General features: G+C 39.6%; 1 protein-coding gene across 4 annotated transcripts; it reads left to right on the top strand.

Annotated features, from left to right (window-relative positions):
- Positions 1-65,874: 65,874 nt before the first annotated feature.
- Positions 65,875-137,700, top strand: LOC124283783 (glycine receptor subunit alpha-1-like). 4 transcript variants are annotated; one of them, XM_046719804.1, is made up of 9 exons: positions 65,875-67,059; positions 95,649-95,750; positions 124,064-124,146; positions 129,394-129,461; positions 131,033-131,271; positions 132,873-132,955; positions 135,039-135,188; positions 136,154-136,548; positions 137,497-137,700. In XM_046719804.1, the coding sequence occupies exons 1-9, from the start codon at positions 66,953-66,955 to the stop codon at positions 137,671-137,673; spliced, it is 1,404 nt and encodes a 467-aa protein (XP_046575760.1). In that variant the 5' UTR covers positions 65,875-66,952; the 3' UTR covers positions 137,674-137,700. The 4 variants fall into 4 exon arrangements, with proteins under 4 accessions (XP_046575760.1, XP_046575762.1, XP_046575761.1 ...); XM_046719805.1 differs by lacking the exon at positions 65,875-67,059 and adding an exon at positions 84,108-85,016; XM_046719806.1 differs by lacking the exon at positions 95,649-95,750 and having other exon boundaries at positions 65,880-67,059.
- The last annotated feature ends 6,479 nt before the right edge of the window (positions 137,701-144,179 follow it).

The raw sequence follows: 144,179 nt of genomic DNA, 5'->3' as shown, positions 1-144,179 counted from the left end.
ACAGACAGACTAGTAGTACTCAGGACTGGATTGCGATACTTATTTAATGTCAAGCTGATTACACTTGTTTTCAGCATGACGTACATGCCCACGCTGTAATGGTCTGACGGTATTTGCATGGACAGATGCATGTAAAGGACTACGTCCAGTACACCATACGTGTCCCGCTGCGATAGTAGAGGCGCACCTGCTACGAGAAATGTGCTCTAGGGCAAGGTTAAATGGCTCGTTCCCTTCCTGTCCAGGGCCCACAGAGGTCGTTATCAGCCCTACCAGATCCTGTATCCCACGTGAATGTGGTTTCCTTTCCTGAAACAAGTGCGTTAGAGTCAGCACTTTTCAATACATAGTAATCACATTTCACACAAAACACATGACACAAATCAATGTATAAATCCTTACGACAATGACAGTCATCCTATGACATCATCCCTTCACAATACATCCTACACAGTTTTAAAAATACTGATGCCTTAATATGTGTCAGCCTAAAGAAGCTGAGACTGATTAATGAGCATGACCAACATCCAGGAATAAAGGCGAGTGGGTTACCGAGCCATCGACCAAACTCTTCACCTTTCTCCAGATCCTCTCACTAGACACTGATAGTAAAACGTAACAGGTGAGGACAGAGAAATACGACTACACAAGTATGGAAAGTATCCAGGTTTCAAATCCTCGTAATTGGTTCAACAAGTCACTAACAAAGGTTTATCTAAGCTAAACAAACGTGGGGCTGACAGACAAAGTAGAAGGCCTCCCGTACCGTGTATTGCTGGAGATAAACCGGACATATTTAGCATCACAGGAGAAGAGTAGATTTGAGGATATGAAATTAATTGAGGTCACTGGAACTGTATACGCAATGTGTTCACACGAGGGAGGATATATTTGGACTGGGGCGATGAAAAGTGTTTCTGCTATCACCTTTGTTGTCAATTATGATATGGGTTGGGAATCGTGCCACACCTACGATATGCCGTTACGCTGAGGAAATGAACCAGGTGGGTCATACCAGCCATAGGGGTATCTGGATCAAGAGCGGAAAGGAGTTTACTGCTTGCAGCACATTATGAGCCTTGATCACTTGTAAATGACCAGATTTCCGTTCCCAATGACAGGGTTTGTAGAAATATTGAGAGTGTTTGTATATTGTTGATGAAACTGACACCACTATACAAATAATAACATTGAAATTTATGTAAAGGATAGTGAGTGAGTAAATGTTGCTTTAAGTCGTATCAGCAGTTTTGCAGCTAGAAAACCAAATATTTTCCTATGTAATGTAAAACAAATTTACCCCTCCCTACAGCTGCACGGGTATGTTCAATTAGATCATATGCATGTGAGAGACATTGAGTAAACTAACATTTGTCGTCATTCATGCTTATATATTGTTGTGTATATTGTGGAAAACGTTTTGCTTTCATGCTTACATAAAACTGAAATCTTCAACCGAATAAAAATATATGTGTCCATTAAATATTTAAAACCATTTTCCAAAGTTGTTTTGGACAGATGAAATTTAACTTCGGTATCTTTGTATGCACTGGCCGTCGTAAACTGACATCATACTGTATGTCTCTACACTGAACAAAGTCTGCAATTAGTTTAATTCGACAGACACCTGGTGTTTTCGTTCCATAGACTCAAAAGGACCCTTAAATTACATGTGCAAGAATTTTGGACACACAAGTCAAATTCCTCTTTAAAAGATCTCTAGACACATACGTCTACCGTGGCAGTTGCAGCACATTAAAATTTAAAATAGATCTCGTTCGTGTGCTAAGCTAGTAAAATATACGCGCCTGCCTAACGATGTACTTGATCTTGAGCCTTATCAAGTACCGCTATCTGTAGCCTACTTCCTCACTGGTTCAGTATTCCCACTCCCGCAAGTAATTGACTGATAGGAACCCTCTGACGTCAAATGATAGTAAACGATGGGGCGGATTCTTAAATGTGCCTGTTTCCTTTTACACCCTCGCAGTGCTAGTCATGATGATTAATGACCGTGAGTGAGTGAGTTTAGTTTTACGCCGCACTAAGCAATATTCCAGCGGCGGTCTGTAAATAATCGAGTCTGGACCAAACAGTCCAGTGAGCAACAGCATGAGCATCGATCTGCGCAACTGGGAACCGATGACATGTGTCAACCAAGTCAGCGAGCCTGACCACCCCATCCTGTTAGTCGCCTCTTACGACAAGCATGGGTTACTGAACATCAATATTCTTCACGGGTGATTAATGACCGTACTACTGACCAATATACTATTGGAATTCTGTACCAATATTTGGTGTATCATTGTGCAACTTAAGACAACACATAAGGGGCGAACGTATGTTGTGCTTAAAGCACATTGAATATCTCCATCGTCGAGATCAGACATGTCTGCAAACCGATTTGTAACCGCCAGACTTCAGTGTAAATATTTAAAATGCGCATTGGAATCAGTTTAGTTGAAAGCTTGGATGTACAAAACAAACATACCTGATATATTAGCTGGATTCAGAAACTGGCATATGGTATGGTTCTAACAGCGGGAGCTCAAGAGAAGAATATAAGCATTTGAATATACACGTGTCCGTTGGTTACATTTATAACCTGTAGAACAAATGACAGTCGCTATCATTTCCAAGAACGCTTTAAATGTATCGTAAGAACATTTAACACATTGCCAAATCCATTAACGTTTTTATGTCTCTGGGGAGAAGCTCCAGTATTTATCCACCTTCTTTACCGCTGAGAGACTGGAAGCTGATGTTTCAGGGGGTCGGTGTAACTCTTTCCCGTCAGTGCTGATAGCATCATGGTAATCGGAACTGTTATGCCCCGTGGTAGTTTATGTACGTCACTCTCGCCCTCCATACAGAGGGTATCGTGAGTGTTGGTGATGACTCATGGTTAGCGTGCATACGTCACTCTCGACTTCTCTGCAGAGGGTATCGTGACGTAAGGCTATGAGTTTCACATGTGCGTCATTTCAAACTTCACCATAGAAGGTATCGTGAGTGGTGGTTGATGATACGTGTTAAGTTAACATCATTCGCGCCTATGACTACAGAAGATATCGTTGGCGTTGGTCGGTGCCTCGACTACAGAAAGTATCGTTTGGGTTGGTTGATAACTGTTGGTAAGTTTAAGATGTACCACTCTCACTACAGAAAGCATCGTGAGTGGTGGTTGATACCTTGTGGTAAGTTTAAGGTGTACGCCACACTCCCGATTTGACTACAGATAGTATCGTGAGTGTTGGTCGATGCATCATGGTAAGTCTGAGGCGTGCGCCACTCTCGCCTCGACTACAGACGGTATCGTGAGTGATGGTCGATGCATCATGGTAAGTCTGAGGCGTGCGCCACTCTCGCCTCGACTACAGACGGTATCGTGAGTGTTGGTCGATGCATCATGGTAAGTCTGAGGCGTGCGCCACTCTCGCCTCGACTACAGACGGTATCGTGAGTGTTGGTCGATGCATCATGGTAAGTCTGAGGCGTGCGCCACTCTCGCCTCGACTACAGGCGGTATCGTGAGTGATGGTCGATGCATCATGGTAAGTCTGAGGCGTGCGCCACTCTCGCCTCGACTACAGACGGTATCGTGAGGGATGGTCGATGCATCATGGTAAGTCATAGGCGTGCGCCACACGGCATCTCGCCTCGACTACTGAAGAGCCCCGTGAAAGTCCGGGTTAGAATATTGACTTTCACTAACCCATGCTTGTCGTAAGAGGCGACCAACGGGATCGAGTGGTCAGGCTCGCTGTCTCGCTGTCACCGGTTCCCAGTTGCGCAGATCGATGCTGATGCTGTTGCTCACTGGATTGTCTGGTCCAGACTCGATTATTTACGGACCGCTGCCATATAGCTGGGATATTGCTGAGTGCGGCGTAAAACTAAAACTCACTCACTCATTACTGAAGATATCGTGAGTGGTGGTTCATAACTTATGGTAAGTGTAAGGTGTACGTCACTCTCGCCTCGACTACAGAAGGTATCATGAGAGTTGGCTGATGCCTCATCGTACATGTACGTTTAAAAATGACGCCACTCTCGCCACCACCATCATGGATGCTGGTTGTCATATTGTGATTTGGTATTTTCTCTCCTGCACGCAAGTTGGTATTACTAGATGTTTCAACGTAAGCATGTGCATACATTCCCTTCACTAGAAACGGTACAACATATAAGATTGGCTGATAACTCAATTGGATCAGTATACTTATATTTCCTCTTACTACTTACATCAGAACTATCGAAATCTGTTCTGAACGAATATGATTTTCAAATCCGAAACTGACTATTACGAAAATGCAAGAAATAACATGATTTAAATGAGATTATGCTTCACTTGACACTATTAATATTAAGCCCAGAGATAGAACGTCCATCGGTCTAATTGATTACGTTAGGATGTGTGCCTGTCAGGGCAGAAGGTTGAGGAAGATAAATGAGGGCAACAAAATAGTTTGTGGATGGGCGGCGTATGTCCACACTGTTATCGCGAGGCAAACGACAGGCTGGTAATTGAAGATTGGGGTTTTAAATTAGATTGAATCATTGCGTGACACAAACGTTTTGGCTTCTGTGCGTTGAGTAAGGAGACGTTGCTCATTGTACAAGCAATGGTTGTTAATGCAGGGAACATGACACGTTTGTGGTGACAAATATAATAAAAGGGCTTACAAACAACAGTCATTAAATGTACATATGCCAATATATAACACATAAATAACCATTTAAGCTGACTCGAGAAATGAAGTGATGTAAGAACGTATCAACCATGATGGAGTAAGGCAAACGTCTGATGAGCGATTTGATTGAAAGCCCCAATGGACCCTGATTAACCAATGGGGATATCTGCACAAGGAGGCAATATTGTTGTATAAGCCGTAAGATACTGAGGTTTCCCAACTCTCAGAGTTAAGAGGATATCGCTTACAGGAGACAGTTAGTACTTACTCACTACCAGGACTGCCTACATTGTTCGAGATGCTTGGATATAGCTGTTTCGAGAAAACTGGCACCATTAGTGTAAGATGATGATGATCTGAAGGCACTTCCTACGGAAAAAAACTTCTTTCCTGCATTTACGAGCGGAGCACATGTTTTTTCAAGACACTCGCCTGTAGTATATACTAGACTAGTGCACTGGCCAACGTTAGAGTGTCTGATATTTATTGCTGTGCCTTATATTGCACAAATTGCAGTGCTTTTTTATGATTGTAGAGGTGTGTTTCGATTAAATGTGTGGTTATTTAATTACTTGACAATTTAGTTCTGTACGTAACGATTTTTGTGATAACGTTTATTTCGTTTCAATATGGGGATGAACAATATTCAAATAGGACTCTCCTTAACTATTTTCAACAGGTCATGTATGTGAATGCTCATATGGTGAAGGACTTCTATTGGTATCAGGCGGTAGATACAGAACGCAATTTAAACATACCAGGACCGTTGCGGTTACATGGTGGAAATCTAATTAATCTAAGTTTTGTTCCACGTCTTGTTTTTGTGACATAAATTTAAATCTAAGTGTAATGCTTTCAGATTAATGGCCTCAATTGTCACAACTGCGAGTGTGCACGGGTGCATTTTATCATCTCATCTAATGGTACTGCTTTGGAGTGAATGAAGCTGCTCAGAAAAAGGTGTTTCAGAATCCCAACGTGAACAAATCATGCATTTTCTATATCCAGTAGGCGTTCATGTTTGTTTATGTTAAATTAGATCCAGGTAACTTTGTATGCACTTTGAAAAGAATGATCGCCAGAGTCAACCTTCTAGCAAACACTCGTGTAAATGACACACATTGAATCAGCTGAAAAGAAAAGACCAATGGCCAAAATTGATTATGGGTAACCTGAGCTCATCCCTGATCCATTAAATTTCTTTTCATCCAAACATTTTAAATGTTCAAGGTGATAATCATAGTTAACATAGTGTTATAACACTTTTCATTATGAAAGCATTGGCAATATGTGGGAGTAGCCTTAAGGGAGTTCATCTTTCAATTTATATGTTTGGTCTCATTGAAATCAAATAGAAGCAAACAATTATATGGTCCTCAACCAAATCTAATAAAGCTTTTTATATTTCCATTTGGAGGTAAGAAAAACACGCTGATAATGAAGTACGATTGGTGATCCGGTGCTTCAGTGCATGTTAAAAGCACTCATATTGCTTTTACACAATGTCTACAGCATGTCCCATGCCCTTAATCAACATTCTGTAATTAAGTTGTTCGTGTATTATTTCTAGCTTTTACGATCAATGCGCATGTTCACAAGTCAGATTTTTCAGACCGCTACAAAGTGCATACCAGCTCAGTCTCCAGGCATGGGCTATCCTTGCAGAGGTACGGGATGAGCCAGGAAGCGATACGAAGGCAAAGCAAAGAAGGCGGAGGAAGGATATAATGAGTGAACTGTATCCAGTACCAGTTATTGGGTGCAGACAGTTTAAAGTGCGATTGTTGGTGTTAATAGAGAACGCTTATTCGACAAGAAGCCCCTTCATCACATTTTAATCTACTGTCGACGAAATCACTGATCTGTTAGGCACATGATGACTGTTTGCTTGTTCGGTGCATCTCTGATTCAAAGCAGAATTTGTTGGATTGAGTGGGTACTGTCTGACTTAAACTGCCCCAATCTAAATCCACCTCAGCGGATGTAACTGGGCGTTGTTGAAGATGTTGATCCGTTGTCGGGCAAACACTTTAATGTCGAGACGAAAACCTTTGAAGAGGCAAGAGATGCTGAATCTTTAATCAGTTAGATTTGCTCTTTGAATGTCTAACGTATGAAAAAAGAGAGTGCCTTGGTCGAGTTTAACCTCACTTTGATCAGAATTTCAGTTACATCACGGAGTGTCACCTTGATGTGACCAAAGGAGGGACCCAGCCGATGTCGCACGTACTCCTTAAACAAGAATCATGTCCATGAATTTAAAAATAGAAGGAACAAAACCAAAAGGTGTTATTGAGAATGTTTCCTTCACCAATCAACCTATACCATTTGCCACATAAACTACTCTATGTGAATGCCACTCAAAAAGGTGACACTATATGTATTTGTATACATGCAATGATTTGCTTCATTCTGTATAACTAATGACAAATGTGTTTAGAATGTAAGAAATACACCAGAAACTCTCTTCGCAAGCAGTGAAGGATAACATTTTGTGTTTAGTGAGTTCAAATACCAGCTATAAATATGGAAACATTTTTTCTTAAGGTAACTTCCTTAAAGGTCAAAGCATTACAAGTGGTCATTAAATAAGTAAAACAATGAAAAAGAGATAAAAAAGAGGAGCTTTTTCCATTTTGAAATATTTTACAGCACAAATAATATGAAGTTTTCCATATAACAATGTATGAGATAACAAGAGGTGATGACACATGCGCGAACGGGTCATCCACGTTCAAATTTCTGGATATTATCTCTATAGTAAGCCTATCAGCAAATCTGAAACCTTCATCATTGAAGGGTGTGTGGAAATGAGCTTCCAGAAGTGACTGGACGCCTCTGTGATAAATTATCTTACAACTGTTCTGTCAGATGATGAAAAAGCATTTACATCAAGTCATTACTCATTGTCATTTAGTACAGAAGAGCGTGTGGACGCGTCTCCTACGTTTAGATGTCTTTTCGATTAAATGCTTGAATAATGTGATTACGTAGCACTAGTGACCGATAGATAAAGTGGTGAATGATAGATAGTTGAAAATCTAGTTGTTTTTAACGGCTGTTTTTACGTTTTAGTGCTTCGAAAAACAAATTTAAAATTTCCGTTGTTGCCGACAGACATATTACACAGGAATAATTTTCCAAACATGTACATGTTTCATAAGATGTGTGTTGTAGTTAGTGTCTGTGAGCTCGTTTCGTCTCTTCGAACACCTGGAACCGTGAAGATTTGGGTTAGAATCGGTCTTCATTAACCCATGCTTGTCGTAAGAGGCGACTAACGGGATCGGGTGGTCAGACTCGCTGCCTTGGTTGACACATGCCACCGTATCCCAATTGCGTAGATCGAAGCTCATGCTGTTGATCACTGGATTGTCTGTTTCAGACTCGATTATTGACAGATCGCGGCCACATAGCTGGAAACTAAACTCACTCGAGCACCTTCTACCATCACTATTAAATACTGATTCAAGAATAAAAACGATATAAACGGAATCGCAAGATACGAAACATTTTCACACGTGGTTCTCTTTGGTATGTTTCACTTGTTATAGCTTAAGGGATGTACGTGACTGCACTAGATTAGATTGGCATTGCTCACGCTTACTCATACAGTATAGGCAAGATATCAAACGCTTTAGCTCTAAGGTGGGAGTTTTCTGGCTCTGTAGTTAAACTTCTTCTTACGTAATTGGCTCTCACTTGTATACACACTGACGTCAAAGTGATTATCAAGGTAGAAAAAGTCGTAAACGTGTCTGTGTTGCTTCAGTCGATTTTCTGAGGAACGTATATGTATCACATACGTGAATTCTATAAATAGCATGCATCCATTTGGTTCTGTATTAAACGGTATCAGATATACCATGTACGATATGTCATCTTATAAACCTGACGCTTTATTTATATTTTTTGTTGTTCTTTTTGCCAAATGCCCTTGGTTTGATTTTACCAATCCACCAAACATGTTTTAAAGTGTAAACGTTGCTTCTGAGCCTGATAGTATTATTAATCATGTTAGTTTAAATGCTGGACCGTTACATCAGATTAAAGTTTGTGAACAAACACACTTAAGTGCACGGGGTTGTTTTCTTGGGGTAAAAGAACATCCAAGCACATTTGCCTACTGCGACGTCCGTGCTTGACTTGTAATTATATATCTCATTGTGTGAGTCCAATGCGTAACTGCATAATATATCCCTTAAACCTTTAGCTCGGTTTAAGGCTTTGTTTAAAAATCCTGGAGCTTTAATTTTTGGTTTATCGTTACCAAATCTCCCTTTTTTTCGGTTTATCGTTACCAAATCTCCCTAATAAGTCAGTCTCGTTATTCTCTCGTTGTGTACTTTGGGCAAATACGAGTAGGCTTCTATGTGGATGAGGCTTTACTTCACAGGCAAATTACATGATGGGCGACTGCTTCTGGAAGGGCAGGACAATAGTAAACTTTTTGCGAATACCTGGTCTCATCACTGATTCTCAGAGGTCCATTCATATAAATTTTGCAGTTATTTGGCGCTTAATCTGTTATATGATGTTAAAGGCTAGTATCCTTTCGCACTGAGTATCAATAATTACCGAAAGCGGTTTAATCGTTAGTTCTGCATCATGGCACTACTATACATATTACAGATGCCTCTGATGTGGTCAGGAATGTTGAAGATTGGTTTCGGGGAAAGGTTTAGTCCTTTTTTATTTACAAAGGACAACGTGCAATGAAGCAACAAAACTTTGGAGTCAAACCCTCATGAAGTAAAGGATACTAAAACCTTCTTGTTCTCTAGTTAAATTAAATGGCGGCATTAATGTAATGTACAAGGCTGTCAGTGAACTATCGTGAAGTAGTCCTTCTATAATACAATTTTCATTAACGCTTGATTAACTTACGTTATTTTCCTAATAATTGAAAATGTCAGTTGTGTCAGAGATTTTAATGGCACAAGGAAGAGAGTTCCAAAGCCCAGGTACAGAGTAAGATAACGATCGGTATTCAATGGATTTCAGTTTGTAGGATGGGATGACCAGTATATTTGGGTGTTTGAGCGCAAGTTGCGCAGTGTAGGAGTTCAGACAAGTAGGAGGGAGCCAAACCATGGAGGCACGTGTATGTGAGACAGAGGATCTTAAATATGGAGGCGGTCTGTGAATAATTGAGCCCGGACCAGACAATCTAGTCAACAAAATCATGAGCATCGATCTACGCAATTGGGACACGATGACATGTGTCAACCACCCGATCCCGTCGCCTCCTACGACAAGCATGTGTTACTGAAGAGCAATTCTAATCTGGATCACCAGGGTGATGACCATGGAAGTATACTGAACAGCAAAAGAAACGCAAGTCTGGCTTTTTTGTCAAGTTTTTGAATTGAAGACAATCAAAATTATATCTAATCATTTATTCTATAGAAAACACTGTCAATGTAACTGCTAGAAGTTGCCGTTGACATTGAATTTCAATAATTCAAATTGATCACAATCCGTCAAATGGAGATACCCCTGAACGCGAAAAGTCTCTTTAGTAGCGCGTATAGCCACCTTGAGCTTGCACACAGGCCGTGCAACGTGGCCTCATTGAGTTCACTAGAGTCTGAAAGAATGCCTGAGGCAATTGGTTCCGCTCAAACACCAATCTCTATTCCAATTGTGCAAGTGTGAGCGGCTGTCTACCTGCAGCATTCCTCCGTCCAATTTCGTCCCAGAATGTTCAATGGGGACCATATCCGGGGAAAGAGACGGCCATGGAAAAACGTTAATGTTGTTCTGAGCCAGATAATCCATCGACACCCTTGCTGTGTGAGGGCTGCAAACGTCGCTGGCGTTGTTGACGTGCCAAAATTGGTTCCACATATGGCCTTCGGCAGTGGATTCCAGCAGCCCAAAGACGACGCCTAATCGTATCGTTTGGCACTGCTCCCCTTGACCCAAGAACTGCTGTTACTGTTGCTGCTTGAGTTCGGTTCCTTAGATGAATGACCCGGATGAACAGATCTTGCGCATGAGTTGTCACTTGTTGCCGTCCGGTACGGGGACGATCAGCAGCAACCCCGGTTTGCTGATGACGTTGAGCAAGTCGTGTAATGGTGGTAACATGACAGCCCAATTTTCTAGCTACAGCGGTTGCAGAGTTACCTCCGTGCAACTTTCCAGTGGCCATTCCTCTCTGCTCAGTCGTTAGTCTAGGCATCGTTTGTGTGGCGTGTAAACCTCCTAGCGTCAATACTGAACTGTTTTTTGACACAAACCTTTTTAAAGGATACCTCAGAGTGAATTGCATGTTTTTCATCCAGAACCGTCGATGCACGTGCTAAAATTATGGTTTCGCTGCACTGTGGGTTGGTTTGTGCGGATGGTTCGTATGGACGTCAAATTGCATGACATTATCTCATCTGGGATCATTATGCCACTTTACCATGAACGTTCCATAAACATGAACGCTTACCTTCATGAGATTTCATTTTTCGAAACTTGCGGTTCTTTTGTTATTCAGTATATTATAATGTGTCCACTGCTGCAATACATCCCCATGAAAATTTGGAATAGTTGGTGGAGGTCGAGTAAGAGGATTTGAAAGAAAAATTAGTCAAATCACCTATTGGAGCACAGGGAAGCACAAGGTTGTGTATATTTGTTTACTAATAAATGAAGACTTGACATGATTAGGAAATGCCACGTCTGTAAGTAAATCGATCAGGAACGTTTCCTAGGGCGACCATTAAATCATATTCGTCCTGACCAGAAGAAGCTAAACGTCTTTGTGCTTAATTGATTACACTCGGATGGGTCGCCCTCGGGGCGATTGCTGGGGACTAAAAATGTGTTTGGAATAAGTTTGCCAATACGGGTTGGCGGTATGTACACAGTAACCATCGGTAATAAGAACACAATATTGGAATTACAGATGAACCTTAAATTAGATGAAGAGGAGGAAGAGTACAAGAGTGAAATGACAGTGAAACTACTTCCGCCAAATGCTTATAGATGATATGTCACAAAGGACAGAAAGGGGGATAATGTCTGAACACCGAATGAGAAACCTTTCGCAAACCATCACTGGCTGTGTTGAAATGTGGGTGATGTGTTATAATCATTTCAATATTTTAAAAAATCAAAAGTAATTTTTCATTTTGTTCAGACTTATTCGTGAAGTTATGAAAGAAGTTTAAGAGTGACTCTCGTATGGAACAAAATCATTTGGCTCGTAACGTAACATACCGTACACTCTAATAGTACAACTCATAAATATAGAGCTGTTTATACTCTCTCAGCAAGCACTGCAGACATTTTAATCAATTTTGTTTATCCACAACCTGAAATCCAATTCAACTCAGTACCCCTCACTCTAATGTAATGCAGTAAATCACGATACTTGACACAAATGATAACCTTGGAATATTAATAAAACAGTTTTGTCCCAGATATGTTATTTCAATAAACCATTCGCCTTTGAATGCCGATAATTTTACGACAACATACGAATCGGTATTTCAAATTTGAAGTCGATGTGTCTTCTGATAAGTAATTTCTTTACATCGCCATGCAATCTTGGAAGGGGCATACAGTAAGAGAGATAAGAACTAAGAGAAGTTGTCAGTGCAATTAGTTTAGCGTAGACAGTTTCAGGCACGATAACGATGTGACAATATGACCTATCAAGCAATGTACAGGCAGCACATTACTCCTGATATTGACAAATCGGATTCACAAATCACCATCACGAGGTTGCTGGTTTATATGTCCGGTTTAAATTATATTTTCTTCATGAAACTAATACGAATATGACAGACAACGCTCATTGAGAATAAACAATATACAAGATCCCATCGATTAGGACAGAGCCTGGAATTAACATGATTCTATTTGGATGTTATCTGCGTTAACTTTGACAACGACAATGCAGCTTCTAAAAGATGTAATAGTTGTTGACTTTCATCTGTTATATATTTTATCAGTATTCTTGTCGGTATTATGATATATGGCTGTATGGGTACTAAAACTTGACATATATTAACCTCCACATTAAAATGCAATTGCCCCAAACACCTCGGTGTTTCCTCACATGAACAACTGACTAGTCCTGGCATGAGTGTGTGGCAGATATCTGAGAATATCTGAAATGCTGGAATTCTTGTGAAATTAAGGATAAGATGTTTAGGCAAAACGTTCTCGTCTGCCTGATTATCTGTTTCTGTGTGCATTTGACTCAGAATTTCTGTTCGGTTTGAGAAATCAAAACAAGCCAATATGGCCAAGAAGTTGAACTTTAGTTTAAGGGGCGGCGGGGTAGCTTAGTGACGTCACGCCGAAGACCCGGGTTCGATTCCCCATATGGGTACAATGTGTGAAGCCCATTTCTTGTGTGATATTGCTGGAATATTGCTGAAAGCGGCATAAAACCAAACTAACTCACAAAACTCACTTTAGCTTCAGGTACAACGTTGACCTGATATCGTTCAATAAACGTCAAATACCTAATTCACTTTCCTATTTATCCACGTGAACAAGAAATAAAGTACTTTGCATTGTTTGTCACTCTTAGTTACATCAATTTATCCCAGTTTGGATAGTACGGACAAAAGAATTATTGAGATGTACGGACAAAAGAATGTATCGTGGATTACGTAGGACCAAGTTGGATACGAAGTCAGTACAGCCTCTTCGTCACATATACAATGCTATCCAATGTCGTTCAAGATGGATACTTACGCTTCAGCATACAGATCGAACGCTTGTCTATACCCAACCAGTAAAAACCAACCAGTTTGTGTATTTTTATTACATTGTGGGATCAGTTTCTTTGGTATTTCTAGTGTTAAAATCTTCAGAAAAATTCAACATGCGACTGAAATATGTTTTGGGAATTTTAATGTCATGGTCGTTTAGGTGTCAGAGTCGGGATGTGTGGACCGTTATGTTGCAAATACAGATTATTTGTGGTCGTCGATGAAGATATGTGACAGTTTCGTGGAAAAAAATCAATTAGTTGTTAAATGATAATACGACAAGTGTCCATTTTTATAAATTCAATACTCTACCATGTCCTTATCCCAAGCTGTAGCTAATAAAGCAAATATTGGAAAGGCAATATTGACGTAAATGTTGGGTCTGAAAAAACATTTTGTTTCACGATCAGTAAACTCGTGATAATTGAAGCACCACAGAGACACTCGTAAATCGGACCAACACTGAGTTATATATTTGCACACTATGGTTATGTTTAGCTAATACTTAGAACGATCAAATGCACAAAGACAACAACCATAAATGTTTAAGGCCTCTAGACGTAAAAGGCCAGTTTTTCAGGAGTTTCTATTTATCTACGATTTGTGAATTATTTTTTCAATTTATGTCAGGCCTCAAATAATTCTTTATAATTCTTTTTCGCATCGATTACGTCACTGTCATATTTGCAGATGGCACACACCAGAAACGAGGTCTACTTAAAAACATGTTTTGATGAAAACATATGTCTGTTTTCATGCATTTCCTAACGAGGCCGTCACACTTTGGAAGCTTACAACGTCCCGTTTGAAGATGTGTGAAATCATCAGGCTGCTTGATTGTCGTCAATAGACTGGTGATCATTACGCAGTTGGAATAGTTATGCTGGGTTCATTGCCTCATAGTCTGAAGACTACAACGTCACATGGCTATAGATATGGCGGTTAATGAAGAGGAGTTGGGAGAAGATTAGGCCGCCATAGACAGTTAGTTATTTCTTTCGGAAGCCCCATTATATACTTTACATTCGCCACCAGACCTGAAACCATAAAAAGAACTTAAAAACTTAATTTTAGATTTACATCATGCCTTTTCACAGAGTGCATACGATTATTAGGCGTTATACGTTGTGTCTTTATGTGGCAGCGTTTTTTTGCACTGAATGACATTTTGTAATTCAGTTGTATAATGAACTTACTAATTACTGTTATTAAAAGATGGGGACAGGCTAACATAGTTGGTTTATGATGATTCTGGAACAGTTATCGATCAAACTGGATTGGTTTTCCATTGTACAGAAGGGGCGGTAGGGTAGCCTAGTGGTTAAAGCGTTGGCTCGTCACGCCGAAGACCCGGGTTCGAATCCCCACATGGGTACAATGTGTGAAGCCCATTTCTGGCGTTCCCCGCCGTGATGTTGCTGGAATATTGCTAAAAGCGGCGTAAAACCAAACTCAGTCAGTCAGTCAGCCATTGTACAGAAACGTTTTAAATTGCAGTAATATATTATCAAGGTAATGAATGTTTAGCTGAAGTGAAATAACGATACCTATTTTAGTGTACTAAACTGTCCATTGTCGTCGTCAAAATTCGATATAAGTTGATGGGATCAACATAATACTTCGAGTTATCCGAGTTTCGACACAAGAAAGAGACAGGGAAACTTGGCATATATTGACCGAAATACCGATATTTGACTTGTTGACTTACCAGAATACATTTTGCAGGAAGTACAAATACCGGACCTCAAAATGATTTCGAGAAAACCGTTAATTCGACACATGCGATCAGGAGTTGAACAATGAGTTCAATAACGAAGGAATAAGCAGAGGCCAAGTTTGTACTTCGATACTGCCCTAAGTTCGACACAATGGTGTTGATAACACAATGAAAATCCATCCCAAGTACACTTACATAGCGAGTTACATACGGTACCCACTCCATTTGTCACAAGAAAGCGTGTTGCACATTATATTGTCTCCTTAATGGAAAATACTCATTGCAGTTCTTCTCTGGGAGACTATCAGCTGAAGATAAGTACTGTTACCTCGTGTCTTGTTCTTCTATGAGGTCATAAACGTGTCGGTTTATCGGCTTTCCCGAGAGAAGACTGAAAAATGTTCCAGACCCAATCACTAATACCTGATTAATACTCGCTTTTTTCAGAATCAATTGTAGGTTTTGTGTCATTTTGTCAATATAAACCGTACGATCCTGAAAGTTAATGGTGTCGGCTTTCACATGTATCGTGTGTAAGTGAACAGCGTGTGTTTGTATCCCAATACCTTAGTCACGAAAGTGGCAACATAGTGTCTCATGTTCACAATTTACTGCTGCATCTGAAATAAACGGAGTTGTAAATCCAATACTTAGCTGCACATACCTTGACTTTTGTTTTGTCGTAAGTATTAGACAGTCAGATTGCCGAAGGTTGAGAAGTTCACCTGGTTCACAAACACACACTAAAGTTAACACACGTTTGAATCGATGCCTTTGCAAAAAAAGGAACTGCAGGCTTTGAGTCGTCAACAAGAGAAGTCTTTCTGTACAATCGAAATTGCGTCCCATAACTTTAACCACCTAGAAGTTGAGTAAAACTTATGTGTCAAACAGGAATTAATTGTGCTGAACTGACGAGCTGAAATGAAATGGTGATGTAATATTGTTGCAGAAAGTCATGATATATTGTCAATATTTTTATTGTCTTTACACAGAGGCGGCAGAATTAACATACACAATAAGCAAATGCTCTCGCTTGGATGGTCTGGCCGATCCCTTGATTGTCAGTGAGTACTGCTATGCAAACAAACACTTAGTTTCTTATGCAAAATGTGTTAGTGGCAGATAATTGAGAATGAATGGATGACGTGTGCTGATCTCGACACTGGAAGCCAGTTTCTTGCGTCCCTCACCTTGACAGTGTAGATATATTGCTAAAACTATACTCACTCATGAACACTGGTGGATGTGTGAATGATGAACATGAAATTTTTTTTTACCCTACTAGAAAATTACGTTTGTCGTATTAAGGGTTAAACACTTTTCCTGATCAATCAGAATATGGTCACAAAGCGTGTTGTAAGAGACGTTCTCTACTTTGATTATATTGCCTCATCGGCTTAACCAGCCATCACGGAAACTGTGGGAACAAAGGACGACTTAGGTAAATAGATTAACACTGTCATGACATGACGCTTTTTTGTATACATTTATCAGTTGACGAGAGTAAAAAAACATGACACCTGAATGTAAGAAAAACGGTAAATGCATCTTGTACCTGTTCTGCAATGCTATGTTCAGGCAACGACTATCGTTACTTCCCCAGACAACGGCTGGTCTCAAACAACAAGGTATATGTACATGTATATGGCAGGCTGTCGTAAACATAAAACTTGGTAACAGATCGTACTAATTTGGACCCATGGACAGTCTAATAGTATCATGAATACCAATCTCACAACAGTATACTTCTAGACGATCAGTGGCTGGTTGATCCCCTTGATGCCGAGAGTCAGAAAGCACCATCTTTGAACGTTTTTAGGGAATGTACGCGCGACCTTCCCCTTTCAAGCAGACCTATCCACGCGAAGCAAACTCAGAACCCCTTTAGAATAATATAAATAATTAAATAAAGATATTTGACGCATACGATAGCCTTACGGTAATAATAGACAGTTTTGTTAAAAAAACATACTTCAAGGAAGCATTCGCCATGGAAACTAATAACGCGTAAGCCGATATTGTTTACGACCCGAGACGTATCGTCTTTTTATTCCTACTCAGCTTGATCTGCCTCCAGATACATCAATTTTCGGGACCATTGCTATACATTCAAAGATAGGGGCATAGTGCGAGAGAGATAAGAAGTACATTATGTATTTAGTGCTTGACGTAGGTGTAGACAGTTCAAAGCGTATTACTGAAAGCATATTCAGAGACGTGATTATGGTGACCAGCCAAGCATAGGCTCTGGTAAAATGTTCTTCTTCATCGTGCAACATCAATGCGTCGCTTTTGGGCGAATGCGAAATATGCGCTTGACTTATATGTCCAGCTCGGGTTCAAAATAAATGTCCACTAAAATAATCTACAGGTCTGTTGAATAAACGACCCATCGGTTGTAATTTGGACACTGAAACACCGTGCTGCAGAGTCGATCGTGCGGGGGACGTTTGTTTTGACCTGCTGTGAACAGTTTGGGCTGACTTCCTCCGTCGCGATAACTGGAAGGTTTGTTTTGTCTAGTACTATGGCTATTTAAAATGTTGATCACTCCTCCGGCAAATACAGACCATGCCGGGGTCACCATCTGTGTTGTGTCTGGTCCTGGCATCTAACAGGAGCAATTCGGTTTCATTTGCATCTGAGGGCGAAGAGTACATTGGCTTAATCCACAATACCATGGATGATGTCTTATTAGGTATGGGGTTATGACATGCCCAATTGTTCACTTAACCAGTGACATAGATGGTTGATAATGAAGCTTAAACAGACATGATCATTTGCTTAACATATTTGTCATCAAGTTGTCTTTGCGATGATTCAGTTGGTATGGCATCTGATTTTTCCCTTCCATGAAGTAACTAAAATAATGCAGTACTAGTTGCAATTGATGTCTGTAAATGCAGTCACAAATTTTCTATATTAGTAACTGCTATCCCATATTAGATGTAATCGGTAAAGTGCGACACCGGCACTTTCATAAGTGAGATTGTTTACAAGAACATGAAGATACTTGAGTATGCATTGGGGTCTGAACAGCCAACGTAACTATTGGGACAATGTGTTATGCTCGAAAGAATATGTATGTTTAACTTGCAGTCTAGAACGATAGTTCTCTAAATGCACCAAGAAAACACGCTTTGAAAAGATAGGTACAATGTTTAATGCTCTCCTAAATGTAGTATGCCACATTGTGGATCAATGTCTTTAATATTTCTCAATTTTAAAACGCCGTTTGATGTCTTCCCTTGAGAAATTATCACTCTTTCTCGTTTAAAACCCATAGAAACCTATCTGGCATCTTATACGGCACCACCCCTCTATAGATACTTGAGTATGGATTGGGGTCTGAACAGCCAACGTAAGTTTTGGGACAATGTGTTATGCTTGAAAGAATATGTATGTTTAACTTGCAGTCTAGAACGATAGTTGTAGGCGGAGAATCTGAAAATGTCACATGTTTTACTTTGTATGTTCTGATACCATTTGCTCAGTCATCGATGCTGCAAATATCGGGAGCATAATTCAGAAATATGCTGCTATGACGTAATGGGTCTTACGGTCGAGGCCTTTGAATTTTAATACTGAATAATATTTGGTCTAACATTATTAGGACAAGCGTGTTATTAAGATGCTGCTTTGGAATATTTATTGGAAATCTGATAGAGACATATACCAATGGTATATACTTTCGCTGCGTTAGAAATTATCCTCATAAACCTATACTGCTCGTAGAGGTAACTAACTGGACCCGTGGTCAAGTCCGGAGACGTGGGTGATTGCGTTTCATGGTACCTTGTATCGCTGCCCATAATGACAGTCACTGAATTATCTGATCCAAACGTTTAACCTACCTTAAATTAAACCTGGAATATTGGAGTGCGGTATTGGAAGCCCAAACACCACCACCAAAAGCCGATATCCTCTCTCCAAACCATTACTCTTTAACATGAATAATTAACAGTTATAACTGATGCCAGTGGTGGCAACTAGACCAGGTGTTAAAATCCATTATGTGTGATGGACGACGTACATACTTAAAGTACCACAACACACACGTATGTGTCATAGATTAACAATTTGTACATTCTAGTACATCTCAGAATTCTCTAAATGCACCAAGAAAGCACGCTTTGAAAAGATAGGTACAATGTTTAATGCTCTCCTAAATGTAGTATGCCACATTGTGGATCAATGTCTTTAATATTTTCTCAATTTTAAAACGCCGTTTGATGTCTTCCCTTGAGAAATTATCACTCCATTCTCGTTTAAAACCCATAGAAACCTATCTGGCATCTTATACGGCACCACCCCTCTATAGATGCAAAATGTCCTGACCAGAAACGAGTTCTACTTAATAACGTTCGAAGACCAAAATCATCTAAATCAACGTAAACATGGTTATATGACGACGTCGATGCAGTTCTTAACGCTGCTGTCGCACTTAGTGGAGGCTTTACAGCGTCCCGATTGAAGATGTGTGTAATCATCTGGAGCCCTTAATTGCCATCAGTAGATTGGTGATCCATTATGTAGTTAGAATAGTTATGTTTGGTTCATTGCCTCATAGTCTGAGGTTCAAAACGTCCCCAGCTTAATATGGGTCTTGATGAAGTGGTTTTAGAGTAGACTTAGCCGTCGTAGGTAGCCAGTTATACCTTTCAGAAGGTCTCTTGTATCTATTTTAAACTGCTGCCACGTTCTGAAACTGTAAAACATTATGCAACTCTAATCACCGAATGACGTCATGCACTTCAACAGACTCCAGTGTAAATTGTAGTTATGGCATATCTCGTTCTTATGGGTAACAAAGATAACATTTTGAACTGAACGACAACGTATAAAGGAACTTTACAGTTAATGTAATTTGAATAAATATGGCGGATTGATAATAACCTAGTTGTATTCACGTCAAACTCTTCATTCATAGTGTATCCGGGTAACAATATCAAACATGTGATGCATTTTTATTACGTGTGTGCTGACTGAGCCTCAGGATGAAACGAAACGGAATTCAACTGAAATAACAACATCGGTTTTGTTTGCCATTGCATTTATGTTACATACCCATGTGTAAACTAGGAAGGGGCATTGACTATGAAGGGAAGCCTGGAAGGGACATTGTTGCGTTGTTGCCATGTCGTATTGCCGCGTTTTGGATGAATAAAAAAATATAACTCAAAGCGCCACAATGTGATACAGCGACAATGCGACAAACGGCCCCCAAAGTCGCGTTGTCACATTATCGCATTGTCGAGATTTGGTTAATTTTGAAACTTTTGCTTGTTTTAGTAAGGGCGACAATGTCCCTTCTAGGATTCCATAGTAAACATACTTTCAATGGCTTGATATTGACTGTTACCGTCCGAAATATGAAGTCTCCGACAAGACTTAAATAATCTTTTATGTGTTCTTGGTTCTCTTCAGACCATACACATTTGTACATGTCCGGGAGAACAAATGGATAATGAAAAGTACAGTTACCATGCATCTTGTTCCTCTGTGAGGACATAAAAATGTCGGTTTATACGCTTTCCTAAGAGAAGACTGAACTATTCTCAAATTCAATCACGAATCGTGGATTATGCTCACTTTTTCTAAATCGGTTGAAGGTTTTGTGGCATTTTGTCAATGTAAATCGTAAAATCCTGAAAAATACTAGTGTCAGCTTTCACGCGTCGCGTGTCTAAGACAAAGGTGTGTGTTTTATCTCAATGCTTTATTCGCTGCAATGGCAACACAATATGTCCCGGAAGCTAAACCCCCTGGAGAAAGAAAGTATTTGATGGTGGCTGAAAGGAAACAAACAAGAAATAGATCATTCGTTCGATAGGGGTGCATCATTGGATCTATTACATGCTACACATCGGTTTGTCTAAAAGAGGTGACATGCACAAGAAACACTGGTGCCACTAATTCACTAATAGTATACCGTAATGAACAAGGAGAAACGGGTATTGTCATAATCAGTTTGAGTTGGCTCCCACCACAATAGCAAATATGAACACCATGGGCACCAATTAATGCACACTTGGTGACGCCCTTGCAACTGCAGGACCGCCTCCGTGGTGTAGTGGTTAGAGCGTCCGCCCGGAGAGCGGAAGGTCGCGGGTTAGATCCCCGACCGCGTCAAACCAAAAGACGTTAAAATATGGTACTTGTTGGTCCCTGCCTGGCGCTCGGCATTAATGGGTACAACAAGGACTGGTCGGCTCGGAGTCAGTATAATGTGTCTGAGTGGGGTATTCATGCTTCACTGCGGCATGGTATCTCAGTGGGCTAGCACCATAAAACCAGCTTAAGTCTGGGCTAGTACAAGCAGCCGTACATACAAATACACACGCATGCACGTCGTCATATGAGCGAAATATTCTCAAGCACGACGTAAAACCCAATTTCACCGCACCTCACCTTGCAACTGCAACGTACACAAGTGCCGGTCATCCGGTAGTGTCTGGCTGATCTTGCATTATTCTGTATACTGCCAGTCTGACGGTAACGTTCAAACAGCCTGAAGATGGCAGCACGTGTAAATGTACAGTTTACGCTTCCTCTTCTTCCAGGTTTGGTTGGGGCTAATTAGCCTCATTCCTACGCGACCCAACCCCACTCACCTCTGTCTGTTGTACAGCTGAACATGACATAGTTTATGATTTTTCATTCATCGGCAACAACCCAGTGTATTTTAACCAAAGAACCACGTAAGCAGTTTTTGTTTTGTCACGGGATTTAGAAAATACATACCGTGTCGAAGATCGTGAAGCCCACCTGATTAACAAGAGCCACTGCAATTAGCACACATTTGTTTCAATCTCTTTGAGAAAGATCTATGAGCAATATGAGCTCAATCATGCTAAATCTACAGCAAATGTGGTCAAAGATTTCTTAAAGCACTTAATTTCAGTCTTACTCACGACCAGAAGCTACAATTTATACTTAAAGATTAGAATCACATACAATATCACATACAATATTACAGAACAGTACTGAAATTACGACACATACGTTTATCAACCTTGACGTCAAGCAGATTAATCTGTGAGATAGGGTTAATATTCTGTCATCAATTCGCCCACGTATGGTACTGACGAGCAACCGGTGGGACAATACAATATTATGTAACTTTATGCCTTTTCGAGCTATATGTAAAGTCCTGTAAATGATCGAGTCTTGACAAGGAAATTGCAAACTGTGTGGTAATGTGAATATACCTATTCGCGAACAAACCATGTCATCACTGATTTTTATTGATCCATTCATATAATATTCATCACTATTTTGTTTTTAGCCTTTTGCCTGTTTTGCCTTTTGCCGAAACTGATTGTGCTGTGGCTCTAGCTTTATTGTACACCGAATGCCACAAGGTCTGGTCTATCACAGTGTGTCAGTTATTATACAACAGAAGAACAGCTTCGCATGAGAGGAAAGGAACAAACCGTATCCAGATTCTTTGATACTATTGTTCGATTATTGCGTTAGAAATACTAGTCAGCAGAACCTGAGGCATTCGGTTTAGTTTTTTCTGCAAAGTCATAAACTATGGACAACGTCACGAACTGTTATACTGAACAAAACCCGATTGTATATCTGGTGAGAACTATGGCAACCGTTCGTTGTAATACGGGCGAAACATTTGCTCTAATCAATCGGAATATGGTCACAATGCTTGTAATTAGTAACGTTCGCTGCTTTGGTTATATTGGTGTGTTTGTGTAACCTGCCATCCCGGAAACAACAGTGCCGATAGCTAAAACTTCACATGGGGCGCATGTAGACATATTGATCGATGTACCTTTGTGTTACAATGATGTCTTAAATTGCCCTGGAGTGAAATATCATTAGTGAATAGACCAGCAGCATAGTAATCTTTTGTTCTTTTGTTCCGAAGTTGCCATTAGTGACAACATCAATAGAGATATACCGGTTGTGATGAGCTTGGCGTACGATGTAAAATGAAGCTATGAAATGTATGATATGACTTCGACACCATACCACATCTATCACCACAACCTTACAGTTATTGCTCTAAGGCTCCATTGGGTTTCGCAAGTTTTTGTTACAGCAATATTTAAGCCAACCTGGCCTACTTGTATAACAGCCGTAGAAATTTTTTGTGGTGTACTATAGTATTTTAAAGGCTGATGAAGACACTTCAGTGTCAAACATCTTTCAACAGACCTGTTTCTTAATATTAAAGGACCAGCAGTGAGAGTAAGCTTGAGATTGTGGCATCAGGTGCACTTAAAGCCATTGACGCCCATACATTCTTCATGTATATACATGTCTCTCATAATAGTCTTCTGAAGAACTCAACAGAAAGTAATAAAATGTAACGACAGGAAAATGTACGCATGAGGACCATAATCACGTGGTGATAGTGCTTCTGGCTCGTCAACAATAGAGTACATGTTCAGGATTTTAACTTGATTTTGGATGCAAGTACACCATAACACGTTCTCATCCAAGACGTGATTTCCCAGGCGAAAGGAACCCAGTACCCTTTGCGTGAAATACAGAGCAATAAATAACTATACTTGACATTAACGATAACCTAAGAGTAATGATAAAACAGTTTTGTAGAAAATATCTTACTTCAAGGAAACATTCGCTGTGGAAACCAACAACTCGTCAGCTGATATTGTTTACGACTCAAAACGTATCGTCTTTTTATTTCTCCTCAGCTTGATATGACTTCAGATACGTCAACTTTCGTGATCATTGCTATACATTCAAAGATAGGGGCATAGTGTGAGAGAGATAAGAAGTACATTATGGATTTAGTGCAATGCTTCTGCGGAGATGTACAGACAGACAGACAGACATAGTTCATAGAGCGATATGACACGATGAAACAGACAAGGCTCTGACTAAATCTTGATGGTTGCTATTATATGTTTTACCCGTAGCTGATAGTTCAAATTAGATTAACATAATGCTTACCGTTCTGATAAAAAATATACAACCACTCGATGGCGATTTGGGCAAAGACGAAAATATAGCGAGGTTCGTTTTGGCAAAGCACACGCCCCTAATGAGAACGCTGGAGAATATGTTTTGTATTTTAGTGTGCATGGCCATTGCTGATCTGTGCTCAGACGGATACATGTCCAGATGACCATCTGTGAAATGTCTGGAGACGAGTATTTGTTATTTACTGAACATAAACTCACGTTAGTCATGCTGACTGTCTAGTTAGTTTGACAGTGGCGTGTAGATGATAAAGAAACCATCCAACAATCATGCTGGCGCTTCCTATCAATTATTCAACAATAGTTTCTCCCTATGGTAAGAAAAGTTGATAGCGCTGTGCATCTGCTTCTGTTGTGAAGTGCTCACCGCAGTCTTTGAATGACCTTTATATGGAGTTTGCACAAGTTCTTACTCATCGGAATTACATTTCGAAACAATTTTTTGGCTTTTTACAAGAATGTCTTTGGGATTACATAGCGGTTTATGAGAATTCAGTAAGAACGGTTTTGGAACAGATTATTGTTAAAGTTATTTTCTCTTCTCAACTTCAGGCGGCGATCTGTAAACAAATGATTAAAAAGATGGTCGTGTCAGAAATGTGTGGAATGTTCAACTCCGCTTGTCGAAAAACATACTTGACAAATACAAACATATTTATAAACTTGATTAGATTATTTACATTGTAAGTGTGTAAGTACATGACACTTTTCCACCCAAAATAGCTCTAGCTAGTTTACAATAATCAGACGTGACGGTTCTTACAGAAACCTGATTTTACGTTGATCTGAATTCAGTGAATATTTAACCTTGATCCTAGTACAGGGTTGATGTAAGTGTCCACCATAGCTTTTACAATTTGATGGTTCGTTACCTTCAGTGAAATATTTCAACACTTCCTATTGTCTGCAACTGGTGATTAACAGTTTGAACGTGTGTGTTGAACACAGTTTGCATGTAAGTACGTCTTTGTTGAGAGTAGGACATTCACACACATTAACCTTTTAGTTATAACTTAAGGTCCTAACAGAAACAATTTTGTCTAACCATAAATAACGCTTCCGCAATGGTGAAAGTAAACGCTATGACGCTGTATGTATGCTGGAAACAGGAATAGCGCAAATATTTTATTCATGGAAATAGTATATAAGATCTTCTGAGATGTTATCTACAACGTCACATCTACTGATTCCATACCAAAGTACCACATGAACAATGCTTGAGTTGAGACCAATTAGCGACAGAACCGTACGCATCTTGTAGTACAACATCCGGTAGCGACGTGCAGCGATATGCCCAATTTGTTTCCGATTCACCATCAGTTACGCAAAGTTTGGTGTAGACCGCTCCTGAAGTTCAAGAGAGAATACAGGGACAGTATACAGGTCAGAGGTGTGTCCACGTTTCATCTGGACAGTCCTGGTCGCCATGCAAGGTTCTAGGGGCACCTTGTGGAGCTTTTAAGCGACGCTTGCTTTACTCAACGTCAGTTTGGAGGTGTTAAGACAACTCATCATTGTAAAAGTCAATGAGAAGCACGTTTGCTACCGTGACGACATCGCTCGAAATTTTGTTTTACTCTTTGTGCAAATGCATGGACGTAATGTGCTGTTGCTGCAGGATAATGCCGGCTCTAACGGTGCATGTGTTGTGACAGAAGATATGAAGCATTATATAACATTGCTATACTGCCACGATGGGCTGTTTCCCCCAATACAACATATCTGTAATGAGGCTGAACGACGCCTACGACAGTATCAGAACTTGTCGGTATAACAAGCTCAGTTGTTGGACATTTGGAACAGTATACACCAGGCCTCGTCTGTATCAGCCGAGATGCTGGTCACATCCGATATTGACATTTGCTTGAGTAGTAACAGTACCCTTCTTTTAGCGTTGGCTCGTCACGCCGAAAATCCGGGTTCGATTCCCCACATGGGTACAATGTGTGAAGCCCATTTCTGGTGTCCCCCGCCGTGATATTGCTGGAATATTGCTAAAAGCGGCGTAAAAAACATACTCACTCACTCTTTTAGTGCATGTTCCCAGAGGCGGCTTTTGTCAATGAACGAAAATAGAACGGATGATATATCAAATATATATGTTCAATAGCATAACATTTAAACATTATATCGTGACATATCCCCTCCAGTATACAGACATACAGTCGATTTTTTAAACTGAACACTGATCATATATTAAAGGTGTAATAGACTGTGGTCTCTGTAATCTGAACCTGCTATCTCGTAAATCACCTGCTGCAGCAGATGAATTTCATTATCTATTTAAATGCCAAGCTAAATACCTAAACTTAGTTGATAAAAGTGTGAAAAGGACTAAATGATTATACTGTAAACTGTAACTATGTTGTATTTATATGTAAACTATAATTGTACATTTGGCCATCTTGCCTTTATGTATATATATTGTAAAGGGTGGATAATGTTTCTCTTGCACCACCAAGGGTGGGGTTGTTTTTTTTAGAATGAAAGAGTTTGAGTTCAGATGATCACTCATTTTCTGAACATCATTTTCATTATTACTGAAGGAGTTTGTTTGAAATATTGCCTTTATAATGCAGTCGTTGAATTTATTCAATGTGATTTATTGTCGGCTGTGGATGAATGTGAATATTTTAAGCTACATGTGTGTGGATGAATTTCAGTGATTCATGGTCTCCCATTTTTTACTGCTTTTAGGGAATCAGTTTTAATCATTACACAAATGATTATGCATTTAAAGTATCCGCTTGAATTCTCCGTGGAATTGCTCATTAATGAACAGGGCATTACGATTTTGATAATTCGTGAACACGATTAAAGCCTGCTCAGTCGTGTTTATCAGGAGAATGATGAACTTTTCATGGTCTCAATAACATCAATCCCATGAATTAGGCAATGGCATGAGCTCGGAAAGTACTGTTGAACATTGGGTAGGGATGTACCAGGCCACTGACACAACTCTCCGCGCATCATGGCCTGTGTCATCAAATTAAATAAAGAGACGGCGTACCATGCCTGGTTCATGTTTCTGGACAAGATACCACCTTACATATACCTGATTCTGACTAACGAACGACGTGTCTGGCATCCACGAGCAAACATGTGACTAAACATCCTATTCATCAAAGAATTTTTTCCATGTAGATATTTCCCTGACAATGCCAGATACTTCCTTTATCGCCTTTAGATATAATCAGTTCCAGAAAAGCGTATGATGAATTGCCTCTGAAAATGTGATGATATTCTATGCATTACAGGGTATGTTGGTTTATATTTTGCTCAGATGATCAACATAGTGTTGGGTATCCTGGATTAATTTACTTTGATGTACTATGATGGCTGTACTTAAATGCAAGATGACCTCATTCTATTATACCGTGTAATACTGGTCCATTTTCGTTATACTGGTCCAGCCCTTTTTCACATTGATATAGATCTCCCGCATCTTGAGTTGTGACTTGCGAAAATGTAATATTGAAATGTGGGTTTGCATGTCATGAATTAAGACAAAATGTGTCATGGGCGTTTTTTTCTGCAATCGCCAGAGGTTTATTCAAAATGCCACATTTGTTTCAAAATTCTGTACCCAGGGATAAAAACAGTCTATGCCCTTCCCCGCAAACCACCACCACTTAACATGTGTATAATGGACAGATTTCTGCCGGCTACACGAACCAGGGCTGAAATATTTAGAGGTCGACTGTCCTCACAGACAATTCGAAATCGGTTGCGGGCTGCCAAATATCCATTCTCGACGTCCATATCGTGGGCCAATATTGACGCCGTTTCATCAACGTCAACGTCTGCTGTGGGCCCAACGTCACCTCCGATGGACCCAGAGAGACTGGAATCGAGTCGTCTTTAGCGATGAATCCAGGTTTACCCTCAGATTCGCGGACGGCAGGCATAGAGTCTTGAGACGACGTCGTGAACGGTATGCCCAATGTGTACAGGAAGTCGACAGATTCGGGGGCGGAAGTTGCATGGTGTGGGGTGCTTTCTGTGGGAAAAACCGTTCCCGACTTCTGGCCATCCGTGGAAACCTCACAGCTGCTGCTTACCGCGACCAGGTGCTCACCCCTGAACTCGTTCCTTTCATGGCGGCTAATGGCCCAGGTCTACAGTTCCAGCATGATAATGCTCGGCCGCATACCGCGATGTTGACATCGAAATTTCCTTCAAAACGCTGGAATCAACGTCATGGACTGGCCATCGAGGTCCCCTGATCTTAATCCAATAGAGCACGTTTGGGATGCACTTGGGAGAAGGCTTCGTGGTCTTAGGAACCAACCTCAGAATTTGCAGGAACTTGGCGCTGCCTTGCAAGAGCAATGGTGCAGAATCCCCAACCACGTGTTCACAAGCATCAGGCAGTCGATGAGGAGACGGTGTTTGGCAGTGGTGAATGCGCGGGGCGGCCATACACGATATTGAACTGAGAAATTTCGCATTTTTATTCTTGTGACTTGACATTCTGTAAACCCATGTTTTGGAACGGCGGTGTAGCCTAATGGAACTGATTATGGCACTGTCAGTGTATCGAGTACATCACACAGATCTCAGCAATGAAATAATAACAATTTAACCATCGTACCATCTCTTGTTCTTTTATAGTGTTCTGAAGAAAGAATGTGAAGTTTCTTTTTTGACTCAGTATATAATGGACATACCTGATTTCAATGTTGACATCCAGCATCCACGTAAGAAGCTGTGTTTGACGATTTGGCGATGGCGCCATCCAGTAACACAGCGAGTATATAGTATTTATAGACTGGCCTTACGTGTAGGACTGGCTTTAGAATGAAAACTAGCACATCATACCACACTTATACTAATCTAAAGGAACTAGCAAAAACAAACTCCCACATTGCTTAGATTAATATAGTTGAAGAATCTCTTGAATGACAAAAAGCCACATTACGTTTTGCTTTCTTCCTTTCAAGATTTTGTAAATGTAGAGCTTTATGAAGGTCCTTTGATGTCCCAATTGAGAACCTCTCACGAGGAGCTGTTCATAACCATACAAATCTCAAGTCGCTTTGCATATTTCAGAACCCCCTCATATCTGCAAAAAGTCAATATAGGAAAAGATCCTCATGTTTTCACTTTTAGACAAGAATTATCTCAAGAACATGTGCATGTGCATATGATGCAGTGCCTTTCACTGATACCGTTCTGTTTTACAAGCTTTATAAGTGATGTGCAATTGTTTGGCTCCTTAAATGATAAAACAGTGACCAATTAAACGATAGATACGCTGTAACAAGTATTTTAGGTCCCATAGCTTGAAGAATGAGCACTGCCATCAGTGGGCGTCCTGAAGAATGGAAGGAAATTTAACAGCCCTAGACTATTACATTTGGAGAGGGCATATTATCCATCATGTTTACCATAAGGCCGCTCCACTCACAGCCCGAAACCGTAAAAACACCAAAACGATATAATAGCAGTCATAATGATTCATCCTTTTATATTGAATGAGTGAGTTTAGTTTTACGCCGCACTCAGCAATATTCCAGCTATGTGGTGGCGGTCTGTAAGTAATCCTTTTATTTTCAGAATACAAAAAAGCGAATTCTAGAATATAATTTTAATTACAATTGTCTCCTGTGTCATTGCAAAATACTTGCTTTCCTAGGTCAGTTGCAATCAAATAAATTCAAAATCACAATGCCACCTCTGACTGAAACAGTTGAAGATAATATTTATTGTAAGGTTCTGATTTCGACATCGTTCCTCGGAGTCTTTTCAAGATACCTTTTTTTAAAAGTTACAAAAAGGGAAAGCTGTGGTAGAACACGTGGTAAATATGATGACGAGGTACCCTCCAATGACAACAGCTGTATTCGTCCTACATTTGAACTCTTCTGACGTGCCAGTTTGTTTGAACACATTTTTGTAAAACCCTCTTAATGCATAATCTAGTTGCATGAATTGATTTCTTTCAACCCAAACACATACACGTAATTTACTTATTATGTTACAATGACGTCTTTAGCAGTATGGTAGCCAAAGTGAACAGTTTGAAGCCCAAGTGTTCGTCAAGACGCGCAAATTTGTATATACATGTATCTATATCTTAGCTATACTCTATAGAGTTCACTTTGTTATAATTGCACCGTTTACATTCATGGAAATAGAAAATGTCAAACAACGGAATAAAAGATACAGAATGAACAATTACCCGCCTGACGATACTGTAGATTGGAAGAAGTCACTAGTTGGCAAAGGCTAAACCTAAACTATTTTAAACATGTCTATGTTGTTCCTTTGTAATGAAAAAGGCCAGATTGGAGATAGCATTTATCTTTATTCCGGCGCTCTGACGCAAATTGTCAGAGGTATATTTATTCAACGTCATTATTTAAAACAATTCTTGACACCACTCTATCTTTGGAGTCGGAAATATCCGAAACAGTGTGTTCTGAATAATGTCATTACGTCCTTAAGCATGAAAAAGTGTAGAAATCATGTTTTGAAAGGTTTTGCCCATGGGAAGAGAATGCGTTGTTATAAAGGGTTTTACTAACATACAAACCTCTCAGGAAATGATTCCCAAAATTTAAATAGAAGTTTGTGTCACTCTAAAAACGTTTTTTACATATGTGCAATAAGCAAAAGAAAACTTGTGTGTCTCTGGAGTGCGGATGATGGTATTCGTTGGAGAAATACTAAGCCTGTTACATACAGCGACAACACATTTCCATGATGAAAAATATGTAGTACTTAACGTTAAGTTCATTGTATGATTCCGACTTTGTCACAAGCATGTGTATATGAAACACTATCAGACAGTGAGGATACCAGGAGTACGCAGATATGTGAGAGCACATTGCCCCACTGGTGTCAAATGTTGAAAGGCAAGTAAACTGTTCACAGGAACATATGGTACAAGGGAAACGGGATATTGGAATCAGGCAAATTTTCTGTCAGTGATAAGGTTGAAACTATACCAATAAATAGAACCGTGTGTGACAAATACCCCACTGATCATGGAAGAACTTTGTTCTTTCTTTTGTTTCTTCGTTGGTGAAGTAGCATTATTCACGATGAACGTCGGAGACGTAGTGTGTATGGTTTAACGCCATTTTAGCGAACACCGCAGCTGGGAACATAAATAGGCTTCACACATTTTACCCATGTGGAGAATCGAACCTGGGTGTTTAGCTCGACGACACTTTTTCTTCTTGACTACAATACCTCCCCCCAACGTCAAGGGACATTATACCGTAGAACTTTTACCAGAGCTTCGACTATAATATCAATGTGAATCCGAAGTTAAGTATAACTTTACTTAAAATGATATTCTGAAAGAAAATGCGGATAAAACCATTTGTTAAGCCTTGTTAGCTACCATCTCCTTTCCTAATATTCCTTCCTACACATGGGAGTGAAGAACAGAATACGCCTGTTCCTATATGATCAAAGGTAGAGTTGATCTTTGCCCAAATAAACACATGCTCATAAAGAAGAGGTAGGGCGACCACTTAGAGGTTGTTCAAAGCGCTCACTCCCCGCCTAACCTTAATTACATTTTGATGAGAAATAACAGTCAATTGAGACGTGCCTTTATGTCGACAATGTCAGAAATCAATCTTGTTAACACGACATGCTGAAGGCACTGAGTGGATGAGAAAGGGTATAGGCAGCACTTATTCTGGTAGGATATTGATTCCGACTCACGAACGTGTAAACATACATGTTATCTAATAACGTGTTTAAAAAACGCCAACGTTACAAAATAATCAGTCTCGATCATCTGCCAAAATGGATTCCTTTGGGCTTAAAATGGAAAATAGTGGTGAGAACGGTTCACTGAAATCTGTGGTGACAGTTGGGTTTTGCACTCCCGATATAATCGCCACTAACACAGTTGACAGAAAAACTGTATTTGCCTTACGCCATACAACATTATCTAAGCATAAGACGGCGTTATGAACCCAATCGTCTGGATCAGACAAACCCCTGACCCTATTGCGCGTTTACTGATAAAACATGATTACGAAATGGATGTGTATATGTGAAGTACAGAGAGTCACTAAATTTATGAGTCACTGCTGAATTAACTACGTGACTATTCAATATGATTTGAAATGTAATGTAGGTCAATTGTCAGTTGAAATCCATAAGAGAAACTGGAGAATTAGAAATGGTAAAACAACAGGAGCTTTCTTTTGATTGATTAACTAGGAACAGTTTCCTATTTCATGAAGGATCGGCTTGATATGTTCCCAGACAATGTGTGGGTGTAAAATTAACTTTGGGATATTCAACGGAGGAATATATTAAAGCATTCAGAGCTACAGGGTGCGTCATTGTTATGCAGTGCGTAGGTTTGAACATATACATTTAGGGCCCATCAGGACCTACGTAAAATCTAATAAAGCATGTTTAAGTACACTCCATTCCCATTCATTATGAAAAGGTAAACTATCAAGTGCAAGACTCTCGGGAAACTTTAAAAGATAGCGACACTGATACTGGTCGTGATGACATGAAAATATATCTACGAGATAAAGTAATATTGCATAATTTCATTTACTGAAGTTGTAAGAGCATATCACTTCAAAGCAACAGCGACGTCATATATCTATTTAGCTCTTGTGGAACCATATGAAGGCGAAAGAAATGGAATAGTTTTGTGGACGTTTTCTCATAGAAGTCAACTCGAGTGGCGAGATATAATACTTGGAGACTTGTAATGGGAGAAAAGCTAAAACAAACCTTCAAATATCATCTCCTCTCGGTGAAAGTTTTCAAATTTGCGACGCCTTTGACAAAAGGACCACACTTGCATCCCTTAACTGAGAGAATCTTGTCTTTTTAGATAGTTTAAGTGAGTGGGTATGAGTTGCTCCACTTTCAGCAATATACAAGCACTATCGCGGGTAGGGACACCAGAAATGGACTCGGAGAATCGAACCCGGGTCTTCGGTATTACGTGAAAACTACTGGCTTAACCCAATGTCCCAATGTCACTATCATTATTATACCTCGATCTTTAAACGGTAATTTTCCGAACACAATCCATAGTGAGTGTCAGCTTATTCCTGTAAGTTTCTTTTCTAACTTCAGAAACTTACCTATAGATAACCATGTAGCATTGACGGAGCTACCATGTAGCAATCAGACAAAAATCAATGAACAACAATGGCGGATATGGCGAGAAACAACATTGATTCAAAAGGCATAGACGTTTAGTTTCAAGTTCCATATTCCAAGTGTGACTCTGTCCTAAAGAAAAACCTCGCCAGAGGAACTTCACTTAACTTCAAATGATGTGACGTGATCAAATTCGGACCTCACGAACAATCTTTGACGCTATGTTTTCTTGTTCTCAATCGTAAAGCGTTTTAAAAGAGTTATTTGAAAAGCTCCTCTTTGATTCTATTCAAGTGTGGAAACAATGCTGGTCACCAAGGTAAATATATAAACATATGGATCACATGGCTCATGATATTATTATATGCCATGGGTGTCAGGAATACATTGGACAAACAGAGTGCTTGAGGGACAGAATGCGCGTCCATCAACAGATTGACCCCATAACATCATTAAGTATATATAAATATATATATATATATTTAAAATATTCCCTATTTATAAAATGAATATATATATAAAGCTAAAGAAAACTTTTTCATTATATTGTGTCCATCGTTAATGGTAACGCAATGTGTAATATACTTGTTTTCATTGTGCACTACACAAAAGCACCAATGTGACGTCATGGCAACGCCGCGTCACAACATTGTATCAGCATTCATGACAAAGTGACGTCATAACATAATCATTGACTGTAATCACTGTGTCATTTGAAACATACGAATCAACAACATTGGCTACCCCATTGTCGTGTCATTATCTTCAAACCACTTCTTCTTATATATGTACGTACTGTTTTTCGGTATTCTATCAGGCCATGGTATAAATTCGAAAGCATATATGTATATATACAGCACAAAATTTGAAAGTTTTACAGAACTTCAGTCGCGTTTGACCACTAAATAAACAGGGCCTTTTTCTCCAACATGTTTCGTGCTTTACCACAGCAAGGTATATGATATGGGTGCAATCTGTAGATTCAAATCATAAACCAGCAGCTACAAGACAGAAGTAACAACCTCCCAGACATACGTGCAACTGTGCAACAGACAACTATAGGTTCTTCAGCTTGATCTGTATGTTTTGTTGTTTCTTTCAGCTTTCATTCTCCGACAAGACTTCAGGCAGTTGTTTCTTTGGAGAACATGAAACGCGTTCTTCTGAACTCTATACATGTAAATATATCAAACCAAATCAGAGTGAGACGATTGTGATATAAATATTGACGGTAACAAGACAATGTTTACCTTCATGTTTTTGCCATTTAACCACATCGTCTGCCTCAAAGTAGTTGTTGGTAAACCTGTATCGTATCATCGACCTAAAGTACCCACCGATGAAGTGATCCGAACTCCCTTCCATATGACACGGTATCATCTCTGCATGTTCTTTTTAATTCCTTTTTTCTTCTTTCTTTTATCTCTCTGTCCATTTACACACATTATTATAATTTACATCTGAAACAAAGAGATATAATGTTAAAAAGTAAGACGCATCTCCTGAACACCAATTAATTGCAGTGATTTGATTGGTATGGTATCTGGTGATTTTTTTCTGGCAGAACAATTAATCCTGCCATACTGTTTCAAAATTCATTTCGTTGATATATTTATATCACTATGGATAATCTTGCCATGTGACTACATGTTCCGAATTCACTCTCTCTAAATGTAAACAGCAATAATGAAACCGGACCTATAATACTGATTTACATGATTTATACATTTCTATTTTCCGTTTATATCCCCTTGGAATAATTGTTGCAAAATGAATAAAAGTAATTTACATTTGGCAATACACTATTACGATAATTGGATTCCATTATTCAGGCCGTGAGCCTGCTTGTCGGTATCTAACACAGGAGGAGGGAACTGTTTTCCATGTACTGTTAGTTTCAGTTATAACAATAACCGATGTACCTCTCATTAGGTAATAGCTGAAACTTTTTGTAGTCTTCTACATTAGGGCCACATTCCAAATGCGATACCTTGTGGGGACTATGGGGGAACCCGTTTGGTTAAAGTGTTCACTCGTCACATGAGTACAGTGTGTGACGTTCTGGTGTCCCCAGCCTTGATACTGCTCGAATATTGCTAAAAGCGGCGTAAAACTAAACTCATTCACTCACTCACGATACCTTGTGATACCTTCAAAATTTATGATATCTAACAACACGGATGCTAGTTTAGCATTTTATGGTAATCGAAAGCGTCCCTTCAGCTGTCTATACTTTCAAATGTTCACGTTGTACGTCACTGTGCCACATGTTCACGTTTGTTCACTGCTACAATGACCAGACATTAATGGCGAAAATGACATTTTATGCATTAGGAAATAACCATTTAGGTATTACCACATGAACTGATGCAAGTACCTCATGCATAATGTAGACACTGTTCGCAATCAGGATATCAGTGATCATTAACAACGCAATCATTTGAAACTAGTGGTCAACAACCATAAATTTCTTTTCTCTCAACTCCCTTTAGCATTAACAATTAAACAGGCATAACTCTCATTGCTGTTGGCAACACGTCCATGCGTGAAAAGGCACTATGTGTGACTAAACAGTCCACACCCTAAAGCTCAACGCAGTAACTCGTAAAGCAGAACTGACACTATGTATTAAGTATTTATAAGTTGGGAGTATGTGCACTAGTATGGTAACTCCCCTATTCAAACAAATCTAAACGGACAAACAAAACCAACAATTGCCAACAGAACGGAATTGCTAGTACAACTAGATTTTGTTTTCTTTTTGATGTTTGGACTCTGTAAGGGTTATATTACTTTGGGTGTTCTCTTGAGTAATTATTAAACGATGCCGTATTCAAATCAAGAAAAACCTGTCAAGCTTGGTATATTTCATCCCACATTTATATTGCAAGAAAAAAGAGCCAACATAGGAATTCTAACTTATAACATGTCAAAATCAATCATCTAAAAGACAGCAAATGTATATAAGACGACCTTCATCTTGTTGCCAGCACTGGCGTCTCCGTTGCACCGTCAGATGATACATAATCAAACGGATATCCACGAGGAAAGAATGAAACCGTAACGTGGTTTTAGAAATGAATACTTTGTATGTGTAAATAAATGGGAAACATTGGAAATTCAATCCAATTCAATCCAATTTAATCTTACATCTTTAACCCACAAGATAGCATAATTTAAATAAATGACAAAACACACATACATTCAAATGCTGGATTAATTCTTATCTGCCAATGTTGAAAGATTATTCATATCCAAAGGAAACAAAAGCGAGGCACCATGACATGTTATTCTATACCCTCAAGGTTTGTATAAAGCATTAAATGATACAAAGGGATAAAAACTTAGATTTTTCATTGAAATGAATTTCAGAGATAAAGGATAAACAAGTGTCTCTCTGTTGATCACGACCGTTGAATGAAGTCAATATTTAGCAAATAAAACAAACTTTCAAAGTATATATATGATATTCTTGTAGAAGGATAAACTAAATGAAGATAATCTATCTTCAGGGTCTCTTATGAAGATTATCAATAAATTGTAATCAACATCGATATTAATACAATGCTTGAAAGGAGTCTTTCTATGGAATTAGAAAAGAAGAGAACAGTGTGTTTTGAATTATAGCAGTGCCCATTCTCTTCCCACAGAGGTTTCTTGTCATATCTTTCTACGAACCTCTGTTCTAATACGGCTATATTTCCCAGTTCTTGTAAACTCCCCTAGCGGCAAAAATATCGCAACACGAATTATCCCTTCTTTCTATCCAATGAAAACACCTTTTACATTGACCTAGATCCAACTTCACTATTGCAAGCAAATATGGGGCCACAAATGTTCCTCCTCTGTCGGGGACTTGTGCTGATGTGACACACAAGACATTTAAAGGCTAGCTTGTCCGTTGTCAACGAGGGCGATGGAGACGCCATTGATCCGCCACTACATGCCTCAGTTCTGTCTAGAAGAAACGTTTGCGCATCGCACAGGGGAAGAGGTTCTAGTTTTCCCGAAGCATACGGAAATTATCGAGGTCTTGCGAATGAACACTTTTGAAACAACTTCGCTGATTGCACAACTAAAAAGGCCTGTTTATACGGCGACATTTGCACATGTGTTTATTTTTTTTGCGTATGTGTAAATTTGCTTACGCATAATTTTATTTGGTCGTATAAACGCAATTACACATATGCAAATTTTACTACCCCAAGCAAAAATACTCCTGGCCTGGACCAGGTGCAAATGTTTTACTACCGGTGAGTAAATGCTTATTTTTTGCTACCCTAAGCAAATGCGGTCGCATGAACGCATAGCAAATTTACTTAGGGTGAGTATTGTTTTAGCAGCCATTTTCTTTACATCAAGAGGTTCCTCAACTGTATGATCAAAAGGGACAGAGCTCCTCCTTCCGTCAAATGCAGATAAATGCATATGTTTCTCGCCGCATTCTAAATGTTTCCACATTCGGCATCAGTGATACGGTCACCAACAACTTCAGCACAAAAGACTTGATGTTTGCTTTCTTCTAGAATTTCAGTCATGCGAACATCCAAGCATCAGACCAACACTGATGTAATAAGGGAAATGCCGGTGTACTCCCATTAGTCAGACAACCCATTAGACACTTTAAAAAAACCCTAATTACACGGTTGAGTGAACAAATTTTGGATGGATGTTACCCATTGGGGAAATGGACTAATCCAACTTTTACCCCATTAGTCAGACATAAAGAGATTATTGAGATTAGATTAGACCAATTATATTATCTTTTATATATTATTTACCTACATTCAACATCTTTTGTAATTTTCATTATATTTGTCACTGTCATAATATCACACGAATATAAGTGAAATCGTCACATTCACTAGCACTACAGGCATAGTATGGAGGTGCAAATTCAAATTCAGCCAAGCTCCACGAGCTTTCCAACAGCATCCAAATACTGCACTGGAGTCTTGCTTCCGTGCTCCTACTGCTCTCACAATCGGCCAAGTCGGTGGTTGATCTCACTGTTAACCTTCTTGCGTGGCCCAGGAGCTGCACCGAAGTCAATCTGGATGATCTTCAACTTGTCAGCCTTCTTGAGAATCTATATCAGTCTGAAGACATTCGGGTGACGAGTCGAAAGGTTCAGACGGCTGTTAAATCCCTCAAGGCAGTTGCTGGTCCTCGGGCCGAAGGTCTCAGGATGGTCCCACGAAGACAGCCTAAACAGAGAGTCATCATTCCCGAAGTGACCATGTAGTCGTTGAAGGCATAGGCCCTGGGACATCAGGGCAAGTGTTCATACATCAATCCAAGTCACCCTGGACGATTGCAAGGGGAAGCAGAGGCGAGGCAGGTGCACTACGAATCCGCTTCTCAACTTCGGGGTCGTCACGGTGGCTTTGAACGAGTCCAAGGGCTTGCACCTTGCGCCATTCTGCCGACATACTGTGCATGTCTTGACAGTGCATCTCCAGTGCACACAAGTCGTCCTCTTGTTGTTGTATACATGGCGATCAAAGAGCACCTGAATCGTGCCTCTCTGCGATGTGATGAACTCTGCTTTCTGCAAACCCGCCGTTATTGTGCAGTACATACATTTTGGGAAAACTGAGTTGAGTCTCAATTTTTTTTCTCATTTTTTATTGATTTACTCACAATAATGATTAAGCCACACTATCAACTATGCACAAGAAGACTCTTAATATTATGTGAGTAGATCAATTATAAGGGATTAAACTTTAAAGTCAATGCTGACCTATGGGAGTTTGATCTTATTGTGCTAGAGATAAGCCATGTAGGCCTATTTCATTATCAATGTAGGTGAGCACTTGGTCTACCCCAACTCTACTGTCTCACTTGTGGGGTGTCTGACTATTGAGGTATCACCGGGAAATGCCAATCCCTTCTTGATATCTCACATCTTACTCCATCCAATTCTAGGGCAGAAATGATCTGTCATCAAGATTTACTACCATTTTGCTTACAGAACTTAAAGTCCGTATAAACGCACAGTAAATTGCACACTCTAGCAAACTGCACACCCTATGTAGATTTACTCATGTATGCAAATTTGCACATGTGTATATTTTCGCCGTATAAACAAGCCTTATATCTGATAGCAACCAATCACGAATCCTGAACACTCGCACCATGAAAGGGCCGTATCAGAACAGGGGTTTGTAGGAAGATATGAAAAGTAACCTCTGTGGGAAGAGAATGAGCAATGCCAAGCAATGTTTGATCATTTGTGTTTGGGTACTGAAGGGAAGTATTTTCCTAACCTAAAAAACAATCCCATTAGGAATAGGTATTCCCTTAACCACTGGAAGTCCAACGACATCTTGGTGTCTCTTGTTATCAATTATCAGAATACCTTTAGCAGAAAATCATGACAATGCGCATGTAACAACATGATTGCCACCACTAAAGACGGAGATATACGAACAGTTTTTTTCATCTTATTCCAAGCTCACGAACCACTCTTATCGACTGACGTTTAACTCTTATGATACTGTTGAGAATATATCATTCTTGGAATCACGAAAAAAATATACATTTAACAAGCAATCTTAATTCTAATCGTAAAGGGCAACACATTACTTATGACTACGTTTATGTTGTACAATATGCTCATGGAATAGCATGTGATTGAAACAAATTCATATTAAAAACATTTGGAATTCCAAATTGGGAGGTTACCAAAAACTTGACTGAGATATAAAACATAAAAAGGATCACTGATATTTACTTGCACACCTGTCTGGCAGTGTCTACATTACTATTTTAACTATTAGCTGACTTCCAGATGTAACACTATGTATAGTGACACGGCCTCTCTCCTTCACGAAGTAGACATCACAGCTTATGATTTGAGAACTTGGCCTAATGTGACACCAACGAACACAAAAAAACACGACTGTGGGAGGCATTAGTCAACGACAAAGAAATAGCTAAAACTTTCACCAAAACTTTGAACTCAAATTCTTTCAGGCTTCACTGAAATAAATCTCAATAAAAATACTTCTTAAACCCTGCCAAAGCGCCTCCGTTTCTCTCCAACACATTTGCACGAGCTCACAGAACTTCGGACACAACGTATGTGATATATATCCCTCCGTACACAAGACATGAAGGTAAAGAGCAGAATACACGGAGGTACCCCATGTAGAAAGGAAATTAAACACCACCAGTGTTGATCTTCGCCCTGATACACAGAAGCATTCAAAGCAACGGATACTGAAACCACTTAGGGGTCGTTAAACCGCTTAGTTCCCGCGCAACTTTTGTTAGATTTTGATGAGAAATAACACGGAGTGGAGACATGTCTTTATGTCCTCGTTGTCAGGAATCAATCTAGTTAAATAGTGCATTGAAAAGTGGTCTCAGTAGCACCTCACTCTGATTCCAATACGGGAACCTGCAAAACACACATGCGAACTGTCAGTTTGGGTTACATAATGGATGTGTACATAGAATTGAATTTCTTGAAAGTCATTAAACTGTTAATGACTACGTTAGCATCTAAAATGACTTGAAAAGCAGGTATTGCAGTGTCAGACTGGTGTAATGGACTTCCGTTGTCAAGTCACATTCATAAATACACGTTCAAATTGAAATATAGAATTGGGTCGTAGTTTAACATTTCCGTGTTTCCCCAGAGGCATCTTTAATTTGGAGTTGTAAATCTCCCATCTGGATTTGAAAGGATTGGCTGAATATGTTCCCAAACCAATGATGTTATAATGAGTTGTGTGGGTGCGTATTCAGACCATGGTGAGGAGAACCACACGAAAACATCCCCAGCTTTAGGGAGTGCCAGTATTATCTAACACTATACAGCATGTAGTAATAGAAATTTGAAAGGCTGCCTAACAAACAGATTTGATAAAACCCCGGGCTATTACAGTGCTAGGAATCCACGTGTAAATGAACTCTTGCGGAAACATCACGAAGGTCAAGTTCTTTATCATCAAAAAGGAAACTATTAAGTGCGTGGTTCTCGGAAAACATAGGAAGGTTAGAATTTAATGATGCTTGTGACGTGAAAGAAAACCTTCACAACGCAACAACGCACCAAAAACTGAATCAGATGCTTTTTCACTCAGGTAGATCAGGGCAAAGCGACCTTAACGTCCTTGTTGATTTAGCTATTTTGTATTACGCAGACATAATTATCGAAAGGCAAAAACCATGGAAGGCAGGTAGAAATCGTTCGGCAATTTACAGAAACCAGATTGAAAAATAGTATTCATAACAGGAGGAAAATCCTTGAACTGAAAATACTCAGCTGTGCTCAGAGAATTCAGACGCCTGAGGACAGTTGGCAACTTTGGACACTTGCCATATCATGAGAATGTTGTCTCTTGACATCACTCAAAAGACTAGTCCCTGTACACTATTTTGCTGATAGTTATTTGTCACAGAGATGTCTTTCCGGACATGCAAAGATCTTTGTTTTTGTCGTCTTTTTCATTCTATAATAATTAGCAAGTGTAATTTTGTCAAATGTGTCCATCATGTTGACTTTTGTCCTTCGTTTCTCAATCAAGAGGAGCGATGAGGTATCAAAGTGTTTTAAGGATTAACTTGGTTTGATTTCCAGCATAGGAAGAATGTATGAAGCCTATCTTTGGTGTCCCTCGTAGAGATTTGCTGTAAAATTCCCCCAAAGCGACCAAACCCATACTCTCTCGCATTTACGCCAACAATAATGGTAACCAGGGCTCCAAATAAATGCAGACTTAATTTTACTGTTTCTATAAGACTAAAGAAAACGATTTCTCCCCCACGAGAAATATGACTTTTGTCTGCCATAATTAGGGCAAATCGTTTGCCCTCATCAATCGGAATATGGTCATGACGCGTGCTATAACAGCTGTGAGAGATTATGGGAGCTATAAAAGAGCTCTAAACACTGGCAACAATGCTGATCATAGTGACCAAGGTAAACATAACATAAAACACATATGATCGACGTGTTTACGTGTTCGACTGATATACACAGCCGGATGTGTCGTGCGAATGAAGGTCTTGAGAATGAACATATTTTTTTCGAATACCCCGAGGAGCATAATTATGTATTTTCTCTGCATGGTGAGCAATGATTTGGAAAATATATCGTAGACACGGGTGAACTATTTTAAACGTACATGAAATAACGGCATCGCTGATATGATCATAGACCGATGTGACGCGTTTGTAATATATTTTGAACATTTCTCTCATCGAGTGAAAGCAGTCAAGAATGAAAACACAAACGTGGAAAACGTATTCCATTAATGTGACACCCTCGAACATTGGGTGAGTGAGTGAGTGAGTGAATGCGTGAGTGAAATATTTTCAAGTATATGGTGAAAAAAACGTGTTAAACGTTTAATAATGAAATGCGATACACAGTTAAAAAGATTATCTGGTGGTCAGCCAGTGTGTCCTCGTACCCGGGGACATGGAGCATGCACTGGCTGTTCTTCCCATGATTTACAGACCGGCATGATACAGCTGAAATATCGCGGACTACGGCGTTACACGCTGTTCCAAACACCTGCAGTAGTTCCGGGTAGGAATAGGTCCTTGATAACCTGTGTTGGGCATATAACGCGACAAAGCAGACATCTGGTGACATAGAGAGAACGTGATAGGTGATGTAGCCGTGGTGTAACTTTAAGACCCGTGAAGATCCGGGTTAGAACTGGTCTTCAGCACCGCATGCTTGTCGTGAGAACGGGATCGAGTAGTCAGGCTAGCTGTATTACTTGACATTTGTCATCGTATCGATGCTCATGACGTCAGTCACTGGATTGTCTGTCCCAAACATGATTATTTACAGAGCCGTGTAAAACTCACCCAAGCTTTGATCACAGTACCCGTGCTCATTGGTGTCAGCGTCATAACATCGACGGATATACGGTGACATTTATACGAAATGGATCACGAGAATGAGGGATGACACCAGGTGCTCGTGAAAGGGTAGACCAGTAGGATCCGTATAAGATTAATGCTGCTTGTTTGTTGGCTGACGCCACACAGTAGTACATGCCATCATCTATATAGTACATGCCATTATCTATATGGTACATGCCATTATCTATATAGTACATGCCATTATCTATATAGTACATGACATTAACTATATAGTACATGCCATTACATGGTAATTTGTATGTTTAACGCCGCATGAAGCAATATTCGAGCTTTTTGGAGGCGCTCTGTAAATAATCGAGACTGGACTAGATAATCCAGTGAGCATCAGCATCGATCTATGGGAAATGGGATAAGATGACATATATCAAGTGAGCGAGCCTGGCAACGTGATTCTTTTAGTCGCCTCTTACGTCAAACATGGGTTGCTGAAGACCAATTCTAACCCTGATCTTCAGGGGTACATCAAGCTTGTGTGTTTTGGGGTGATAAATACCCTTAACTAACATGATGTACATGTAGGCCCTTTAAAGGCACTTGATGTACTCCGTGCAATGGTAATTATTTCAGAAATAAAAGAGTGAATATACGTCAATCAATGGAAATTAGAGACAAATGACAATTATCAAAGAAACATTTTATTCGGGTTTAGCAAATAACGTTGACTGAATGAGTGAGTGAGTTTAGTTTACACCGCATTAGCAATATTCCAGCAATATCACGGTGGGGGACACCAGCAATCGTTAACGTTATCTAACGGAGTATAATGAAACATGACTAAAAGTACATCTGTTTCCTTGAGAAGGTCTTGGGTACGTTTACGTGAGCGTTGACACGAGGCACCGGGATCGGCTACGTGATATCATAACTTGTGGCACAAATCCAGGAAGCAAAAAAAAAATTAGTACAGTGTTGGTGTTAGAGAATTATATAGAGAACATTCTAATTCCACTCTCTGTATATGTAGTACATGGGATAGATTGCTATAACACACACGTTGTGATTTAAAGCAAGAATTAAGGGATTGTCTGAAAGACTGATCACCCAAACCGTGAAAACATCCAACATTTGCATCCTATGCATATTACCTTCATCATCACTCGTGTTCACTTCATCTGTAGTTTATGAAAGGATTAGTGTAAAATGATGTGACCTCTCTCCTTCGCGAACAAGACATCCTTACTTATGATTCCACAACCTGCCCTAATGTGACATCAACGAACATCACTAACCAAGGCTATGGAAGGCATTAGTCAACGTCTTAAAACATTGCTAAAATTTTCACCAAAACCTTAAACTCAAATTCTTTTGGGTTCCAAAGAAATGTATTTAAATGAAAATACTTCTTAAACCCTGCCAACGCGTCTTCGGTTTTTGTTTCCAGCACATTTGCACAGACCTACAAAACGGTGGACACAACATATGCGCTATTGAAACATTGAAATATGGGTTTGCATAATTATCATTAATCAAGACAAAATGTGTCATGAACGTATTTCTGCGATCGGCAGAGGTTTATTCAAAATGCAACATTTGTTTCAAAATTGTGATAAAAACAGTCTATGTCCTTTCCCACATACCACCTCCATTTAACATGTAACATGAGATAATTAGATAGACATAACTGACTTCAATATTGGCACCCAGCCTCGACGTAAAAAGCTTTGTTTGACGATTTGGGGCCGAGATGGTGCCATCCAGTAACACAGCGAGTATTAGATATTTGTAGACTTACTTGTAGCACTGGACTTCAGAATGAAAACTAGCACATCATACCACATTTATACTGATCTAAAGGAACCGGTAAATGCACACTCCCACATTGCTTAGATTAATATCGTTTAAGCATCTCTTGAATGACCAAAAGACACCCTGCCTTTGCTTTTATCCTTTCAAGATTTTGTAAATGTAGAGCTTTATGAAGATCCTTTGATGAACTTCTCATGAGAGACTGTTCATAACTGTTCAAAACCATAGTAATCTAAAGACACTTTGTATATTTCAGCACCCCCTCATATCTGCAAAGATTCCCACGTTATCACTTTTAGACAAGAATTATATAATCAACGTTTGCATGTACATATGACGCAGAGCCTCTTACTGGTACAGTTATCTACAAGTTCTTTTGCAAGTGATGTGCAATTATTTCGTTCCTTAAAGGATAGAACGGTGATCAATTATGCAGTTACTCTGGAACAGGTATGTTGAGTTCCACAGCAAGAAGAATTAGCACTGCCAGCAGTGGACGTCTCAAAGAAGAGGCAATGGAAGGACATTTAACCGCCCCAGACTCTAACATTTGGAAAGAACATATTGTCTATCTTGTTTACGATAAGGACTCTCCTCACATAGCCCGAAACCGTAAAAACAATCAAACGATATAATAGAGGTCATCATGATCTGTGCATATATTTTGAGAATAGAAAAGAGAAAGTTTTAGAATATAATTTTCAGTACAACTGTCTCCTGTGTCGTTGAAAACTAGTCGCTTTCCTGGTTTAGTTGCAATCAAATAGATGTAAAATCTCAAAACTACCGCTGACTGAAACAGTTGAAGATAATATTGATCGTAAAATTTCGACATCGCTGTTCGGGGACGTTATAATATGATTAAAGTTGCACAAGGAAGAGCCATGGTATTACAGTTTGCTCAGAGATTACGATCGATATTTACTATTTCAAATTTATAACATACATGAGAACACGTGGTTAATATTATGACAAGACACCTTCCAATGATAACGGCTGTATTTGTCCTACATTTGAAGTCTTCTGACACGCAAGTTTGTTAGAACAGTTTTGTGTAAAACTTCTGAAAATCTTCTTAATGTATGATACAGTAAGTTGTATTTATTAGTTTCTTTCAACAATACACGTAATCTAAGTATTATGACAGTGACCTCAGCAGTATGTTATACCCACAGTGGAAATGGGTATATATCGATATCTTAGCTATACTCTATAGATCTCACCTTGTAATTGCACCGTTTACATTCATGAAAATAGAAAATGTCAAACAACGGAATAAAAGATAAAGAAAGAACAATTACCAGCCTGACGATATTGTAGATTGGAAGAAGTCACTAGTTGGCAAAGGCTAAACCTAAACTGTTTTAAACATGTCTATGTTGGTCCTTTTTAATGAAAAGGCCAGATTGGAGATAGCATTTATCTTTATCCCGGTGCTCTGACGCAAATTGTCAGAGGTATATTTATTCAACGTCATTATTTAAACAATTCTTAATACCACTCTATCTTTGGAATCGGAAATATCCGAAACAGTGTTTTCTGAATAATGCCATTACGTCCTTAAGCACAAAAAGTGAAGAAATCATGTTTTGAAAGGTTTTGCCCATGGGAAGAGAATGCGAATGAAAAATGTGTAATAAGGGGAAAAAAAGAAAACGTCTGTGACTCTGGAAGGCGGATGATGGTTTTCAATGGAGAAATATTAAGCCTGTTACAATAAAAAGCGACAATTCCTTTCAATGCTGAGAAATATTTAGTAAAGTTCATTGTATAAATAGAAACGTGTGTGACAAATACACCCCTGATCATGGAAGAACTTTGTTCTTTCTTTTATTTGTTCCGTGGTGAGGTAGCATTATGCACGTTGAACGTCAAAGACGTAGTGTGTGGTTTGACGCCATTTTAGTAGTATTTTAGCGAACACCGCGGCAGGGAACATCATGAATAAGCTTCACACATTTTACCCATGTGGAGAATCGAACGTGGGTGTTAAGCTCGACGAGGGAACACTTTATCCCCTTGGCTACAATACCGCCCCCTCAATGTCAAGAGGGATATTATACCGTAGAACTTTTGCCAGAGCTTCGATTCTAATATCATTGTGAATCCGAAATGTATCTTTACTTAAAATGATATTCTAAAAGAAAGGTTTTCGTAAAAATGGTAACCATGCACTGCGCTTCCAATACAATCGCCGCTAACACAAATTGCACAAAAAAAGCCTTTGTTTGCTGCGTTACGCCATAGAACAGTATCCAACATATGACGCCGTTCTGAACCCAATCGTCTGGATCCGATAATCCTGTTACACTATTGCGCGTTTGTTGATAAGGCAGGATTACGAAATGGTTGTGTACATGTGAAGTACAAAGAGTCACCAAATTTATGATTCACGGCTGAATTAAAGGCGTGACTATCCCATATGATTTGATCCGTCGCCAAGACTAAGTCGACCTTTTGAAATGTTCTGTAGATCAGTTGTCGGTTCAAACCCATAAGACAACCTTGACAAGTATACATGTAAAAGAAACAGGAGCTTTCTTTTGATTGATTAGCTAGGAACAGTTTTCTATTTCATGAAGACCACATCGTGGTTTTCAAAGGATTGGCTTAATATGTTCCCAGACAATGTGTGGGAGTGAAATTGCCTTTGGGGTATTCAACGGAGAAATATATTAAAGCATTCAGAGCTAAAGGGTGCGCCAATGTTATCCAGCACTTTACAACAATTACATGTATATACAGTGTGTAGGTTTGAACATATACATTTCGGGCCTATCAGGATCTACGTAAAATCCAATAAAGCATGTTTAAGAACGTTTTGGGCAAGTTAGTACACCTTCCCATTCATTAACAAAAAGTAAACTATTAAGTGCGAGACTCTTGGGAAACTTAAAAAGATAGTGATACTGATACTGGTCGTGATGACATGAACATATATCTACAAGATAAAGTAATATTGCATAATTTCATTTACTGACGTTTTGAGAGCATAGGACTTCAAAGCCACCGCGATGCCATCGACCTATATTGCTCGGGTGAAACCATGTGTAGACGACGTTTAGCGTTGTAGACGTTTTCTAATAGAAGTCAACTCGAGTGGTGAGATAAAACATGAATACTTGTACTGGGAACAAATCCTCCCAAACCTTCAAATATCATCTCCTCTCGGCGAAGGTTCGCAAATTTACGACGCCTCTGACCACAGGACCACACTTGCATCCCTCAACTGAGAGAATCCTGTCTTTTTAAATAGATTAAGTGAGTGAATATATTTAACGCCGCTTTTAGCAATATTCAAGCACTATCACGCATAGGAACACCAGAAACGGACATCACACTGCACTCGGGGAATCGAACCCGGGTCTTCGGCGTTACGTTCAAACCACTGGGCTACCCCAACGCCCCAATGACACTTATATTATTACTACCTCAAACTTTAAACGGTAATTTTCCGAATACAGTTCATTGTGAGTGTTAGCTTATTCCTGTATGTTTCTTTTCTGACGTCAGAAACACACGTAAAGATAACTTATGCCTAGCATTGACGGAGTTAATCAGAGAAACATTAATGAATGACAAGAAAGTGCGGATTGATTCAACCAGTTTATAACTGGGCAACTGGGCCTCCGAGGACTATGTGCTTCCACAGCAAGGTATATGATTTGGATGATTCTCAGATTCAAATACATAACCAAGCAGCTACAAGATAGAAGTAACACCTTCCCAGACACACGTGCAAGAGTGCAACAGACATCAATAGGTTCATTAGTTTGATCTGTATCTTTTTTTTCTTTCGGCTTTCATTCCCTGTCAGGACTCTTTCCTTGGAAAGCATGAAACACGTTCTTTCTGAATTCTATGCGTGTACATATGTCAAACCAAATCAGAGTGAGAAGGTTGTAATGTAAATATTGACGGTAACAAGACAATGTTTACCTTCATGTTTTTGCCATTTTACCACGTCGTCTTTTTCAAAGAAGTTGTTGGGAAACTGGTATTGTAGCATCGACCTAAAATAGCAACCGAGGACTTGATGCGAACTCCCCTTCCATATGACACGGTAGTTTTTGTATTTCTTTTTTCTTCTTTCTTTTATCTTTCTGGCCATTTAAAAACTACATTAATTTACAGTAAGTTATATAATGTCCAAAACTAAGAGACTGACGCATTTCCTGAAAACCAATAAATTACAGTGATTCGATTCGTATAGAATAGAGTATTAGTTGAACACTTAATCCTGTCATTCTGTTTCAAATTTCATTTCGTTGATATAGTCACAACATTATTGATAGTCTTGCCATGTGACTTTATGTTCCGAATTCACTCGCTCCAAATGTAAACAGCAATAATGAAACCGGACATATAATACTGATTTACATGATTTATACATTCTTACTTTCCGTTTTAATCCCCCTTGGAATAATTGTTGCAAAAAGAATAAATTTAATTTACATTTGGTAACACACTATTACGATAATTGGACTCCGTGATTAAGGCCGTGAGCCTGCTTGTCCGTATCTAACACAGGAGGAGGGAACTGTTTATCTCAGTTATAGCAATAACCGATGTACCTCATACCAGGTAATACCTGGAACTCTTTGTTGTCTTCTACATTAGGGACACATTCCAAATGCGATACCTTGTGGGGCTGTGGGGTAGCCTTGTGGTTAAAGTGTTCACACGTCAGATGAGTACAGTGTGTGATCTTCTGGTATCCCCCGCTGTGATATTGCTGGACTATTGCTATAAGCGGCGTAAACTAAACTCATTTACTCACTCACGCTTCAAAATTTATGATTTCTAACAACACGGATGCCAGTTCAGCATTTTATGGTAATCGAAAGCGTCCCTTCAGCTGTCTATATTTCCAAATGCTCACGTTGTACGTCACTGTGTCACATGTTCACGTTTGTTCACTGTTACAATGATCAGACATTTATGGCGAAAATGACTTTTTGTGCATTAGGAAATAACCATTTAGGTATTACCACATATACTGATGCAAGTACCTCATGCATAATGTAGACACTGTTCGCAATCAGGATATCAGTGATCATTAACAACGCAATCATTTTAAACTAGTGGTCAACAACAATACATTTCTTTTCTCTCAACTCCCTTTAGCATTAACAATTCAACAGGCATAACTCACATTGCTGTTGGCAACACGTCCATGCGTGAAAAGCCACTATGTGTGACTAAAGAGTCAACTACCTACAGCTCAACTCAGTAACTCGTAAATGAGAGCCGACACTATGTATTAAGTATTTATAAGTATGGGGTATGTGTACTAACATGACAACTCTCTATTCCAGCAAATCTAAACATACAAGAGAAAGGAAACTGCCAACAGAACGGAATTGCTTGAATATGTAGTTTTTGTTTTTGTTTTGATGATTTGACTCTGTTAGGCTTATGCTACTTTTTCATGTGTTTTCTTGGGTATTTAATATACGATGCCGTATTCAGATCTAGAGAATCCTGTCAAGCTTGGCATATTTCATCCCACGTTTATAATGCACAAAAAACAAGCCAAGAAAGGAATTCCAGCATACAACAGGTCAAAACCAATCATCGAACAGACAGCAAATGTATATATGACTACCTTCATCTTGTTGCCAGCGCTGACGTCTCCGTTGTAGCGTCAGATGATACATAATCAAACAGATATGTAAATCCATGAGGAAAACATGAAACTGAAACGCGGTTTTAGAAATGAATACTTTGTTTATGTTACTAAATGGGAATCATTGAAAATTCGATCCAATTTAACTTGCCCACAAGATATTATAACTTAAATAAATGACAAAACACACATACATTCAAATGCTGGATTAATTAATATCTGCCAATGTTGAAAATGATTCATATTCAACGGAAACAAGAGAGAGGCACCATGGGCATATGTTATCGCTCTACCATCAAGATTTGTATTAAGCATTAAATGATACAAAGGGATAAAAAACTTAGATTTTTCATTGAAATGAAACATAAAGGATAAACAAGCCTCTCTCTGTTGAATAAAGTCAATATTTAGCAAACAAAACAAACATTTAAAGTATATATATGATATTCGTGTAGAAGGATAAACCAAATGAAGACATTCTATATTCAGGGGTTCTTACGCAGATTATCAATAAGTTTTGATCAACATTGATATTAATATCATTCTTGAAAGGAGTCTGACTATGGAATGTATTTCCTTAATCATTGGAAGTCCAACAACATCTTGGTGTCTCTTGTTATAAATTGACAGAATATCTTTAGCAGAAAATCATGATAATGCGCATGCAACAACATGATTGCCACCACTAAAGACGGACGTTTAATTGTTATGATACTGTTGAGAATATATCATTCTTGGAATCACGAAAAAATCATATATTTAACAAGCAGTCTTAATTCTAATCGTAAAGGGCAACACATTACTTATGACTACGTTAATGTTGTACAATATGCTCATGGAATAGCATGTGATTGAAACAAATTCACATTAAAAACATTTTGAATTCCAAATTGGCAGGTTACCCAAAATATATAACATAAAAAGGATCACTGATATTTACTTTCACACCTGTCTGCCAGTCTACATTACTATTTTTAATGATTATCTCGCTACTATTAGCTGACTTCCAGATGTAACACTATGTATAGTGACATGGCCTCTCTCCTTCACGAAGTAGACATCACAGCTTATGATTCCAGAACCTGCCCTAATGTGACACGAACGAACACAAAAAACACGACTGTGGAAGGCATTAGTTAACGACAATAGCTAAAACTTTCACCCAAACTTTGAACTTAAATTCTTTCGGGTTTCACTGAAATAAATGTCAATGTAAATACTTCTTAAACCCTGCCAAAGCGCCTCCGTTTCTCTTCAGCACATTTGCACAGGCTCACAGAGCTGTGGACACAACGTATGTGATATATATCCCTCCGTACACAAGACATGAAGGTAAAGAGCAGAATACATGGAGGTCCCCCCATGTAGAAAGGAAATTAAACACAACCAGTGTTGATCTTCGCCCTGATACACAGAAGCATTCAAAGCAACGGATACTGAAACCACTTAGGGGTCGTTAAACCGCTTAGTTCCCGCGCAACCTTTGTTAGATTTTGATGAGAAATAACACGGAGTGGAGACATGTCTTTATGTCCTCGTTGTCAGGAATCAATCTAGTTAAATAGTGCATTGAAAAGTGGTCTCAGTAGCACCTCACTCTCCTGCAAACGTACATGCTAACTGTCAGTTTGGGTTACATAATGGATGTGTACATATGAATTGAAGAGCTTGAAAGTCAGCAAACTGCTCATGACTACGTTAGCATTGAAAATGACTTGAAAAACAGGTATTGCAGTGTCAGACTGGTGTAATGGACTTCCGTTGTCAATTCACATTCATAAATACACGTTAAAATTGAAATATAGAATTAGGTCGTAGTTTAACGTTTCCTTGTTTCCCCAGAGGTATCTATAATTTGGGGTTGTAAATCTCAATCTGGATTTGAAAGGATTGGCTGAATATGTTCCCAAACCAATGATGTTATAATGAGTTGTGTGGGTGCGTATTCAGACCATGGTGAGGAGAACTACACGAAAACATTCCCAGCTTTAGGGAGTGCCAGTATTATCTAACACCATACAGCATGTAGTAATGAAAAATCGAAAAGCTGCCTAACAACTACATTTGATATGTATATACCAGGAATCCACGTGTAAATGAAATCTTGCGGAAACACATCACGAAGCTCGAGTTCTTTGTCATCAGAAAGGAAACTATTAAGTGCGTGGTTCTCGGAAAACGTAGGCAGGTTAATTATTACTGATGCTTGTGACGTGGAAGAAAACCTTCATAACGCTACAATGCACCAAACACTGACACTTTTTCACTCAGGGAGATTAGGGCAAAGCGACCTCAACCGTCCTTGTTGATTTAGCTATCTTGTAGTCGCCGACATAATTATCGAAAGGCAAACACCATGGAAGGCAGGTAGAAATCGTTCGACAATTTACAGAAACCAGATTGAAAAATAGTATTCATAATAGGAGGAAAATCCTTGAACTGAAAAGACTCAACTGTGCTCAGAGAATTCAGATGACTTAGGTCAGTTGGCCATTTTGGACACTTGCCACGTCATGAGAATGTCGCCTTTGACAACACAAGAGGACTAGTCCCTGAACACTCTTTTGCTGATAGTTATATCTCACGGATATGTTTTCCGGACATGCGAAGATCTTTGTTTTCGTCATCTTTTTCATTCTATAACAAGTATTAGCAAGTGTAATTTTGTCAAATGTGTCCATCATGTTGAATTTTGTCCTTGATTTCTCAAGCAAGAGGAGTGATGAGGTATCAAAGTGTTTTAAGGATTAGCTTGCTACGCGAGAGAAATTGGTTTGATTTCCAGCATGGATAGAATGTATGAAGCCTATCTTTGGTGTCTCTCGCAGAGATTTGCTGTAAAATTCCTCCCCAAACCACCCAAACCATACTCTCTCACTTTTACGTCAACTATACTGGTAACCAGGGCTCTAAATAAATGCAGATTTAATTTTACTGTTTCTATAAGACTAAAGAAAACGATTTCTCCCCCACGAGAACTATGACTTCTGTCTGCCGTAGGGCAAATCATTTGCCCTCATCAATCGGAATATGGTCATGACACGTGCTATAACAGCTGTGAGAGATTATAGGAGCTATAAAAGAGCTCTAAGCTTTGATTCTGTTAACATGTTTGCGGAGTCTGCCATCCCCCAAACACTGGCAACAATGCTAATCATAGTGACCAAGGTAAACATAACATGAAACACATGATCGACGTGCTTAGGTGGTCGATTGATATACACAGCCGGATGTGTGATGCGAATGAAATACTTGAGAACGAAAATATTTTTTCGAATACCCCGAGGAGCATATTAATATTCTCTGCATGGTGAGCAATGATTTTGGAAAAAATATCGTAGACATGGGTGATAAGAACTGTTTTAAGCATACATGAAATAACGGGATTGCTATGTGAATTGGTTGACATATGCCATCGTATCCAAACTGCTAAGATCGCTGCTCACGACGTCAATCACTGGATTGTCTGGTCCAAACGCAATGATGTTCAGACCGCCGTCAAAAAGCTGGATTATTGCTGAGTGCAGCGCCGTTAAACAACAGACACAATTATTTTTCAACGACAATGTGGATGGTTGCTGGAAATATCAATCACTGGATTGTCTAATTCAAACAGGCGACTGTCATTTAGCAGGAACAAGAAGACAAACATTATATGCCGAATAACGTCTTTAAGTGGCACTTAGTGGCCAAACTTCACTCATGTATTTGTCTGCCTTTCCTGCAGCATTGTACACCACTTGCTTGATAACGGCGTTAGCATTTAGATCGAAACGTCGCTTACATTAATGATATAGTTATATATCCATGTAATTTTTCCGCTGTGTATATGTCAACTGATTAAACGCCTTCAAGCAAGGATATCTACAAAACAGTACTGTCTACAACACATGGACCTGTTGACATCAGCGCGCCAGTTCATAGCCTGAGGTTGGTCTTCTAATGTGCTCGATCATCAAACTATATCCACACTCCATAAGCCAAACCAAACATTCAGTCGCATTATACAAGCACTGGTTACTGGAAGTCTAGTCTTCTGAGGATGAACATCAGCAGCAACTCTGGACTGTATATATAACCAGTTCCCCAACGGGGATACACACGTCTTTGCTGAGTTACAGTTAATCATAGGCGGTCTGTAACATAACACAGCTTGGTGATGTTGTGAGAAGGCTAAAAATAACACAGAACGATAACGCAGTGGGTGAGTGAGTGTGTTCATGTTTTGACGTTGCTTTAGTAATTTTACAGCAATATCTCCACTGGGGCACCAGAAATGGGCTTCCCAGATTGTATTCACGTGGAGAATTGTTACTTGGGCCTTGGCATGGGGTTGGGGGTTTTGGTAGCCTAGTGTTTAAGCGTTCGCTCGCCACGCAAAAGACCCATGTTCGATTCCCCACATGTGCAAAATGTGTGAAGCCCATTTCTTCTGGGGTCCCCAGGCCGTGATATTGCTGGAATATTACTAAAAGCGGCGTAACACTATCACTCACTCCTTGGTGTGACGAGCGAATGCCTCAAACACTGGGTTAGTCCACCTCTCCGAAAGAAAAAAGAAGCTGTATTTCAGAGGAAACCCGTGAAGATCCGGATTAGAATTCGTCTTCAGCAACCAAAGTGAATGCCTGTCGTAACGCAATCACGACATTGTCTGGTTCAGACTCGACCGTTCACTGACTGACAAACAGTTGGAATATTGTGGAGTGCAACCCCCTTTCAGTCGAAAACCTTGCAATAATTCTACATCAATGCTAACAGAAATTCAAAGAAATATTGTAGGTGTAATGTTAATCGCTGGCGCAAGGATTCTGGGAAAGTGACAGTCTTCTTGGCAGCATCGGCTATGTTCCCAAAGCCTTCAAGGATAACAGAAGTCGTAGACACACTAATGAGAATGTCAGATAAAGGCGAACTGTGCAGCTGGCAATGTCTAAGGAGAGACACTTGTCTTACCATGAACGTCTGGATATTGATTAGCGTGTGGAGTTCGTGTTGATTTTTTAACATTGGTTATTCTTGGAAAGAACCTTTAGTCCGGTGAGATTAGAAGAAAACTGTAGGGCATTGTTTGGCATCACGTTTTGGGTCCAGTGCCATTTAGGTTTACAGTTGCAACGTAAAGAACATAATACCGTACTTCGTTGATACTTACTCAACTTCTGAATATCTTCATCACGCTTTGGATATTTATCTACGATCACCGCCATGATATTGCTGGAATATTGCTAAAAGCGGAGTAAAACCACAATCACTCACAATCTTTGATCACGATCATTGGTCTGTGACCGCAGTACCCGTGCTCGTTGGCGTCAGCGTCATAACGTCGACGGATATACGGTGACATTTATACGAAATGGATCACGAGAATCAGGGATGACACCAGGTGTTCGCGAAAGGGTAGACCAGTAGGATCCGTGTAAGATTAGTGTTGCTTGTTTGTTGCCTGACGCCGCACAATAGTACATGCCATTATCTATATGGTACATGTCATTATCTATATGGTACATGTCATTATCTATATGGTACATGCCATTATCTATATGGTACATGCCATTATCTATATGGTACATGTCATTATCTATATGGTACATGCCATTATCTATATGGTACATGCCATTATCTATATGGTAAATTGTTTAACGCCGCACACTCAGCAATATTCGAGCTTTTTGGCGGCGCTCTGTAAATAATCGAGACTGGACTAGATAATCCAGTGATCAACAGCATCAGCATCGATCTACGGAAATTGGATAAGATGACTTATATCAACGAAGTCAGCGAGCCTGACCACATGATGCTTTTAGTCGCCTCTTACGTCAAGCATGGATTGCTGAAGACCAATTCTAACCTTGATCTTCAGGGGTACTTCAAGCTTGTGTGTTTTGGGTTGATAAATACCCTTAACTAAAATGTACACATAGACCCGTTAAAGAGACTTGATCTACTCGGCTCCCTTTTGATTGAGGATAATGACTATGACGATGTTTGTCACAATGCCTTAACATTAACATTTCAGAAATCAGAAAAAAGGAACAGGCGACAATCAATAAAATGACAAATATTAAAGAAACATTTTATGCGCCTAGCAAATATGAGTTACACTACAGATACTTCCGTTAACGTTAACTGAGTGAGTGAGTTCAGTTTTACGCCGCTTTTAGCAATATTCCAGCAATGTCATGGCGGGGGACACCAGAAATCGTTAACGTTGTCTACCTGGGTATCATGAAACATGACTAAAAGTACATTTATTTCCTTGGGAAGGTCTTGGTTACGTTTACGTGAGCGTTGATACGGGACAACGGGATCGGATACTTTTTTATTATATTTGTTTGGCATAAATCCAGGAAGTAAAACTACATAAATTACAGAGTTAGTGTCTGAAGAAGTATACAAAGAACATGCTAATTCCACTCCCTGTATATGTAGTACATAGGATAGATTGCTACGATGCGCACGTTATGATTGAAAGCAAGAATTAAGGGATTGTCTGAAAGATTGATCACCCAGAGCTATTCAGCTTTTACTCCAAGGAACGGCCGTGCAAAGATCCAGCTTTTGTATCATATGCATATTACATTCATCATCGCTCGTGTTCATTTCATGTGTAGTTTATAGAAGGATTAGTGTATTGCCAAAGAGGCGGACTGCCCCAGCCAGCCTAGGTTATTAGTTGGTGTAGAATTCTATACATTGAAATGACAGAATAAGCTGGCGTTGATGAATACGTGGTTATATGGTGTTGCAGCTGTATCAAAGGATATTGTTGTTGGTCGAGTTTGGACCAGACACATTAGAGTTTGACATAATGAGGGTTGATACATGCCGCCAGAACATGATGACATCGGGACATTTACACATTGTGACAGACAAACACGCGATATTGGAAATCTGATCTTACAATAATGCGAGTCTGACTAGTCTGGCCTTCTTAATTCACAAGGAAACCGTCGATCATAGACGCCGCATTTCACTGTACAGAGTTGGTTCCCTTGGGCATGCCAGAATCCTATGATTGCGGGTTCGATTTATGGTTCGCCCATATTGTATTTCAAGATTTGTCTGACAATACCCTCCTTTAGGGTTTTACCAAAGTGGTGAAAGTCTGGCACCTGCATGGTTTCGAGCGAACATTGATCTGTCACGCTGTGAAAATCGGCGTTTAAACGAAAGTCAATCACTCACGGACTCACGTTGTAATAATTAGTATTTGAATGTGCTGTCCTGTCTATACTCAGTATGTAGCATGTTCCTGATCCTCATATTAGCATCACCCATATGCTCATGGAATAACATGTGATTGAAACAAATTCACATTAAAAACATTTTGAATTCCAAATTGGCAGGTTACCCAAAATATATCACATAAATAGGATCACTGATATTTACTTTCACACCTGTCTGCCAGTCTACATTACTATTTTTAATGATAATCACGCTACTATTAGCTGACTTCCAGATGTAACACTATGTATAGTGACATGGCCTCTCTCCTTCACGAAGAAGATATCACAGCTTATGATTCCAGAACCTGCCCTAATGTGACACCAACGAACACAAAAAACACGACTGTGGAAGGCATTAGTTAACGACAATAGCTAAAACTTTCACCAAAACGTTGAACTCAAATTCTTTCGGGTTTCACTGAAATAAATCTCTATGAAAATACTTCTTAAACCCTGCCAAAGCGCCTCCGTTTCTCTTCAACACATTTGCACAGGCTCACAGAGCTGTGGACACAACGTATGTGATATATATATCCCTCCGTACACAAGACATGAAGGTAAAGAGCAGAATACATGTAGAAAGGAAATTAAACACCACCAGTGTTGATCTTCGCCCTGATACACAGAAGCATTCAAAGCAACGGATACTGAAACCACTTAGGGGTCGTTAAACCTCTTAGTTCCCGTGTTACTTTTGTTACATTTTGATGAGACATAACACGGAGTGGAGACGTGTCTTTATGTCCTCGTTGTCAGGAATCAATCTAGTTAAATAGTGCATTGAAAAGTGGTCTCAGTAGCACCTCACTCTCATCTCAATACGTGAACCTGCAAACGTACATGCTAACTGTCAGCTTGCGTTACATAATGGATGTGTACATATGAATTGAAGAGCTTGAAAGTCAGCAAACTGCTAATGACTACGTTAGCATCTAAAATGACTTGAAATACAGGTATTGCAGTGTCAGACTGGTGTAATGGACTTCCGTTGTCAATTCACATTCATAAATACACGTTAAAATTGAAATATAGAATTAGGTCGTAGTTTAACGTTTCCGTGTTTCCCCAGAGGTATCTTTAATTTGGGGTTGTAAATCTCAATCTGGATTTGAAAGTATTGGCTGAATATGTTCCCAAACCAATGATGTTATAATGAGTTGTGTGGGTGCGTATTTAGATCGTGGTGAGGAGATCTACACGGAAACATTCCCAGCTTTAGGGAGTGCCAGTATTATCCAACACCATACAGTGTGTAGTAATGAAAAATTGAAAAGCTGCCTAACAAATACATTTGATATGTATATACCAGGAATCCATGTGTAATGAAATCTTGCGGAAACATCACGAAGCTCGAGTTCTTTGTCATCAGAAAGGAAATTATTAAGCGCGTGGTTCTCGGAGAACGTAGGAAGGTTAATATTTAATGATGCTTGTGACGTGTAAGAAAACCTTCATAACGCTACAATGCACCAAACACTGACACTTTTTCACTCAGGGAGATTAGGGCAAAGCGACGTCAACAATCCTTGTTGATTTAGCTATCTTGTATTCGCCGACATAATTATCGAAAGGCAAAAACCATGGAAGGCAGGTAGAAATCGTTCGGCAATTTACAGAAACCAGATTGAAAAATAGTATTCATAATAGGAGGAAAATCCTTGAACTGAAAAGACTCAACTGTGCTCAGAGAATCCAGATGACTTAGGTCAGTTGGCAACTTTGGACACTTGCCATATCATGAGAATGTTGCCTTTTGACAACACAAGAAGATTAGTCCCTGTACACCCTTTTGCTGATAGTTATATGTCACGGACATGCCTTTCCGGACATGCGAAGATCTTTGTGTTTGTCATCTTTTTCATTCTATAACAATTAGCAAGTGTAATTTTGTGAAATGTGTCTATCATGTTGATTTTTGTCCTTGATTTCTCAAGCAAGAGGAGTGATGAGGTATCAAACTGTTTTATAAGGATTAGCTTGCTATGCCAAAGAAATTGGTTTGATTTCCAGCATGGATACAATGTATGAAGCCTATCTTTGGTGTCTCTCGCAGAGATTTGCTGTAAAATTCCTCCCAAACCACCCAAACCATACTCTCTCACATTTACGTCAACAATACTGGTAACAAGGGCTCTAAATAAATGCAGATTTAATTTTACTGTTTCTATAAGACTAAAGAAAACGATTTCTCCCCCACGAGAACTATGACTTCTGTCTGCCGTAATTAGGGCAAAACATTTGCCCTCATCAATCGGAATATGGTCATGACGCGTGCTATAACAGCTGTGAGAGATTATGGGAGCTATAAAAGAGCTCTAAACTTTGATTCTGTTAACATGTTTGCGGAGTCTGCCATCCCCAAAACACTGGCAACAATGCTAATCATAGTGACCAAGGTAAACATAACATGAAACACCTGATCGACGTGCTTAGGTGGTCGATTGATATACACAGCCGGATGTGTGGTACGAATGAAGTACTGGAGAATGAAAATATTTGTTCGAATACCCCGAGGAGCATATTAATATTCTCTGCATGGTGAGCAATGATTTTGGAAAAACTATCGTAGACATGGGTGATAAGAACTGTTTTAAACATACATGAAATAACGGGATGGCTAGTATGTGAATTGGTTGACATATGCCACCGTATCCAAACTGGTAAGATCGATGCTCACGACGTCAATCACTGGATTGTCTGGTCCAAACGCGATGATGTTCAGACCGCCGTCATAAGCTGCATTATTGCTGAGTACAGCGCCGTTAAACAACAAACAGACACAATTATCTTTCACCGACCATGTGGATGGTTGCTGGAAATATCAATCACTGGAATGTCTAATCCAAACAGGCTACTGTCGTTTAGCAGGAACAACAAGACAAATACTATATGCCGAATAACGTCTTTAAGTGGTACTTAGTGGCCAAACTTCACTCATGTATTTGTCTGCCTTTCCTGCAGCATTGTACACCACTTGCTTGATAACGGCGTTAGCATTTAGATCGAAACGTCGCTTACATTAATGATACAGTTATATATCCATGTAACTTTCCCGCTGTGTATATGTCAACTGATTAAACGCCTTCAAGCAAGGATATCTACAAAACAGTACTGTCTACAACACATGGACCTGTTGACATCAGCGCGCCAGTTCATAGCCTGAGGTTGGTCTTCTAATGTGCTCGATCATCAAACTATATCCACACTCCATAAGCCAAACCAAACATTCAGTCGCATTATACAAGCACTGGTTACTGGAAGCCTAGTCTTCTGTGGATGAACATCAGCAGCAAGTCTGGAATGTATATATAACCAGTTCCCCAACGGGGATACACACGTCTTTGCTGAGTTACAGTTAATCATAGGCGGTCTGTAACATAGCACAGCATGGTGATGTAGTGAGAAGGGTAAAAATAACACAGAACGATAAAGCAGTGGGTGAGTGAGTGTGTTCATGTTTGTACGTTGCTTTAGTAATTTTACAGCAATATCTCCACTGGGGCACCAGAAATGGGCTTCACAGATTGTATCCACGTGGAGAATTGTACCTTGGGCCTTGACATGGGGTTGGGGTTGGGGGTTTTGGTAGCCTAGTGTTTAAGCGTTCGCTCGCCACGCCAAAGACCCATGTTGGATTCCCCACATGGGCAAAATGTGTAAAGGATATTTCTTCTGGGCTCCCCAGGCCGTGATATTGCTGGAATATTGCTAACAGCGGCGTAAAACTATCACTCACTCCTTGGCGTGACGAGCGAATGCCTCAAACACTGGGTTAGTCCACCTCTCCGAAAGAAAAAAAGAAGTTGTATTTCAGAGGAAACCCGTGAAGATCCGGATTAGAATTCGTCTTCAGCAACCAAAGTGAATGCCTGTCATAACGGGATCACGACATTGTCTGGTTCAGACTCGACCGTTCACTGACTGACAAACAGTGGGAATATTGTGGAGTGCAGCGTTAAACAGCAACCCCTTTCAGTCGAAAACCTAGCAATAATTCTACACCAATGCTAACAGAAATTCAAAGAAATATTGTATGTGCAATGTTAATCGCTGGCACAAGGATTCTGGGAAAGTGACAGTCTTCTTGGCAGCATCGGCCATGTTCCCAAAGCCTTCAAGGATAACAGAAGTCGTAGACACACTAATGAGAATGTCAGATAAAGGCGAACAGTGCAGCTGGTAATGTCTAAGGAGAGACACTTGTCTTACCATGAACGTCTGGATATTGATTAGCGTGTAGAGTTCGTGTTGATTTTTTAACATTGGTTATTCTTGGAAAGAACCTTTAGTCTGATGAGATTAGAAGAAAACTGTAGGGCATTGTTTGGCATCACGTTTTGGGTCCAGTGCCATTTAGGTTTACAGTTGCAACGTAAAGAACATAATACTGTACTTCGTTGATACTGACTCAACTTGTAAATATCTTCATCACGCTTTGGATTTTTATCTACGATCACCGCCATGATATTGCTGGAATATTGCTAAAGCGGAGTAAAACCACAATAACTCACAATCTGTTATCACGATCATTGGTCTGTGACCACAGTACCCGTGCTCGTTGGCGTCAACGTCATAACGTCGACGGATATACGGTGCCACTTATACGAAATGGATCACGAGAATGAGGGATGACACCAGGTGTTCGCGAAAGGGTAGACCAGTAGGATCCGTGTTGCTTGTTTGTTGCCCGAAGCCGCACAATATGACATGCCATTATCTATATAGTGCATGCCATTATCTATATGGTACATGCCATTATCTATATGGTACATGCCATTATCTTTATAGTACATGACATTATCTATATGGTACATGTCATTATCTATATAGTACATGCCATTATCTATATGGTACATGTCATTATCTATATGGTACATGCCATTATCTATATGGTACATGCCATTATCTATATGGTACATGCCATTATCTATATGGTACATGCCATTATCTATATAGGTACATGCCATTATCTATATGGTACATGTCATTATCTATATAGTACATGCCATTATCTATATGGTACATGTCATTATCTATATGGTACATGCCTTTATCTATATGGTACATACGGGTACATGCCATTATCTATATGGTACATGTCATTATCTATATGGTACATGCCATTATCTATATGGTATATGCCATTATCTATATGGTACATGCCATTATCTATGTGGTACATGCCATTATCTATATAGTACATGCCATTATCTATATGGTAATTTGTTTAACGCCGCACTCAGCAATATTCGAGTTTTTTGGCGGCGCTCTGTAAATAATCGTGACTGGACTAGATAATCCAGTGATCAACAGTATCAGCATCGATCTACGGAAATGGGATAAGATGACATATATCTATCAAGTCAGCGAGCCTGACCACATGATGCTTTTAGTCGCCTCTTACGTCAAGCATGGGTTGCTGAAGACCAATTCTAACCTTGATCTTCAGGGTACATCAAGCTTGTGTGTTTTGGGTTGATAAATACCCTTAACTAAAATGGCCCTTTAAAGAGAATTGATCTACTCTGCATCCTTTTGATTGAGGATAATGACGATGACGATGTTTGCCACAATGCCTTAACATTAACATTTCAGAAATCAGAAAAAATGAACAGACGACAATCAATAAAATGACAAATAATAAAGAAACATTTTATGCGTCTAGCAAATATGAGTAACACTACAGATGCTTCCGTTAACGTTGAATGAGTGAGTGAGTTCAGTTTTACGCCAGTTTTCAATAATCCAGTAATATCACGGCGGGGGACACCAGAAATCGTTAACTTTGTCTACCTGAGTATAATGAAACATGACTAAAAGTACATCTGCTTCCTTGAGAAGGTCTTGGGTACGTTTACGTGAGCGTTGATACGAGACAACGGGATCGGCTACTTTTTATTATATTTGTTTGGCATAAATCCAGGAAGTAAAACTACATAAATTACAGAGTTAGTGTCTGAAGCATTATACAAAGAACATGCTAATTCCACTCCCTGTATATGTAGTACATAGGATAGATTGCTACAATGCGCACGTTATGATTTAAAGCAAGAATTAAGGGATTGTCTGAAAGACTGATCACCCAGAGCTATTCAGCTTTTACTCCAAGGAACGGCCGTGCAAAGATCCAACTTTTGTATCCTATGCATATTACATTCATCATCGCTCGTGTTCATTTCATGTGTAGTTTATAAAAGGATTAGTGTATTGCCAAAGAGGCGGACTGCCCCAGCCAGCCTAGGTTATTAGTTGGTGTAGAATTCTATACATTGAAATGACAGAATAAGCTGGCGTTAATGAATACGTGGTTGTATGGTGTTGCAGCTGTATCAAAGGATATTGTTGTTGGTCGTGTTTGGACCAGACACATTAGAGTTTGACATAATGAGGGTTGATACATGCCGCCAGAACATGATGACATCGGGACATTTACACATTGTGACCCACAAACACGTGATATTGGAAATCTGATCTTACAATAATGTGAGTCTGACTAGTCTCGCCTTCTTAATTCACAAGGAAACCGTGGATCAGAGACGCTGCATTTCACTGTACAGAGTTGGTTCCCTTGGGCATGCCAGAATCCTATGATTGCGGGTTCGATTTATGGTTCGCCCATATTGTATTTCAAGATTTGTCTGATCATACCTCTCCTCGAGGGTTTTACCAAACTGGTGAAAGTCTGGCACCTGCATGGTTTCGAGCGAACATTGATCTGCCACGCTGTGAAAATCGGCGTTTAAACGAAAGTCAATCACTCACGGACTCACGTGTAATAAGTATTATTTGAATGTGCTGTCCTGTCTATACTCAGCCTGTAGCATGTTCCTGATCCTCATATTAGCATCACCCATACGCCATGAAAGTCCCATTGGGTGTACAGCGAAATGGGTGTTGTGATAGCCTAGTAGTTGAAGCGCCGATGATCCGGGTTCGATTCTCCACATGGGTACAATGTGTGAAGCTCATTTCTGCTGTCTTCCACTGTGATATTGCTAAAATATTGTTAAAAGTGGCGTAAAACTAAAATCACTCACTTAAAGAAAGAGTGAAGAGTGACTTCCCGTCACTGTAAGAAACGGCTTACTGGTGGTCTGAAACCGAATTCGCCTGAATGATTTGTCAGTGAATTATTTAAGCAAGAGATAAACTTGAGTCCTGAGTCACTATTGGCTTTCCTGCAGTATTGATCTAACGCGTCGGGATGTTATTGAAATGTAGATAAAGGACTCATGACATATCAGTTGTGGCATGTAACAACTTTTATAGCCGCATCTCAGTTCCATTGCGGCGCCTATCCCAATTTATAATATCGTAACAACTGAGTAGGATATGTCGATGTGCGAACCCTTAACCACGAGGCTACTCCATCGCCCCCTGGGAAATGAATGTGTACGGGGAGTGAAAATTGACGAACTCGGATCTTGAGTGTGACGAGCGCACGCTTTAACCACGAGGCTACTCCACCGACCCCTGTAAGAAGAGTGTGTACGGAGAGTGAAAATTGACGAACTTGGATCTTGACGAGCGAACGCTTTAACCACGAGGCTACTCAACCGCCCCTGTTAGAAGAGTGTGTACGGAGAGTGAAAATTGACGAAGTCGGATCTTGAGTGTTGACGAGCGAACGCTTAACAACGAGGCTACTCAATCGCCCCTGTTAGAAGAGTGTGTACGGAGAGTGAAAATTGACGAAGTCGGACCTTGAGCTTAACGAGCGAACGCTTTAACCGCTAGGCTACTCCACCACAACCTGACAGCTGAATGTGTACGAAGAGTGAAAATTGACGAAGTTCGTAGTCATTTAGTGAAACTAACGAACACGGTATGGTGCTGCAAAAATATAAGCATTACCAAAGCAGATCCTAACACGACTAAGGGACGCTACTGTGCATAACGTACGATACTTGTTGTCTAGTCAACAACAAGTTCAGTGCCTCATGTCATGACTTAAGTATAAAACTCCGAAACCAATTCCATTGGGCAAAATAATGTTGAAAATTATTCGAATGGATCACTTACAATAAACGGGGACTGTAGGTGTTCCTGAAAAGGACACAAATACCCTACAGGAACAACTTGCATAGACAGGTGTTCGTTTGTTGCCTCATGCCGCACATCAGTATTCCTGCCACACTGGCGCTGCAATAAAGACCGAGTATTGACCGGTACATCACTTTATGTATGTTTATAATGCGCTTATAACACTTTAAAGGTAGCTTCGTGGTATCGCCTTACCAAGGCACTATTTTCCGTGCGAATCATCAGTAAAAGTAGCAAATGTTTTCCCATGTTATTCCAGATTCCATATGTAATAAGTTGGCGGGCCAAACCGACTTCTGGGCAATCCCAGAAATTACTAGCAGCATACTGAAGCGGTTTGCTGCTTAATTCACCATGATTAAAATCAAGGTTTACTGGTTCGGGTAATCCCCGATGTAAATTGGTTTCATATTAAAAAGGGCAAATTCTCCAAAGATCTCAGGAAACATTTTTGTGGGATTATTTTGACTTTGTGAATCGATGCGGACACTGTGACGGCTGCGGAGGCTTTCTCGGCTACCTCTGGATCGGTCATACTTAGATCACCAACACACGACGAAAATTGATCCAACGACAGAAGAAAGTGCTTGCGCCAGCAGAACTAGCGAGTACAAAGAGGGACTACTGGAATTTCCTCCATTTCAAACACCAGTGCGAGAATACTGTACAGGTTGTGAAAAACACTGATGAAGAGGACACAGAACAACGTTCCCTCATAATCAGCAGCATGAACAGGCTTCGATCACCGGTGAAATCGGAGCCCCGTAATTAGCGCTGCGCTTTAGGAAACCACGCTTACCTTTGCCGCCGAAGGCGGAGCCAACGCACGCGCAGAGGGTGTAAGATTGACAGGTGGGCTAGGCGGACAGCTGTTCAGCATTGAGAGTTTGCAGTGTGCGGAAGGATAAGTAATCAGAGATACGGGTTACTTTGTGGAGGATATTCTTTCAGCGTTATTCAGCCCAGGGCTTGATCCGGTTCATGAGAAACTCCACGTACTTCAAACCTTGTCCTGACACGCAAAGCAGAGCTCGTGGAGCTATTATTTTCACTCCGCTTCTCACCGTGTTTGTCAGATTATAAAATAAGATACAGTTCTCCAAAGACCCATTTTATTCCAGTTTCAAAATTGTAAACGTAAAGCTTCATTTGTGAAAAGATCAAAGGCTTCTGTCAGACCTCCTCACAATGAGGATACGTGTAGGGTCCACTGACTGGATATTCTTGGATCTGCTTTTTGTGATTGTGGTCTGCAGCATTGACGTTGTTGGCTCCGTGGACAAAAACAAAAAGAGGTGAGTGGGAATATTTGTGATGACAACCATATTGCAGGGTTAAGGAACGGACACGTGCCGGGAACCTATCAACGTGTGCCTATAGAGCCTCTCTGGAAAGTTCCTTATTTAGCTTCGTATTTATAGTTATTACTTATAACAGCTATTTATATCAATGTTTAATATATTTGCGAATTATTTTTCATACGATCCAGAGAAAATTAATATTGTGAAGATATTTCTAAAATTTCATCTTTCTGTGATCTCATTTGTAATGGGTCTTACATGTATCAGTGTTAGTGCGAGTGAGTTTAGTTTTACGCCGCATTTAGCAATATTCCAGCAATATCGCGGCGGGGGACACCAGAAATGGGCTTTACACATGGTACACATGTGGGGAATCGAACCCGGGTCTTCAGCGTGATGAGCGAATTCTTTAACCACTAGGCTAACCCACCTCCCCTATATCAGTGTTTACGTTACCTGCGATTACCCTTGTGATTATATTACCATATCGTACGGGAGATTAAAGGCGTCTGTACTGCAGTACGTCGAAGATTACGGTGACCTTCTAATTTGTATGTTCTAATGGTGAAGACAACGATACCACGCCTACTTTAACCTCGACACGTGATTCATCTCATAACAGATTTTCAATGCATATTCATCATGTATTTTTTAAAAGTATTATCCCATAACTAAGGTGGCTTGTGCTAATTAAGCTGTAAAGTTACCGTGTAATACAGTGGCATACAGTCGAATATACGTACATTGTTGCTACATTTTCATAGTTTTTTCAGCAATACATTTCATTTTGCTAATATGAAAAAAGGAAGTATACGTCTTCCATCCAAAATGAAAAAAAATGGACACCGAGTCGAATGAAAGCGAATACTAACATAATAACATATCGATTGTAAAAAATGTGTCTGCATGCAAGTGCAAGTAAAACGATCTGACCAGACACTAGAAACGATAAATGGGCTTCATCAAACTCACGGGGAAATCGAACTGTTACATAGGCTCAGTGACTGAACAATTAAACCACAAGCGACCTTTACAGCATATGCTTTAATATACCAACATCATTCAGACTTTTATAACTCTTGTCAGGGCTTCCGATACATTACAGGTAAACATTTGATCATGCGTTTATGAAAATCTCCTCTCAAAGCACTTTGAGAAACATAATCATATTTTCCTTTTTTATTTATTTACAAAAAATCTTCAGTAACATGAACATCGTGTGAACTTACATCAATATTATGCCACGTTTTGTGTTCAGTAAGGTTCAGTGAGTGTAGCAGAGTAAACCGGATATACGCGCTAAAATGCTGTTTCTGTCATAACAACGTGCAGGTTATTGATTAAATTGTCCTTGTGTTTATCACTTAAGTGGATTCCCCACACACTTCCTCCATGCTCAGTAAGTTAATTTAATGGCCATCCCCATAATCACGTTCTGCTAATTTTGATAACTCCTCATTATATGGGAAGTGTTTCCTTTGAAGATGAATCTAGTCACGAAAGCGGATATGTTCCCCGTGTAAAAATATGGCTTGGGCAAGCAGGGTGCCTGATTTTCAGGCTATTATTATCTCTCCAATCACCGACTGTGTTTATGACAGTGTTGCTCAACATAAACCTGACCACGCTCTGGCATGCCCGAGCCATCTTCTGAATGACCCTAACAATCCCCAGTCTTTGCAGATGTCGCTCCATGGTATAAATGTTTAAGTAATGCTTAAGAAAACATAGCTTTCTAACCCGTGTGCCTATGGAAGGGATGGGAAAGGTAAAACCATCTTCCCAAGATTAAGACCTAATGAGAACATTACTCACTGTAAGCCTTGGGCAAAGGTCTGGGCCAAACAGAAGCCATTCCCCATCATATCGGTTTGAGATAACGTCACGAGTAAATTGCCGGGGCCTATCTGAGGCAATCGGTGCAGTATAAGACACATATACAGTTATCTGTCAGTCTCATTGTCACACTTAAGTGCCAATTGATACTAACATCGTCCGTGGTCTTCTCCTTTGCATTTAGCAACCAAGCTACTTCATCTTGTCATCAGCTATACCATTACCATAAATAGTTCTCATCATTCTGGCCATCAACAAGATGGTTGGTGGTTTGGATTCTAGATTCTCTCATTGTATATATGATGTATTACTCGCGATTGCATCGAATCTATGAATGTCTATGAGTACGTTGGTTGTACGTGTATAAATGTTTCTACTCATCGCGTTGTTTTAATAGATAATGAATAAGACGGCGATTGAATCAAATTTTGAATTGGATTACCCCCTGTCGAGCCCTGGTCTTGGGGTGCCGTGCGATGGTCTAACCTCTAGACTGCCATTTGAAGATAGAAGAACACATGTAACTAAATATGACCCTGAAAAAAACGTAAAACACCGACATCATTCATGCAAAGAGACTGTTGCATAAATTAACTCACAACACATGTATCACAACAATATTGCTCTGAATGACAGGACATGTTCCTATTTGAATCTTATTTACAACTAATGCATGTGTTGGATATTTCTGTATGCCACTGGTAAAACATTATTCATATTCACCGACCTCGCTTGACAGGAGGAAAACATTGAAATGAAGTTTATTATTCTGGATTGTGTTTTTTCGTCAATACGAGTTCATTTAGTATGCGTATCAAACAGATCCTTCACTACCTCAGGGAATATATTCTGTAGATGGTTTGAATGGTATGAGAACCCAGACGAAGTTGTATATTGTTGTGAGGTGCATGCAGACTCTTGCAAAGCACCAAGGCTTATAAAAAACATTGAGTTATTTGTCTTCCAATCGTGGCCCAGCTGTCTGTAGAATGTCCTCTGTGGTTTACTTGTCCATCTTCTACTTAGAATGAATACGTACGAGATGCAAAACACACGTCCCTGTGGTCTCGTTATGTATTTCTGACTATATCAAAAGATGACATGATGTAGAAGCAGGTGCTTGCTGTTAAGTATGGAGAAATGCAAATTGCATAAATATCGACTTTTGCGATCTGCCCTTTGAAACGATTCTGCATTTTCTTGTCCTCAAACAACTCTAACAGAAAGTGACATGAGTATGTAGTTCATAAATTTAGCGACGGTTGAGGGTGTACACATAACCGAGTGTTTCGGTCTTGATCCTGAGACGAAACTACGGGAAAATAACAAAGGAATCAATTCGCTAAGGGAAAATTGCCATTTCATGAGACCTCACAGACTTCAGTGCATTCACGCTCGTATAACCATCACATACGACGGAAGGGTATGGGAGCAAAATTCATGGAACTCCACACTTGCGAACCCTCAGATATTTTTATGATGCCGTTGGCGGATCACAACGTGGCCTTGTCGTTGTGACTGAAGATCAAAGTCAAGTCGTCCAAGAACCTCATAAAAATTAATAGAAGAACCGAAGCAAAACAGACAATTTCGAATAAAGGCAGCTTGTTTTAAAGCAGCAGTTATTGTATGCATAATACATCATACATATACATGTAAACAGAATCTAGTCACAGCAAGGCCGTTTGAGTTGCATGTTCAAAATTTCAAATCAGAATTTGTAATTGATTTCTTAACAGGTAGGTTGGTTGGTTTGTTGTTTAACACCGCATTCAGCAATATGGCGACGGTCTGTAAATAATCGAATTTGGACAAGATAATCCAGTGATCAACAGCATGAGCATCGAACTACGCGACTGTGATACGATGACATGTGTCAACCAAGTCAGCGAGCCTGACCACCCGATCTCGTTAGTCGCCTCTCACGACAAACATGGGTTGCCAAGACCAATTCTAACCCGGATCTTTCATAACAGGAAACGTGGGTGCGTAGTGAAGTATTAATGGGATTTACACAAGAGGATGGTACAGCAATATGTAGACAGGTTCCGTTATGATATTTACGGTGCACAAGCACGTTCGCGAGCCTCCGAGTCAGCGTGCGACTGCACGCAATGCTCAAGTACTCGACAGCTAATAGCTATAACATTTTGCGTCGGGAACGTTTTGCAGTAACACTATGAATAGGAGAGCTCCTATGAGAGGGCACAATGGCAATCTTTGATATCATTTACAAATATTTGTAAATGCTAAACATGCTTACTTCATCAATATACGTTATGCAAATAATTAAATGAAGACTTTATGATGTTAAACGTTTAAGCAATATGTAAAAGGCATTATTGTAAGGCTTATGGATATACTATTACGGTTTTTTTTGGCTCACTTTAAGGAAATGATCCACTCAAGTTTGACATATGTGTATATTACAAGTGTATGATATATTTTATAACCAAACGGAATATGTATGTCAACTATATTACACGCTTCCCTGCTGTAAGAGTTGTCAGTTCATGGCATAAGAAGATGACGATAGACATGACTAACACATTTCATCCTGAATTGCTTCTGTGTAAAAAATGTAAGGTAAGTGGGTGCATTCTTTAAAATCATGTTAAGAGTAGATCTATATGTGTCTGTATTTTAACATTATTTGTTACGTTGTTGCTTATAGTCTGCATGTATGGTCAATATGTGATCCTGATTTAGGTCTAATTTAATTAGTGTACAATTAATCATTCGAATGTATCTATTCTTTTCTTATAACAAAGACATGTTAGAATTCCGGACTGGAGGGATATCAAGTGCACAGGGTTCATTTTTCATATTGTTGACGTGTAGTCAATGTACAGTTGTCTCAGAATCGGACAGAGGTTCCACAGACGGTGCCACGTGGTTGCTCTGTTCCAGCTGTTGTCAGAACCATGTGCTTCTGACTAATTGGTGTTCCTGAAAGGCGGTTGAGAACGGAGCTAATCATGTCCAAATCGATTAAGCCTCCCATCCATGCTTCAAAAACATTTTTCAACGCTGAGATATTTTTGCATAAGTGCATGTCCGCGACCCAGTATTATTATGTTCTTACGCGTGCTCTCATTGCAATGCATATTCGATATGGATTTCAATGGTGAATCTGTCGATCATACGTAATTTATATTCTATTGATCATCATTATTACATCATTGTCTTGTGCACTTAGATCGGGTTCGTTTAGACCACTGCGTTGTCACCTGAGCATATATTGAGGTGTGTGTGTCACTGTAGCAATCCAGAGTCACAGAGCCGTGACTATGTTGATTCATCTTTTCCTTGTTGAGAAAATGAGTTCCCGTCATTAATTCCACTGGTTACAAATGGTTTGAATAACTATTCGAAGTTACAGTTTGTACATGTTGATTGTATAATAGCGCTCTTTGTTACCAGTAGTGAATACAACTTTGGGTAGCTGTTGTATTGTGTGATTGGTGGTAGTTATTTATTGGTGATCAAGACTCAACATGTAATGTTATTACACAAAACAAGATGGTACATGCCGCAGTCGATACACTCAAACAATAATGCATTATTAACAGTATTATGCTCCGTATGGCGGATATCGACACATGCATTTGAAATGGAATGCAGTCACTTCAGAACTACTTCGTTAGTTCGAAGAACTGGGACAATTGCATCTCGAAGTTTCCATAGTGCTAATTAAGGTGTCCTTTCTTGACCACAGGACCTGAGAGGATTGCCGTCAATATGAACGTAGATCATCTAGAATGTTTTTTCCACACTGATTGCGGTATTTTCGCCGAGAAGAGTTTGTTTAAATTAATTTAATATTGTTAGAGTTGTGTTTGTGTTTTACACAATTCACGGATGCAGGAAATATATCAAGGGCATGGTTCCTTGTCAGAAATATAAATCATCCCAAATGGTACCTGTCTTGCCCAAAGAGTTAAGTCAAACCGAAAAAATAAACAATCTTCTGTAGGATATATATCTAGTGTATCAATCCTCATCCAAAATATTGATTATCAAGTAGTTACGTCAAGACTTCATCACAGAAAACTACCCCTCATACGAATGTACTATGTTCTATGTGGGAGTTTGGTTTTCCCGTCTTCTTTGCTAATTAGGCGGAGCAACAAACCGTAGTTATCGGCCTCATTGAGCTTCTGCATGTGTCAAAATATCTCAATAGGAAAGATCCATTACATGGTGCTAACCTACACCCTCCATTTAACATCTAGGATTAACTTCACTATCCAAGCATCAGAGTCCCACGCTCACAGTCATCCCTGACAACCCTAATTTATCAATTTACCTAATCATTTCATCGTTCCATATTGCTATCCTCTTCCTTACAGACTCAAGTCTTGTGCTTCTTTTCCATCAACATAAGCTCCTCCAAGAGGAATTAGAGGTATTCATTACAACACTTTAGTCTTTACCCTTGTTCCTTTTTGTTCTTAAGTACATATACGTATTCTTAAGTAACACTATTTGTTTGTCTCTACGCGTATTTGCACTATATTACCTCCACCTATCTCACATAGGTCGCCCACACAAAAGATGATTAATCTTTATGGATGTATGAACACGCTCTTGCACTCCATACGTTTACGTTTATCATGTAGGTTCGACCGTGATCTAGGTACTGATATGGCTATGCATCATAGTAAAGTATCACCTGTTATGTGAGCACCCACCTTTAACTCCTCTGGTCCTTACTACAATGGGCAATAGTGCTCTATGTGTTGTACCATTGTAAGGTGTAAGGTTGCAAGATAAAGGTTTCTTTGATTTCAGCTATGTCATCACGCATCTGTTCCTCCAAATCCTGGCCTCTCTTCAGTAGGTTCATCTTCATCATTAGCCATATCTTCCCGAGGCAACAAGTCTTCCATCTCACTAATCTGTTGTAAGTGCCGGGGGAGTGGGAGGGATGAGGTAAGGTGGTTGGGGTGAAAGGTTACCAGGAAGCGTATGGTGCACACGTTTCCACGCACCATGCACTCAAGGCCAGGTCTTGTATAGTGTTCTCAGTCTGTACTGGCAGGGAAATAACAATAGAACAACATGTGGCAATAAGTGGCCGCTTTCAGTAGAAGGAGAATTTCCCTTTTATGATCACTGTCATATTGAAGACAATATACCTTTTGGTCAAGTGTAACATATGTCTTATTTGGGATTACCCTTTCTCAGTAAAGTATGGATTGAAGACGTTGTAAATATCTCTAATTATTGGATAAGGTTACAACTGGAACGTATATTGCCAGTTACGTTTTTTTCGATGAAGTGGATAAACGGGGAGAGACAAATTTAAGAATTACAATTAAGCATCCAGTTGATTGGGCATAGGGTTTATAAAAATGTGGAGTTTATTCAAATATGATACTATTAGGTATTTAGTCATGTAGGGTTTAAATGATATTTGCTAATGAAAGCTTAGGCGAAATTCAATTGACAAAGTGTCCATGCTTCTCCACGAATTGCCTCATTGTATATATTTCCTTGAAATATTACACAACTGAACATGAAACGTCATCGTCGGAAAATGACCAGTCTCGATTTTACGCGAAAAAGGCGTAAGTACAATGAGTGGATCATCGAAAATTAGTGACTATACCACCATCTTCGTGTAAAGAATAAGCATGTCCGTCTGTACCGGTTGCAGCTGACAGTGACACAATTAGCCAAAAAAGAGTTGGTTTTTTAGGATTCTAGGAGGGGATTCTATGATGTGAATGTTCTGGGGGCCCTCCAGACCGTGAAGGTAATTCGATAAGTTAAAAATGTCCATTGTCACTAGTCGGAAAACCGTCACAAAAAATGACGCAGAAAAATGAAGATTGCGTCTGTCGGGAATAAGCTGTTTTGTATTTTGTGGCTTGTTCCTACTTTTCATGAATTACTCATCCAGGAAAGTTTCTTTTCTTGGAGTAACAGTCACCCGCCATTATTCACTAAGGAACAGCATTAAACTGTACTAACCTTATCTGATAGCATCGTTAGTGGATTCATCCGTAGCATTCATCGTTATATACTTTCTCACCGGTGTACTTCATATACCAAAGAAATCCACCTGGGACAGGTGTTTGCAATTCAGATTATCCATATCCAAGAGTCATCTAAGAATGCTTTAGTTTCTTTTCCGACTTGGTGCTTCCCCACAGACAATGCATAATGTATGAGTCGTATTTCCGTGTGTTGCCTTGTTCCCTGGTACATGTACGTGTTTTTTGTTCTTGACATATCATCAGTGCACATCGCTTGTACTTACACGATGAGCTGAATCTTCTGGCCAGTGCTGCTCATTGTAGGTTGAGCATTCATAGCATCCCGGCAACTCGAGGTGCACCCTCTCCTATGTTAAAAGAACAGAAGAGACACATTGTTACCTACATCCCAAATTATGACTTTTTTGTGCTTGGTGTGTTTCCTATTATGTTGGATGCTGATATCAGATGTTATATACCTGTTTGTTTTACTGTAATGACACTACACAACGTTGATATGGTCTCCAGCAAACGGAAAGAATTCTTAACATGACTGACTGACTGACCGAGTTTGGTTTTACACCGCTTTTAGCAATATTCCAGCAACATCACGGCGGGGGACACCAGAAATGGGCTTCACACATTGTGCCCATGTGGGGATTCGAACCCGGGTCTTCGGCGTGACGAGTCAACGCTTTAACCATTAGGCTACCCCACCGCCCCTCTTAACATGACACTCAGCGATGGCACAAATATGTATAGCACTTCTTGCATCCTGTCGCACATTACAGAAGATGCCTGTGAAGGTCTAGTGGAGTGGCCTGGAGCTGCTCTCATGCCTGATGTTGTTATGTTGGTTGGTTGGTTGATTGGTTGGTTGGCTAGTAAGTTGGTTTGGTTGGTTGGTTGTTGAACGCCACACTCAGCAATATTCCAGCTATATGGCGGTGGTCTAAATAATCGAGTCTGGACCAGTGTTGTTATGCCATACACCATGTACTACTCTCAAAGTATTCAGTACACTAAACATGACCATAACATGAAACATCACATCTATGACAATATAAGAATGGAACCCTTTCCATAACCATAAGAAGATACTGCCAACTACAGAACCGATGGTTAAGGACGTGCTAAGCCGGGGGGATCTTAGTTTTGTTTGAATGAAACTAACAATATCATAGACACATGAAATGTTGGCTATAGGCGGCGTTGTTTGTACCATCTGACTGTATCATGTGTTAATGAATATTATGATGGAAACTCTTATCACTGATATTTATATAACAGCTCTACCTTTGACTGTAAAAAAAGCGGGCCTTTAATGTACACGGTTTCTTAGTGACTTTAAACGATAGCATGTACGTAAAACACATTTCAAATATCTCTTAAATATCCCAGTTCGGACACACCAAATAGTCACACACATCGACAAAACACACCAACTGAAACTAACCACAAATGGACAATGGGGCACTCCCTGCCTAATACTGGAATCCCCAATTGGTGCTACTAGAATGTTTGCACACTCTGTTTTCGGTACAAGCTGATGGAGCTGGAGTGCGTGATTTATTTCCATTACAAAACGAGGAATGTGTGTCCAGCAACGCTTTATGCATCATGTCAATATAATGGCACACGGGTAATTAGTATCATAGTTGCGCGTGTACTGAAGTCACAATGGTCTCCTTGCGAAGGATGCGAAGACTAATGCGATTTTTGGAACAATAACTGTGAGTGTTAATCAATAGAGTTTTAGAATCAACGTTTTTAATTTTAACTCCGAAATGTTTGGAAAAGCTAATCAGAGTTTCATTTTTTCAGAATTCCAGATTGATGTGATATTGGAAATCTAACATAATAATCAAATCAATCTGTTACTGGAAATTCAAAAGTATGCATAACTGTAGCCATGAAAAAGGTTGTATGCATAAATCTTTGCGTGTGGCGAAGAAGCAGATCAGACTGGATGCAGATTTCAATGAACGTCCTAGTGCATGTGGTTGAGGTACCGTTTGGAATGATGAACTATACATGAATAACCGTTAGGTCATGGGAGGTGTAAGGATGGAATGAGTGAGTGAGTATGGGTTTTAGCAACATTCCAGCAATATCACAGCAGGGCCACCAGAAATGGGCTTCACACATTGTACCAATGTGGGGAACCGAACTCGGGTCTTCGGCGTGACGAGCGGACACTTTAACCATTAAGCTACCCCACCGCTCCAGGGATAGAGTAGATGAATGTGAGAGGAGACGTGGATGGGGATGGCGAGATTACGTAGCCAGTTTAAAATTCTAAGGTTATTCATCCAAACAGTTTTATGGAGTAGAAGATAAATCACTCAAAATTAATTCCACGTTACAGTACAAATGTGAATACACATTAAGGAGCTGTCATTAGCGTTGAAATAAGAAAGTCTGTTAAACGCGCCACCATTTCCCTGTTACTCGTATCATGTATTTTCTCTCCGAAGCCATACGTGCAGTTCTCATTATGTACTCGTAACAAGTAAACAACACCGTAGATAAACATATTGTTTTGTTGTAGTCAATATGTTCCAGCGTAGTTAAACATTCATGAATCAACAAAATGAAAGACCGTCTTGCCTAGCCCAGCATAAGCAAGCCATTGCATGTGTTGAAAGCTCTTACCCTTTTTGTGTTATGCGACTCATTAATTGTTTAAGGTATTTCCTTTGTAATACATCAACTGCACCCAATCACTTTCTCTCAAGAGAAGCTTTGTTCTCTTTACTGATGACTTGTTCTACTGAAGTAGACATGTACAACACATGTTACGACGACCCGTCTTTAGTCTGAACACGTTGCTGTAGGTGCGATTTGTGTTCCACAGTGAACCACCGCTTATCCGTACTGGACCCTTTCGAATAAATCTGTCCGTAATTCTGATCACTGAGTCTTTGTTTCTGGACAGGTAAATATTACTTGTATCATGTCACCCCACCTTCCTTCCCTATATTGGGCGGTGGGGTAGCCTAATGGTTAAAGCGTTTGATCGTCACGCCGAGCACCCGGGTTCGATTCGCCACATGGGCACAACGTGTGAAGCTCATTTCTGGTGTCCCCCGCTGTGATATTGCTGGAATATTGCTAAAAGCGGCGTAAAACTAAATTCACTCACTCACTCTTTCCTAGTATACTACTCTGTTTGTGTAATCTTCCGACCATTATGGTGTCAGATGCAATTATCGTTTTGCCTGTACTGTCACTATGTTTGTTGTTAGTTGGTGAACACTGCATTGTCTTTGCATTTGTTCATTACGGGTGACACCGTTAGGACACGCTCTCTTATCGCAACACCAGGTGTCAAAATCTCAATCATACTCGTGAAATGGACCCAGTTTTCCGACTCCTTATGATTATTGAAAGGTGGGTTTTTTCTTCTTTATTTACATAGAATTGATCTTCAGTAACCTTTGCTTGTCGTAAGAGGCGACTAACGGGATCGGGCGGTCAGGCTCGCTGACTTGGTTGACACATGTCATAGATGCTCGTATTGTTGATCACTGTTTTGTCTGGTCCAGACTCGATTATTTACATACCGCGGCCATATGACTGGAATGCTGCTAAGTGCAGCGTAAAACTAGACTCACTCTTCCATTTACAACAATTTCTCCTGTAAAGAGATAATAGGATATATCCACGTTTGTTAGTTCCACACATTCATTTCTCTCCCATAATCAAGTCTAGGAAGTTAAAATGAAATTTCAAAACACCAAGGATAGGCTGTGACTCACGCATGTTTAAGAACCGAAGGCAAGGACTTTAGACAAGATCATATGCCTGCCTCTGAAATTATCGGTGAAAACAACCTGGTGCAGATGTGTAAACGGGAGCTGTTGGCTCACACATCGCCATCTTTCCAGATAACAGCTTAGCGTCAATCTATAGGCGGAAGTGTAGGCGTTCATGATTAAGACACATGATTATCGTGCTTCTAATCTGGTGATACCAAACAGCGATATGGACACTGTATTAGATAGCATGTGACCGATGCACCGTCAACAGACTAAACTGGCTTTGAAGATCGCTTGACTTTAAGGTTTTATAAGAATCATCACTTAGATAATATATATCTTTTTATGGGGAATATACCACTGCTGTCAGATAGGGTCATATTTGCAAAGCCGTGTTTCAAATTGTCAGGTCTGTTCGGTAAACAAGCAGAACAATATTTAGTGTGTGAATATCAGGATGTATTTTTTCAGAATAACCGTAATTATAAATATAAGCTCTTTCCATAACTCTTTCCATACTCTATGTATGTTTGTTGTTGTTTAACTCCGCACTTTCCAGCTATGTAAGGGCGGTCTATAAACAATCGATTCTGGACAATACAATCCGGTGATTGAAATCATGAACATCGATCTACGCAGTTGGTATATGCTAAGGCAGAGTCCATTGGACGATTCTTACTATATCATAAGTGCATCTTTAAGCTCAATTCAGTAGGTTTGTGGCACTCGCTTACTGGAAGAACATGGTGACATCAAGTGTCTGTGCATCGTATCAAAACTATCTCTAGGTTAGACACATTTACTGTCGGCAAAATATTCCGGATTAATATTCAACTAAGTCTGACGCAAAGGAACCGCGTGGACATCCTGCTCATGTCAGATTCAGGATCGGCGTTCGAATTAAAGAGAAACCGAGAAACTTGTTTAAGCTTAATATGTTCGTACGTTCGCAGGGATACTGCTGTATCAGACAACAAACAAAATTGTATGAGTGTTGGGAGCCAACGGTAGAGCTTTCGAGAACGCCTGGTGTCTTCAGCGATATTTGTGTGTTCTATTCATATACTTTTCACCGTTAGTTTGCGTTAATGGATAATGGAAACATTATTCTCTCGCATCGACGTTTTATGTTTGCTTTGTGTGGACCCGTGTACCTTATATGAACCCACGGGGCTCGCTGTTCAGACTACCAATTACATCAACAATGTTGGAGAAAAGTATAAATTCAATTGTTTTGTCATTTTCTTGATATTCTGTTGAAAACAAACATAAGCTGACAAATAAGATAAAAATGCTGCCGAATGCATCGGATCTTCACACAACTGAGGGACGCAATTCTTCACAACGGCTTGAGACATATTAAGTATTTTCATTAAGGAATCATGGCAAGCTGGGTTAAAAGTACAAATGTACATGTACGTCAAATGTTAACTTTGGAGAGTAAAAGAGTTGGCATAGCTCACTGGCTGTATGTTAACAGCATTTGTGTGTAGCCATGTCAAACATACAGGTCAATCTAGCATATGGTTCCTGGATACAATATACGCATTCTTCCCAACATACTACATATCTCATCCTGACAGAAGGCATTCCTTTTCCCCTGCCACCATCCAAAAAAGAAGAATGTGCCATAATACAGTGCTCATTCTAAAGTGTTCTGTATTTCCTGATAAATAGAACAAAATTAGTTCTCTCAGGTTATGTTATTTCTGAAAATGCAGACCGCGCCCAGATAAAACGACCGACCCTTCAGTTAATACATTTACAATCGACACTTTCTATATACATAGGACAATCTAAACGAGAGTTTTGGTTGCTCAGCAAGTTCTTACTGCCGGACCGAGTTCATTTTGAGGAGATATGAAGAGAGATTCCAACACTGTATAGTGGGTTAACAAACGGCACATACACGCCCGCTAAGATAACAACAGAAGCAGTCGTTATGATAACAGTGTTATAGATGAAACATCAACGATCAATGCTATTAGGACTAATGAGAAACCACAAGCGTGCATTTACAGAAATCGCTGATTGTAATTAATCCTTTAACAAAATATTTCGAGGAAACATGGCGGCCTTGTGTGCTTGAGTTTCTGAAGAGCTGTTCCAGAAATTCACCAAATCAGATTGCAATGTTTTCCTTCAAACCTGAGCCTATTCATCTCTACTGTACAGTCAATACTGTAAAATAATATGAAAACATTGGAACTATCAGCAGTGTTTTTTCAACTTTTTAGGGCAGGAAATTGGTTCGTTATTGAATCTTTGTAACCAAGTTCAGTCGGAAAGGAGAAAAGGAAGAGCCCAGAAGGCTTTTTTTGATAATCAGGGTACAATAACAAATAAATTGGTTCAATTGTGCTTAGAACAGCACATCTGAAACACAATAACCCTTATTTTCAAATTGTACTCTGTTCTTCAGATGTTTTATGTTTTGTATGTAGTTCAACGCCACGGATAGAAATATTCCCGTTACATGACGACAGCTTGTGTCCACACAAACCAGCATCTGATATAAGAGCAACAACGAAATCATGTGTAATTCGATGACAATGTGTAATTCGATGACAATGTGTGATTCAATGACAATGTGTGATTCGATGACAATGTGTGATTCGATGACAATGTGTGATTCGATGACAATGTGTATTTCGATGACGTGTGATTCGATGACAATGTGTGATTCGATGACAATGTGTAATTCGATGACAATGTGTGATTCAATGACAATGTGTGATTCGATGACAATGTGTGATTCGATGACAATGTGTATTTCGATGACGTGTGATTCGATGACAATGTGTGATTCGATGACAATGTGCAATTCGATGGCAATGTGTGATTCGATGACAATGTGTAATTCGATGACAATGTGTGATTCGATGACAAGATGACAATGTGTGATTCGAGGACAATGTGTAATTCGATGACACACAATCAACCAAGTAATCGATCTTTAGCGGTTAGATTGTGCGTGGCTACTGTGTTAAATCGTCAAACCTTTAGATATGTATCTGAAAAGAACTGTTCAAGTACATAAGCCAGTACATCTAATCCAGTACATACTCGTATTATTATCTGACGTTTTACATTTCACTTCATCATAATCGAACATGACTGATAAATATTGAATGTTTGAAATAGATCATAATTCGCCTAGTTTAAGGATTGGCCAGGTCTAACATATACTGAACTCTTTGTGTGTTCTGTTTACTATCGCACTCAGCAACATTCAAGCTATTTGACGACAGTCTTCAAGTATGCTAGTCTCGATCAGAACGGAGAACGATGGCAGGTAAAGAATCAAGTAACCGAGTCTGACCATCAAATCCACCTCGTCATCTCTTTCGACCAGGAAATGCTTCTGGGGATCTGACCACCGTGTGATGCTGAACAAAAAGCTGAAATGGTCGTTGATATCCCGTATGAAATATGACATCTGTTAACGCACAATACAAAACGCTTAAAGTTTGCTGATCATATGTACAGAACATTTCATGACAGTTAATGTAAAGGCAAATAAATTACGCCAAAGAGTTTAAACGTTTGGTAATTACTAGGTTTAGGTTTATGAAGTTTGAAGGTGAGCTACAGGGCCTAGAAGGTCTGTGGGTGAAAGGTTAGTATCAGCTTTCAGTATTTTATACATTTGCTGACTGACATTAGTCGGTACTGGGCGGAAGTACCTTCTGAAAATAGCCTTTACGATGTCTGAGGAATATAACTTTTCTCCCACAGACCATCTGTCTGTATCTTTCGCCAATGGAAGTTCGCTATTCAAGGAAAACGTACAGCAATAGCCCACAAAATATTTTTTTTGTCATTTCGTAATGGGGAACAGTTTTTATGAATACGATAAGAATTGTTTATTTGCATCTTTTTAAAAAAAAAAAATGTTACCATAACTTCCGTCTAGTTGGGCAGATACTGTCATCATGTCAGTCATCGATGTACTTAAACATTTTGAACTTGTTTGACCTTAAAAGCACCGGTCACATCACTCCACATATAAGATAACATACATGTTTAAGAGTCACTATGGATGCGCAAATCTGGTACGATTTTATAACGGAGTTTCAGAATTGCTGAGTAGGCGGTGATAAAACACATACTATTTATGACAGATTTAAAATCTATACCGATCCAGCAGTACCGTGTACAGAGCATCTGCCGGGTGGAAGATCGTTGGTTCGACCCCCTTGTCGCGTCATGCAACGTTAAAAGATGGTACTTATTACCCTGTCTGACGCTACTTTTTGAGGGTGTGGATAAAACAATGCTGAGTTGTCTCACAATTGCACCATGTGACTCGGTCAGGTAGCCATGCCATCATCATCATCATCGTTGTCGACGTCGTCGTCGTCATCGTCATCGTCATTATCATGATCACTTTACATGCAGTTTGCACTTTTAATGTTACATTTATTTGTAATATATTGTTCATGTGATACATTTGGAAAATGCAGCACAGATATTGTCATGACAATGGCCATCATACCTAACCTAAATAATAACTACATCAATAGATGTTCTTACTGATTGTTCCGGAAATGTAATGAACTTTGTTCGATATCAACAACTTAATGAAGGTATTTAGATGAAATAATTTCCTGTCAATACTCATGAGATGTTTTTAAATGGTACTACTGAGCGCTTTAGTAGAAAACAGAATAATTATTGAGATATCTGTTTTACAAAATCCCAGTTCGTACATTAATGTTTGTAAAACTGCGAACACCTAAACGTTTTGCGGTAGACAGTTTAGGACATTTCCAAATTTGCCACATCAGTAACAAAAAGGTATGTCCAATGCAATACCTCATTATAAGTGCCATAGTTTCGCGTGGTTGAGTCTTTTAAGTGGACGGTTATTGATTTGTGTGTGTCCTTGTGTTTGTGACGTTGTGCACGTACTTTGCGAACACCTCACAATATCACACCTAATCATGATATAGTGGAAATGGCTAAAGCGTGTCTGCAATTAACAGAAATTCTTAGGAATATGGAAATGTTTTTGTCACTTTTATATTATTTGGAATAAGGGAATACACAAATATAATACACAAATGTCAGGAAGTCCACTAACGGAATCTCAAATTGATTATACGATCCAAGGATTCACGGAGTCAGGAATCATTTCTATAAAGGCGCACGTGATCACATGTTACAATAGGTTACGAAAGAAGTCGTGCTGAGAAATTATTTCCTTTGAGATCACGAGTCAATGCAACGGGAATGTTTGTGGGCGCCTAATACATTCACGACGGACAATTATTGACAGTAATTTATTGCATAAATCGATTGAATTGGTGGCAAATTACTTGAGGCTAGCACGAGGGATATCCGTTGTGGTCTAACATAACACTGATCTGCAGAGGATAACGACAGTTTAAAAACACCAGTTGTTAGGAGTCTGGTTACTTTGAAAACTCACTGGATGCAGACAAGTTACCTCCGGTGCGCTGCTTATCTCATGCCGTGGTAGCGTTGCACTCGTGCGAACAGGTGCTAAGTTCCACGCAGTTGGTCAGACTCGAAGTGGGTGTGACCCTTCCATGTGCTTCTTACATGATGATAGCCAATGAAACAGCCTAATGTATTAGCTAAACAACATACAGGGTATACATTGACAAGCGATGATAACTGATTGAATCATTCAGTATACTCTATCAGCACTGCAAGACGATTGGAAATTTGATGAAGCGAAAGAGGTAATTGCACTGATCGTGCCTCCAGATGCGATATCTTAGGAACTCTGCCTTAAGGGATTCTCTGTTACTAAGACGCTGCAGTAACGGTCTGACTTCCTTATCCCCAGCACAGATGCGGCGATAATCACACCTGCTAACAAGAGAGTGCTTTTCTTACATACACAATAAATGAATGGGCTTGAGAAGATGCGATTCGATGGTTAAGATATCATCAATCAGCTTTGCGGTTACTCCAGAGGCTTGTGTTTGTGTATTGGTTTACGCTCCCGCTTGCTGCGCCAGAACATGTTCAAGCAACAGCGACGTAAAGTTCTGCAGATGCCTGTGTCTTGATTGTGATGCTGTCAGGCCCTGATGGTAAGCCATCAGTACAAGATTGGCCTTTGCCTACTTCTCGTAACCATTCGAAAGGGGTCTTCAAGCCGCATCTGCACGATTCTCGAAGCGCTATCACTTTAAGAAACACATATCTTGAAAGAGGTGCACATCTCAAGGCTGGACGTAGGGATAGCTTCCTATAGAGCGCTAACTGAACTGGTATCTGTACCCAAGGAGGAAATTACACCAGCAAGGATGGAGATGTGCAGACTTGTGGCTTATGCTGTAATAGGTTCAATAATAATCCACGACGCTGTATCTGTTGAGAAGAGCCGAAAGAGGTAAGCAGCATCAATGATGAAACTTCCTTCGTTGTTATAACTCCCCTTGCATATGCCTCTTCTTTCCTGTTGCTTGCTTGAAAAAGGCTGTGGGTACTTTCCTAGAACCTATGTCTGAAAATCAATGCACTGGGGCAGTGTGGGGCTACACAGCAAACTGTGATTAGATTACTTAGATGAATAATGCTCATTAATGATTAACAGTTTTCTGCTTATCTCAAACCATTTCAGAATTTCGTTTGTCAGACAAGAAGATCCATCAAATAATGATAACATTAATCTGTGTATACCCAACCGACAGTGTGATCTACCTTTCTGTAGTTTCCAATTAGTCCTTGAACTCAAGCCAGGCTCTGCGTAAGACACTGGCACATCTGAGTAGTGAGGATGCTGTTGACTAGCGGCTTTCATGTCAAGATGCTGAGCCATGTGAAATTCCTCGTACAACCTCCGTTCTTTACAGTAATCCATATCAATAACCCACATTAATTGCACTGACAGCGTCACTTCAGCACGATGAACTAACACGGGGATATGTATTGGTGGGAACTGGTACCATTCCATGTTGAAATCCTTTCAGTCAAACCATTGAAAATGCCGGATCCAGAAGGTGTGGGATCTTCATTGCCTTCAATTTGTCTATGCAGTTAAATTAAATGGCAAACCGTTCCGTGTGTGGGTGGGGTGGGGGGTGTTATCGGAGTTTATTGTACGTTTAATTTAGTATTTTAGTATTCACAACGGAAGTTATATCCGGGGACGAACCATAATTGCTGGTCCCTTTGAATTCGGAGTAACCGTAGCCTGCTGCATAACGAAATATAACGGCCTCCTAGTAAAGCATGCCGCGAGGTGGGGTGTAATTAAGTTCAAAGTCCAATTGATGATTATTGCACTTATGCAGCGCACACATGCACGTGTACATGGCTGCTTGTACAAGCCCCGGCTGGTGTTTGTTTCGCTCACTGGCATTCCACGACGCGGTTAAAGGTGTGTACCCAACTCAGACACAATATTGTGACTGGAGCCTTCCAGGATCTCATTTATTCCAGGATTGTGGAGCTGAAGGCAGAGTAACAACAAGTACCATCTTTTAACGTCTTTTGACGCGACCTCGTATCGAACCACCGACCTTCCGCTTCCCGATAGACAGTCTGGAGACACAATAGGGTTTTGTCCTGTTCGCACTGTCCGGTGATCTTTTTTTAAATATTATTTCAAAATGACATTCGGGGCGATGGAGTAGCCCAGTGGTTAAAGACCGGGGTTCGATTCCCCATATGGCCACAATGTGTGAAGCCCAGTTTTAGGGTCCCCTGCCGTGATATTGCTGGAATATTGCTAAAAGCGGCGTAAAACAAAACTCTCTCATTCACTCACTCACTCAAAATGGCATTTAGGTACACAGTACTCAGAACAATATTACTGTTACATAACTGTACATGTTGCAGAGGGAATAGGTGTAACACGTGGCAGAATAGGAATGTCATCAGGATTTTAGCTGAAGAGAATAAGAGGCCACCTACATCTGTCCTTCTGTTAATTCAAGTCTCCCGAGCACAAACCCTTTATTTATCTCAATCTGCAGTAATAGTAGAGAATGTTTCATATGAAATATTTCCATCAGACATCTGCTAAAATAGCCCATTAAGATTTTAAGTCAATACATTTCTGTGTTAAGTACTTTCCTTCCCTCGAATACGTTTAACTATTTCTACATAAAACAGATCGAAGAATAATGAATATTTGCACTCCAACCCAATGTCTTTTTTACTGTGATCCACTAACCGCCTTTTGGATCAAAATTGCAATTATACCTGAAAATCAATAGCCAAGAACGTCCCTGTGTTTGTAATCCCCTGCATTACCAGAAAATACTGAGCAGACTTTGTGGATAAAAGTATTTATCCAACATTTACATCTCGCACACGTAGTCCCAGATTCCATCAATAAGTAAATTTTGTCATCATTATTTTTACTGATCCTTTGGGAAACCGTTAGCAATGAACATTGTTCTTTCTTAAAGTAAAGGTTATAAATGCAATCTTTGTGTCATTGATTACCTGTTTCATTAAAGAGTGGCATGGATTTAATTTGGAAATCAATCACACTGCTCGCCTGTTTCCGTGGTACCTGATATATTCCAGATTCTGTTTCATTTCTAATTATATCTGTAATAGCTTCATTACCATAGTAGAGCTTAGAAGGAGACAATTCTGTCTGGTCAATTGACCATTTCAATATTGCTTTGGATGTTATAATTACTGCCTTTGTTGAACTGGGACACCAAGTCTGCGATGTGTCGATATCAATCACTAACTCATGTTGATAAACATACACCAGATATGCATCAGCATACAAGTAATACAATCTTGTTCACGTAATACAATTTTAAACAACTTGCATTAAATTTACCAGGAAGAGTGTTAACGCCTGAAATGTTAAAATTATTCATTTGGGATAGAAATTAAGGAACAGCATTGCCACTTTCAAAACTCAGTGGACACGTTGGAAGGATATGACTGCAAAACAAAAGCACACTGTTTAATGCATCTCCACTACCAAGTACCAAGTCGTTGAGTCAACTTTATAATGTATTTCTTGGCTTGGGCTTAACCCAGCTATAAGTGATACAGACTCGCTGAGTACATAACCGTAACATATGGTTAAATTAAAATGCATCTTCCAGGCCTACATTTGCTATTTTCGTCGTTTAAAAAAGGAAAAAAGATAAACGACCTTTTAACTACTGGTCTGTCGGATAAGTGTGTGCAATCTTCATGGAGCTGTCTTCTCGTTGGTGTCTATCATCTAGGGAGGGGGTTATCTGCCCTCCTGTGTTCTTCTCGCGTTAAGGAGGGTCGTTTAAATGACAATCGAGATGATAAGAATATGTTTGCCAGAACACGGTTGCTGATGTTGCTCTGATGACTATTGATACTTTGCACATTCCAAGCCAAGCTTCCCGTGGTCTTCATATTGGCAACAGATGGGTCAGAAGTACACGCTTGGTTTGAAAATTCCACACAACACACGCTCTGTTAAATTTTGTATTACACGAAGACAGGAAAGATCAGATTTGTCAGAAATGTGATCAGGCATAAATCCGCTCAAGCTTTTCTATTTTGGTTGGTAGAACGCATTTAAAATAATGCTCTTCTCGTTTGCCTATTAGCTACAGTGCAGGGTCATCTGAAGAGCTCATATCGGTTCTGTGTGGTTTCGTATTAGATGCCAACACTTAAATGTCTATAATTCCTGAGCCTTGGTCGTAGTATTTTATCCACCTTGTGAGACAACAGTTCCAACGACGCAGGATTATCCATAGTAGGCAGCTCTCGCTAAACTGTTTACCAGTACACCCTACATAAATAGAGATCCGGTATTAGCATTTAACACTAACCTTTTTCGCAGGCCGGGCCACGTGTAATTTCGTGATCTTTAGCGCTAAAATTCACTGTAAACCTTTGCGTAAGTTTCACGTGTCAGAATATGCTGGTCGCGTTTTCGAACCTCAGATTTTCTCAAAGACTGATCCTTAAACTACAAACACCACATGTGTTCTACAAATTGTAACCCTTTATGGTCTGGTTTTCGTCACATTTAGATGTGACATACGTAATACTGTTAAACATAATTCACTAACCCAGTTATATATCTAAATAATTATAACACCATATATACATATAAGACTATACATTCAAAGCTTATGAAACTGAAAAAAGGTGTCAAATCAAGTTTCCAACCGAACATGCTCCACTTATCAAGACCGCAGAATGACTCCAGCTTAGAAGTTGCTCGGTTTTGGAAAGGGTTTTTGACGTTTTTAATCTAAAATACTTATAGCTCAACTTGAATTTTCAACACACACATATAATAAATCATTTCATACGTAAAGTCAGATCCAGATGGACCCACTGTGATTATCTGGCACATATCAGCGCACGGACATCAAAACAGCACATGACTGTCGACAGCAAAACACATATCAGTAGCTCGCTGTTGTAGATTCCTCTATCTGCTGTTGATCCCTGCGGCTTCATTTGTACAGATATGAACATGTGTTTTCCACTATCGGGCAACAGCGTATTACAAAATGACGACCTTCGTCTGCGCTACTAATCCTAGTTTCGTCTTCATGACAGGAGGTATGTCCATTCCGTCGGTACCATCCAGGGCCTAGATTTTCGAAGCTCTCTTAGCGCTAAGATAGTCGTAAGTGATGTACATTAACATTAACTTACGACTACCTTAGCGCTTCGAAAATCTAGGCCCAGGCGTTCGCTTTCTTGCCTGCTCTACGGTTTGGTACACACTGGAATGATTTAATGGAATCGTACCGCTGGCAACAATTGGTAACTGCAGTCTACTGTATGTATGCTTTGAGGTGACTCAGGCAAACGGAGTGACAGTAATGCGAGTATTGTAAAATGAACTGCGTGTGCTACTGCAGTTGGATTGGTTTTAAAGATGCTAAATGGCATGGGATCCGGAATTCTTCCAGACTGTCCTATCGCAATATCACATAAGGACAACGTGGCATTTGGCTTTGAGACATGGATATTACATAAATGAAATGATAAGGTTGTATAGCATAAATGACAGCCTTTATTGCAGGCCTGCATGGTACGTACGAATGACTTTAATCATAGATGATATATATAAGTGATGCCCTATTGCACACAGTTCACTCTAAAGCCATGTGATATGGTTTTATTATATAGAAAGTACAACATTCTTCAACAAAGCTACGTCTAGACTCAATGCCAGAAATAAAATGATGGACTTTTATCTCAGGCGGGTGAGCATAATGTCATACATTATTCCGCACCCACGAACCATCGCTGCCCAGAACCTACTATTTCTGTATTCAGCTTACTCATCCGACTAAAATCTACCACAGTATACATTCCGACGCGTCACTGGAGACGTCTACCAGTTACATGGGACTTAGATGAACGGGTTTGCAACAGCTAAATATGAAACATCAATGCAGAGAATAACCAGCCTCGATTATCTGGCGAAATGATTCCACTGGGCGTAAAAGGCAGTATAGCGGTGGCAATTATACAAATGGATAACTGAAAATCAGTGGTGTCCCGCCATTCACTACCACAACCGCGGTCTAATTCCGGAGGAACAGACAGACAAAGAGGTCTCTGCAAGCACTGGTTGTCATGCGATTGTGTATTGAATCGTGTGCAGTGTCTTTAAAGACATATGTACAACCACCGTTGTGTCGAACGTTTGATGGGTCGAACGTAAGATTGTCTGGAAGTAAAAACCTGGCTAGCAATTCTCGAAACGTTCCTAGCCCTACGAACTTCTTAAACCAATTCTTAACACACTGTCTACGACAAAAGTTAAGAAATCTTAGGGTTACGAACATTTCGAGAATAAGGACCTGGTCCCTGCGTATTACTTCCTTAGTCATCTTGTTTGTAACGAACCTCGAATAACACGAAGTAATCACGTCGATCCATTCAAATTCGACACAATGGTGTTTGACGGTCTAATAGTATGGACGCATAACAGAACAGTCTGTTAATACGGATGAATATATGGATAATGAAAATATTCTTTCAATCACACATGATTAATATACAATGATGGAATTACAATTAAATTCATATATACCAAATACTAAAATACATTACTGTGTTTATTTATGACAACATCAGTGAAGGTTCAAACGCATTTGATGCCTTCAGACCTCACTATCACAATCCAGTTTCTTTGTTACTGTATTTCAATATTTCCCAATTTCCACTATGCCTTTTCAGAGTGTATTAACAGATCACTTTAGCTGATCAATCATAGACAATGACAACCTGCACACGAAGGGAGGTCACATGTTCAAATGTTATACTGCTTTTTATTCAAATATAATGACAAAATTCAATTGCTTTTTTTATCAATCTTTGTTAAGAGGGCAAAGAAACAAACAAAAAATAAGGACAAAATACATAAAACATGATAAAATCCGACAAATTTTGCCTAGCAGAGTTTCATGAAATGGAATCAGTATCACGCTGGAAAACACGATTCCCTTTGCTTGGCAACGCAGGCAATAAATGTGGAGTTTGTGGGTCACGTTTCTTTGATGTCGTGTTGAGGACCGAAACACGTCAAAGAACCCTGGTTCATGCCAAGCTCTGAAAGAAACATGATCAAGAATTCCAATACCGATAGGACTTTGTTCAGAAGTCCACAGCGCATACTAACAGCTGCATTATGCCTTCTGTTTTTCCGTTCTGTTTCCAGTGACCATAAATACAATCAGTCGTATTTTGTTCTCCATCCACGATAATGTTAGGGATCACTACCATGGATTTAAAAATATTTAAAAAATAAGTGTTAAGTACAGACGTAACATGTGACAGTGAAAGCTGTATAAGAAACCGATAAGCTCAACGTCGAATAAACAATAATCACGTTAGTTCGAAATGTGGACATTCATCAAACAGGTTGACAGCTACATCGATTTCAGGGCCATATATCGACTCTGATACTCAAGCTGGATCACCAAAATGGAAGGCAGTGTCGATTTGATGTTTCTTGGGCTCAGAACGAAATCTTTCAGAAACACATTATCAGGCATCTTTTGTTTATATCATTTGATTTTGCTCAGAGGACGTTTCTCGGGGTATATTGTTAAGGGGATGATGGATATACTTTCGGAGATTTTGGTAATTGTGAAACAGAAATCCGCATTCCTTGAACAGAACTGATTTCCTGATAAATTGTTTTAACTGGATCAACAGACGTTTCATACCTTGATAACCCTAAGCTGTTTATGTAATTGGTAGGAACGTCGTTGGAAGGCATTGTTCGCTATGTTTTGTTTAAAGCAGTTCTTCACATCACACGATGATTCCAAGTGTTAGCTTATGGGGGTCATGTACATTACATTCCAAGTAGCAGTTATTTGCATTAGATATGTATCTGTATTTCTAAACCAAATATATATTTTATATAATATATCCAAATGTTAAGAAGACCTATTGTTTTCATATGATACTCTGTCATGAACACCCGTATTCTCATAGGACTGTGGTTAATCTTTCATGACACGAGTCCCTTAACTTCTTTTAGTAGTAGACGTTGGCAGTCCCTACAATACGTGTTTGGAAAACAGTGTTTCTGGACAAACAAATCGTTATTATTTTTGCCGTTCAATATGTGATCCCGTTTGTTTTCAGACAGTGCTTGACTATAGAACTACAATATGACAGACACTATTGATTAACAGAAATACTGTCCCTTTTATATGTATGTTAAGAAGAGTACAATAAAGTCATTAGGAGCATACATTTGTAATGAAGATTTATATGTAGACTCCTGTCAGATATTGAATTTAATAACCAAATCCCCCATTGTCAGCACAAACGACCATAACCGAATTACGATTAGAGAAAATTTCAGTTGTAATTACACATTATCATAACAAGCATATTGCTTTAGTCATCGCATACAGAAATCACTCTACCATTACGCATTGTGTTGCCCAAATCAAAACGACTTCCCACGTTTACAATAACATCGCAATAAAACAGTCTCAGATCACTTAGCAAGGTTGAACGTCATATTGTGCAAATATAATCTATTGCATGATCTTTTATTAGCCAGCGTTTTACCAGCTGTCCTGATTCATGCAATTACTCACTTGGTAGAGTTTATTATCGTAATTGATTTGAAATTTACTACTCGTATTATGTATTTGCAAGGTTCACGGGTGATCGGTAGAGTGTCAAATCTAATCAGTATTTGATAAACTATGGTAATGTAATTTTGATCCATTAGGCTGAGAAACACGCAACTACTTGGTCTCAATGGGCCTTCTGCGTTCCATTTGATTGTCCGGTAAAGGCGAATTGTTTATGGACCATCGTAGTGTGGCAAGTACTACTGCGTGGGTTTAGTTAAACAAAACAAAACCCTTCTTGTTTTAGGTATTGTCCATTGTGACGAATACCGTGTCATCACTGATTTTAAGTCATCCATTAATACGATTTTCTCAATTATCTTACCATTGATACTTGATGGCAGATAATCAAGGCTGATTATCATCTTGCGCTGATGTGTTACAAGCTTTTGGTATGGAGATCATACTAAACCACAGATCTCTTCATTGAACGACATTTAATGCGAATTGGTTTATGGAGATAAGTATAGAGCTATACCGTTTCACTCGTGTACGTTTATGAATATGATGTAAACTATAACAGCGTTATCAAAAGAATCAAACTGTTTTCATGTTACCCAAAAACGTATTGATGGTTTACTGCATCCGAGCATTGAAGACGTTCGTAACAATAGCATGTATCATTATAAAACACAAATATACGAAGAAAGAAATTAACACGCTATTATCATTCAACACGTGGCTATGAAGCCCGGTTTTGTCATGTGTCCTGTTTCCACACACACAAGGCATGTTTGTTTGTTATCACACATAAAATGAAAAAGACATTTTCCAAAACAGCTTCTGCATTTGGTCATCAAAGAAAGCAACCGTACATATGCTCCCAGGTCCTGTAGGCAATGTACAAATAAATGGCACGTGTCCATGACATGCTGTTCTGTTGGTCAGTAGTCATGTACTTATGACATATCGTGTCACATATGTGCCAAATAGAAGTAACCGAAATACCTTTGTTAATTAGAAGCAAGTATATTCATGCAACTAGGTGTCGTTGGCTGTGTAGATATATTTGTCATTTTTGTCCATTTTATACCTACATATCTTGTAGCAGTTGTTCCAAACCAGATGTGGAGTGTAAGTCATCGAAATACCTTTGTTAATTGGAAGGAACTATACACACGTACAAGGTTCTGAAAGCTATGTAAATATGTCATTTGTCCATAACATTCTGTTCTGTTGTGTTGTCGTCACACATGTTATCTGTGACAGATGTCCCTACTTATATACAACCAAAATATCTTTGTTAATTGGAAGCAACTATAACCAGGTGTTGCTGTATATGTAAATGTATTTGTCATTTTTTCGATAACCTATCGTTCTGTTGGTTTGTGGTCACACACAAGATGAAAATAACATGTTGCTTCAAAAGTGTGCCAAATTTGCTGCCGTATGTAGCTCACTGAAATACTTTGGTTAATTGGAAACAACTATATTCAAGGAACCAGGTGTTGACGGCTATGTAGATATAGATATGTCATGTGACAAGAATATACTGCTGTGTCTGTAGATACACAAGGTGAAAATGGCATGTTGCTTCACAGTTGTGCCAATTAGGCTGCTACAAGTAGGTAACCGAAATACCTTTGTTAATTTGGAGCAACTTCATTCATGCTGCCAGGTGTAAAAGGATACGTACACGTTTATGTCATGTGTCCAGAACAAACTGTTCTGTTAGTTTGTACTCACACAGAAGGTGAGAATGACATATTGCTTCATAATTGTGTCAATGAGACTGCTACAGGTAGGTGCCCGAAATACCTTTGTTAATTGGCATCAACATTATCCATGCTGCCAGGTGTTCAAGACAATGTACATGTATATGTCATGTACACATTGCATACCTATCTGCTAATTAAGGTGGAAATGTCATATCGTGTCACATTTGTGCCTAATGAACAGCGACACAAGGTAACCGAAATACCTTTGTTAAATGGAAACAAGGTCACATTCGATACCGATATATGGTTGACAACTGGCGGTCTTTGCATCGGCTGTCCGAAATCACTTTTAAAAGTTAAATGCAGGCACATCTAAAAATATGCAAGAGGATAGGTGAAACACTATTGCGAAACAATAGCAATGGCATTGTGTTGATCGGGAAAATGCATCATGCCCTTGTGGTATTCGACATGATGTCAATGTCTAATTATAACATGTAAATGTATGCCATTACCTATTTTTAATGAGGTGAGATGAAATAGGGATATAAGCGCAGCGTTCAAGATCAAATCACTTATCTCACCTGTCTCTGTGGATGTGGCAGTGGATGTGGCGTGGATGTGGACGTTGCTGTGGCGTGGATGTGGCAGTGGCTGTGGCTGTGGATGTGGCAGTGGATGTGGATGTGGATGTGGCTGTGGAGGTGGCAGTGGATGTGGATGTGGATGTGGATGTGGATATGGATGTGGCAGTGGATGTGGATGTGACAGTGGATGTGGCTGTTGCTGTGGCGTTGCTGTGGTAGTGACTGTGGCTGTGGATGTGGATGTGGCTGTAGCTGTGGCTGTGGATGTGGATGTGGATGTGGATGTGGCGTGGCTGTGGCTGTTGCTGTGGCAGTGGCTGTGGATGTGGCTGTGGCAGTGGCTGTGGCTGTGGATGGGGATGTGGCGTGGCAGTGGCTGTGGCAGTGGCTGGTTGTACCCATCAGAACTACAGTCGGTTTTGTATTGCTCTCCCTCTGAGATACCCTTTGCAGTGCAAAATGAATACAACATCCAAACCATCCCTTGTTATACCTCCTTCATATCGTGTACAACAGGTACGATCTACGTTTCTAACGAACGGATAAACCGAACTGATTTGGGACATATATTGGGCACATATATATTTGAGTGGAAATGCTTATAACGAACTTCGAATACAACGGACTAAAATTATATGTCCTTTGAGTTCGTTATAACCGTAGTTTACTATGACGTTTTTAGGTATGAGGCGGCCAGGGGATCGGACCACCGACCTTCCGCTCTCAGGGCCGACGCTCCATCCAGTAGGTCACGGAGGAGGTCAGCGTCACAAGGACTATCTAGGTTAGTGGAATACTTGGGAAGGTATCAGAAGGTTAAGGTAGGCAGCTCTGATTATTGCCTGATAAAAAGTTAAACGACTTCTCAATGCAAAAGCCATCATCTATTTACAGAAAGCATAATCATTACGGTAAAGTCAATATTCCAATTTACCTGCTGTAATCGATACCATCGATACATAGAGCGGTATCCATGTCAAGAATTGCTATTAAACGTAATATCGATAGACAATCAGTGCCATTTGATAACTGCAATGCATCGATAGTTCTATTGATTGTTATCCCTTAAAATGTTACCCAAACGTTTATTCTACGCGAGAGCGTAATGATGATGAAAAATAACGTCATTATGTTTGCACGTCACAGAAAAAAGTTCCATAGGCATAATTCATATCAACAAGATCATATCAGATGGAAGTGAAAAAATCATAAATGTTCATTCGGTTAAGCTTCATGATAATGTTGACGACAAAGGGTTGTTGGAGTATTAAGCCTCAAGATTAAACAGATTAGGGTAATATAGACGATGACGTTCCAGTTTTAACCTCAGTCATTTGTAACTTAGTCCAGCAAACTTGGATAGACAAACAAAAGCAAAATTATACAAAACAGTGAGGTCGGAGATTTCACTGGATTCCGACTTGGCCGAAAGGCTTGTTTCACAAAGCGATCTTAGAGTTAAAAGACCAGCGTTAATTGTCTATATGGCGACTGTCTGTAGATGACCGAGTCTGAACCAGACAACCCAGTGATCAACAACATGAGCAACGATACACGCAATTGGATACGATGACATGTGTCAGCCATGTCAGCGAGCCTGACCACCCGAGACCGTCAGTGGCCTCAAGCATGGGATGCTGAAGACCTATTCTAACACGGGTTTTGGTGTGTTACGATATTGATAGATCTGTGATCACTTCCGGGAAAAAGCGCTGGACACACCTGTCAGAGTGGTATTCGAGGTAGCGATGTTGCTGAGCACATAACATTGACATTCTAGAACCTTTGGAATATCAGTCTTTACAGTCAAGGAGACCCTTTGAATCAGTGTCCACCGAATTTCAATCTTCCACAGCTTCAAGAGGAGAAAATATATGACGACTAAAATCTCATGTCTCATGTTGTGTTAATGAACGTCAGTATTAACAACAGCTTTCATTATACATATGGTCACACGAGCCTCCTTTAACACTACCATTGTGCGGTTAACGCTATTTCTCAACTAAACACTGAAGAAGCATTAAAGATGCCAATTTCGGCCAGCCTTCATTCCAAAGGGATACCTCCGGAACTATTAACTATCTGAGAGTCGGGATGAGGGGAATGAAGGGTGTTCGCTGATGCTTTCCTTTGAGCCAGAATAGATATTCCTTTCAAGCATACGGTTTCTTCACCGTAAGGGGCTTGGGGTGTAGGTAATCATACTTACCCAAATTCCACTGATTGTTATGAATAACATCGAACACGTCCAGTCTGCTGTTGGATTTGTTGGAAAAATCTAAGAGGAAAATGAAAATTTTAGAGCAGAGTTTATTTTGTTTTGATTCCAATCTACCACCACCCTCAAAGAATTTCAACTGGTCGGTCCCTTAACCCAGGTGAAACCTATTTTCATATTTTCTGATAATTTATCTGGCCTTGTATTGTGATGCGGTAATGGTTGTCTTTTTCTCAGAACTACATGATGTATGTACGCTATATGGTGTACTTTCGTCAGTATAAGAAAACACAGTGCTGTCGTTTTCATATGCATACAAACAAAAAGATTCAGCGCCGACAATTTACCAGCGTGTGTTATTTCTTTGTTGTCTTTTATTACAATTTCAGATGCTGCAACAAAACAGACTCTACTACTATTTAATGTGACGATCTTATCTATCCGAACTCTGAGGTTAAAATACCTGGTGTGTAGACAGTGACATATATCCTTTTTTCAAATTTCAAGTAGATCACACGTTCAAGCTTGGATTGACTTGTGACGTATATAGGTTAATCACTCCACCACAATTCCACCTAGACATATAAACCATTCTTGCGTAGAGAGGATATATGGGCGATAGTCAACTGGTGGAATGTGATACTCGTTATCAAACCATTCAGAGTGCTTCTGGATCCAAGCAAATCACTGCTTTGAAGACAAGCCATTACTTTATCTTATGAATGAATAATTCACTCTGATGCACATTGTAATTTAACTCCTACGTAAATACTAGTATCTGTATATACCATTAATATATGTTTAAATGTAATGTAAATACATTGTTGCAAATTGTCACTATCATTAATGAGATATGTTCACAAATTTCCTTGTATACGTAAAAGCTTTTTAATGATAACGACAAGCCATTTACATTGCCCTATATTTATAGACCACACAGGAACATGCTCAAAGCACAGCGCTATTAAGACACCAGTAGGTTGATCCCTTTGCACATGATTTTATTCTCAGCTCCTTTGGGAGTGCACCAACTTGTTGGCCGCTAGAAGGTTAACGTCACGGGTACCGGGTACTCATTCACTGCTTCGTCATATGAGCGAAATATTCTCACGTTCGACGTTAAACCCAATTTCACCTCACCTCACTGCTGAGTGAACAGAGGCGCAGTTTGAACAACGAATTGTGCACACCTTGATACAATGTAGTTGCAGGGCATACACGCTATTCATTACACACACGAAGTCAAGGACGCACGCACACATGTATGTATGTATGTATGTATGTATGTATGTATGTATGTATGTATGTATGTATGTATGTATGTATGTATGTATGTATGTATGTATGTATGTATGTATGCATGCATGTATGTTGTGTGTGTGTGGTTTGTGTCTGTCTATGTGTGTCTGTATGCAAGTGAGTGTATGTATATGTATGTACGTATGTGCGAATGAATGGTTGGATGGATACTCTGCGCGGATATTTATAAACATATGATAGTTCCCGAGTTACTGTACCTATACTTGAATTAAAATCAACTTGGTAACTATGCCAGAGCCGTGCATTTGGTCATTTTCAATTTCACCTGATACCTGCATCTTTCACGTATGGAAATTTTCTAATGGACTTCTAATGTTCCTAATTAGGAGTCAAGTATCATTACATATAGTTGCTCCTTTGGGTATAACATATAAGCCTCCCTTTGTATTTTTTCGCAATGTGCTGTACATTCCTGCACTGGTTATAAACGTGTATGGGCAAACATCAGTAGCCAAGTTGTTTACAGGTGTGAGTTAGTCCCCATTGAAAGGGCCCGACACTTCCATTAGACAGTATAAACAGTCTGTTCCTGGCCGAACTTGGTCGTCAGCTGGGATATCTGAAAACACATGTAGTCGGTCTTGACAGCTGTTGTTCCAACTTTGAAGCCAACGTGGGATGTGATTTATCTTGCACCGCTGATGCTACGATAACATTTTTTTCCAGCGTGGATCAACTATCTTTGCGTAGTAAAAATAGTCTTTCAACTTTGATACCGATAACAGCGATGGCTACCTGAAATTATATCCGAAACATTTTTCAAAAACAGTTTTCAAAATGTTTCAATTTATAATGATTTTATGGTGTATGTGTGTGTGTGTGTGTGTGTGTGTGTGTGTGTTTGTCTGTCTGTCTGTCTCCCTCTATGTGTGTCTGTTTGCGTGTTTTGCTACGGATATTTGACACCTGAAGTGTAGTTTTTAAAGGTCCGAGGGCAATAGCTAGGCTTACCGCCAATTATTCTTATATATTCTTATCTCGTGATGAAACCGAGGTGTGCGGCTATGATCAGAGCAAGAAGGACAAAAATGAAACAAATGTATCCAAGAATGCCATGCAAGTCTAGATTTCCGAAAATGAAGAACGTTCCTTGGCTCAAATTTTATGTTTTATGATAATAATTTAGGAACTGTTTTTCTGCAAAAATATGTATATTTCAGAGACTAGATGTTAGTCTATAACGACTTCAACAGCTCAATAATAATTCAGACATTACTGTGCCGAATATGAAGATGAACAAAATTTAAGGATTTGTCAGTAGACATCTATATGTGATGGTGTGACGACCACACAAGTATTCCAATAAGTGATGATGGCCAAGAGTGGGGTGTGACAGCCAAGGTCATACGTATTGCGCATGTACAAAGAATCAGACACACAAAAAGCACACTTAAAGGAATGAATGACGGGGCCGATATTGTTTAATGTAATTTGATCAAACACTTTACCTTCAGGAACGACAACTGTTTGCAGTAATATGGACAGTTATAACAAATGAGTCCATTCTTGCACTGAGCAGTTAGCGTTGGAGTGGCCATTTGGGACATTGCAGTTGCCGGAACCGGTGGGTTATTTCCTGACGGACAGATAACTGGGTGACAGGCAGGGAGGTTAAGTAGCTCAATCACAGATAATTCAAGACACCTTATTTCACTCTTCCGTGGTTAGGAGTGGGGATTGAAGTCTCAAGTAATTGGTTTCCTCCAGTCACTTAATCACGCTCCTAACGGAACCTGTTTGAAATACAGTACGTAATCCAGTTCGAAATGAGGTCTCAGTAAAGTATCACCGTGTGCGATAGATGTTTCATTCCTTCAGATGAAATGTTAAGCAGCCTTGTCCTAACTTAATCGCTGAGATGTGATTTGAAAGGGAAATAAGTTAAGGCTTCTCATGAACCGTAAGTCTTTTCAAATGTCGGATTAAGTGAGCGAGTGAGGTTGATTTAACACCACGTTGAACATTATTTCTTGTATTAGTTTGACGTGTGAAGAACGGCCAAACTGATACAGGTCTTAGATATTACCACTTTGGTGTAAATCAATAACTGCTGGGAAACCTACAAACACCATCAGGAGGGATCTAAGATTTGAACTGGCAATCATAAGATTCTGGCACCCCAAAGGGAGGCAACTCTGTCCATTGAATTACGGAACCTTAGGTCACCCGAGCCCCAGATCAGTCGAAGAGAGTCGGTAAATAAGTAAATGAGTAAGCTTTTAACTTTGCTTTGAACAGTTTCTCAATCGTAATATCGTGGGTTGGTTTAATTCAAATATCTGTGAACTAATACTCATAAAGGTAAAGTGCCACCTTATTCTTTTACATTGCTACAGTACATGTGTCATGATATGGCTTGTGAACTGCAGTTGTATGACCATTCGTCTGATCCTTATCCTGCTTTTGGGTACCTTACTTTATTGAGTGAGCGTGTGAGTGAGTGAGCATGGGTTTACACTGCTTTTAGCACATTTATGATATTCCAGCGAGGGACACCAGAAATGGGCTTCACAAATTGTACCAATGTCGGGAATCGCACGAGGGTCTTCGGCGTGACGAGCGAACCCTTTAACCAGTAGGCCACCCCACCGCCCGCTTAATATATTGGAGCCAATGAGAGAATGGATCACTGGGCAAATTCGGGCTGGATCTGATTCTCGAACCCGCATTGCCTGGATCCTTGAGAGATGTTCCTGACGATTTCGTGTTTATTTGTTACATGGGCATGTGTATTCCCATCTTGCTATTGTGTTGCGTATATACATGAATTGTTTAAGTTCATCTACCACAGCTGGTGCTTAAATTGAGGTTGAAGCAAGACAAAGGTACAAAAACTCCGCGAACCGCGGCTTCTTAGACAACAGAGATACAAGTCTGTACGTTACTGACCGACCATTCGAGAAACCTGGGATTTTGTATGGAAACAAGATATTGCAGATGTTCCTGAAGAACAGGGTATTTTTTCAATTTTTAAATCTATAAGCAGACTTTTTAGACAACAAATCTTTCAACAATGTATTCTTTGGCTGACAACGTATTTCGTTTTTCAACAATCTGAAGAACATTTTTCCAGCGCTTATTAGACAGTTTTATAGTTTATATTCATTACAGATATAACACCAGGTGTTCACAAAAAGGGTATTCATGTCCTGCCCAAGGGTACATTCAATCTCAGAAATATATTCAAAAAATGGAAAGGAAAATTCAAATGGATTCAACAACAATGATCAGTTTCAGGAACTAACACTAATTCTAGACTTGACTTGGACTCCTTCTTTAAAGGGTCTGCAAGGCAGTCTAGCTGGCCAGGATCATCCACCACATACAATTTGCGTTGGGTGGAACTCGATACCATACAGACCTTCAAAGTCCTGTGTACACGAATAAAATAACAGCCACAGAGGAAGCCCCAATATGTGTTCTGTTATGTTGTTAATATCACCCAATGTCATGTAGCCAAACATATTTGGGCATATTTGTGCCATGTAAACTATGGAACATGATATGCTAATTGCTTCTATTGTAATAAACAGTTAGACCACCTGAGTGTTCACTCATACACGCCATTCTATTAAACACTGTTGTTCCTCGGAAGTACATAATAAATCTTGAAGCAATATGTTTTGACGTTAGTCTCTTGCTTATGTGCGGATGCATCGAATAATGGCAAGTGAAAACAAACTAAGATACATGTGGTAAACGGCTTGCAGGAGGTTAACTGGCTCTCATGGCGTGCTGCCATAGCTTCTCTCGCGAGACTTCGCATGCAGCTTTGAGCCCGAGGATCCGTGAGCTAAACGAAATGGGAAATCTAGCGTACCTTAATCGTCGAAATGGCGAGTTACATCATGCTTGCTCTGTGATTGACCTATTTTACAGGCATAGGCCAAGAGTGAATATGGATTTACGCCGCATTATTAAAAAGAAAAGTATCTCGATAAGCTGATTTATGATGAAAAATATTAAAAAAATACAATTAGGCTTTGAACATTGTTTTAAAACTTCAGCGGGCAAAGTTGTCACGTTGGTTTATTGATTGGAAGAAATAGAAATGAAGAGTTTGATTGAGCCATCTTTATTGTAGTTTTTTTTTCATAACGACAGGGCCCGTGAAGATCCGGGTTAGAATTGGTCTCCATCCACCAATGCCTGTCGTAAGAGGTGAATAACGGGATCGGGAGGTCAGGCTCGCTTAACATAGTTGACTCATGTCATCGTATCCGAATTGCGTAGATCGATGTTCATGCTGTTGATCACTAGATTGTCTGGTCTAGACTCAATTATTTACAAACCGCCGCCATATGACTGGAACAGTGCTGAGTGGGGTGTTAAACAAACACACCAATCATAAAGTATTCGTCATTGTTTCACAGCCCGATTCAAATGTTAGTGGAAAAAACATGGACTTACGGTGTTTTGCAACGTCAGGGTAAGGAAATAAAATCGAAAGAAACTTTCCTTATTCAATAAAGTCTCTTCTAAAAGCAGTGTACACTGTACGATTCTGGGGCGGTGGGGTAGCCTAGTGGTTAAAGCGTTCGCTCGTCACGTAGAAGACACGGGTTTGATTTCTCACGTGGGTACAATGTGTGAATGCTATATCTGGTGAACCGCACGCTGATATTGCTTGAATATTGCTAAAAGCTGCATAAAACTAAACTCACTCACTCACTAACGATTCTGACTGTATCATGAGCATGATCTTATGAATTTTTATCAAAATCTAATGATACAAGGTGTTCTCGAAATGGTGAACGTATCCTGGCCCACCAGTTCCAGCAGTCGCAAACACAGGCAAAGTCAGTATATGAAAGTAACCCACGTTGAAACTAAAACCGGTTCCTTAGCAAGATGAGGAAACATCACTTGCTTGATAACGGTGTTAGAACCTTCACCGAAACGTCGCTCTCACGTCAATAAAGAAGTTGTTCATCCATATATTGTTATCATTCCTTACTGCTCCAACTTCTAAATGCGTCTCAAAGAAGTTATGTGGAAACTCTTTAACTATAAGGGACGATGGGGTAGCCTAGTGGTTAAAGCGTTTGCTCGTCACGCCGAAGACCCGGGTTCGATTTCCACACGTGTACAATGTGTGAAGCCCATTTCTGGTGTCCCCCGCCATGATAATGCTGGAATATTGTTAAAAGCGGCGTAAAACCAAACTCACTCACTCACTTTAACTATAAGGCTATGACATTGCCGTCAACATCTGATGCACAGCTAGTTAGATGTCTCCCTTTTCATGAACGTAGACCCGTGAAGGTCCGGGTTAAAATATTGATGTTCAGTAACCCATGCTTGTCGTAAGAGGCGTCGAACGGGATCGGGTGGTCAGGTTCGCTGACTTGGTTGACACATGTCATCGGTTCCCAATTGCGCAGATCGATACTGATGCCGTTGATCACTGGATTGTCTAGACCAGACTCGATTATCTACAGACCACCGCTATATTGCTGGAATATTGCCGAGTGCGGCGTAAAACTAAACTCACTCACTCACTTTCATGAACGTATTTGAAAATATAGTTTGAAATGCTTTCTCAGCATTAACACAATCATCCTGTTGAAGCTCATGTCTGAGATGTAAGTGAAATGAGGGCGCATTGCTCATATAGTCTCTTACCGAGGACGCGATTGAGTAGGTTATCAATCATCGTGTAGACGTGATGAGGGGCGGGATAAGAATAACAATCGTGATAATCGACTCTTCAAAGTTCCTACTTTATCATTTCTCTCGAGAAGGTGGCATAATACTTCAACAATAAAGTACAGTTAACATTGACCTTATGCTGACTTGCGTCATATACGAAAAGGATCATAAAACAATTTGGATGCTAACTGTGTGTGCACTTCGTAAGGAAGAGGAGATGGTGAATTCATCTGCCTGTTGATCTCGCTTTTGCGTGAACCTGCGAAGGGTATATTCATCTAGCCATTCGCGTGACCCTGCGAACGGTATATTCATCTGGCTATTCGCGTGACCCTGCGAACGGTATATTCATCTAGCCATTCGCGTAACCTTGCGAAGGGTATATTCATCTGGCTATTCGCGTGACCCTGCGGACGGTATATTCATCTGGCTATTCACGTGACCCTGCGAAGGGTATATTCATCTAGGTGTTCGCGTGACCCTGCGAAAGATATATTTACCTCGCTATTTGCGTTGCCTTGCGAAGGGTATATATTTACCTGGCTAGTAGCGTATCCCTGCGAACGGTATATTCATCTGGCTATTCCCGTGACCCTGCAAAGGATATATTTACATGGCTATTCGAGTGATTTTAAAAATGGTATATTCAACTTGCTATTCGAAGAGCATTATAGATGGTCTATTCACCAGCCTACTTATGTTACATGAAAGTTGGCCTATTCACCTGGTAACTCGCCTGACACGATGAAAGGTGAATTCGCATTGCTCCTCGTGAGTCATTGCGGGTGGTATTTTCAGCTAGGTGATTGTGTACTTGACAGAAGAGTATTCACCTGGCTAAACGGATAGTATAATCGCATTGCTACACATGACATGATGGATGGTATATTCACCTACCTACTCACCATAACAACCAACGGTTATTCGTCTTGCTGCTTCTGTGACATGACTGACGTATATTCACCTGGTTGACTGCATGACTTTGCAAAAGGTGTATTCACATGTCTAATCTGGTGCCTTTGCGAAGCGTGTATTCATCTGGCTTCCCTTTTATAATAGATTCCAAATCATTTGTGAAAACAGATTTCAAATGGATAAATTATAGCTCAACAAAACCTAAGCCTAAGAAGCCGCAATTCGATGTACATAACTGCCCCCATTAGGAGTGCCAGAAATATGTAATCATGGTTTTAAATTTCAGATTCGTAAAGGTTTATCAACAAATAACTGCTTCATCGAAGTGGTAAAAGTCTGAGACCTGCATCACGTCAGGTCATTCTCCCATAACAAGCTGACACGCTATGATAAAACAGCAATACTCTGTGTTAAACTTAATTGTTCGGTCCACACCCAAAAAAACCTGCTACATAAGCAACACAAACGTTAAGAGTTTGGATCACGCTTACACAAAAGCGTCCATCATTACACGACAAAGCTGAACGTATGGAATATATCGTCAACGGTATCAAGAATACGAACCGCCGCTATATAGCTGGAGTATTGATGGAGTATTGCTGAGTGCAACGTTGAACACCAACCAAACAAAATCAAGATTACGACTTAAATGTGAAAGTGTGGAAAAATTTGCAAGTCTTCGCTACCTTCTTTCACAGACACCCACTTACCAGTCATGTCCACGGTCGTTCACGTACAAACCACAAACCCGCATTTATCTTTATGGAGCTGTAATTCGCAGCCAGGCTATAAAGATTTACCTTGACTACAGCAGGCATCTATGCCTTTACAATCATACCACTGTGGAACATCACGGTGGCAGCATTGCATGATAAGGTTGTTTCCAGCTCTTTCTGAATGTCTCTATAACTGCCTCCTCATCTGTAAGATATGTCTCCTGCTGGAGCTTGGCACCGGCATTGCATCCTACAACCATAGCCTGGTCATTGTGCCAGATTCAGAGAGCCATTATGTCATTTGTTTTCTTAATTCGTGGACACATTTACTGCAATTAACTTCTTCATCAGGAATGATGTGATATCCCATTATCTGAATTAATTTCATATTTGCTGTAGATATGGGAATAATAATGATAGACTTCATTTGAATAGAGGATGTGTGTTTTTTCTTATCGTCGTTGTCTGACGAACATGATATTTTTATGATAGTGAAGTACCACAAGATGAGATAAACTGCTGTCAAGTTAATTGACAAAACTAGACACATGTTCCATTCATTATCAATGTTTTTTGGATTTTTTTATATATACCGATGTTTACGATCCTCCTCTAAAAACATCCGTGATTTTGGGAATACTGAAAGTAGTTCCGGTAAAAGAGTTTTTACTCGAGTGAGATAACCATTAACGATTGCCCAATCCATGCAGTATTTCATCACCGAACACAAAATGCATGACAAATGTGAGGTCGTATCTCAGTCGTGTGTAAGGAATACAGAGAAGTTGCAAAATGTGTTACTGTTCAATTGCTTACTGAAATAAACCTTTGCTGTGAAAACTTCAACCGACTGCTGTTTAAACAAATCTCAGGAACATGTGTAAGATAACGATTGATTATATCTGAATGGAACACTTTAGCCTTTGATTGCAATATAAATGGTGTGTTTGAGAGTGTGTGTGTGTGTGTGTGTGTGTTTAGTTATTTTGTGTGTCTATGTGCGTGTGTGTTTGTTTTGTTGGTTGGTTTAATTTGTGTGTGTGTGTGTGTGTCTTAAATCACTGACATATGAGTTCTCTTATACTATTCAAGACACGTCTCTCTCTTTCATTTAACAAATACTATATTGTAGTGCATGCAATTACCCGAGAGCACAGTGCCCCAGTCATCTTTGTAGCTACATTTTACTGTTCAAATTTTCGTCCCTCAAGCCAGAATCCTGTAATCGTGGGTTCGAATCGCATATTCGTCTTCATTATGATTCTTTGCTTGCAGAACGAATGTAGCCCGTCTCCATGAATCTGTGTCCATGAAAGTGGTAAACATCTTCGACCAGATATCAGCGTTAAACTGGCACATCGAAACATCAACACAACAATGTTTAATTGTTTTGGTTTTTTGTTGTTGTTGTTGTTGTTATTGTTTAACATCGCTCTCAGCAATATTCCGGCTATATGGCGGCGGTCTGTAAATAATCAGGACCACAAATCCAGTAATCAACATCACGTGCATCGATCTCCACAATTTGGACACGATGACATGTATCAACCTAGTCAGCGAGCATGACTACCCTATCCGTTAGTCGCCTCTTAAGACAAGCATGGGTTGCTGAAGACCAATTCTAACCCGGGTCTTCACGGGTCAACAATGTTTAAAGCGACGTTAAACCAATTCGCTCTTATTTTGATGTGAAAACTCCAAGATTATTTTGATCGTTCCAAACAAATTCAATAACCACGAGGATGTTCTTTTCTGAGCTGTTTTTTTCCAGCCCATAAAGAAACTAGTCACTTTAAATCCATGTATACAGGTACGCAAGGAATAATATATAGTCAGCAAAGTAAAAATCCATAATGGTGAACTTCGTTGTGAAGGTTAAAAAAATATTGAAACAGAAATACCTGAAGCTGCTCTGTGTATTCTATTCACTACATTGACCGCGTCAAGCTTCATTGTATGGCTGTCTGTACACACACCCTTCCTGTCTGCCGTGAAGCTAGTGTTGTATTTTGTTTTGTTGCCATCAGTGCATCCTGCTTGAATGCACGCTGTTCGATACGATTCCGTTCTGAAGAGGGTTCATAAGTCACGCATGTTAATTTCTAGATCTCATAAATGGATATTTTGTGTTTGTGCAGTTCGAAATGCTCGATAACATATTTACATTTGAAGGACATTGTATGTGTAAAAAAGTGATGATCCATCAACTTTTGATGTTGAGTTGTTAAATATTCGAACATAGGAACCTGTGTGTGTTTGTCTAAGCAACGCAGCAGTGTTTCAGTATTGGTTTTCTCAAACAAGAAGCACTGTCGCGAATCACCTGACTTCATCGAACTGAAAAATATTGCTGTAAACAAAAGTTCCAATAGGAAGTGAAAGGGTGGTTCCGAGAGACAAGATATCCGGTTACCGGACTTAATGAGCGATGGATTTAACGCTTCTTAAAACTCCAATTCAGTTGTAGTACAGCTTGTCAGCTTACCGTAAGAAGACCAAACGCTGAAACACATAGCCGCCTTTTACTTTTGAGTAACCAAAGAACATAGGTAAAAACTAAGACTCACGCTACGGCAATTCTTGGATTCGAACAGTTAAAAGTGGATCCTGCAAGCTAAGGAAGTAATTTTTGTATGAGTGGGTGGGTATGGCTTTTAGCCGCTTTTACCGATGTTACGGCAATATCACGACAGGGGGCACCTGAAAAAGGCTTCACACATTGTACCTATGTGGGGAATCGAACCCCTGTTTTCAGCTTGAAGAGTGGACGCTTGAACCATTAGGTTACCCCTAGTCTGTCGTACAGACCCTGAAGCAAATATTTTCAAGAAATCCTACGCAAGTCTAGAAAATGTGGCAAGTGTAGACTTCCTCAGCTTTTCAGGGCTCCTTTTCAATATGTCTTATTAATTTCACTATAAGCTTTTTTTCTCTGTAAAATATGTTCATTTCAGAGACTAGTTGTTAGTCTAGGTTACCCCCATTACTTTTAGGTAATGTCCTAGGTTTGTTTATAAATAAGGTAGTGACGATGTAGCTGCATGATATGAAATATCTGTCAATGACTATACATGTATAATCTTAATTTGCTTGCCACAGCGTGCCCTTTATCAGGGAGTCGACCTCAGGCTCTTTCATCGTCACAGAAATAAGCGTTTATTCTGGTATGTAGACTTTACGGACATAAAATGCTGAGAGGTTTAATTTCATTGCCAAAGTTAACAACCGCCGTTATTTTAAGAGAACGACATTCAGCTAGAATATTAAACCATAAACCATAAAGTTTGCTGAGCCCGGAACATCAATATTCCTCCAGGAGTATTCTGTGTATTACAATAATTTTGTTACCCTTCCCGAGACCCTAAAACACATTAATATTCCTAATGATGAGTCAAATCTGGTAGTATTACAGAAAATCGAAGTTAACAAAAATATTAATGTCATAGATTCAGAATTGAAAAATGGACCTTATGTAAAGCTGTGTATCGACCATTTAATAATCAGAACTTCGCATCAATTTTTACGTCCATGTTTGACGATTGGCCAGGCTCGGCTAAAGGTAACTAGCAATATGTCTACACGTTACTATTACGTTCTTGTTTCAACATGTATATTAACGTTTTGTGCAAATTTCTATCGTATACCTTCCAATGTTACTGCGTCGAAACCCAAATGACATCTTTTAGAGGAACACCGTATGGATTTATTGTCATTTTTCGAAATTCAATACTATTAGCATCAGCACAAAAATATTAGGCCTAAATCCGTTTGCTTCCTTTTCATATGAGTACAACAAGGTATTTAGTAAGTGATAGAATGTGATTACTTAGGTAAACCGATGAGAATGTAATGACAAACGAAACGAATCTTTCATTCTCGACATTTGATACCGACGAAATGGTGATGCAGTTGACCACACGGATGTAATGGTGACAAATCTGGAAGCATATAATTTTAGTGGAACTCTTGGGTTCGAAATCGACATGTCATCCACCAAATGTTTGCAGAGAAATAATGGGGAGTTAATTTATAAAGTATAATCTAAAATGTAAAAATGATCATTCCGTCCATGTCGATATTGAAAGTCTTCAGTGGAATAGACAAGGTTACTTTCACCGACCTGTTTTGTTCGAAGTATGCATTGTTTTTGTTTGTTTGCTGTTTAACACAACACACACTATTCCAGCTATATCACGGCAGCCTTCATATAATTTTATCTGACTCAGACAAACCAACAATCACTATAATGAGCAGACATTAGTGTACGATGATATTCAGTCACGTTACTGTCACTAACCTGCTTTGTTCCGAAGCATGCATTGTTTGTCTGTTTGTTTGTCATTTAACGCTGTGCAGAGCAATACCCCATACATGTTGAAAGGACCTGCAAATAATTATGTGTGGGCTAGGCAAATCCAGAGGTTGATATTATGAGCAGCAAGCCACACTATAGTAGTATGACGGCACGCAATAAACCACGTAGCCGAGTCTGACCAACCGATCCATTTGGTCGCCTCTTCTGATCACACAAGGGGCTGTAGGGTAACCTAGTGGTTAAAGCGTTCGCTCGTCAAAGACGTGGGTTCTATTCCCTACATGGTTAAAATGTGTGAAGCCCATTTCTGGTGTCCTCCGCCGTGATATTGCTGGAATATTGCTAAAATCGGCGTAAACCCATACTCAGTCAGTCTGATCAGACAAGGTTGCACGGTTCTAACCCGGAGTGCATGCATTGGTAGACATGAACATACAATCATATGAAGGTATGCGATTCTCTCCCTAATAATCTTCGCGAACCAGAGAGGTGGAAACTAGCGATACAAAATGTTGCAACCTCAGAGTTAGACACTATTTTGAGGTTGTTTTAATGAAAAGTGAACGTCTCATTACTTGACTAGATCTGTTTGGTAAAACATCAGGTCTTGGCGAGACATAGCTCTTGTATTTCCGAAAGTATACCGTTCCAAGTATATTTTTCTCTCTCTTTCGAATAGGCTCGGGTCGTTTATTTCAATATATTCAACACATACCCTCCCTGAACTTGATACAGTAACTTGATACAAGAATGGTACCTAGAGAGTCATAATTCACATAATCAGTTTTAGTTACTTTTGAACTAAATTATGTATTTCCAATAACTTTTGGATGTTCATGAACATCAAGTTGAGTCAATACGGACACGTGCTTTCATTACGACATCGCCCTTTATGTACACGTTTCATCAATTACAGAAAGAAATGCTCTGGCGGTGTTGTTCAATCGAGCAAGAAGAAATCAATGCATGAAATCCTATCTAGAATTGACTTAAACCAACTTCTTTCGGCCCTGACGTGCAAGCCTTCAACTGGAACGACTTTAAGTTACATTTAAGTCAATAGCATATTTTGTTCATTCGGAAACTGCAGGAAACAAGCACCGACTTCTAAAGCCAAACATGTTAAAACTCTTTCGTTGATGCCAATCTGTCTACAGTAAGAAAAAACAAAACATTGATAAATTATCCTGGCATTTGAAACGTTTCCGACCTCTGCGATGACATGAAAATGAGACTATTGTTATGATCGGTTCGAAAATGAAACACGCTCATCAAAATGTTACTACCTCTCTAAAGCGATGAGATATTTAAAAGCCAATAGCTTTCAGTAGAGATGTTTGCACCAGGGGTCATAACTTCAAAATGAAAAATGCACGTTGTCTCCGATAACCTTTAACATTATACCCCACAGGAAATAGCTGTCGTAGGTAAAAGTACACCAAGTGTGGTTCATAGAGTCATCATCGCTTCTTCGTATACACTATTTGTTCATTAAGAGTTCCCTAATCGATATGGAAGTTCAGTGTATGTGCTTGGGCCATGATCACCTGCTGAATTAACTGCGATGAGGCCTTTATGAAGTGGAAGATGCATGGACTGGTGGAATAAAAATATGATGTGTGTTTGCAGCTGTTGGTTGGCTATTTGAGGTGGTGTCACTTGAACAGACAAGTATTACACAAGTGCAGGTTTGATGAGACGATTATTCGCTGTTATCGTCAGAGAACATATTCAGAGCGTGTTTTCCTATTCTGGACAACTTACTGAGGACGATCAATATATTTGTAGAAGGCTTATGTTACGAAACTATAAATATGCTAGTGGACGTAATAGTCACCTAAAACGTAAAACGTCAGGGTGTGGTGGTTTGTTGTCGGAGAGAGGGAGCGAGAGAGAGAGAGAGAGTGTGAGAGACAGACAGACAGACAGACTGGGAGAGAGATGAAGAGATACAGGGGAGAGAGATAGAGAAGGCGATAGAGATATGGAGGGACAGAGAAATGGAGAGAAAGATAGAGATAGAGGGACAGAGACAGAGAGAGGGAGAGAGATATAGAGGGGGAGAGAGAGAAACGGACAGAGACGGGGGGGGGGGCGATATAGAGGGAACAGAAAGCTAGAGAGAAAGGGAGATAAAGAGAGACAGAGGATCAGAGAGAGGGAGAGCGATATAGAGGAGAAGATAGAGAGAGGGAGATAGAGAGAAAGAGAGAGAGGGGAGAGTATTTATACCAAGTTCTAGGTAAACAACAAGAACCTTCTTTCAACGCTTTTAACGTATTCCGGTAATGACTCGGTCGGGGAGGGATCCAATCGAAGACCTCCCGTTCTGTGGGCAGACGTACATCCACTATACCGCATAAACTGTTTGATGCAACGTCCACTCATTAAACTCCAATAACTACAATCAGGCAAAATAACATGATCAACTTGTCTATTGAATCACATTATGAATACCTACTCAACAATCTGAGTATATTTGCTCCCAAAAATCACAGTATCTATCCAATATGCTCCACTTCAAATACAATCTTTAAATATTAACAATGAATACACCTTAAACAGTAGTTACATAGAGTGTTTCCACACATGGAACGAAACAATGTTTTGCCCCCTGTCGTGATTATTGGAGGACGGTAAGATTTATCCACTGTTGAAAACCATTTGAAGACACATTCTTAACTGGCTTTTTAATTCTTTCATTTTAACTTCAAAGGCCTCATGATTCTGATCGATGTTAAATAGACTAACATCGATATAAACTGTCTGGTCATATTGACACGAGACGATCATGTTGACAATATTGGAGAAGTTCAGAAAGTGGATTTATGTGTCTGTTAATTTTTTGTTAGCGTGCCTCAGTGAACCAAGATACTGTGTAGAGTTACGTCCCTCCGCCGTGCTATGATCGTGGTAATGGAATCGAATCCTTGATTCTCCCTGATTTGATTATATTTTTTACTTCAGCATGGTATGCGAATACAGTTGTAAACGTCTACGGCTTGTATCCCTTGTTTACTTTCCTCAACAGTCGGACAATGATATATCTTAACTATTCGGGCGGGGGGGGGTAGCTTGATGGTTAAAGCGTTCGCTCATCACGCTGAAGTTCCGGGTTCGATTCCCCACATGGGTACAATGTGTGTGTCCCCTGCCGTGATAGTGCTGGAATATCCTCATTCACTCACTCGTAGCGGTATTGAATAAAAGCGACAAAACCCACTCCACAACAAATCCCTGCCAGAGTCGAGTGTGCGATCACGACTATATCGTGAGAATATGTTTATAATTCACTATCAAATAGTGATGATACCAGGTGTTTGTGAAAGGTGAGCGTATCCTGCCCGCTGGTGGCACCGCCGTAAACACACGAGAAGGCTAGTCAATTATTAACCCGAAAAGCACCTGGACCGTGTCATACGTCAAATAGGGAATTGCATCGTTTATCATTTGTTACCGAAGCTCATTTCAAAATGGTGGTGGTGGTGGAATTGGGTTTTACGTCGTGCTTGAGAATATTTCGCTCATATGACGACGTGCATGCGTGTTTATGTGTATGTGCGGCTGCTTGTACTAGCCCAGACTGAAGCTGGTTTTATAGTGCTAGCCCAATGAGATACCATGCCGCAGTGAAGCATGAATACCCCACTCAGACACCTTATACTGACTCCGAGCCGACCAGTCTTTGTTGTACCCATTAATGCCGACCGCCAGTACCATATTTTAACGTCTTTTGGTATGACGCAGCCAGGGATCGAACCCGCGACCTTCCGCTCTCCGGGCGGACGCTCTAACCACTACACCACGGAGGCGGTCCTTCAAAATGATGAGTATTGGATATTTGATTAATTTATAGAATGTGTTTTGAGATAATTAATAATATTAGTAAAGATAAAGAATAGTGTAAAGGTAACAGTCATAATAACACAGTCTTAATAACATTATTTTAGATAAAGTGAATTTTAAAGTGAAATGTACAGTAACTACACCAATATTATAATGTGGTAATAAGAGTCAGACGAATCTCTAAGACTAAAACCGTAACTGCAAAAATTACACTGCGTTTACCCCACATTTACATGTTTTATGAGTTAACGGGAATGAAACCACGGTTATAACTCCTCGTCAGAACCAAATGAAGTAGGAAAATGCATGTAATAAAGGGTAATGTTTCGCATCGTGCTTTTAAATTTCCATCTTGGCCAGGATCCAGCATGTACATAAAAGCCTACTTGTTACCTAACGCAGTACAAGCGATACTTGAAGGTTGGGCATCTTCTGCCAGTTCTCCTGATATTGCCATGGGGAGCCATCAAGCTGGTGATGAAGGGAGTCTGGAATTACTCAGAATTACTCATAGGCTGAGGGAAGGCAATGTCCTACAAAAGGATTTGTCGGGTTTCGAATGAAGGTCTTTTTTGCATTGCGTTTGTACACATTGGTCAGTTGTCATGGAATGTGGTATCTTTATTCATTTACGTTCTCTTACCGATTACCGGTGTGTTTCTGTTTCTTACATGCATCATTTTCTGCATATGTTCCTCCTGCTCTTTGGACTCAGGGTGACCCATGGATACAATGTGAGATCTATGATCCTCGGTGAAATCAAAATGATGTTGCCATACTCACTTGCTGTTTCATCAAAGTACTGGCAGTTTATTGATACATATAGGCGAGGGAAATTCTGGGTTCAGGGCAATGTTCTTCAAAGCGATCACACTGTAACATTACAAGGTGCTTGTCCAGGTTCGTTTAGCAGCCTATTTGTCGGTTATGAACAGAACATGGTGAATGACCACAGTGGCTTGGTTCATAGTGTGTTATTGTACTCGATTCACATGTCAACATTATGCGCCGATATTGGCAAGTCGAAGGTTGCTAATTTCTCGACTCGCTATGTTATAACCAGAATGTTCAAACTTTACTTATTCGTTGGGCAGTTGGTCATCAAAGCTTTTGGTAAAACTCTAATCTTTATTTTCTGTCCAGTTATACCCAGTGTAAAGTTTAAACCATTTGGAAACGAACTTGATACTGAACTTGTCGTCAGAGGTGACTAACGGGATTGGGTGGACCCGTGAAGATCCGGGTCGCTGACTTGGATGACTAACGGGATGTCATCGTATCCCAAATACATAGATCGATACTCATGATGTTTATCACTGGGTTGACCGCCGCCTTATAGCTGGAATATTGCTGAGTGCAGCGTTCAACAAACAAACAAACAAAACATCAGCACTGAATGACCATTATTTGTTTGTTTCATTTTAGCGACCATTAAACATGGGTGTATCCGTATTGCCCGGAAGTCAATTGATATTACTGTAAAACTACAGCCATGCAAGGAAGTTGTATATTTTCAGTTATTTGATGCACTTCTGTATACCTGTCAAGCTAACGTTTGGATTACTTTCTTCAAGCACTTAACCACCTGTTTTGAGTGGTGATGAGCTGTAGATACTGGAAACCTTCTCAAGAGGGTCTCGTTTTATGGCTTTAAAGTTTTTTACACACTTTTGCAATATTTATCATATAATGATAATGCTGTAATAGTTCACAGCCATGCGGGAGAAGGAAGAAGTGATCTTAAACGTGACTGAGCGAGTTTATAGTTTGCCGCTTTTAGCAATATTCCAGCAATGTCACGGCGGGGAAAATAAAACATCGGCTTCGCACATTGTATCTGTCGGGAATCGAACCCGGTTCTTCGGCGTGACGAGCGAACGCTTTAACCACTAGGCTACCCCAGCGCCTCTGATGTTAAACAGTATGTAGTGCGCATCCTTCACATGCAGCCATGCATATATACAACTGACTGTCGACTCTCGCATGGCAATGGACTTGAATGTTATCGTGCCCTCACAAGTGATCGTAATGAACATTGACATAAATACAGTCTCATCCCACAAGATGAATACGTTCAGTGGTTGTGTCTTGGAGCATGATATTCAATTAAACAAGCGCAACCGAACGTTTCATACATTTTCTTATCACGACCGTAGACGCTCAACTGTAGTGAAAATGCTCTGGGATTTGTTGCGGCTTTAAGGGTAATAGTATTACTCAGTATCACATCACGTCAAAACGGGATCCTTACCGCTTCAGGCACTGTCTGCTATCACAAGGGATGAATATGAAGTAATTTCCGAGATTCGGCAGATCAAGACATAGACCCTCGAGCGTCAATCAAAGTGTTTGAGTGTCACAGACCGAGTCGACAGCCTACGGAGGAAATTTTCTTTCTCAGTCTACTGCTAATGGTTTTATGTAACCTACGACTTCTCGATGGCTGGAACTAGGTCAAGTTTTGTTTTCACCTAACTTCGTGAATTCTTCTCCAAGAAATTCTTTTTACATATGGGTGGTGGGGTAGCCTACTTTCTAAAGCGTAAGCTCGTCACGCAGAAGACCCGGGTTCTATCCCCCACATGGGAACAATGTGTGAATCCCAAATCTAGGTTTCCCCTGCCATGATATTGCTGGAATATTGCTAAAGCGACGTAAAACTAAACTCATTGACTTTTTATATATATATGATGTATATTCATAAACCTCCTCGGGTTTTTTAAAAATAATGTATATTTTCTTAGTAATTGTGATCGCGCAGTTAAGAAATATTTATATCATGGCCAGCAAAACACGAGGATAGACCGGAATACCAAATGGATTTATAGGATGATATACAAATATACCGAGATTTTTGAGTCAAGACTGTAACAGCATGCATTATTTGTTACTTTTTAACTTTTAGCGCTATTCCCATGCTAATAATGCGGAATGAACACCTGTGCCAAACAAACCGTTGCAACCAATCTTAACTATATTGTAAATCTTCAAGATACTAACTCTGCAAATATGACTGGTGACCAATTTCTCCTGGTGCATGCTTTGAGGTTCCACTCACAGATAGCCCTCTCCCGCTTTATGAGTCTGGATGCTTGCATGTGAAGAGCTAGTTTAAGTACGTTTCTAAAATAGATTTCACTTTAACAAAGTTGGGTGATTGTATTTAAAGTCAGTAACATGTTGGCCCAAGGTCTTCAAGACCCTTTCTACAGGATACGTTCTTTGGCGAAGTAATCAAGTGTAGGAGAAGCCGTCCGGATATTTACAGAGGCTCTGACGTCTGGGCTGTCAGATTATATAATATGGAGCATCCTTTGAAACACGGAAGCGTTGCTTCAGTCCAGCTCTTAACTGGTAAGGCAGATAACACGCATCTCCAAATACGGAACCTTCAACATCTGTCTTTATGCGTTTAAATATGTTTATGTGTTTTGGCAGAATTGTAGTTCCTTCGGAAAAGGAAACAAAGATTTTCCTTGGCCACAATATGTAGCTAGCACCCAGCAGCACCGGTTCTGAAAGAAATGACACACGTACCTACATGTATAGCACAAACCTAAAAGCATGTAAATGTGAAGAGTTGTGGGGGTGAATTTTGGCTGGTGTGTGTCAAATTGATCGTATATACAGTGCGAGTAATATGTGAGCAAAGGAATGGCAAATGCGATGGATTTGCAGCTTTTGTAGTGAATAGGGTAGTGGAATTGGTTTAATTCTTATTTGGAAAATATTCTGTCGCCCTGACGACAAGGTGACGACGAGGGGTAGATGATACCATTGAAGCCTCTCCTTCAAGAACAATTGGTTATACTCGTGATCATCCTTTGCTTTTGGATGGGCTCTACAAACAGACAGATAGCACAAAAGTGTAGTGTTCTTCATTATGCGTTGAAACATTTTCCAAACTTTAAGCGTAAGTATAAGTGGTTTTCCTGAATGCCCCACAATATTTCAAATTTCGTATTATAACAGGTCATTTTTCTGTTGTTCACAATTTGAACGATCGTTAGTTACCAGTATTCATCGACCAGTAACCGATTTGAACCAACATGTCGTGTATAGCCTGTTATCTCGTGGAGTTTAAAATAATTATGGATGCAGTCGATGCAATGACAATGCATACGCCAACAGAATTAAAGAACCCTTGGAATGTCTTCAAGAGTGGGCTTTGTCAGGATGTCAAAGATTGAAAAAGAGGAAGCATAATTGAATTTCACGCACTCTATCCCAGCCAGCTCTCGTCCAAAGTTTGGTGCCTCGCATGAAATGCGTCAAGTTTCCACAGACAAGGCTTCGTACAACATAACCACCCTATGTACGCAGGACTACATGACGTTTTACCAAATAACTCATGCTATATGTGAACTGTGGAAGAAATCTGTCATCATCACGTATCAGTATATTTGATTTTGCTTTAGCCCATCTGTCATCACAACTATAGCTATCCATAAAGATTCAGTTTGATGGAAAACACACACACACACACAAAACCTGTCCTCAAGACATAATGACAAGTCTTCAACTGCCCAATAGTCAACTTTCCCTTTATGTCGAGTATAATTCCAGTAGCCCAATTTCACAACTACAGACAAGGTACAGTCAAGAAGTTTTTTTCGCGAAGATTTAAAAGACCGTATTGCGACTTTTCCTCAAACGTTTGATCGGATTTTTAACATTCAAGGTTCCAGTGAAGGTTATGGTAGATAGGTGGAAGTCATTTCCAAATTGGATACGTCAGTGACAAAAAAAGGATGACGGGTGCATTTACTCCATTTTGACTTATACTATACGTTCTCGTGTGGTTTCAGATGATTACTTGACTTGCCTCTGTATGTATTTGTGACTATTGACTTTGAACAGAACAGATCCCTCATGGCAATATTCCGTGCTGATGAAAATCCTTATCACAGGAAGTTTGAACAATTACGCGTTTGTGTATAAATTGCACCTGCAAAAGACAGTTTCCGCTCCAATTTGATCCTTTCATTCTCAGTACACATCCGCAAGCGTATATAACACACGTGTAGCTCAGTTCATGACTTTGTGAACTAACTATCTCGCCAAAAAACACGAATTCAATTAGATGTTATCTCACATTTTGTATGTACTCTGTTCACTTTAAAACCAATCTGAGCTGATATCCCGAGGGCTACAATGTGTATACAAACGGGAAACGTCCAAACATTTTTGCCACATCTGGTGTTTAGCTTAAGATTTCAGCGTTGGGCTTAAATATCTTCTTTACAATAACATAATGAGATATGCGCCTGTTCAGTCTTCAATCACACCTCTCTTCATAAAAATATACTTTTTCGTTTATCCCTCTTGAGGTTTTGTGTACCATCGGATGATTGCCGTGGTTCCGACGTACACGGGGTGAGGTCGTCTCAGGGGTCAACTATACAGGGTTGCCTATGCCAGAGAATTATGACCATGGTTCAAATCCAAGATTTGCTAGTAGTATTTGTTTTACAAGGTTTGTTTGCACCATACCCTCCATGTGACACAGAAACCATCAACTCGTGAACATCGGGTTAGAATGGACCTTCAGCAACCCATGCTTGTTGTAAGAGGCGACTAAAGGGATCGGGTGGTCAGGCTCGCTGACTTGGTTGACACATGTCACCCTATCCCAATTGCGTAGATTGATGCTCATGCTGTTGATCGCAGGATTGTCTAGTCCAGACGCGATTACATACAGACCGCCAGCGCTAAAGAACAAACAAATGAGTGGGTGAGTGAGTTTGTATTTACGTCGCTTTCAACAACATTCCAGCAATATCACGGCGGAGGACACCAGAAATGGGCTTCACACATTGTACCCATATGGGGAATCGAACCCGAGTCTTCAGCGTGACGAGCGAACGCTCTAACCACTAGGCCAACCCACCGCCCCTAACACGATGCAACGTAACTAAAGAGCAACACAGATATCAGAGCTCATCCTCACTGCCAGCAGCGTCTAAGACGGCGGCTTTTCGTATTACTGCAGCAGTAAGCGATGTCGATTTGATGTGACAAATGTCCAATCGACGGCTGAGTTATAGCTCTTTCCACGATCAACGCCTCATCTATGTCCGGGGCAAGATCTGAGACCTGACCCGCATCCTGGCAGGCATTCGTTTCTCATTTTCATCATCTATATCATACTTGTGGATAATGTCTGTCTTCCATGTGTGGTCGTAGAGGGAAAACGAGCAAAGGGTGCTGTCCAAAGGGTAACTACAGTACTCATTCCATTTTCTCATCTAGACAAGCCAATTCGTTAAGATTGGCAAATGCTTGTCTGGTCAATATAGCCAAAGATGTGGACGTTATGTTTGGATCAGAACAGTACTGACTATGTACATATTGCTTGAAAGTATACACTGGCTTAAAATACGCCTTCAAAATTACAAAATATTTGTTCAGATTTAAATTACATAGTGAAAGTTGACATGAATAAAATTGCATGAACATAAATACAGTGCGACATGTTGCTCGGACATTTCATGTAGTACAAAAGCTACAGATGAGAAAAACATCTCACCTCATTTGAAAAAACTGAACTGCATGTGCATTTTGTGCCATGTAATTCAGGTGAAATTAAAGTACCTAAAATTCTATTGCAGAAAGGAGGCAAGAAGTCGGTGATTTAGTTGCTGATAATCTACATTTAGATTAGAGTGAAGCGTCATTTCTGTATTTAAATGTTTCTGATAAGTGATATATGAACTGATGATATTTTGTAATGCCCTTTTGAGATTCGTTTGAATTACGAAAATGATATTGGGTCTAATTTATTTACATATTTACAGAAACGAAAAAATCGTATTTAAAAAGACCTGTACATGCAGTTAACTATGGTTACTACAAACTCAAGGGGACCGCAAAATTTAGTTCGAAAGAACCGTAGTTCGTTATACACATTGTGATTGAAGTATACAGCAAGTGTCCGGAACAGTTCGTTATATCCAGAGGTTATTTATAAACGTAGTCACTATATATGGATAAATAATTGGTAACGGTATATTGTTGCTAGCATTGGTGACAGTTATATAGGCATAAATCAAAGAAAGATTTGAAATCAGATGAAGTACCAGATAGTAACGTGGACTTGTCTGCAAAACATTCATAAAAACGCTATGTCCCAGTGAGGCTAAGTGACGTATATTCAACGTCAGTTGGAGGGAGAGCTTTTTATCCCACCTTAATCAAATCGTTTTACCTCTTCCTTTTATGAGTTTACGCATCAATTTCCCTTTCATGGTCATCGCTTATCTATGCATTCCTAGTGACTTCGTATTCTCTGCGGCCTCACGTTGAGTAATGAGTTCAAAAAAGGTCATTCTGAACGCCGTAAACAGATGGCGTGATTACATGGTCACATTCTCACGAGACTCAGAGCCGTCCTTTTATCAGAACCATTCATACCATATTAATGATCGACCTGATAAATCAGCTTTTGATCAAGTTCATCAAAATCTACTATATTTGTCTTTTTTCAATTATTACGATCTAATCGGCTTCGCTGAAAGCGACGTTATTGTAACGTCAGTTTCCGTGATGGCAATTAACTTTATGAAAAATGTTTAGATTTGATTTTATTATAACAGTATATATTATAATTGTTCATCTTGTAAAGTACATACATCAATTACATTATATTCCGTCATGTATCCGATCATCTCTGATACGTATTTGAACATTAGGAATGTTTCGCGAACAATAAGGAGGAATATAGGTATGTAACCATTTTTGTAGAAAGTGTTGGGCGATTATTGAAGTAGTAACATTTCGCCAAACTTTGCTGATTAGAAATTGAGTAGCCGAGAGGGTTATCGATTCCATAGTACAGCGGAAGAACCCTTGAAGGGAGTTCACATACAGTATACCCAGATGGGGAATTGAACACGAAACGAAGCATGATGGGCGAAGGCTGTAACCTATAGACTACCCACTGCCACAGTTAATGAGAAAACAACACTTACATCCACCTAACTTATACCTACAAATGTACATGTGGCATCGTAAGACGGGACTAGACCGGAGTGAGGGAGGGAGCAGTATTCCAGTTATATCACGGGGTTTCAGCTTGATGAGAGAGAAAGGACTGAGTTAGAGTATACTGGTGGTTTGAGTGAGCTATCAGCAGTGTTACTGTTACGTTGGTGTGTCATGTACGTTTATTATTTTGCTGTAACCCGCAAGAACGGTACTGACAAACCTAGAAACATAATCGGGGGAAACAAGGATTCGAACCCATAATCATAGGTTTCTTGTGTGCCACTAGGACACAGATCTGATTTTGTTTGTTTAACGCCGCACTCAGCAATATTCCACCTATATGGCGGCGGTTTGTAAATATTCGAGTCTGAACCAGACAATCCAGTGACCAACAACATGGGGATCAAGTATTTGTCGATGACATGTGTCATCCAAGTCAGAGAGCCTGACCACCCGATCCCATTGATTAGTCGTCTCTTAAGAACATAGATATGCGTGCCATTGTTCAAAGAGATCATAGCGCTAAGGTGACCTTAACTCCAATATTTTAACATAGACTTAAGCTAGTCTTTGCGCTAAGGTGACCGTAACTCCAATATTTTAACATAGACTTAAGCTAGTCTTTGCGCTAAGGCGACAGTAACTCCAATATTTTAACATAGACTTAAGCTAGTGTTTGCGCTAAGGCGACAGTAACTCCAATATTTTAACATAGACTTAAGCTAGTCTTTGCGCTAAGGCGACAGTTACTCCAATATTTTAACATAGACTTAAAGCTAGTCTTTGCGCTAAGGTGACCATAACTCCAATATTTTAACATAGACTTGGCTAGTCTTTGCGCTAAAGGCGACAGTAACTCCAATATTTTAACATAGACTTGGCTAGTCTTTTGCGCTAAGGCGACAGTAACTCCAATATTTTAACATAGACTTAAGCTAGTCTTTGCGCTAAGGCGACAGTAACTCCAATATTTTAACATAGACTTAAGCTAGTGTTTGCGCTAAGGCGACAGTAACTCCAATATTTTAACATAGACTTAAGCTAGTCTTTGCGCTAAGGCGACAGTAACTCCAATATTTTAACATAGACTTAAGCTAGTCTTTGCGCTAAGGCGACAGTAACTCCAATATTTTAACATAGACTTAAGCTAGTCTTTGCGCTAAGGCGACAGTAACTCCAATATTTTAACATAGACTTAAGCTAGTCTTTGCGCTAAGGCGACAGTAACTCCAATATTTTAACATAGACTTAAGCTAGTCTTTGCGCTAAGGTGACCGTAACTCCAATATTTTAACATAGACTTAAGCTAGTGTTTGCGCTAAGGCGACAGTAACTAATATATTTTAACATAGACTTAAGCTAGTGTTTGCGCTAAGGCGACAGTAACTCCAATATTTTAACATAGACTTAAGCTAGTCTTTGCGCTAAGGCGACAGTAACTCCAATATTTTAACATAGACTTAAGCTAGTCTTTGCGCTAAGGTGACCGTAACTCCAATATTTTAACATAAACTTAAGCTAGTCTTTGCCCTAAGGCGACAGCAACTCCAATATTTTAACATAGACTTAAGCTAGTCTTTGCGCTAAGGCGACAGTTACTCCAATATTTTAACATAGACTTAAGCTAGTCTTTGCGCTAAGGCGACAGTAACTCCAATATTTTAACATAGACTTAAGCTAGTCTTTGCGCTAAGGTGACCGTAACTCCAATATTTTAACATAGACTTAAGGTAGTCTTTGCGCTAAGGTGACCGTAACTCCAATATTTTAACATAGACTTAAGCTAGTCTTTGCGCTAAGGTGACCGTAACTCCAATATTTTAACATAGACTTAAGCTAGTCTTTGCGCTAAGGTGACCGTAACTCCAATATTTTAACATAGACTTAAGCTTTTCTTTGCGCTAAGGTGACCGTAACTCCAATATTTTAACATAGACTTAAACTAGTCTTTGCGCTAAGGTTGTTGTGTACAACAACACCCTGAACAGCAAATTGCGGTGCCCAAGTCGCACAACCCATCCGTGCCGCCTCCGAAATGTTTAAAACGTTTGGATTATGCCCTAGTTTTCTGTCTGTGTTTGATGCTTGAGTGTCACATATTCCCAACAATTGTCATTGCTATTTTTCAGATCTCAACTTTTGGAACTACTTCTGAATACCGCCAAGACAGGTGACCAGGATGTCAAGAACACGCCCCCAAACTATAACTCAGGTAACCGCCTGTTGCATTCAACACCAGCAGGCATCTGTCTCTAACACCAGACCCTTCCAGTTCTTCTGTTTCTATCTCTGCGTTGATGTTATCAACGTGCCTGAAAGGCTGTAGTGTGTGGGAACACGGCTATAACACCTTGCGTTACCGGGCTGCCATAATCCCCCCGATTCAGTTCCAAAATAGATTTAACAAGTACCAGAGCAAAGGGCTCTGATGTTTCCTAGGCAATGATTCTTCCTGGAATTGCACTCGTACGTACTTCCAGGCCTTTAAGTTTCAACTACGTCACATGCAAATTATATAAAGGAATGTTTGTAAAAGGGTTTCGGACAACCTGGCTTCACCACGTAACCTCTGAATTTTTACCCATGCATATAAGTTGATCATCACAGGATCTAGTGCGATAACAGGCACTTCACTTAAAAAGTCGATCGAGGTTGCTTTCATTTTAACAGTGTACCGCTTTTAAGATAAAATCGCAAAGACATATGGATATGTTTGTTGCGCCAACATTCCTGAGTATTCATAATATATTCATATTAATATATTAATATTAAGACAAAATATTCCTCTTAACAATATTTAAAATGGCCCACTGATGACACCATTTCCAATAATGTAACTTCTTTTAGCGGGATTTTAGAAGTTGGAAGTGCAAGATTGTCAAACCTGTATACACATAACTTCATATATTCGTGAGTGCGACCTTTCTGTACAGATTCTTGTACCGGCGTCAAGCAGAAGTGTAAAGTGAGGTTGTCGGGGATGGATATATGCTGAATGTAGCAAAGAAAACAACATAATTTATATAATTGACTTGGTAGTAAGCTGATAAAGCCTGTTAGGAAAGGCGTGGAAGCCAGAGATGTGCAAATCAAAGGGTGTAGTTTAGACAGGAGATAGATGTTTATACAGTTGATTGGGCATAGTGGAGCAGTAGTCTTTAATGTTGAGGTCATTGAAATGCAGTTCGCCGTAAGCCGGTGTTTTAGATCCGCGTGATGATACAGTGTTTGGACGAATGTTGCCTTAACTTATTAAGCTCTGGCATTAGTACTTGGTGCATGCTCACGGGCACCTGGGGTCAGTGGAGATTGGTAAATAACGCACATGCCACACGGCCTGTAAGTGAGGTTGCGAAGTACTCCAAATGTTTGAAATTGCATTTATTCTCGGGGATTTCATTCCGACCAGCTGTGGTCATGTTCACTCACCTGTAAAATACATCTCCTAATTTTTTGTTTCTTTTAGAGGCTTGTAGGAACCATGCTGTCAAAATTATCTTAATTAATCAGCAAAATACTGAATGTTTTCTTAAGAACTTTGAAATTGGGGTGACAAATAACGCATGTCAACCAGCTGTCTTATACGATGCTTTTTATGATTGCATAATTTATTAATGTTAATAAATCATGTTATTGGTAATTTAAATTTATCTTTGCTGATCCATCGTAAAATGAAATGTTTAATGTTTTTGTAAACCGGCGTTTAAGACCGCAGATCTTGTTTGAATTGCTTTGAGCAGTACGGAGTGGGGTGTATGTCAAACAAACAGAAGGGCGGTAAGTAATAAGGATGATTTCGTTCATTTACAGTTATGTATAGCAGGAGCGTTAATTCCGAATTACCCGCCTTATCAGGCAATTATCCAGTACCCTGCTGGGCGGAGATTTTATAGTCTGTCAATAGACACAACTTGTTTGATCGGGATTACAGCATTCAAGGCTTCAGGCTTTCAAAACGTTTATGGTGGACATGCGGAGGACATTTTCACACTGAATCACCACAGGATTTAACTACCGCGAAGATAACCGTTATGTTATTTCTGCCATAGGTTCCAGATCCAGTTACGAGCAAGTCTTACTTTTAACCGGTGACTCTCATCTCTCATCATCGTTCGTGACGGCTATATTGTCTGGTGTTGCCTGCCTTTTATAAAACCCTATCGCAAGACGTTGTTCATGCTATCAAGCACAAGTTTATCCAACCAGTTTACGATTATATACAGGAAAACCATAATTATATGTAATATTGCCGATCGCTCCCTTTTAACTAAATTCACCCACATACAACTGTGGAATATTCACTAATATCCAACTGTAGAATATTCACCTACATACAACTGTGGGATATTCACCCACATACAGCTGTGGGATATTCACCAACATACAACTGTGGGATATTCACCAACATGCAACTGTGGAATATTCACCCATATGCAGCTCTGGAATATTCACCCACGTACAGCTGTGGGATATTCACCAACATACAACTGTGGGATATTCACCCACATACAGCTGTGGATTATTCACCCACAAACAACAGTGGGATATTCACCCACGTACAACTGTGGGATATTCACCAACATACAACTGTGGGATATTCACCCACATACAACTGTGGGATATTCACCCACTTACAGCTGTGGGATATTCACCCACATACAACTGTAGAATATTCACCCACGTACAGCTGTGGAATATTCACCAACATACAACTGTGGGATATTCACCCATATACAACTGTTGGATATTCACCCACATACAACTGTGGGATATTCACCCATATACAACTTTGGAATATTCACCCACATACACGTCTTGAATACGTTAACGCTTACAGTACACGTTTCTGAACAGCTTCATCTATATTCTAAAGGACTCTAGGCCATCAGCAACAAACATGTCAGCTCAAAATACGTAATAATAAACAAGACAAAGGCCACTAGATCTTTACATTCATTAACATAGAAAGGCAGTGCGGCATTCTGACTCAAACAACATCTGCTAGTTCAGGCTTTCTACATGGTAAACAGCCACGTACATAAATCAGAGGTACATCCGGTGGCGTTATTCATGTCGACGCGACCCACACGGCTAATAATGCTGATCCTTATTCATCTTAAAGGCGTAATTGATGCAACATTGGATATCAATACGTCAGAAGGTACCGTAAATACGGATTTGATCGGTTTGTATTGACACATATCAGTATTTCTTCCACGGGTGTCAATGTTTCTTGTATAATAGGATACTGATCCCTGATGTTATACATCATTCTGACAGTAAAAAATGAAGCTGATATCCTTTTTTGAATAGTGTAGCAATTACAGGCATCTGGAATCCTTCATGAAATTTACACAGTTCCTCCCATCAATCCTTCAGTAGAGCCCTGATGTTGGTTGCCATCCAACTGAATTCCTTTGGGCCGCCGAGTGTCTTGTACGATCTGGAGCTCTTGAGAAGAAATGTACCATTACGTTAGCATATTTTACTCAAACTGCACCTAGTTGTTTCAATTGTTCAAATTTTTCGACCAATTAATGTTGCTGATGTTTTTTATTGCCTGGCGGTGTTACATTAGAACTCACGTGGATGGATTTGAAGTGCACGCATTCCTTCTAATTTCGTACTATGGATTTTGAGTGCTTTGAGTGCAATTATTTTGTGATATTATGGGTAATGTGTAAGAACAAGCTAGCCTTTAAGGAAATCAAATATAATAAGGTGCAGTTGAAACTGTTTTTGTACGTTTCTTGAACGTCTGGCTGATAGTACTATTGGACATGTATGCATTCGTATATTTTCGTATGATAATGGGATTTCCAGTGCCGAGTCAAAAAATTTTGATTCGCTTTCGCGTTGTTTCCAGATCAATGTGTCATTTCATAAAGCGAAACCACATTAATTCGAATCCTTTACAAAAAATGAATATAACTGTATAACTTTGGAGAACAACGGATGCTGGTATTAGAGTCAGTGAGTGAGTTACTGCTTTGAACAATATTCAAGTCATATCAAGGTGTATCAGCTTGAGGTCGGATGAAAGCCCGAAGTGATGCATGGCGATTATCACTTTGGTGAAATCCACGAGCACATGTATGGTGTTGACATACTTGGAAGCATTGTCGGGGCAAACAGGGATTCGAACCCACAATCATAGGTTTCAGGCGTACCCAAGCGTCGCAACAAAGATGACTGGCCAGTCCGTGCTACTTCCGACATTTAACCATATATGTTGGCCCGATAGGGAATTCTTGTTAATGAGATTTCCCTGTCAACCTTTTCTAGATCTTCCCAATGTACTCATGCACAAAACGATGGAGAAGGTTATCATACTTTCACAGCAAAGTATTATTCTTCAAATTAGAAAAGGCGACGCAATCGAGCAAAAAGAAGTTGCCTTAGTCATATTCAAATTACGTGTATATACAGGTGAAACACCTTTTGTAATTAACTGGTATTTCAATACAGGTACATTTATCTTGCAGCCCACATTTAGTTGTTAAATCATTAGAGTCCAAGTAAAAGTCATATTTGAGGATCGTCATTGCCTCTGTTTTCTGTTATTGATGAGGCATGATGCAATAATGCAGTTAACGTATCTTGAATTAAGATATCCGGTCGTGTTTATGAATGGTTTGATTTCTGTCTCATTGATATAAGGGTAAATATCTCATTGATATCTAGGGGTTTAAAGTGTTCGCTCGTCACGCCTAAGGCCCGTGTTCGACTCTCAGCGTAGTTTCCATTTCTGGTGTACCCTGACAATGCTGGAATGGCTTAAGGCACACACACAGACACACAGATTCTCTTTCTCTCATTCACACACCAGTGACACTTTTCATGACGCAATGAGGTAAAGTACATATTTTATATTTTTTTAATATATTGTCATTTATCTTTGAGCTGCATTGACATAGACACTATGGCTATACAATGTTCATTCATAACACTGGTGTCATCACTGACATTAAGGGATCCACTGATATGGTTTTCACCGCTGTTTCGCGTTTTTCGCCCAGTGGTATCTGTTTCAGTAGACAGAGTGGTCCTGTTTCTCTGTCGGAGACTTTTCGCATTTAGATTATAACAATCTATTTATAAGCCCCATGGTACGTAAAGTATAATGCGCAACTGGACAAAACATGAGTTTCTCGAACATAAACATCCTCTGGCATTTTTGTATACACAGACTTTATATTCCTGTTACATACAAATCTAAATGGTTTCATAGTAATTAAAGAACTTCACCACTCGATAACGGGCAGCTTGGGTTTTATTCTCTCCAAGGAGACGAGAATGCAATTTGAATGCACACAAAATCGTTGACCGGGCTCATATGTATAAGGCTATGCGCACTGAGCACTGAGTTTTGCGCCAAATAGCAGACCGCATGTTTGTTGTTGCTATGGTTATTTTTTGTTGTTTATCATCATACTCATTTATATTTTATTGTTTTCAGAAACGGCAACAGATATCGAGGTTATGTTATACGTGGATAGCATTGACTCCATCAACGAAGCAAATATGGTATGTGGCAATCCTGAAAGTTACTGGTATATAGTGTTGAAGTAGTATAGATACACACTGGCATATCATACGACATGCCCAGATGTTACTTCCTACACTTCAGTGTATAAATCTCACAAATTTAAATAAGAATGGTTTGAAAAATTAAAGAGAAGTTTCCAATTTCAACAGAAAAAAGGCCCGTGAACCAAGTGAGACACGAAACTTGTATTTGTACTGTCTTCATGCACATCTGACCAGTGAAGATCCGGGTCAGAATTGATCTTCAGCAACCCATGCTTGTCGTAAGAGGCGACTAACGGGATCGGGTGGTCAGGCTCGCTGACTTTGTTGACACACGTCATCGTATCCCAACTGCACAGATGGATGCTCATAATCTTGATCACCGGATTGTCTGGTCCAGACTCGATTATTTACAGACCGCCGCCATATAGCTGAAGTATTGCTGAGTGCGGCGTTAAACAACAAACCACCTAGCCACCTAGCCAACCAACTTAGTTTATCTGAGAGTATCAGTTGGGTCAAAGACCTTCTCATACTGAAGTGTTCCTAAAGTGTTTCCTAAAATGTTCTAGCTTCACGTTACCATATCATTTGTTATCACAAGTCTTAAATATTCATGTTATTACACAAACAAAGCCTTGTATTTATTTATATGGATATGCTCCTGGTAACTTGCCTGAAGATTTTTAATTTATATTGGTATAGATAATTTGGGCCAAAGGGTCCTTATCAAACCATTTCTTTGATAGAAATTAAACGGATGCTGAAGAAGTATCAAGCTCTCGGTTATATTAATAAATTCTTCTTAACACTTCCAACAGCGTTTATATCTTAGGGAGATTCCTTAACACTCAATAAAGTAAGAAGAAAATCGATGGTATGTTTTGATATTTCTCGTGTATTCTGGATATGATATTACACGGATCTTTTTGAGAGTTTTCTTCCTCGCATATACTACTTTGTTGTAATCAAAGAAAGATAATGTTATCTATTTGTAAAGGATTTTACCTGAGAACCGTTCCTTGTTTTTAAAGGCTTAGATTACTGCTGTAATTTAGACTCAGGGTTCAAAACGTTTCTGACGATGCGTAAATAATTATGTATAAAAAAAATATAATGACAATAATTGAGTGAGTAAAGTTTAGTTCGCTTATCAAAGACATGTTAGTCGATTCTATTTCTTCTTTCGCAAATATGCGAGACTAAATCTGAAAATCTGAACCAATTCATTAAATTTCAAACTGTCGAGGATAGCCACAACATTTACTTTGTAACGATTGTGAATCGTCACCTAATCATAGAGATCTGTTTTCCTTTTTATGCAATATTACAAAGGGGACTAAGAATATCAGTTTCAAGGACATCTTTGTTTGGTGATAATAACACTTTTATGACATTAATCCGAACCCCGTTAAGCCGAACGATAGCACTTCGTGTGAAATCGTTCGGATTAACGGGTGTTGAGATAAACGAGCTCAGAAATAACCGCGGAATGTTCGATGCATCCAGGATTCACTGTATATGCAAACCTATTATATACTCATTGTATATCTCCACTTGTGTTGCAGGACTTTACCTTAAGTGTCTTACTGCATCTACAATGGAAGGACACACGTCTTGTCAGCTTTAACATTGGTCCCTCATTTGGAAATCTTACATTTCTCGAATTCGACTCACAAAGTATTCAAAGGATATGGGTGCCAGATATATTCTTCCCGAACGAAAAAAAGGCAAGCTTCCATGACGTCATGATGGCCAATCAGATGATGCGATTGTATCGTGACGGTTTGATTCTCTACATATCCAGGTAAGTAACGCGTCATCATGTTTTACGACTACCATAAAACTGCCCTTGTACACTGGGATCCTTCTGTACACATTGCTGATCATGTAGCTGAGTGTTAAATGTTGTTGCTTTTCAGACACGAGAAAGTGCCAGGATTTGAATTGTACGTTATGTGTTCATGACGGTGTTTCCCTTGCGATCATTGATTGTTTGTTGTTTATCGCGGCATTCTGCGTATAGCTATAAATAAACAATTCTGGACTGGACATAGAGTGATTGACACAGTGAGCATCCATGCGTTGAGATGCGATGACATGTCACCCAAGTCAATGAGCTTGAATTTAGTGGCGTTAGTCGCCTCTTACGACAACCATGGGCTGCTGGGGATCATTTCTAAAACGGATCAAGTTCACTTGCATGTTGCTGACAAAGTATTATAAAGAGCATATACCTGCCACTTAGCTGGTCACATGGAACTTTCTTTGTCTGTTTACTGTATGTATTAACCGATTTAGTAGTTTTAAGGTGTCCGACATGGTATCAGAAGATTCGTGGTTCGACTCCCAGTATGGGAAATTGAAATGTTATGAACGCTTCAAACACATGAGTCGGGTTCATTTATTTATTGCTCAATATTAAATGATTTTATTAAAACCAAATATTTCAAATGATGATGTCAGGATGTAACCCGATGGGCATCAACGCACTATCAGTATATGTAAGACATTCCACCATTTCTACACATATACAACATCTAATAACATCAGCAATATGGCGGCAGTCTGTAAATAATCGAGTCTGGACTAGACAATCCAGTGATCAGCATCATGAGCATAGATATACGTAGCTGGGATTCGAAGACATGTGTCACCCAAGTCAGCGAGCATGACCACCCGGTCCCGTTAGTCGACTCTTGCGACAAGCATGGGTTACTTAAGACCAAGTCTAACCCGGATCTTCACGGGGGTATTGTAATAAGAAATTATATTTTGGAAAATGGTATTTTTGCATCACATGTACCTCACGGGCAATGTGGAGATTTTCAAGTGTTTAAAGTGTTTGCTAGTCCCGCCGAATTTCCCTCAAACACGGACAGAGCGAAGACAGTAGATTCCCCACCATCCAGAATGAGTGAAGACAATTTCAGATGGTGCTTATTGGAATATCACTATACAAGCCAAGTAACCCATACTCAATAACTCATCGGAATATGTCTCCCCACACAAACAGTTGCCCCACTTCCACCCCCACACTCCCTCATCAAGCATTCTGGTAAGACGATGGTCATCACAGTACAACTCTTGATGTCATTCAGTGTTTCCTTGCTACCAGATCTAAGCACCACCAGATCAAAGAGCTGACACCCTTTCGAGAATCCACCAAATCATACCCTATCCTGACTGTAATTTCTCTCACGCTGTCGTAATTAAATGTATTGCGACGACCCAAGATGCCTTTTGAAAGAGACCCAAAGAGAGACTATACAATGAACCCATGAAGATGTCCCCGGTCCAAATTAATTTAATTCCTGTATTATTGCAGCCAAATAGAGTGCCTTCAGGTTGAAGCGGTGAGATCAGCTTCGAATAGATTTTGATGATCTTTCTTTCGTTTAATTTTAGGTTATCGATGACATTGAGTTGCCCTATGAACCTGCGGTACTATCCATTCGACAAACAGTCGTGTTCGGTCCAGATCATGAGCTGTAAGTATTGTCATCGCAGCACCTGCGCACGCGCCATTATCGCATACATTCAGGAGAACCTGTTTACTGGGAGCAAGGGAAATTGCTTTGGTCCCCTTGGGGTTGTATTTGTAGACGGTCTCTCCCGTTCGTGATTGATTAGCAAATGATGAACACTGGACGCATCGTTGCATCATTAAACGCTGGTCACGCCCTTGAGTAACCCTGGGGAGGGAGGTCGGAATGATACTGCCTCTTATGGCCGTCATCCTTTGAGCCGTCATCCGATTGTCTGTTTGTCGAATTGACCAAATGACGGGCATTAGATTGCGGTGGTCACTTTTTCGCTGATTTGATTGATTGGCAATAATATAATTGAAATTAATTGATTTTCTTTTTATACGGGTAAATTTGATTAGGTTCGACATCAATTTATGACTAAATACAGTTTATGTTAAAAACACATAAGAAAAAAGTTTTAAAAAGTGAAATTGATTGAAACATTTAATCTGATAAGGTTTTAGGTTTTAATGTAATTGTTTTGTTTTCTTTCAATCGCATGGGATTGTGCATGCCTATAAACAATGCGACTCAGTGCTTAAAAGAAATTCATCAGGATATTTCATTGGGGCCTCTGAATATTGCATTTTCTATTTCAATACAATTTTGCCGAACTAGCCTAGGATATCACAAACGAGAACATTTGATCTGTTCTCGTGTACACTGTAATGCAATAATTGCACATTGTAACTGAGTCTAAAAAACAGTGACAGTGGCGCTGCCTGGTGGTTAAGGCGTTCGCTCGTCACGCCGATGACCCAGGTTCGATTCCCCACATGGGTACAATGTGTGAAGTCCATTTCTTACGCAAATATAACATCCAGTTTGTCATATTGCGATATTTGGTGTAGCCATGCATTGAAATTGACCTACTTCCTTTGACAAATCAATTTTAGCGTTTTGTAGGATTTTATTATGACTGATTATCACTTGTAAACCCCCAGCCTATAAAAGTCGAGGGTATGTACTTATACCAAGGAACCGTCCGGAAACATTTTTGTTCAACCGATAACATGAGGAGTATGGTCACAATGTTTTCAGTGAGTGAGTATGGTTTTACGCCGCTTTTAGCAATATTCTAGCAATATCACGGCGGGGGACACCAGAAATGGGCTTCACATATTGTACCCATGTGGGGAATCGAAAGTATGGTTCCGATTTTCTTATTTTTGAAAGAGTTGCGACAGTTTGCATATTTTGAAATTAAAAAGAAACCAAGGGAATTTTAGTTCAAACAAAAATGTGAACACATTTCAATAGATTGATTTCTAATCCGTTGATTACCCTCCACATCTGTAGGAGGTGTTGTGCAAAATTGTATTTTGATATTTTTGATTGATCGAGAATTATCACAAACTCTTGAACTCAAATTTGTTCAACCAATAACTTTACAATCATTTAATGGATGTTCGGATTCGGTAATGGCTTCTCAGATTATAAGAAAAGTGCACTGCAAAGTGTGATAAAAATCTTGAATGTTTTCAACAATAATCATTATTAACTGTTGTACAGTTGAAGTAGGGAGTTATGGTCTGGGTATGAGTGAGTCTTGCTCTCATTGTTTGGCTTGTCTGAAATGATAGTCTTATGTTTACAAGTATCGCCAGTTTATCAGTTTAAAAGTTTATCATTGTTTTTAGATATTTGATTTTAACTACTAATATTTGTTTATGGGTTGGTTATTGCTATACGCCAGTATACCGCTGCAGAGCTTTGCTTATCAGTTGAGGACAAGGACCATTTCACTTAACACTGCGTTCATTTATTATTCGTATCTCTGGTCTCTCAACGTAAATATTGAGTCAGATGCAGGTAAAATCACAGGCCCTCGTGTCTTTGCGAGGATTATAGGTTAAAAAATAAATTGAAATAAAACATATTGAGATAACCGCCGACACGAAATGCTTCGTGACTTATTGTACTGTGAAGTATCTCGAGTCGAGGGTCATCTCAAAATTTTATTGATTTTAATCTTTAATCCTCGCAGAGACGCGAGGGCCTGTGGGTAAAATGTCATAATGCAACCTAACATTTATATTTGCAGTCGGATACGCCGAGGACAAACTCAACCTTAAATGGATGAATTCGTCTAACAGCGAGCCCGTTGTTGTTAACGACATCGTGGAGTTGCCTCAGTTTGAAGTGACAGGATCCGAAGCCAACAGATGCAGGAAGAAATACCATCAGAGCACAGGTAATTATGTCATCGACACCATTTCTCCATTCTATATTCATAAATACCCGAAACTAGTTCGATCGCTAGTATGGAAGCGAAAGACACCCAACCAATCATATTACACGCATCGGCGAGGAAAAATCTGTGGGATGTCACTGATTAGAGGGATTGGGATTGGGACTTTCTGATAACCTACAAAACGAAACTATGTCAGCGGAGTGAGTGAGTGAGTGAGTGAGTGAGTGAGTTCAGTTTTACACTGCACTCAGCAATATTCCAACTATATGTCGGCGGTATATAATCTAGTCTGGACCAGACAATCAGGTGATCCACAGCACGACTATCGGTCGACAAAGTTACAACAGAATTATAGGTAATAGGTCACCTGGGTACATCTGGAATTATACAATATTGCTCAGCCAATCAGAATCCAACATGGATGTATACTATAGAAAATAAAATTTGGTGGTATACCTCTTCGCATATATTACTAGAAAACGCAAAGAATACGTGTCAAATATTGTGATGGGAATCGAGTATGTGGGTAGGAAAAATAAAAACGTTGAACTTCTATCGAGTTATTTTGGCTAGTGACGTGGCATCGTATGTGCGATATACTTCTATAGAAGTAGAGTGGTCCTATAAGCAAGAATTGTAACTGGTTAACAAAGCTGAACACCTTTCAATTATATATATTCGGAAACTTCCTTAGAGCGCTTGGAGCAGGCAGTGTGTTCCTCTTATAAGATATGTAACAATATGATCACTCCATACGGTGAAGTCTTTACCTCACTCTGTTACATAAGAATGTGGTAAAATCACCCCTATTACCAAAACAAAATGTTGACACTTTAATATTTTCAACATTGAAATCACTATCATTTTACGCACATGTGTACAGGAAATCCATTACGCTTTCACAGTGTTTGTGTATTTTTTCATCAGTTCTGTTTATGCTGTTAATGTTTTGTCTTTGTTTACAGGCGTTCACAGTTGCCTCCAGGCAAACTTCTTCCTCGCTCGCAACATCGGCTACTACGTCGTCCAAATGTACATCCCCAGCATCCTTATCGTCATGCTGTCCTGGATCTCATTCTGGCTCACCGTCAACTCAGTTCCAGGCCGCATTTCATTGGGCGTACTTACTGTTCTCACCATGACAACGCAAAGTTCAGGGGTCAACGCCTCACTTCCGCGCGTGTCATACACCAAAGCTATTGACGTGTGGATGTCCACCTGTCTGGTGTTTGTTTTTGCCGCACTGCTGGAGTTTGCTATAGTCAACGTCTTGAGCCGCAAGGAAACCCTCTCTGGTTTCACGATACGCAATGTGTTCAGTATTCCTAGAGATTTGGAAAAAGGGGATCAGCTGAAAGAGGTAAATGTAGCTTCTTGTTAGGATGTGAGTTGGGTTAAATCCTGCTCTGAGTGAGTGAGTTCAGTTTTACGCTGCTTTTAGCAATATTGCAGCAATATCACGGCGGGGGACACCAGAAATGGGCTTCACACATCGTAACCATGAGGGGAATCGAACCCGGGGTCTTCTGCATGACGAGCGAACGTTTTAACCACTGGGCAGCGGTCTATAAATATTCGAGCCTGGACAAGACAATCCAGTATTCAACATCATGAGCATCTATCTACACATTTTGGATACGATGATATGTGTCAACGAAATCAGCGAGCCTGACCACCCTATCCCGTTAGTTGCCTCTTACGATAAGCATGCGTTGCCGAAGACCAATTATAAAACGGTTCTTCGTGGGTATCCAGATAATGTGAAACCTTCAGGTTACACAACACCAAATGTTTTCCCCATAGACTTCTATAGTAACGTTACATTTTTAAAAATCATCCAGGCTGTGAACAACCATGTATACATGGGTAGTCTGGCCTTTAAACTACAATAAAAACACAATTTCCAGCTAACTTATCCTGCTAATTTTCCTAGCAGAGGAAGCGGAACACATCAATCCAAGTTCCGCACCAAATGTCACCTACTGGAAAATATCTGTACACACAATAAGCATACATCATGGTGATAAATATGACCGCAAGACATACTTAAAATTGTGGTCAGTTTTAATTACTGGATGGATGTGATGTTGAAAAACATAAAAATCTTACACTATTTCATCCAATCACAGCTGTCACATGTCTCTATCTCTTCAGATGTTTACATACTGTTCTCGCTCAGGTAGCATGTGATTCTGATTTAGTGGAACCTTTACTAACGAATGACCGAAGTTGGAAATCACGTCTTTGCATGTGCTACTGCATTTGTTTCCACCAGAATACGTACATCAGTGTGTGTCTTCTCTTGCAGCAATCCTCACCGTTGGACGGCGGCGGCACACCTCGAGACAGCTATAGCACAAAGCGGCCGGGCAAACGTGGGATAGTCTACGCCATGTACTTAGATGTGGCTTCCAGAATCGGCTTCCCCGTGGCATTCATATTGTTCATAATGGTGTACTGGCTGTATTACATCAACGTTGAATAACATGGAACTGGTGGACAATGGTGGACAAGGGTCAGGTTATTTGACAAATGGAACATAATAACGACAAACTCCTGTTAGAATATGATTCCTGTTGATGCATTGACAAACAACAGTGACAAGGGTTGTGATGCTTTATTTTGTGACGGAGTAGAAGGAATTGTATACCATGTGTATGGTTTAAACATTGCAACTAGATGCGGGGTACTACATGTACTGCATGAAAGATAATATATTGTGTATATACCAACTACATGGCACATCTGAAGGTGAATTCTTAGCTTATTGGACGGGCATCCTGTGGTTATTTGGACTATACCAGCTATAAAGCGTATTTGAAGGTGAAGGAATAGCTTATTGGACAAAACTCCCGTGGTGATTTGGACTATACCAACTATATACTATATCTGAATGAGAATGTTTAGGTCATTGGACGGGATTCCTGTGGTTAATTGGACTATACCAGCTTTCAAGCATATCTGAAGGTGTAGGTATGCTTTTAGGACAAAATTCCTGTGGTTAATTGGACTATACCATCTATATTCCATATTTGAATGAGAATGCTTAGGATATGGACGGGATTCCGGTGGTTAATTGGACTATACCAGCTATAAAGCATATATCAAGGTGAATGCATAGTTTATTGGACGGGATTCCTGTGGTGATTTGGACTAAAGCCATCTATATACCATATTTAAATGAGAATGTTTAGGTTATTGGATGGAATTCATGTGGTTTAATTGGACTATATACCAACTACAAAACGTATTTGATGGTGAATGCATAGCTTAATGGACGGAATTTCTTTGGTTATTTGGACTATACCTGCTACATAGCATATCTGAAGGTGAATGCACAAGTTATTGGATGGAATTCCTTTGGTTAATTGGACTATATCAGCTATATAGCATATCTGAAGGTGAATGCATATTTTATTGGGCGGAATTCCTGTGGTTATTTGGACGATATCTGAACTATTTTAAAGTGGCTCTCGAAGCAGAGACTATCAGCAGTTGTTGGCATTGCCACAATGATTCGAATCGAACGAATGTGTCTTTGTTTCAGAAAAAATATCTTCCGGTTGTCATTATGAAGTAAAGCCCTGGCAGTGAGAAGGGTATCCAAACAACAACAATAATTTCTGTGATCAATGGGTATGAAATTTTGGTAAAAGATTTTGACCGGACGACATTTTGCTTCCCTCGTGCAATGAACTGTTTCATGCTCTTCGTCGTCAACGGTATATACTTAATATGTAAGCTCCTCAGACAGGTTCAGCTGCGACAATCATACTAAACCATATCAACACCTTTCTCACTCAAAAATATATAAATCCCATCTGTGCAATGTTCATGTTATTTGATATGATGTAGCCATGCCATTTGAGTAGTAGTGAGGTGTTTCTCAACATGATATTGGGCACTTCAGCCACATTGTACTACACAATTTCTCACTGTTGAATTTCCTTTTGTTAGCAATGCCATGATATGAATGAACGTATGAGTGCTACCTTGTCTTACATATTTTTATTCTTACCTTGTTGCAATATGTTATGTACTAGTGTATATATTGTTTCATATGAATCACCACAGTACCGGTGACTGTTCCTTTGGTATTAGCCCTTCTCTTGAGATGAATCCTTCAAATCTATGGCACATTACATGTTGTTTGTGGTGATAAGTATGTTTCTGTATTCACAGTGCAATGAACTTTACTCCGTGACTCGAAGCGGTGGAACCTCGTAAACTCGAACTCGGTTAACTTGATGTTTCAGGGGTCGGTGGAGTGGTCGGTTAAAGCGTTCACTCGTTACACCGATCGCCTACATAAGTACAACGTGTGAAGCCCTGAACGTCTGGCATTCCTCCCCATTTAGCTTACATCCGTTACATAACTGGGATACTGTTACTGGCGTTGACCCCAGCTCACTCCTTGTTGGCATTGAAAGTAAAGCATTTTAATGACAGCCCTTGGTTCGTGAAAATGAGTTTTCACTCCATGGTTTCCTTATCGCCTTCACAAGCAATAAGTTAACAATAGGTAGGAATCTTAAACCTAAACCCTTATTCGTCTTCACCTTAACGCACATCCGCTTCCCAATGAGCACAATCACAGAAGAATGCAATCCAAGTATTATTGAATAACACGACAGTGTGAGATGTTTCAGTATTGCTGAAATTATTGTAGATGTTTTCATAAATTTGCACCATGTTTCCCATTTAACACTTCCTCGGTTAACTAGATACATTGTACCTGTATTCTTGCAATACAACTCTTGAAGTCCATGCATTTCACGAGTTACCGTCATGATTTTAGCTTACGTGGTGCAATACTGGCCAGATTATGACCTTTGGTAACACCCATCCTCATTGGTTTATAACTCTACCCTCACCGCGTGGAGGTACGTCCCACATTACGCTGATACTGTTATATGTATGTAATACTCTTCAACGCGGCGTGAACCCTGACCAAATAGAGCTCAAGTGTCAAGTTCAAGAGTCTACTGAAAAAATGAAAACAACATCAAAACTGCTCGTTCTCGTTTCATCATCTGAATTGTTGTCTGGACACGTGTATTGGGAAAAGCTTCAATAATGCTTGACTAAACCTAGTGTTTTTGAAGCAATAAACATATAGTTTTCAATCGCATTTTAAATATAACTGGTGATGGTTACGCTGATTTATTTGTACATCCATAAACACATGGTAGTTATATGTTATATCATTTATTCACCCATTTCCAACGTAGTGTTCATTTACTGTTGGCCATCGTCTGTAGCTTCTATGTGCAAGATGTAGAATAACAGAATCGACGTGCCTTCATGTTTCCTTAGAAGCTTCAGATATATGCATATTCTAGAATATTACATGTGTCTGTCCGATGCAAACAGTTAGAATAAAATGAATGTTTTGTGCTAATCAAACCTGTATAAGATAATGAACATCCAATTTATTTTGCAAAGTTTGTTTAAACATGGTTTCGGCAGTATGCCCACAGTTCAGACGGGTCGATCAACAACAACTGTTGTGTAGATATAGAACACTGATCTCATATCGTTATCGTTAACTTGTTTTTGTCTTTCAGCTTATATCCATAAGCTCAATACACCTGTTAGCCTTTGCAAGCTGTTTTAGATCTGAGTGTGTCAGAAGGTCAAGTGCAATATTTGGTGTTTGTGATAGTCACGCTGCTTCTTGAAAATGACCGATTTTCTTGTTACACAAATGCTGCGTTTTGAGAACGGAATTCTGGTTTCACCCATTTACCATAGTGATAATTTGACGGAACCAAGTTGATGAAACATATTAATAAAATAGGGCGAGTTATTTCAAGGTATTATATTTCCTAACCAATAATTTGGGTTTCACCCATTTACCATACTAGTAATCATTTGACTCAACCGATTTGATGAAACAGTTTAACAAAATAGTGTGAATTTTTTTCAAGGCTGTTTAGTTGCCATCCAAGAATTTTGCGATTGTTTCAATGAACCCGAAAGATATTAGGTCACACCCACTGCGGGAATACTGTTTTTTGATTGGATGATAAACGAGTGGGTGGGGCTTGTGTTGCATTTTTGAGCATAAGTGATTCCGTATGGTTGTCAACCAGTTTGGGTGTTCATACTAAAGTAAGATGTCTATGAGGTTGTTACTTTTACTTTGTGTATTTATAAAACGTCAAGCAAATGTTTACAGTTGGGATATAAACATGAAAAACGGTGTGAGCAAACCGGTTTTACGTGTATACCGAAATAAATTGAAAATATATTGGAAAATGTTCTTAATAATATTGCATGAGTAATTTGAACCATTCTTAATGGCAAAGACTCAGGATCACTTAGATGCAAAGCAAAATCATATTGCTATTGTTTGATATATGGTATTTTGTTGTAACACAATTCTTAATGAACAGGATCATTTAAAGCAGGCCGTATTTTATCGTATTTCCACAATCACTTGGCACCAGACCCTTCAATCTTTCATGCAACTCACTTCTCTGAATTTTCTTGTTATTCTGTTAGTCCACATCTGGTGGAAACTTGATTCATGTTGAGACGTGGAATCATTGTTTGAAAGACTGTTTGAATGATCAATAAAATCACATTATTTCTGTACACAGTGTTATATGTTTGTAACATCGGCCGCTGACGAGAGTTGCTCACTCATGAAACCATGGTTCTAATCGGTACACTGTGAAACCCTATTTTGCATCTCCAGTAAATGTGCCAAAGTGTTTCAGGTTTCAGACGTTTACCGATATGACAAAACCAACGAGCACGGAGAGCGTGTTGCGAAACCTAGAAACGTAATCGGTCGATTCGAACTCAGGATCAAGCGTTTCTTCCCAAGATCGTAACATTCTGGAAGGATTGTGCTTGGTGACTAGCTGGTAGGCAAGACTTAGGACCTTGAATTTAATTCTGGCTCTGATTGGTAGCCAGTGCAGAGTCCCAAGAACAGGCGTTATGCGGATCCTTGAGGGAACTTTGCTGACAAGTCGAGCTGCAGAGTTTTGTACTTTCTGGAGTTTTAATAGAAGTTTTTCGGAAAGACCACAGAAGATGCTATTACAGTTGTCAATTTTGGAAAAAAACCCAGAGATCGCACTAGAGCATGAGCTGCCACTGTAGTAAGGGAGTTTCTGCTGATGCTGCTGATGCGCAAATGGAAGTAACAGGATTTGCAGACTGTGTCAATATGAGCTTTCAAAGAGAGATCAGAGTCCAAATGAAGTCCAAGATTTTTTTACGGTCACAAAACGTCACAAATTACGTCATAGGGTATTGTGACGTATTTGTAAACTTTGTACTGCAGAATTTGAAAGGTAGTCACTTGTACGGTATGAAATGTAGACGTTAGAAAAATATAGATTAAAAAAAAAGATGGACTATTGTTGCAAAATGCAGATAGGGTTTCACATGTTGAAGTTGTACATGTCATGCACCATGAGTACATGAAATGCAGTTAAATTGAGTCATAATTCCACCAATTTTAAAGTATGTACTCAGCTCAACGTTGATGACGTCATCTATGATGTAATAAGGTACTATTGTTCACGTAATAAAGACACCACTGCTGACGTCTTGTGGCCGCTAATAACAGTTAACGAAGGGTGAATATTTAAAAAAAGCTATATTCGTCAGAATGCAGAACTTCATTTATAACACACCTGTTGAACATACCACTGTTGAATAACACGATGCCGGGATTGCACAGTGTTTATGAAACGGCGCGTACTTTTGTTCTGGTTTCACAACAAATATTGGAGACAAGGTCATTGAGTGGAGAGATGAAAGGTCACTAAGAGGAACTTTCACTACTCAGTGCTCATCGATGCCAGCACTATTTAAGTTATGTTATCAGGCAGTGTTATACCCTGCAGTGGCCTGCACAACGATGTTTTACTTGTTACACGTTACACCTGTAGAGCTATTGTGTGTTGTATTTTGATTGATTGATTGATCGATTGATCGGTGTTTAAAAGTTTTAATATGCCCATTACACCTTTAGACTTGTGATACATCCTTGGAGGCTTCTACAGTGACAGAGAATATTGCAGAATGATATGTAAAGACTGAGAAGGATCTATTCCAGAATCATCTTAGAGAGGTATATAAGGGGAATTAAGTCTTGCCTCTCATCTCATATTACATCGCTAGTTATATGTCTTTATTGTCTTTATTCGTGTAAATGTAGGCCATCGGCCCATGGTACAACGTTATACATTGGCAACCTTCAAGCTGTAGCGACGACGATTGTTAGCATAGAAGATAAACATGGCAAGATTTCTTAAAACAAGAGGAGTAGCATTACTCATCAGTCGATTAGATTAAATTTACACAAGGTTGGATGGGTGAAAACATCGACAGGGATAAAACGTTTACGTAGATTATCATAGACAATACAAATCAGTAAAAATTGGTACTCATTTTCTACATAATTACAGGAACACATTTCACACAATCTTGAGTTTTTGGTTTCTTAATATATCTACAAGTTTCTATATTCAGTTGGTGTGAACTACACCTGAACCTCGCTAAGGCAATACGAAATTTATTGATAGTTATGCAATGGAGATATGGCTCAACACCAAAAATATATTTAAATTGAAAATATAGGTAAGTTTTTGAGCCACTAGTCAACGAGGAATGCCATTCCTGTAAATATATGTTTTGGGCTCTGGATATGAATTCAGAAATAAAAAGATTTATATAAGGAATAAATTGATTTTCCCTTACGTATCCAAAACCCATTGTATAAAATAGATTTTTTAATTTTGATGTCCAGTTAATTTTACAATTTGAAGCATCTAACAGTAATAAATTGTAACATTTCTTAGGGAAACGTATAGAAGGCATATTTAACAGTTTGTACCAATACATAATACAGCGTTTGTACGCAAAAATATACATAGGGTATCTCCCGACTTCGCCACGTACAACGTGGTTAGGGGTACATAGTTTAACACATAGTAAGTATTTACAAGCTAGGGTATGCACTGTTTC

Source organism: Haliotis rubra, unplaced genomic scaffold (assembly GCF_003918875.1).
Source record: "Haliotis rubra isolate DU_JTF1 unplaced genomic scaffold, ASM391887v1 Scf321, whole genome shotgun sequence".
NCBI classification, from domain to species: Eukaryota; Metazoa; Mollusca; class Gastropoda; order Lepetellida; family Haliotidae; genus Haliotis; species Haliotis rubra.
Note: the sequence above shows the minus strand (reverse complement) of the source record. Positions and strands in the feature narration are given on the sequence as shown.

Coding starts and splice junctions, on each gene's coding strand:
- LOC124283783 (XM_046719804.1), top strand. CDS start 66,953: ATGAGGATACGTGTAGGGTCCACTGACTGGATATTCTTGGATCTGCTT. Junction 67,060..95,648: donor GTGGACAAAAACAAAAAGAG/GTGAGTGGGAAT, acceptor TGACGTTTTTAG/GTATGAGGCGGCCAGGGGAT. Junction 129,462..131,032: donor CCATCAACGAAGCAAATATG/GTATGTGGCAAT, acceptor CTTGTGTTGCAG/GACTTTACCTTAAGTGTCTT.